Source organism: Podarcis raffonei, chromosome 14 (genome assembly GCF_027172205.1).
Source record: "Podarcis raffonei isolate rPodRaf1 chromosome 14, rPodRaf1.pri, whole genome shotgun sequence".
NCBI lineage: Eukaryota > Metazoa > Chordata > Lepidosauria > Squamata > Lacertidae > Podarcis > Podarcis raffonei.
Window position 1 is genome coordinate 24,168,786 of NC_070615.1, and position 144,179 is coordinate 24,312,964.

The window sequence follows — 144,179 nt, forward strand, 5'->3', positions numbered from 1 at the left end:
GGTTACAAACACTTCAGGTTACAGACTCCGCTAACCCGGAAGTAGTACCTCGGGTTAAGAACTTTGCCTCAGGATGAGAACAGAAATCGGGCGCTGGCGGCACAGCAGGCCCCATTAGCTAAAGTGGTGTGTCAGGTTAAGAACAGTTTCAGGTTAAGAAGGGACCTCCGGAATGAATTAAGTTCATAACCAGAGGTACCACTGTGTGTGTGTGTGTGTGTGTGTGTGTGTATATATATATATATATATATATATATATATATATATTTGTTCACCATACCCCTACCAAAAAAACAAAAATCACAAATCTTGTACAAATGGATGAACTTTGCAGTGGGGAGAGGCGCTACCTTCAACTAAGCCCAGTCCAACCACGTTTCAACTTTTCACCTGGCTCAACCCAAATTGCACTGAAAATATGTCCCCCCCCCGCCAGAACTTATGACAGAATACAAAAATGCACAGTGGTATACAGGAAGGGCAAGCATGTCACCTCTGCCACTTTTAAACTGTAACATCTCTCTTCACCCTTAAACATCTTCTTCATCTATCATGTATGTACTTTTAAAAAAAGTTCCAGCAGCCTTCCTCAGCTGGGTGTCCTCCGGATGTTTTGCACTGGAATTCCCATCAGCCCAAGCTGTTGCTTCCTGGGACGGATGGGAGTTGTAGTGCAACGCATCTGGAGGGATCCCAGGTTGGAAAATGGCCAGCTTACAGCACGTTCAGCATGGATCATCCAACGCCCCCCTTCCCACCTTATTCTGGCACAGCCAGGCTCAAACCCTACCCACCCAATACCAAAATGGAAAGAGAGATGTCAATTGAATGATGCTGGTGCGTTTTGAGTGGTGATGCGTCATGGGGCTGGCTTGGGGCATTTCAACAGCTGCCTAGATATATCTTCTGGGATTGTGGTTTTCGTGATGGTGAAGTTGGATCAGCTGAGGAACTCCGATGTGGCTCCCTCTTTGATGACAAAGACAGAGATGGTAAGAGGAGAATGCTGGGACTAAACAGCAGCCAAGTTTGCATCCTTTTAGCTCTTATTGCAAAGGTTACCCCCAGCGGTACTTGAGATTCAAATGGTGCTTATTCTGGAAAAAAGGCTTTTCTTTCTTCCATTCTTTCCTTCTTTCTTTCTCTTTGTCTTTACGCCAAAGGGCAGACAGCTCTCTACTGAAACTCTGGATCCCAAAATGTTGCGAGCTTTGCCCATCCATAATGTCACCACCAGCCAACATGTTTGGTACAGCTCCATACCTCCATTTCTGATGCCAAATTTTAAGAATGTCCCTGTTCTCTTGAACCTTGTCTAGCCCTGCTTCTCAGAAAAGGACAGAGTTTCCTCCTCTGTCAGTCTAACTATGTATGAGAGTGTTCTGGAACATCACAGTAGATTTTGAGATATAGTGGTGGCTGCCATTTTGCAAAAGATCCTTGTATATTATATTACATTTTTTCCCATATATCTTATCTATCTTTTTTTTTAAACTTTAAAAAGGAACTTTGGGTTAGCAATCCACCCTCATAATCACTATAAAACAGACTCCATGTTCTCACACCACTCGTGGTCTTCAAGGTTATAGATAAATTTTGTCCTATGTGATGGATTCTGGCCAATGGGGTCCCGGCCTAGGTTGTCCAGGGTCAAAGTGGAGGCAAAGAACTCAGTAGTGCTTAGTCCACCTTCATGGTTTTTGATATATTTCTTATAGTTCTTCCTTAAGCACTGCCAAGTGGTGGTGTACAGGATGAACGCCAACGATTTCAGGGTTATTGCGATGCTCACGTACAGGTACCTGTAGACAACGTTGTCATACAGAGCACATGCTCCTTGCTCTCCACAGAACGTGCTCCAGAACAGGCATGTGGAATCAATCCCTGCTCCAAAGATCAGGGGAGGTGGGATAAAACCTGTGAAAGCAGAAGATAAGAATGTGAGAAAACGACAGAAGGGATATTTTTTTCCATGTGTGGTGGACTTGCAAAAAAGTGAAGGACTATTGGGAAATCATTTATAATGAGATAAAGAAGATGTATAAGATGATGTTCCCCAAGAAACCTGAAGCTTCTCTCTTAAGGTGACAGAAACAAATATACTGAAAAAGTTGGTTAATTTATTTATGTATGCAATGAACATTGTATGCTCAAAAATGGAAAGAGGATGAGCGAAGGAAGAATGGCTTATTAAAATGATGGAGTATGCGGAACTGGGCAAGCTAAGAGCAAAAATTAGAGACCAAAATGACGAAACATTCTATGAGGATTGGAAACCTTTTGTAGAATATCTAAAGAACTATTATAATTGCTTGAAAACACGAGGAGGATTTGAAATATGAGCAACAGTAGAAAGACATCAAGGCTAATAATTTAGGATCTATATATGGAATGTAATAAGTTAAAATATGTAGCATTAAAGGATAAACATAGAACATAATGGGGGGGGGGAAGTCAATGGATAAATTTATCCATATATAAGAAAAGAAAGCAATAAAAGCCATGCTGAATCAGGCCAACACTCCATCATCTTGTTCTCACAGTGGCCAACCAGATGCCTATGGAAAACCACAAAGCAGCATCTCAGAAGAGATATCATTATATCTGCTGGGGTCCCTAGAACATCCTTAGCATCTCCATCAGCTCTGCTAAAAGAGCTCTCTTAACTGCCATCTACAGCAGCCCATTCCATCAAGCTACACAGGAGAGAAATGGAATGTCCAGATCTTTCTATCAGTTCTGCTGAAAGACCAGCAACTTTTGGCTCTTCCTCTGCAAGATGTTCCAATCCTCGCTGAAGCAACACCTGAGCTCTGTTCTTATGGAGTCTCCCCCTTGAGCTCTCCATGGTGCTGACCTGGTCTAGTTTTTGCTCTTGCTGAAGTCATTGCCTGAAGCAGCAGAGCAGCAAGAGAGAAGATGAAAAGAAGGGTTAAGTTTTACTTACCCAACAACCGGAGGAGAAGGAAGAGAACTCCCAAAGCGTAAGACTTCAGCTCTGGGCTCACAGTTCTGTACAGGAGAAATTCAAGCAAACAAGATATATGTATATACAATATGTTTGCGTGTATAAAAATGGTTCCTTGCTCCAGGCTTTAATTAATGTACATGCACACCACTACCACAGTTATATTTTTCTGTCAACCAAGATGGTCCCATCTTCAGAAATTAAATCATTAATGTGCTGCCTTCCCTACCACTCCACTTCTAGGTGCCTTGAGATTAGAAAAAAGTTGCAGCTGCCTGGTAAGTTAAGAAATCTAGCAGCATTATGGACTTTCCCATCCACCGCCTGCAAATCACAACCCCTTGTGAACCATCACGTAAGGAATTCACATTTTTATATGCTGGATATGACAGGAAACCTTTAGATTGGACCCTCTAGTCCAGTGACTTGCTTCCAACAGTGGTCAGAGTCGGAAGCCTCCAGAAAGACCGCAAAAAGGACCATCCTGTTTTCTGTAGCCCCCTCCCCAGCCTGCTCCCAGCACCTGTAGGTAGTGAATTTTTGAAAGGAAGAAGGAACAACTTTTTTTAAAAAAGTTAGAATGTTGCAAGGAGGACAGGCAGTGTGAATGTGCAGGGAGAGGCGATAAAAAATAATAATCTATTGGCCTTGGGTCAAAAGTGTGAACGTAAAAACTTAAGACGAGTTTGAGGGATCAGGTCAGAGGTCCACCTCTTCCAGCATCTTGGGCTGTTTATGAAGCAGTCCTGGCTCTTCTCGTATCTGCTATAGCAGCTGTGCTGGACAGGTCTCATGACAAGAGTAAGAATAATTGCCTTCCTACAGGAGCTGAGTTTCTGGCGGCCTCATCAGTCACCTAGCTTTCCGCTTTGATGAGGAACCTCTTTCCCATAGTTACATGTTTAGATTGGGATTGGCTGAGGGTGCAGACAGCTGATTGGCCAGAGAATGGTAGATTGACAGAGATATTTGCAGAGCTTTCTCTAACATCAAACAGAAGTATAAAATGTGCTGAGAACAGACACAGGAAAGAGTGTGTGGCTTTGAGATTTGGGGGCTTAAAAAAAAATTAGTGACATTCTCCTTGGGAGGGCAGTGCACTAGTTTCCCCAGCAGAATAGTCTCTGCTGTGAGCCATGAAAAGGATGCTAAGTTTTGACGCAGCTTCAAACTGGGGAGTAGGATATCCAGATATAACCAGAGCCCCCTGCATTTGAAGTGCTATCATAACACCTCAGTCAGTCATGGCTTAATTCTTAAGAATTCTGGACGCTGTGTTCTGTTAAGGCTCCTGAGAGTTGTTAGGACACCCCTATTCCCCTCATAGGGACGCGGGTGGCACTGTGGGTTAAACCACAGAGCCTAGGGCTTGCCGATCAGAAGGTTGGCGGTTCGAATCCCCGTGACAGAGTGAGCTCCTGTTGCTCGGTCCCTGCTCCTGCCAACCTAGCAGTTCAAAAGCACGCAAAAAAAGTGCAAGTAGATAAATTGGTACCGCTACGGCGGGAAGGTAAACGGCATTTCCGTGCGCTGCTCTGGTTCACCAGAAGCGGTTTTGTCATGCTGGCCACATGACCTGGAAGCTGTACGCCGGCCCTCTCGGCCAATAAAGTGAGATGAGCGCCGCAACCCCAGAGTAGTCTGCGACTGGACCTAGTGGTCAGGGGTCCCTCTACCTTTATTCCCCTCACAGAGGTACAATTCCCTGAATGGTTTAATTCTCAATCCCTCTTCACAGTGAACTCTGGGAACTGTAGCTCTCTGAGGGTAATAAGGGTCTTCTAACAACCCTCAGCACGTGTAGCAAACTATAGCTCCCATGATTCTTAGGGGGAAGCCATGGCTGTTTAAAGCACCACAGCTCTTTAAATATATGGTACGGATGCGGCCTTCAGCTGGCCACCCTTTCAGATCCAGCTCTGCTTCAGCTCCAGCAGCCCCCTTTTCTGTCACCACAGTCCCCAAACGCTCAAAGGCTCTCACCTGATGAGGATGATGACGGAGGGCGTCTGAGCCATGGCTCCGATCATGCTGCAGACACATATCACACAGAGGAATGTCAGAAAGGCTTCTTGGCATCCTGGGGTTGGGCACTTCCCAGGAACGACCGTGGCATTCTCCGCAGGGACCAGACCGAGGCACGTGCAACCCATGAGGTTCTGGAAGAGAAAGCCCAGCTAAGGAGGCTCAGCTGACAAAACACAGAGCAGCGGATTTGTGCGGACAGGCGGAGTCCCCCAGATCCCGGGCGCCGCCCCCCGTCATGTGGAATAATGACTCAAGACAATGTGCTATGGGATTAAAATGGCCACAACTTTATTATGTTTCAGATATGGGTAGACTTTGGCTCAGGCATTGGGCGTTCTCCCTCCCCAGTCCCCAGCTGGGGACCTAGGGAACATCAGGGTTATCCAGTGTGGGGGGGGATGGGCCGGCTCTGGAGAACATATGTTCAAGCAGAGATAGCTGCCCCCGTTATGCCGCCGCCACAGGGGAGAGCAATGACGACCTCTTGGCGTACGGTCAAAGCCTCCCCTTAGAAACCCCTTTGTATCGCTGCTGCAAAGAGGAAAATAGACTAAAGGTTTCCGCCCTGGCGCCAAGTGAGGATTCCCAGGTAAGATCCTCCCTCTATTGTGTGGGCAGGTAGTCCCTCCCCTACCTGGCCTGGTCTCCTTGGCAATGCTTCCCCCAGGCGGGATTGGACAACTGACTGAGGTAGGCGGAGACCTCCAGGTATCCCACCTGGGGGAAGGCGAAGCCAAGCCTGTGTTGATGGAGCCGCTCCAGATCCAGGGGCTGCGCGCGTCCACGCAAAGGGCGCCCCCCCGTTTTATGCGGGGAGCGGTCATTTCTGCTACAGGGTGTGGACATGCCACTCATTGTAGTTTGGGAGCCATGGAAAGGCAAGAGGCAACCTGTAGCCTGCTTGCAAACTGTATTTAACTATGCTCTGGCTTCTGAGAGGCACTGTCAACACACCATCGCATACCCTTCATCATTTCTTCAATGAAAATAGGGATGTCATATTTAACAACAACAACAAATTTACTATTTGTATCCCATCCGTTTGACTGGGTTGCTCCAGCTACAACCCAGCTACAACATATATAAAAACACAATAGAACATTAAACTAGGATTGCCATGGAAAACACAAGAAGTCCCAACAGTGGAGGAATGGCAGATGAAGACGATGGACTTTTTGGAACTAGCCGACCTGACTGGAAGAGTCCGCGATCAGAAGGAGGAGGAGTACCAGAAGGAATGGATGAAATTTAAAGACTATTTAGTTAAATATGCTAAGGTAACTTAATAACTTGCAAATATCAGATAGGCTTAGGATTTAAATAGGTGATGTTAGAGAATAAAAAGTTAAAATGAAAAGAAAGAATGATGTTAAGTGATTAATTTTATGAGAAATTTGGTTTTGGAAAACTGTTACAATGATATACATTGAAATTCAGCCGGGGGATTAGAGGAAGTCACCTAACAATGTTATGAAGATTGGATTAACTACAGTTAAGATTTATGTTTTTTGTTTGTTTTAAAAATTTTGGAAAATCATTAATTTTTTGGGGGGGAAAAAACTAGGATTGCCATACCATGAGGTCTTTTTGGTTGTTGAGCTTTTTTTGAAAAATCTCCCCGAAAAGATCATTGCCATACATCACAATTTTTGGAAATTCCACCCAGACTCAGTTTCACAAATCCCTGATATGTCCAGGAAAACTCAGATGTATGGCAGCCCTATATTAAACATTAAAAAAAAACCTCTGTATAGAGTTTCCTTCAGATGGCTTGGGGTTGGATAACTGAATTATTCCTTTTTCAACCTTTTGCACTATGGTCCTGGGTTTCAATATCATTATTAAAAAATCAAAATTCTGCGACTGTGTCCATAAAGAGATTCTGCACTCAGGATTGTGCTCTGCACTCCTGCAAGGATCACAGTGGGCCTGAGTGTCAACTCTGCCACTGCAATATTGGCTGTAAAAGTCAAACAAGAGGCAGGAAAATGGGAGGTACACACACACACACACACACACACACACACACACACACCCCTCCTGCATCTGCCAGTCTGAAGAGAGCCAAGGGACAGAATACGGCCATCTTTGCTCTAGTGGTGTGCCATTCCTTTCCCCTTTGTGGTTCTCCCTTTGGCTCTTTCAAGTCTTTCAAATAAGCACAACTGTGAGAAAATTACCATTAAAAAAAGAAAAGAAAATTACCATGGGTTGAGACCCCTCGTGAATACAGGGATAAAAGGAAGACGCTGTGTCCCTGCATTAGGCTAAACCATTTTCAAATTAAAGCTTCTAATTACTTTCTGATTTACTCCCCCCCCCCCCACTTTTCACCCACTGCTTCTAATTAAGCCAGAGTGCATTAAAAAGAGTAAATTTGCCCAGCCCTTTGCAGCCTCATTTCAGAACCTCAGAACAATGAAGAGGCAAAAGATACTGGTTTGTGATGTTAACTCTGTCTCTTGCAGAAAGTCAGGAATCAGCAGCAGTAGGGATAATAACAGAGGTGCTTCCCTCTCTCTCTCTCTCTCTCTCTCTCTCTCTCTCTCTCTCTCACACACACACACACACACACACACACACACCTTAGAAGGGGAACAGACAGCTTCAGGTTTACAGGGGGTTTGTTCAGGGGCTGAAAGCTAGAGACAGGCGAGATAAGCTTTATCAACGCGCAATCAGAAAGGGAAGAAAGTGGCTGTATTCCCTTTGATCTCCCAGCCAGTTGCAAATATCACGAAGGGCTTATGTTGCACACAGATCTCACTCCTAGTCCCCTGCTCATGTTCTTCAGCCCCCGCCCCCATTCTTATTATTTATTAAATTTCCAAGGATCACAGGGGAAGTGTACAGTATTAAAACAGAAAAATTCATACCCTAGCAACAAAAATAAAATAAATAACCTCCCCCCACAGTTTAAAAGGCCATAGATGGCACAATTAGCCAAAGGCCTGGGAGAAGAGAAATGTTTTTGCCTGGTGCCTAAAGACGTGTAATGAAGGCACCAAGCCAGCCTCCCTAGGGAGAGCATTCTACACATGAGGAGCCACCACAAAAAGGCCTGTTCTTGTGTTGCTACCCTCTGGTGGTTCCCTCACTGTGAGAAGTGAGTTTACAGGGAACCAGGCAGAGGGCCTTCTCGGTAGTGGCACCCACCCTGTGGAACACCCTCCCATCAGAGGTCAAGGAGATGAGTAACTATATAAGGAGTTTAGATCTGATATCCCGCTTTATCACTACCCTAAGGAGTCTCAAAGCGGCTCACAATCTCCTTTCCCTTCCTTCTCCACAACAGACACCCTGTGGGGTGGGTGGGGCTGAGAGACTTCAGAGAAGTGTGACTAGCCCAAGGTCACCCAGTAGCTGCATGTGGAGGAGCAGGGAATCGAACCCGGTTCACCGGAGATGAGTAACCATATTACCTTTAGAAGACACCTGAAGAGAGCCCTGTATAGGGAAGTTTTAAATGTTGGGTGTTTTACTGTGCTCGATGTTTTAATTTGCTGGAGGGTCGGCATATAAATACTACCACTACTACTAATAAAAATAAGAATTGAGGGCACTAGGTTAGGGAAGGCTGCCTTAAGAGAACTGGTGCATCTTTTGCTATTCAAAACCCTTGTCTGACAGGTTGTAGCAGTACATACAGCAGAGCTCTGGAGGTCCCAAGTACGGGGGCATAGCTAGCAGCTTGGGCACCTGGAGGCAGGGCAAGCCATCCATGGGGGTGGCCCCTGCGGTGTAGCACCCAGCGTGCCCCTCCAGCTATGCCTCTGTCCAAGTGGAAAGGTTCCCATCTGCCCTCAGGGCGAACTAATAAGCCCCTATTATGTAGGAAGGCATAAAAGAAAACACAAAGTCTTTGCTTCCTATTTTTTAAAAGTCTTTCTAGTTATTCTGGGATATGCCTTTCTCCGCTGTGCCTTGAAGCTTACAATCTTCTGCTTTTCCAGAAAGTTTACATGTGGCCCCCCTCCACCATGCTTTCGCTTTTCTGGCCCCAAGAGCAGTGTAGTGGCTAGAGGCAAGCTCCCCGCGGCTATTATTCATGCAACAACAACAACAAAAGAGGTGTCTGTCCAAACAGTGCCAAAAAGTGACAATGCTGTGGTTCCCCACTGGTGTGTCTGAAGAGGGACTCTGGCTCTCTGATGCGTGCTTGCCGAAGGAAAGAGTGAGGAAGGCTTTTGATGATATCAGTGGCCCAGGAAAATGCCACACAATGGCGTGGTGTGATAAAGGAGGAGCAGAGGAGAATGGGGATAATTGGATCTGTGAGCTTTCAGCGGCACAGAAAATCTGCTGTGCTTTTCTTCCGCTTTTTGTGCGTGCATTTAGTAAGATCCCCAGAAGAACTGAACAACATTTTCTGAATGTGTCGCAATCATGGCTGTTGCTCCCTGAGGATGCTGGGAGATACAGAATCGCTTTATTTCCTGCCAGGAGGATTTATTCTAACTGACTCGCCTTGAACTGTTAAGTTATTGAAATATCTAGGTCTAGATACACACACACACACACACACACACACACACACACACACTTCTTAGTCCTTAGATATCAACTCTGCCTTGTCCACACACATCAGTCATCTTCTTTCTATCAAAATATCAGGCTTTGGAGAACAAAGAGAAATTATTCTCTTTGTCAAGCTTTTAGAGATTTGCTGAATTCACAACCTGTCATTGTCTCTCTCCCTCTCTCCAGAGAAACGTTGAGAGAGGATATGAAAGGGGTTTGGGGCGGGAAGGAGGATGAAGGAGATGCAGCTGAGGAAGCAATTATATCTGGGCACAATGAGCCTCCGGAAGAAGAACAGGCTCCCTTTGCCAGCAATGGCTAGCAAGCTCTTCCACGGCCACCTGCTCCCCTCCATCCTGAGGGCCTTGCCTGGCGCTTTTGGCAAAGGAGAATTTCCCACCTGCTCATGCCACTGATGTTCACCAGCACCTCTCTGTTGGCTCCATTCTCCCTCTCTTTGTTTCAGGGTTGGGCCACTAGATGAGGCTCTGTCCATTTTGTTTAAGGCAAGAGCGGGGAGTGAGGGCCACATTCCTTACTGGGCAGGGCTCTGTGCAAGTGATAGGCGGGGCAAGAGTATAAACAGGTGGTGCTACGAATGTCAATTTTACATTTGTATACAGTGGTACCTCGGGTTAAGTACTTAATTCATTCCGGAGGTCTGTACTTAACCTGAAACTGTTCTTAACCTGAAGCACCACTTTAGCTAATGGGGCCTTCTGCTGCCGCCGCGCCGCCACAGCACAATTTCTGTTCTCATCCTGAAGCAAAGTTCTTAACCTGAAGCAATATTTCTGGGTTAGCGGAGTCTGTAACCTGAAGCGTATGTAACCTGAAGCGTATGTAACCAGAGGTACCACTGTAGTTTATTAGTTTCTATGCACCCTCACACGCTCTTCACTGTATGTTCCATGTGGGCAAGCAAGAGGCATCGCCAGAGCACAAAGACATACATACCCCTCAAGTGTCCTGATAAAACTGGGACATCCCACTTTTTTTGTTTGAGAGCATGGCGGCCATTTTGGGCGCCACAATCACACCCTGAAAAAAAGCACTTTTTTGGGGGGGTAATCTTGCACAGTGCCCCAAATGCATTTTGTTTTTGTTTTTTTGTAACCGAATGCTGCAATCCGCACGGAAACCTTATGGTGAAAGGCAGGTAAGAAATCCAATCAATCAATGAAGGATATATGGATTACCATGGTACTGCATCCAGCAAAACAGGCAGATAAGTACGTGATCCCGTCTGCCCCACAGACCGGAGTGAAGGAATCAGTTTGGCATTTACAGTTGTTATTGCAGGCGGAATATGGTGCCAGGATGGACGATGGTCCTGATCTGGAAGAAAGTAGGTGGGGGGTAAGGGGAGGGCAATAGTTGGTCAGAAGGAAGCGTGGCTCCGAAGCATTTCTTTCCTAGTGAACCTTTCCTCCCCAAAAGTTACACCCAGGCCATATTCACACCATAATTTTAAGCAGTGCTATTTTTCTAGAGAAAGACATGTTGAAACTCACCATGGCGCCCACCTGAGAGGTGGTGGAACTGAGTTCAGGTGAGTTTCAGCTGCAAAAAGGCCTTACTTTTAAGGCCCCTCCCTGAAAAGGATCCTGTGAGGTGTACTTTGTTAAGGGTGCCAAGACCCCTATTCCCCTCCCAGAGCTGCAATTTGCAGAATTCCCCATGAAGAGGGACTGATTGTTAAACCACTCTGGAAACTGTAGCTCGGTGTGTGTGTGTGTGTGTGTGTGTGTGTGTGTGTGTGTGTGTGTAAATAAGGGTCTCTTCACAAAACTCAGCCCCCTTCACAAACTACACTTCCCAGGACTCTTTGGGGGAAGCATCATTGTGCTTGCTATGACACCATGGTATTATGGTCTCAAACTCTTCCTTGGCTACTGATTGCATGGAAGACAACAAAGAGAACAGAAGGAGCTTAAGGTCCCAAAGGTTAGGAATAGCCATACTGATCAGTCAAAGGCAGATTTAGGGCCGGTTGACTGGTTCCCCCTCACAGAATGCAGGGGCCAAGCGAGTGCCTTCCCGCTGGTGTGAGGGCTCTGACAGGGTCCAAAATGCAGCTTTGGGAAGGAGTAGGGAAGGCTCTAGATTTCTCATGCCTCCTTTCCAAAGCCTGGCTTTGGGGCGCAAGGGCTGGCTGTGTGTGTGTCAAATTTTGGACTCGCACAGGGCACTATATTACCAAGGTCTACATCAGCAGCCATCTTGTCTCTTAATTGGGACAGGTGCATGCTGGGAAATTCAGGAGCAGCTAAAGTCTCTGTTGGAAGCCAGCCCAAAGCCAACCCTACATACATCTAGGCTTCCTAACTATATGAAATATACCCGGAGTTGAGTGTGAATTTCATGCTTTTTATTCAGCTTGTATGAATGAAACTTTCCCCAAAACGTCTAGCTATATACACATTATTTACACGATGGGCCCTGCTCATGAGTGATTGGCTCATTCCGGGCTGCTCCTGTAGGCCAATCAGGTTGTGGATTCACCTCCTCCAGAAACCTGATTGGCTGCTCCTTCAGGCCAATCAGGTTGCTGATTCACTTCCACCTGGAGCTGGATTGGGTGGCTCCTGCGGACCAATCAGACTGCTGCATTCTGGATCCTATTGTTCTAGAATTCAGCTCAATACATAACACCATACCTTCAGGATTGCTGATGGAAACCCCACCCCACTGGATTAGACCTCTCTAGTTAAGATGGCCAAATGAAAGAATTCCAGCAGAGATTCTGCTCTTAAAGGTGCTGGCCACCCAAGCCTAGGACCCTTCCTTTCATCCTCAAGGAGCAGCTCAGTCACAACCTGACCTATTGGATGCAGCCCTTCCTTCCAGGTCGGTGGGACTTTTTAACATCCGGACCAATCACAGGGGCATATCCATCAGGTAACCCGAAACCTCTGATGGGCAGTGGGTTGGCCATGGAGGAATAAATCCCAGGAGCGTTTCTGGCTCAAAGTCCGCTTCATGGGTCATACTCACTTGTTTCCATAGGGAACAGTGACCCCGGCCACCGGTCCTGTGTCACAACCCAGGAACAGGAATGAGACGTAGCAGCCTGTGGACACCAGGTTGACCAGCATAGCCATACGGATGGCTCCGAGAGCAGACAGGCTCAGCTTCTTGACTAAGAGGCCCCCTAGGAAGATGCCCAGACATGCACAGGGAATAGCTGTCATGCCTGCACAAAGAGAAAAAGGGGTTCATAGCTTCCATTTCAATTTGCCTCACTCCGTGTGAATGCAGGTGGGGAAAACCTACTTCCTGAAACATTAAAGGTAAAGGTAAAGGTACCCCTGTCCGTACGGGCCAGTCTTGCCAGACTCTAGGGTTGTGCGCCCATCTCACTCAAGAGGCCGGGGGCCAGCGCTGTCCGGAGACACTTCCGGGTCACATGGCCAGCGTGACATCGCTGCTCTGGCGAGCCAGAGCCGCACACGGAAACGCCGTTTACCTTCCCGCTTGTATGCGGTCCCTATTTATCTACTTGCACCCGGGGGTGCTTTCGAACTGCTAGGTTGGCAGGCGCTGGGACCGAACGACGGGAACGCACCCCGCCGCGGGGATTCGAACCACCGACCTTTCGATTGGCAAGCCCTAGGCGCTGAGGCTTTAACCCACAGCGCCACCCGCGTCCCACCCTGAAACATTAGGAACCCTTAAAAAACAAAAACAAAGCACTTACAGTGGTACTTTGGTTGCCGAACGGCTTAGTTGTCGAATAAATTGGCTCCAGAATGCCGCAAACCTGGAAGTGAGTGTTCTGGTCTGCGAACATTTTTTGGAAGCCAAACGTCCAGCACAGCTTACGCGGCTTCTGATTGGCTGCAGGAAGGTCCTGCAGCCTATCGGAAGCTGCGCCTTGGTTTTCGAACCATTCCAGGAATCGAACAGACTCCCAGAACGGATTAAGTTCAACAACCGAGGTACCACTGTATTTATATATACTTTATATTATTAGAGAGACAATGTGGTGTAGTGGTTAGAATGTCAGACGTGTGGGGGTTAAATGGGGAGGGTGAACCATGAGCTCCTTGGAGAAGAAGGTGGGTCAGAAATGTAGGGAAATAAATATAATTTTAAGTTCTTTTGAAAATAAAAAACCAAGTTTCTAGATGCAGAACTCAGAGGTCAGTTTTGTGAGATCCTTGGTTGTCTTTTTTTTAAAACAGCAAGATCCCAGACCTTGCACTTTTCAGAGATATGCTTGAAAAACTGGCAGCAAGACTTGCTGAAACCTCTGTAGTCAGACAGGTTGCTGAACAGCATTTCCAGGGCTAAGAGTGTGGATGAATTGTGGAGAAAAAAATATTAAAAATTGCAGGGTACATTAAGCAAAGTGAGAGCAACCTCGCCGTTTGGTCTCATGTGCTTAATTTATGCAGGTCTCAGGCTTTGACAATTTCTTGTTTCAGAGGTTGGGTTCCTTTGGCACAAAATTGAAAGGCTAGCACCTGATTAAAGAAACCAGAGTTGATAAATGGCATGAGTTTGGGTCAATTAATTTAATCTGCATATGTATTTGCATATGAATAAAAAGGAACACAAAAAGCATAGCTTACTATGAGAGTTGGTGTGGAAGAATGTTTTGGAAAGGATGGGGTGGGACTGCTTCAAATCCCTGCTCAGCCAAAGAGCTGGTGGGATGAAATGGGGGCAGCCCCTAAGCATAGCCTTCCTCGCAGTGCTGTTTGGAGTATATTTGAAGGGGCAGCTGTTTTATTTATTTACCTATTCATTCAGTTTATACTCCACTCTTTCTCCCGAAGGAGCCCAGGGTGCCAAACACATCAATAACAAAACTACGGTACTTCTTTTTAAGAGCATTTTAAAAAGTTGTTTAAAATATTCCAAAACAGTTAAAAACATCTTCTCAAACAGTGAGAAGTTGCCAGGAAGTGTTTTCCAGCCATCAAATGACAGGAATCCCCCCCCCTATTCTTCCTGAAAGTCAGCAATGAGGGAGACAAGTGCACCTCACCAAGGGAGGGCATTCCACAAGTGGGGAACCACCACTGAAAAGGCCCTGTCATGGGTCAATACCAACCAGGCAGCCCCAGTTGAATTAGGACTTGTAACTGACAGGCAGCCAGCACAGAGCTTTCAGGACTGGTGGCACATGGTCCCAACAAGTTGCCTCGCTGACCAGCCTAGCAGCCCCATTCTGCAATAACAGCAGCCTCTGGGCCATTTTCAAGGGCAGCCCCATGTACACTGCATTGCAGTAGTCCAGATGGGAGGACACCAGAGCATAAGCAACTGGGGTCAAGCTATCCCAGTCCATTACACATACAATTTATTTAATTTTTCATAGTCCTCTTGACTCAGAGAGAGCCACCTATGTTCCGAACTTGAGTACAGTGGTACCTTGGTTTTCAAACGCCTTGGTACTCAAACGCCTTGGTTCCCAAACACCGAAAACCCGGAAGTAAGTGTTCTGGTTTTTGAATGTTTTTTGGAAGCCGAACGTCCAATACGGCTGTGGTTTCTGGGGTGCCTCCGCCATTCAGAAGCTGCGCCTTGGTTTTTGAACATTTCTGAAGTCAAACAGACTTTCAGAATGGATTAAGTTTGGTGCTTTTGTTTTTGCTATTTATTTTGCGTTTTTGTTTTTGAGGCTTTTTCTGTTAATTTGTTTTTATGACTGTGTGGAACCCAGTTCAGCTACTGATGGATTGATTGTGTGACTGAGGAAATGGATAAAAGCCCCCCATCCAAACAATGACTATCATCAGTGCAGTTAAGAAAAAAAATAATTTTAATTTTTATCATATACAATGCTGTCTTATTTATTTTATAGTACAGTACATTGATTATTGCTTTCATTTTATGGATCAATGGTCTCGTCAGATAGTAAAATTCATGTTAAATTGCTGTTTTAGGGGTTGTTTTTAAAAGTCTGGAACAGATTAATCCGTTTTGCATTACTTTCTATGGGAAAGCACGCCTTGGTTTTGGAATGCTTTGGTTTTGGAACAGACTTCCGGAACGGATTAATTTTGAGGACCAAGGTACCACTGTATTCATACCAGAGTGAAAAGAGTTATGCGAGCATCAACCATCTATGAAGGCCATGAGACTGCTCCTGCATGACTTGTGAGCTGCCAAGCTTTTGCTACAAGCCTGGGATGGCAAAGGCAAGGGGTACATGTGGGCACAAGGGGTACATGTAAGCAGCACAGCATCTGGCACCCCATAATATACCCCAAAAAGAACTATGGCCCAACCGACGGCCTGCTCTGGCTACTCACCCAATAACTGGTTGGCGGACGACGTTGTGAGATTGAATTGCTGCTCCAGGTATTTCCCCAGGAAAGCCGCAAAGCCAGCAACCACGGCGATCTCCATGCACGCCGCAAGGACAATGCAGGTGAAGACCGGATTGGAGAGCAAGTGCTTGGTTACTTTAGGGATCACTGAAGAAGAGAAAAGAGAGGAAAGGGGTCTTCAGAAAGTGGGCTACCTTCTGAGCTTCCCCAGATGCCCTCAAGAAGGTCTTCCCCAGCTTCTAGGCATCTTGGCTTATAATGACGTTGCTGAATGGAAATAACTGGAGTTGTGGTCCAAAACATTTAGAGGATGCCAGGATAGGGAAGGCTGCCTAAAGACATTTTCCCAGCTGTGGGGCAGCTGGTTGTCTGTAAGCAGCTCCCATGTGGCTGGGAGGACACTCCACGTGACCCAACCACATTGGCGGGGCTCAGACACATGGGTCTTATGCTGCTAGATCCATGTGACTGAGCCTCGGCACACGTGGTTGGCTTTCCCAAGCCGCAGGTCTATAGTTCACAGCCTCTGTCCTGTTACGAAAAAGGAGCAATGCAGAAGCGAGCTCCAGGTGGCTGGAATGGTAAACAGGAAACTGATGTTATGAGACTGTACCGTGGGAACAAGGGACAGTGTACTGAGCACCGGATGTTAGCTCAGAGTGTCACATGACCCTGTACTGGAAGTACATGGGTGGAGTTATTCTCTCTCTGCAGTTGGGATGAGAGAGTACAGACATGTTTTCTCTGTACTGCTGGAAAGACAGGAATAAAAGTATGTAAATATATTTCTGTCTGTCTCTTTCCCCTCCCTGGGAGAGGAGGGGGAGGAATGGTGTGTTCTTCTTCACGTTGGGAAGAATCGCCGAGGGAGACCTCCCTTGATCCTGCCGGGAGTCACTGGCAGGGGAGGTCAACAAGGATTCAAGCCGGGCACCTGGAGGGTGGCCAAATTCCTCGGAGCTTCGCTGGCTCTGCTGGCTTGAATTCGACATCTGGTAGCAATGCCGATGGTTTACTGATCTATGGGAATCAGCATGAGTGGTGAGAGGTCGATGAATCGTTGCCATCCTCTGCACCTAAGGAGATAAAGAAAGCGTCTGCCTGCAGCCAGAAGCTGAACAGAACAGACAGCTGGACACCGAAAGGCAACGGAGCCCCCCCCAAAAGGTATGCTGAATTTCGGGCTAAAGAGAGTGAACGCAGAAAGATTTATTCTCTGGTTCACAAGAGCTACGTTTGAAAAAAACAAGCTCTGAAAGCTAGGCTGGCATACCAGGAATTCCTGTGGTAGATAAAGATTCCCGTCCCGAGAAGGTTGCTAGGCAACGACCGTCAGTGCTTGGAAAGTTACTGACAAATGGGACTGGCTCAGAAAGAGCGTGAGAAGGCAAAGTTTGTTTTGACTATGCAAGGGTTTTGAAAACAGCCCTCAAGCTTCCCTGCCAGAGTAGGCAGTAAACAAGAGAGACTTTTGGGTTTTACTGGCTTGAGAAAGTGAAAGCTGACACTTGGATTCAGCATGAATGCCAGGAAGGGGGGAGCGTTACCCTATCCACCTCCCCTGAGTGCCATGGTTCTAGATGAACACAACCGGTGTGCTGCACTGGAAGAAAAGGACAGGGGGAGGGAGGAACGGAGTTCTAATTCCCCCACCGATGAGGCTACTGGAGAGGATGCTGTAGCTTTCAACGTTGTCCAATGTTACAATTGTGGACAGGCTGGGCATCTTCAGCGGAACTGTAAGAAGCCACGTCAGCCAAAAGGAGCGAAGGGCCGCTCAGCAAAGCCTGAGGCGTCAGGCAAAGGTCATACCAAGCCTATGGTAAAACCTGCAAAGGCTTTGATGGCGAAAGGAACCACGCCAGATGTTGGGAACGCGTTTATTATCGACACTGGGGCCACCGTTCATATGTCCCCACATAGAGGACTCTTTTCATCGTTTAAGAAGCAAAGCTTCGCTGTGAAACAGGCCAACGGTCAGGAGCTGGAAGCGACCGGCGTAGGGACTGTGTATCTTAAGAGTCTGAACTTGATTATAAACAATGTTTATTTGGTTCCTGAACTGAAGTTCAATCTGCTGAGTGTTTCACAGATTGCAAAGAAAGGACTGAGACTGTCCTACGATGCTGAGAGCTGCAAGATCTACAAAGATGGAGAGTTATTTCTTTCTGCCAGAGAGAAAGATGGATTGTATTTGTTGACTTTTGCACAAAGTGATTACATGGAATGTAATTCATCTGTGTCTAACCTAGTTTCTCTTGCAGGTGTGACCAAGAAGAAGACCGGGGTCAACAGAGCATTTCAGCGGGTGTATGCTGATGTGATTGGTCCTCTAGAACCATCTAGAGGCAATGCAAGATTTTATCTTGTGTGTGTGGATCATTTCTCTAACTTTGTCTGGATTTATGTGTTGAGAAAACCACACGAAGCCTTGGAGAGGTTTCAGGAGTTTTGTGACAAGGTTAAGAATATGCATGATGCTAACATTGATTGTCTATTCACAGATGAGAAGCAGATTTTTCTTTTACAGGATTTCCAGAGGTTCCTGCAGAAGAAAGGGATAAGACACAAGATTGCTGTTTCAGAGGAAGCGTGGAACAGGGGTGTCTGTGTACGGGTGAACAAAGAATTGCAAAAGGGGATGAATGCGCAATTGCTTAGTTCACATCTGCCACATGAGTTCTGGGCCGAGTCGCTGATGTCGTTCTGTTATACGAAGATGAGAAAGGTTTCAAAAGAGTTGGGAAGTTCTCCTTTTGAGAAACTGTTCCATAGAAAACCTTCTGTTGCCCATTTCAAGGTTTTTGGGTCTCATGTGAGAACAGAAGCTCCAGGTGGAGTAAAGAATGCCAGAGGCATTTTTGTGGGGTATGAAAAGGGTCTCTACAGAGTAATTTTGTCTGAATCTGGTCAGGTGATTCTCACAAAATTTCTAGAGAGTGCTCCTGAACAGGAGAGAGTGATAGTACACACATTTCCCACAGAGGACGATTCAGATGATGATGATGATTTTACAGATTACAGTGGTACTGAAAGTGACAGTGATAGCTCGGAGAGCTCAGTTGTCACAGTCATTGAGAGGAAATCTCACACAATGGATAGGCCTTCACAGGTGAAGGATGAACCACTGTTTACCATTGGAACTGGTTCTCCAAAGAGTCCTGAGACTGGACCAGTGAGCAGAGAGGATCAGCACCTCATACGTAGGTCTGAGAGAGTTACAAAGGGTCAACCACCCAAGAGGTACTCAAAAGAGTTTGCTAACTTAGCTGTTGCATGTGTTGCTGTTGTACATAACCGAGGACAGGTTGGAGCTGTGTCTAAGTCAGAGACAAAGACACAACAGAGAGTTGCTAGCCAAGGTAGTGCAGATGCACTCGTTCCTTGGAAACCAGACAACCAGAGAGGTACACTGGGAAAACCAGTGGCGGGGAGTTCCAAGGGTGGAACTGAAACAACAGGGGAGTGTTATGTGTATAACAACTGTTTGTTTTCTTCTCTGGATCACGCTTTGCTTGCTGCAACACGCATTGATTCTTTTGGGGTAGGATGTTACGAAAAAGGAGCAATGCAGAAGCGAGCTCCAGGTGGCTGGAATGGTAAACAGGAAACTGATGTTATGAGACTGTACCGTGGGAACAAGGGACAGTGTACTGAGCACCGGATGTTAGCTCAGAGTGTCACATGACCCTGTACTGGAAGTACATGGGTGGAGTTATTCTCTCTCTGCAGTTGGGATGAGAGAGTACAGACATGTTTTCTCTGTACTGCTGGAAAGACAGGAATAAAAGTATGTAAATATATTTCTGTCTGTCTCTTTCCCCTCCCTGGGAGAGGAGGGGGAGGAATGGTGTGTTCTTCTTCACGTTGGGAAGCATCGCCGAGGGAGACCTCCCTTGATCCTGCCGGGAGTCGCTGGCAGGGGAGGTCAACAAGGATTCAAGCCGGGCACCTGGAGGGTGGCCAAATTCCTCGGAGCTTCGCTGGCTCTGCTGGCTTGAATTCGACATGTCCATGGTCAGAGGCAGTCATGCTTCTGAATACATGTGGCTGGAAACTGCAGGCAGGGAGCATGCTCTTGTGCTTGGGTCCTCCTTGCAGGTTTCCCGTTAGCATTTGGGTGGCCAGTTTGAGAACAGGATGGTGGATAGCAGATTTGCAGCGATAAATGATTGGACAAGAGGAAAGAAAAGGGTTAAAGAAAGGAATTTATAAGTAATTTAGATCAGGGGTTGCTGAAAAAGTTTAAAACAGGGATGCAGAAAAGTGAGGCATGGGGAAGTCGTTGAAATTGGGTATAAGAAAAAAAGACTATGAAATTATACATGTTTATATGTTTGTCTGTTTGTGTATTGTTGTTTGTAATGTCTTATATTATATGTGGAAAAACCAATAAAAATTTTATTAAAAAAAAGGGGGGGAAGATCCATTGTGCCTCCTGTACAACCTCACCATATATATATGCCTTTTTCCGGGGTGTGTGTGTGTGGAAATGCCTTAAGTGTCCAAGAACACCTTTGCACAGATTCTTCTTAAACTGGGCCAACCTCAAGCTTGTTCTGCTCAAAGACAAAATGCGAATGTACGTAAAGTACCTAAATGGTATAGTAATGAATGTCATTTTGGAAATTGCCCTGTTTTAATTTGCTTACTTATATAAACAGATATATCAGCTTGAAGAAAAAAAAAAGAGAACAGGATGGTGGACTAGATGACAAGGAGGTCTTCTGGTGTTCCTATGCTCTCATGGAAATGCACTCAAGGCCAGGGTTGGACAGACTTCAGGCTTGTGGGAAGTACAGTGGTACCTCTGGATGCGAACAGGATCCGTTCCAGAGCCCCATTTGCATCCAGAAGCGAACGCAACCCGCGCCTGCACGTCTGCGGGGCGCAATTTGCCACTTCTGCGCATGCGCGTGAAGTCATTTTGACTGTCTGCGCATGTGTGAGTGGTGAAACCTGGAAGTAACGCGCTGCGTTACTTCTCGGTCGCCGCAGCGCGCAACCCGAAAATACTTATCCTGAAGCGACTTCAACCCGAGGTATGACTGTACTATGTTTCCTTTGTTTTTAAACTACGACTCCAAGAACCTTTAGCTCAGCCTTCCGCAAAGCAGGCACCCATGATATCTGCTTTCTCCCTCCACAATCAGGCAATGGCTTGGCTTGCCACAGGGCGGCTTTTCTAAAGTTGAGGCATTTCCCATTCTGTGCAATCTTTATTCCGACTTTGAATCATATTGTTTGTAAGGTTCTCATCTTTATTCTTACGACTTTGTATTGATTTAGCCTAATGGCTTTATGCAGCATTGGCTTGGCTAGCCCCTTAGGGGATGTTCAGCAGAAAAATCGACACAAGCAGACATGAGTTCCCTAAGAATACCATTGCCATCCAACCATACCTGGACTGCTTTGAGGCTCATGGGGCCATCTAGGGGCGACAGAGCATATTACACAGGAAATCAATTACTGTATGAGTAGCACTAAACTTCTGGGTGTTTAGATTTGAGGCTTTGGTTCTGCCCCAAATGTTGCACTAACTACTGGGTTTCTGGATAAGGGGTACTTGCCTTTCTCTAAAGCAATCTTTCCCAAACTTGGGTCCCCAGCTGTTCTTGGACAACAACTCCCATCATCCCTGACCATTGGTCCTGCTAGCTAGGGATGATGGGAGTTGTAGTCCAAAAACAGCTAGAGACCCAAGCCTGGGAAACATTGCTCTAAAAATCAGTGACAGGCCATCTATCCAATGGAGGCAAACAGGGTTATCTCTTGATGCTTCCAAACTGGGGCTTATTTCTAAGAAGTTAACTGAGGTACTGCAATGGGTTGCTAGTAACAGGTTTTGTGTGTGTGCTGCAGAGGTCTGGCCCAGGGGGTCTGATCTTTATTCCTTACCTCATTCTACAGGCCAATGTGGGCAGGGCCTCTCACTTGTCAGTCATCTGATGCCATGATGACAGGTGAGTTGAACCACAGGGGTGGCAGGGAGAGATCTCCTCTGTCGGCACATCCCCCTCAGAGAAGGTACTCACGAAGCAGGACTGAACTACCTGTGAGGAACTGGTGGGCCCAGCGTGCCAGTTATGTCAGCTGATTGACAGGTGGACATGGTTTGGGGGAAAATGGCCATGCAAAATCAAAGAATTATAGAGTTGGAAGGGACCACGAAGATCATCTGGTCCCATCCCCTGCAGTGCAGAAATATTTTGCCCAACATGGGGCTCAAACCTATGAACCTGAGATTAAGAGTACCATGCTCCACCAACTGAGCTATGTCAGGGCAAACTGGCAGGCTAAGACTTCCTGGATTTCCCCCAGAAAGGGTGAATCTACAGTTAATACTGGCTGGCATTAGGGCTGGGCAATATCTGGTTTTCAACATCACAATATACTGTATTCTTCGCTCTATAAAACGCACCAGACCATAAGGCGCACCTAGTTTTTGGAAGAGGAAAACAAGAAAAAAAATATTCTGAATCCCAGAAGCCAGGACAGCAAGCGGGATCACTGCACAGCGATCCCGCTTGCTGTTCTGGCCCCGGCCGGGGAGGCTGCGCGTGGCTAAACAAGAGCTTATCGGGGCTGGAGGGGGAAGCCCCGGCTGCTCTGCCGGCACCTGGGGTTCCTCCGCCAGCCCCAAAGAACGGCTCAGGAGCGTGCCGCACTCCGGCAATTTAGCTCCAGGGACCACACATTCACTCCATAAGACGCATAGACATTTCCCCTTAGTTTTTAAGAGGAAAAAAGTGTGTCTTATAGAGTGAAAAATACGGTATTACCAGATAAGCATCACTGATATATTATGAAATAAGGATGGAACTAAGTAGAGGCAAACAGTAGGGCTGGGTGATAGCTGGATCTGGAAATGTGGAGACCTGAAACTAAGACTGAAAAAAAGAGAAACTGAATTTGACAGATCCAGTCATCCCTTTGTTGAATATGTCAAGAGTTGCATCCGGTATTACTCCATTCTGCTTATGTGAGTATGTGAAATCCCCATTTTCATTTTCAATTAACCTTCTCTAAGCCCCAACTCCCCCCCTGCAAAGCTCATGCAGGAGTTTCTCTTTGTTTCTAAGAAGGAGAGAAATACTTTGGTTGCAAAGCGTTTCTTAAGCTAATGAATCAGGCAGAGCCTGTTCAGCTTGGGTGAGTATTTTAATTATTCCAGAGATAACCCCGCTTGAGCAAGATGGAGTGCGCCGAGGTTCTGCGAAGAACCTCGCCTCGCCTTGATACCTGGCAACTAACTCCTCTGTGAGTCCTACATGTGAAAAATCAGGACGTTTGAAAAATTATCTCTCTGAAGTGCAGCTGAAGCCTCAGCGGGGCCTGTCTGCGTTGTGCAAAATCCCATCCTCTTTCACTGTGCTTTCTGTTTCTTGGGTCTGAAAAACAATTGTCATATCCTCCTGGGTTGACTGCTGTCTCTGCCTTTAGATGCTCAAAGTTTTATAATGCAGAAGCAAGAACTGGTGGCAAGACGTGACTATGGGCAAAACAGCCCCCTGGCAAGGAAGGTTTTTAGACTCACCTGCCCCATACCGCACTGGTTTAGGATGTATAGACACTAGGTTTTAATGCAGAGAAACATTCAGATATTTGACCCTCCCTGTAGTCAGAAATGGTGCAGCCCAGCAAGACATCACCAGGGGGCTTTTGCTTGTCAAGTTCTAGCCAACCAATTTTTTTGGGGGGTGTGTGTGTGGAAGACACTGGCTGTTCTGTCATCAAGATAAGCCCAACATCAAGGAGCAGCAGCTTTCTTTGATTTCTCCATCTGCATCTGTGCTTCAAAGGAATCTTTTTTTGCCCCATCACAGATTTTACACTAACCTCACTGCTTGGAAGCTCAAAGCTGACTGTTCCCCTCCACCCATCTCTTTAGACTCAGCAGGGCCAATGCTGGCACATAGTAACAGTGGGCATGTGCTGGGACCCCCAGGCATCAATAGGGCCCAAAATTAATGCCATCCCCTCCCCCAAAATGTCTTTCGCCCCTGGCCTGGCTCTGTCATTCAGGGCCCTCACAACACTCCAAGCAACACTATATCAGGGCATTGCTGGGAATTAACATGGTAAAAAGGTAAAGGTTAAGGTAAAAGACCCCTGGACGGTTAAGTCCAGTCAAAGGCGATTATGGGGTTGCGGCGCTCATCTCACTTTCAGGCCGAGGGAGCTGGCATTTGTCCACAGACAGCTTTCCGGGTCATGTGGCCAGCATGACTGATCCGTTTCTGGTGAAACGGGACACTGTGACGGAAACCAGAGTGCATGGAAATGCTGTTTACCTTCCCGCCACAGTGGTACCTATTTATCTACTTGCACTGGCGTGTTTTCGAACTGCTAGGTTGGTTGGCAGGAGCTGGGACAGAGCAACGGGAGCTCACCCCATCACGGGGATTTGAACTGCCGACCTTCCAATCGGCAAGCCCAAGAGGCTCAGACCACAGTGCCACCCGCATCCCAAGCAACACTATATCAGGGAATTGCTGGGAATTATCCTGGAGGGCAGGCTTGGCCCCCTGGGGCTGCTCATGGTGCAGATGTTACAGTGACTGCTCATCTCTGGTTCCCCACCAGGGCCCACCAGCAGAGGACAGGGGTCTCCTAGAACCCCCTCATGCTTTGAGCTGGCCTCAAGCCTCACAATGCTTTGATACGCATTCCTGATATTTCTTTATGGTTCTTCAGCTCACTGTCTCTTCCAGCAAAGCTCCTAATGACTGCAAGCTCACAGACCTTTTTTATATTATTATGCACAGCACTTTCCCCAAGGAAACCCATGTCCTACCACTGAATTGCAGCAAATGGATTTTCAGTGGATTGCCATTTGATCCAATTTGACAGTGAATTTCCCATGGAAAGTGCCAGGACAAAAACAACGGCAACAGATGGGCATGGACTTTTTAAGTGTGGACTTGTGCCTGTAAATTGCAGAGCAAAAGGAAGTCTGGGTTCCTCTAGGGAATCTCAGTTTTCAATCTGAGCAGGGGTTAGCTGAGCTCCATTTTTTTTTAAAAAGGGCTGCTGTACCACACAATAGTCCACTTAAATCTGCAGTCATGGTCGGCTCTACCCTGAAGCAGAGTAAGACAGGTGTCTCAGGTGGCAGATATTGAGGGGTGGTAACTGGGCAGAGCTGAGAGCTTTGCTGCTGCATCACATCAGGAGTCCATCTATTCCAGCATCCTGTTCTCAGGGATGCCTCTAGGAATCCCCCAAGTAGGACCTGAGGGCATCAGCAAGTCTCCCTACTGGTATTCAGAAGCACTGCTGTCTCCAACAGTGGAGGTTGAACACAGCCTTCTCCTCCATGAATTTGTCCAATCCTCTTTGAAGGCCATCCTAGTTGGTGTCCATCACTGCCTCCTGTGGGAGTTCCATAGTTTTAACTACGTGCCGTATGAAAAAAGTGCTTCTTTACGTGTCTGTCTTGCGTGTGCATCTGCCAGGCAGCTTCCTTTTGAGCTAGTCTCCTGCCCTTTAGTGCAGTAAGGTAAGAAAGATAAAGGACCCCTGGATGCTTAAGTCCAGTCAAAGGCAACTATGGGGTGTAGCACTCATCTCGCTTTTCAGGCATTTGTCCAAAGACAGCTTTCCGGGTCATGTGGCCAGCATGACTAAACTGCTTCCGGCACAACGGGACACCGTGACAGAAACCAGAGCGCACGGAAAAGCCGTTTACCTTCCCGCCACAGCGGTACCTATTTATCTATTTGCATTGGTGTGCTTTTGAACTGCTAGGTTGGTTGGCAGGAGCTGAGACAGAGCAACGGGAGCTCATTCCGTCGCAGGGATTCAAACTGCCGACCTTCTGATCAGGAAGCCCAAGAGGTTTACTGGTTTAGACCACAGCACCACCCGCGTCCCTAGTGCAGTGAGATTCAGCGGCCAAAATGCTCAGTGTTTGCTCACAGATTCAAGAAAGACGCAACAAAGGACTTCACACAGCGCATTGTTAAACTATGGAACTCACTCCCACAAGAGGCAGTGGCTCAGATTCAGGAGGGGGGAACCACCAGCCTGGGGGGCAAATGCAGCCCTCCTGACCCCCCGATCCTGCCCTTGCTATCCTGGATAGAGAGGTCAGAGAAAGGCATGCAGAAACTAGCCTACTGCTTAAATGTAAAATCTGCATTAATGGCTCCACCCACTGGCTCTGGCCCCACGCACCATGGCCATGTGGCCCCTGGAAGGTTCCCCATGACGGAACGAGGCCCTCAGGATCCCCCACTTCTGATCTAACCAGTCATTGACCTGTCGCCTCCCGCAGACGCCAGGCGAGTTATGAGGGGATAGTGTCACCTCTCAGCTGCTGGAAGCAGGAGACGTCATCTGGGGCTTCCAAGGTGTTTCGCGGGAGGACCCCGTTGCTGGGCTTTGGTCTCTCGTAGTCCCTGTCTGGCAGCATGGCCTGCTCGACCTCTGCCAAGAGCTCTGGCCGGCGGGTCAGGGACTGTGGGAATCCAAACATCGGGAGAGACGAGAAGAAAAGTAAGGCACCGCAGAGCAAGAAGCCCGCCCACCATGCGCCAATCCACCTGGGGTCATCGGGGGTGATGTCCAGCTTACCTGCAAAGGACAGAAAGACAAGGCTGTTGAGGATCATGACAGGAGATAAGAAGGAAACCCCAACCAGGGACTGAAGTGGTGTGTCATGGGGTGGTCTACCCTACACAAGGAGACCTGGGGCTACCCCAAACCTCAGCCACCACTCATGGAGCACCAACCCAAGCTCCCTGGACAAAACACCTGCTCTGCATGCAGAAGGCATCAGGATAAGTCTTTGGCATCTGCAGGTGGCCACCTGGCATGGATGCTTTAATTGAGATTCCTGCATCCAAAAGACCAGAAAAGACTGTTTATGTATGTGACAACAGCTGCAAAGATGCTACTAGCCCAAAGATGGAAAGAACCAACAGTTCCGACCAAGGAAGAATGGCAAGCCATACTGCTGGACTATGCGGAAATGGCAAAAGTGACTGGGAGACTCAGGAATCAAGGAGATAGTGACTTTAAGAAAGAATGGGTAAACAAATAAAAACATTAGCTGGACTTTAAAAATGACTTGTGGGATTGGTGGAAGTCAATGTTTGTTTTTCTTTTTAGTACTTATATTATTAACTTGTAAGATGGATTTTTTTGTTTTTTGAATGTTGGTTTTTGTGTTTTGTGTATTGTTATTTTTCGATATTTTTTGTGTTGCTGTTGTGTGGAAAATACTAATAAAATTTATATTATTAAAAAAATGACTTGTAAAGAAACGATAAATATGGATAATTTAGAGATATGAAAACTGTGGAGAACGTAGTTTTAGAAAAATTATTTAAGGACCCATGCAGGGGAGGGGGAAGTCGTGAGATTCAGAGGGTCTCAAATATGGATATGGTAAAAGTTTTTTCTTTTTATTATTTTGATTTTTTTTGTAAAAACCAATAAAATATTTATTTTTAAAAAATGAGATTCCTGCACTACAGGGGGCTGGACTAGATGACCCTTGGGGTCCCTTCCAACTCTACAGTTCTATAATTCTATAGGTAGCGTTTGGAATATTCCCTGCCTGAAGCCCAGGACAGACACTGCCAGTCTCTATAGACAATATTGAGCAATATTGGGTCTCCAGCTGTTTTGGACTACAACTCCCATTATCCGTAGCTAGCAAGACCAGTGGTCAGGGATGATGGGAATTGTAGTCCAAAGACAGACCCAAGTTTGGGAAACAGTGAGCTAATGAACCAATGGTCTGACGAGGTATAAGGCAGCTTCCTACGCCCCTGTTTTAATCAGTTTTTTCTTCCAATAGCTCAGCTGGTTGGAGCACGGTACTGAAAACGCCAAGGTTGCAGGTTCGATCCTCATAAGGAACAGCTGCATATTCCTGCATTGCAGGGGGCTGGACTAGATGATCCTCAGAGTTCCTTCCAGCTCTACAATTCCCTGATTCTATGATTCTTCAGAGCCCTGAGGACTGGTATCTTATTATGACATTTGAGGGAAATGCCATAGCTCACATGTTTTGCATGCAGAAGGACCCAAGTTCATATTCGAATTCCTCCTCCATGATTGCAGTCATGGGATTTTTGTCTATCACATGACGGTGTATATTTTGACTCCACAAAGTGGGAAGTGACGGAGACAGGATGTTTGTGTTACTGTGTTCCGCGAAGTGGGACTATTGTCCTGTTTTCTTTTTCTCTTTGCTGTCTGATGCTAGAGAGAGAGGGAACCATGTTGCAGTGCTCCGTGTGTGTTTATATGTAAATAAAGTAGATTAGCCAAAATGCTGAGTTGCTGAGGTGTGTTACACATGATGCGCAAACTCTGTGGATCCCTAAGTGTGCCGGTGTGGGTTGGCATCGGTCACTGTGATGTTCATGCAGAAGACAGCTTTTGAAGCTCCCGAACGATCGACTAGGAGGGAGGGAACATGCCACTCGGCTATGTGTCTCTGCCAGGGTCCTACTCGTGTGTACGCTGAACTCCTGACAGTTCAATCCTCAGCATCTCCAGGTAGGGCTGAAAAAGACTCTGGGTCTGAAAATCTGGAGAGCCACTGCCAAGCAGTGCAGACAGTACTGAGCTAGAGGAACCAGTGGTCTGGCTCAAGAGAAGTCACCTTCCTATGTTTCTAGGAGCCTAGAATTGTACACCACAACTCGAGGACAGAAATGCTATGGCCGCATCTGAGTAGCACCCTGGAGTCTATGTTGCATATGCCGCAATCTTTACAAGGACCTTGCAAAGTAGGCCAGTATTATAATTCTCCTACTCCAGGAGGAAAGAATGACTTGAGCCGAGGGCTTCCCTGCTGGCAAAGTGCCGAGTGCCTTGGTGGCGCAAGATAAAACAAAGATCAGAGGGAAAACGAGGAGGCAGGTCCTTGCTGCAAGGAGCTTACAATTTGAAATGCAACTGGAATGTGGCTGGAACGTGTCTGTGAATTGCGGCAATTCTTCTGGGCATCAGGGTGTATAACCGCTGCCTTTTGTGTGGAATGTAGCCTATATTCGTTGCTCCTCCCACTTTTGCCTTTGGCCCAGCACACCTGTGGCCCCCCAGATGGTTCCCCATGAAGGAATATGTCTTAGCCATTGAGCTACACCAGCTGTTATGCCAGTAAGAAAACGTACACATGGTAGTGGTGGTGGGGTGCTAACTACACCTTCCATTAACGTGATTAGCAATATATATTGCTAATATATTAGCAATCACATTGGAGTTTTTTTTAAAAAATAAAAATAAATTCCAGGCACAAGCGGTGGGGTTTATGGTTATTACGGTCACAGCAAGCTGGGGGGGGGGGTGTCTAGACATCTATGGAAATTTCAGAAATGCCATTTAAAACAAGGCTGCAAAGCGAGGCAAGGAAGGATGAAAGGATGAGGAAACCAGGTGGGGATGGAGAAACAGTTACTTTATAGCTCCCTCTGCTGGCCACAGGGGTCTCCTTTAAAAAAGAAAAGAAATTGCAAGTTGTTCGCAGCCGCATCAGCTGCTCCCGAATAAGCAGCAAAAGCAACTAATATTTTTAAATTGTTTATTTTTGGCAAGCCTCCCAGAACTGCACTGTGAGAACACAAGAAGAGCCCTGCAGGATCAGGGTATAGCCCATCTAAACCCAGCATCCTGTTCTCACAGTGGCCAACCGGTGTTAGAATTCCGGCTCCATGACTGCAGTCATGGGATTTATGTCTATCACATGACGGTGTATATTTTGACTCCACAGAGTGGGAAGTGACGGAGACAGGATGTTTGTGTTACTGTGTTCCGTGAAGTGGGACTATTTTCCTTTGTTCTTTTTCTTTTTGCTGTCTGATGCTAGAGAGAGAGGGAGCCATGTTGCAGTGCTCCGTGTGTGTTTATATGTAAATAAAGTAGATTAGCCAAAATGCTGAGTTGCTGAAGTGTGTTACACATGATGCGCAAACTCTGTGGATCCCTAAGTGTGCCGGTGTGGGTTGGCATTGGTCGCTGTGATGTTCGGGCAGAAGAAAGCTTTTGAAGCTCCCGAACGATCGACCAGGAGGGAGAGAACAAGTCAGTCAGGGATGTGCCTCTGCCAGAGTCCTATGTGAGTGTAGGCTGAACTCCTGACAACTGGATGCCCCCAAAGGAAAACCTGTAAGCAGGACCTGAGCACAAGAGCCCTCGCCCCTCCTGAGGTTTCCACAAACTGGGATTCAGAAATGTTATTGCCTCCAGCTATGGACGCAGAGCATAGTCCTCACGGCTGGCAGCCACAGATAGACTCGTCCAGAAGTCAGGCTGTGCCCCTATTCCCACAGCCAACTCCTTTCTTAGAGGAGGGAGATCTTCTTGACAGGGGCGTAGGAAGGGGGTTGGGGGGTCAGTCCACCCTGGGTGTCACCCTGAGGGGGGGGGTGACAAAATGGCGGCCGGCCAAGGGCTACACTCACTGTAGGGCAGCTGAAGGCGTGTGTGTGCCATCGTTATGGGTGCCGCTCGAACGCTGTCCGTATGGGCGCTCCAGTGGCACAGTTGGTATCAGCACTGCACATGTGCCATCTGTATTGGCACTGTGCACATGCCACTGGGTGCTTTGCCCCTCCCCTTGACACCCCGCCCCGGGTACCGGAGAGTCTTCCTTCCTTCGCCACTGCTTCTTGACAGCCCACCTTACCCTCTTACTCCCAGTTTGGGAGGGTAGCGAATGTGGTGCCTTCCGGTTTTTGTTGTCACCATGCATAATCTTTGACCAGTGGCCATTCTGGCTGAGGGGAGTTGTGGTCTATCCCCATGTGAGAGCATCTTATTACTCAGTGGAAGAGCATCTGCTTGGTGTGCAGAAGGCCCCTGGGTCAATGCTCAACATCTCCAGGTAGGGCTTGGAAAAACTCCCGCTTGAAACCCTGAAGAATGATAGGACTGCAGAGTTGGAAGGGCCGTCTAGTTCAACCCCTTGTGATGCGGGAATCTCAGCTAAAGCATCCATGACAGGTGACCATCCAACCTCTGCTTAAAAGGCTCCAAGGAAGGAGAGTTCACAATCTCTCGCAGGACTTTGTTTCCCTGTTGGAACAGCTCTTAATGTCAGAAAGATCTCCCTGATGGTTTCCACGAATCTCTTTTCTCGTCATTTGAATACATTGGTTCAGGTCGTGCCCTCCAGAGCAGGAGAAAACAAGCTTGCTCCATCCTTCATGTGACAGTCTTTGAGATAGTTGAAGATGGCTATCTTATCTTCTCTCAGTCTCCTCTTATCCAGGCTAAACATACCTAACTCCCTCATCTGCACATGTTCCAGCTTGTCAATACCCTCCTGAAATTGTGGCACCCAAAACTGGACACAGGACTCTAGGTGGGGTCTGACCAAGGAAGAATAGAGAATAGCCCAGTGCTTCCCTTGACCTGGAACGAACCAATGCTATTGTGCAGATTCATATAAAAGGTAAAGGTAAAGGGACCCCTGACCATTAGGTCCAGTCGTGGCCAACTCTGGGGTTGCGGCGCTCATCTCACTTTATTGGCCGAGGGAGCCGGCGTGCAGCTTCCGGGTCATGTGGCCAGCATGACTAAGCTGCTTCTGGCGAACCAGAGCAGCACATGGAAACGCCGTTTACCTTCCCGCCAGAGTGGTACCTATTTATCTACTTGCACTCGACAAGCTTTCGAACTGCTAGGTTGGCAGGAGCAGGGACCGAGCAACGGGAGCTCACCCCGCCGCAGGGATTTAAACCGCTGACCTTCTGATCGACAAGTCCTAGGCTCTGTGGTTTAACCCACAGCGCCACCCGCGTCCGCAGATTCATATGCTGTGGCTTAAATCAACACAGTGAGTTTTGCAGCTATTGTTAAAGTTGAGTGACTGAGTGAGGGAGAAATTTTTGGAACATATTGGGATATCAGCTCCGCTCAAGGTATGACGGATAGTAGCAAAAGATAGGCATAACAATTTACAAGGACGGGAAGAAGCGATACGGACAGAATAAATGTCACACGCAGGAAGAACAATGATATAGTATGAGATCTTCACTTGTAGTCTTATAAATTATTTAACGTGTCAACACGAATAGAAGTTATAAATATTGCAGCTGTTGTATAAGGGATTATTATTATGACGGGAATGTCAGTAAGATTTTGGAACGCAGAAATAAAGAAAATCATCAGAATCATCAATTCTAGCATGTGGGGGGTCACCTTATCTAAATTATATAATTTGGTATTTGAATGATTGATATTCGTAATTGTATTTTAAACTGGCATTGTTATAATGAGGCTATCATTGGATTATAATTGGAAAATTAATAAAAATTGTTATAAAATAAATAAATCAACACTTTCCCCCCTCTGCCAAAAATGGGGACTGGGGTCTTAAGTTATTTTCAGGGGGAAAGCACAGCTCAGTGGTTGAGTACATGCTTTAGGTAAAAAGCTGACCTTTGCCAGGTCAAACCCTTGTCTGCCCAACCTGCTATCGCCTACACTGACTGGCAGCGGCTCTCCAGGATTTCAGGCAGGGCTCTCTCCTAGCCCTTCCTGGAGATGCTGTCAGAGGTCCACCTCTCGTTGAACCCAGGACCTTCTGCATGCAAAGCAATGGCCCTACCCCAACATAAGATGCTGCCTTATATGGAGTCAAACCATTGCTCCATCTAACCCAGTATTTCCCACACTGACCGGAAGCAGCTCTCCAGGATTTCAGGCTGGATTTCCAGTGCCACCTGGAGATGCTGGGGATTGAACCTTCTGCATGCAAAACTTGTGAGCCATCCTGAGCTACAATCCTTGCTCAATGTGCCTGAAATGCTTGCAAGGTTTTTTGCTTTGCAATTATGCAAGCCAGCCTCTTCCCATTCTACACCTTCCAAAATGCAAGTGGCCCCCCTGCCCACCCTGCCATGCACAGACCCATCACCTGTAACTAAGTGCCTCCTTACTTGTGTCGATGAAGACGGCGTCCACATAGATTTTGGTACAGAAGGAACCCAAGATAAATCCACAGGCTGGTCCGAACACAAGCATTGTAAACAAGATCCCTGTAGGGAACACAGAAAAACAACGACACAGTGAGAGGCGCGTCCTGGAACAAGGATCTAGTCCTCAGTGAGGTGCTCGATACGTGGATGGGTTGTAGCACTCTGAGTTGCCGCTGGGGAGCAGTGAGGGAAGAAAAGTTCTCTGGTGACTGAAGTTTCCTCCAGACCAAAGCATTCCCTTCACACAGAAAGCTAGCAGCTCATGGGAGAAGAGCTCTATGCAAGTCTTCTCCTGACTTGATGGTTTTCTTAGGTAGGGGAGACCGTTCCACTAATCACTGCCTTTCAGCTTGCCCTACCTCACAGGGTTGTTGTAGTGATTTAATGAGAATGGTGGAGACCCATGCATGCAACCTTAAGCTCCTTGGAGAAAAAGATGAGATGCAATTATTTGCAATAACAATAATAGTAACTAAGCAAAACAGTCTTATGCTACTTTCACAGTCAAGGCCACTTTCAAATCATCCTGGGAACTGCAGTTTGCTATGGGGTTCTGAGCCGAGAGAGCTACAATTCCCAGCACCCTTAGCAAACCACAGTTCCCAGGATCCTCCATGTCTGTTGAAGTGCTTTAAATGTATGGCGTTGGACGTGACGGATGCCGCCTGAACCTCTGTTGGAAGATAAATCCACAGCATGGGACCAGCGGGACTAAATCCCCGAATTCTGGCTGAAGTCGGACAGGTTCTCTTTGTTCCCCTTCCGATAAAAAAACGCCTCGAGGCACTTTCCCTTCCGACAAGTCTGCTAACAGAACTGCAAAGATTGCCCTCCAGAAACTGAACCAAAAGCAAAGTTTGTACGTGACCAGACTAAACTCGACAGTTCTATGAATCTAAACATCTGAGAGAGTACTAGGGCGTTTTTTTCTTTTATTTCTCGCTTCCTCCAGTCTGAGATTTCACCACTAGAGTATGCTGTATGCTAAAGCACTAAACATGGAAAGAAGACAGAGGGTTTTTCTTCTTTTTTCTTTTTTAAAAAGAGAAAGGATATTAACTAAACAAAATACAGTTTTCCAACACGGGTTAAATACTCTGAGCCCCCCAAAAAGAGTTTAAGGTTTTATTATGTCTTTATATTTGTTGGAAGCTTCCCAGAGTGGCTGGGGCAACCCAGTAAGATGTGTGGGGTATAAATAGTAAAATCATCATTATGGAATGGGATGTCCCTATTTTCATCGGAGAAATGTTGGAGGGTATGCAAACCTGTTTAACCAGAACAGAAGCTGGCCGGGGGGGGGGGGGATCTCCGTAGCAGATTGTTCCTCTTGCAGACTGCTTTTTCAACCTCAGAAAAAATGTGATTGCCTTCGTCCAGCCAACACGACCGGCTGCCTCTTTAAAGCCCACGTTAATCTCAAAAGCCTGCTTGCCCCACATTTTCTCGCTGTGGCCGGCTGATAGTAAAGGGGCGTGTCTCCCCCACAGAGAGATTACTGGGATATATTTAACCGAGGTGCCTACATGTGTGGCTTGGAGTGGGGTGGGAGAGAGGAAAATGGACAGAGCACACGTGAACGTTCGACTGCCTAATGGCGTCCGTGTCACCCAGGAGACCACACCAACAGACATAAGAAAAGAAAAGTTGTTCTGTTGCCTGAAGAGGTCACTTCCTGGTTCGCATGGAGAAGCTGTTTTCAATGTGATGGAAGAGTGCAACTGTACTGAGGCAGCACCAAATGTTGAAATTTTGCACCCCTAACAACAGTTGCACGCTTTTGAATTATGGTGCTAGAGGAGACTCTTGAGAGTCCCGTGGACTGCAAGAAGATCAAACCTATCCATTCTGAAGGAAATCAGCCCTGAGTGCTCACTGGAAGGACAGATCGTGAAGCTGAGGCTCCAATACTTTGGCCACCTCATGAGAAGAGAAGACTCCCTGGAAAAGACCCTGATGTTGGGAAAGATGGAGGGCACAAGGAGAAGGGGAAGACAGAGGATGAGAGGATGGCTAGATAGTGTTCTCGAAGCTACCAGCATGAGTTTGACTAAACTGTGGGAGGCGGTGGAAGACAGGAGTGCCTGGTGTGCTCTGATCCATGGGGTCCTGAAGAGTTGGACACAACTAAATGACTAAACAACTAAACAACAACAAACAACTTTGTGCCTGGGGCAACTGGCCCCATGACCCCCCACACACTACCCCACTGAGTCCACCACTCCTTTATCACACCCTAGACCTGTTCTCTGCATGTGGAGTGCAAGTTTTCTTCCTCCCCTAAGAACGTAAAAAGGGTGCTACTCAATCAGGCCAATGGAAGGGATGTTGGCTGCTGAAAAAGCCAAACCTCGAATCTGCCTGAACACATGAATTTGCCTGATCTGTGAACACACATCAATAGGGTAGTGGCAAATTCAGGATCCCTTCATGATAGTCACAGCCACACCCCTCATAGCCAGGCCCACCTTTAAGATAATATAGCCACCTAAAATCACACAATAATCTGTTAATTATACACTAATAATAATTATGGGTGCATGGCATTGATCAGTGCCAATCTCCATGTGTTGCCTTTCAGCTAGAGCTACTACGGTATTTTCAGTGCACAGGTGTGGGTAAATTATTTGCAGTTGCTCCAGTGAGAAGTGGTTTAATGCTTAGCTTTGGAGCATACAGAACAACAACTCCTCACTGTTCTTCCTGAGCACCTTCTCCAGAGTGAGAGTAGCAGCCAATCCTCAATGGTTGACTCACCTTCTTTCACTCTGATTGGCGCCAGTCAACACAACGGGTGAGGAGAATGGTCTTTGAGCCACTGCAACCTTGGACCGCTACAGCTCTCTCTCATGCACACCCCATTGCATTGTCTGGTATATCCCAGGGTCATTCCAAAGTCATTTTAACAGTTGCCAGGAATCGGACCTGGGGCCCTCTGCCTTCAAAATGTGCTCTCCTGCTGAGGTTGCATGTTGTTGTTGTTGTTGTTGTTTAGTCGTTTAGTCATCTCCGACTCTTCATGGCCCCATGGACCAGAGCACACTAGGCACTCCTGTCTTCCACTGCCTCCCGCAGTTTGGCCAAACTCATGCTGGTAGCTTCGAGAACACTGTCCAACCATCTCGTCCTCTGTCGTCCCCTTCTTCTTGCGCCCTCCATCTTTCCCAACATCAGGGTCTTTTCCAGGGAGTCTTCTCTTCTCATGAGGTGGCCAAAGTATTGGAGCCTCAGCTTCACGATCTGTCCTTCCAGTGAGCACTCAGGGCTGATTTCCTTAAGAATGGATAGGTTTGATCTTCTTGCAGTCCATGGGATTCTCAAGAGTCTCCTCCAGCACCATAATTCAAAAGCATCAATCCATTCAGAGCACATGGCTTTCCACAAATAACCATGGGAATTGTAGTTCCCCTCCACAGAGCGACAGTTCCTGTCACCCTTAACAAACTACGGTTCCCAGGATTCCTTGAGGGAAGCTGTGTGCTTTGAATGGATTACGTATATGCGAGCTCAGCGACAATTCAGCAGGATACATAATTCATTTCTAAAGAAGAAACCTTTAGCCGAGGCAACGGGGAGTTAGCTAATGATCCATGGCCAACCAATGGCCTTTTAAATCTCTAGTGAGAACAGAGAGGCAGTAACTAACAGGCCAGATATTAGCAGGGCTGTAAACCTGGCCCTGCATTTCAGCTCAAGAGAGCACCAGCAAGTCTTTGCATGCAGAAGGTCCCAGGTTTCAATTCCTAGCATCTCAAGGCAGGACTGGAAGAGACCCCTGTCTGAAGCCCTGGAAAGCTGCTGCCAGTCAGTGTAGACAAATATTGATCTAGATGTACCAGTGGTCTAACCTGCTATAAGACAACTTCCTAGGTTTCTGTGATTTCTGTATCAAGGAGAAGGGCTACAGTTCAGTGGCAGAGCATTCTGTCTATCACGTAGAAGGTCCCAGCTAGGGATGGGAGAGACCCCTCTCTGAAACCCTGGAGAGCTGCTGCCAGTCAGTGTAGGCAATTCTGCTCTGGATGAACCAGTGGTCTGACTTGGGATAAGGCAGAATTTCAATGTTCTTTGAAGGCAGCTCTTAGTCATGATGTACAAGTGCAAGGTCACAGGAACATTTCCTTGATTGATCCACAACCTTTCCGAAAAACTACACGGTCCACAGTTTGAGACTCTGTGGTCTACACTGACTTTGGGAAGCAGCCCTCCAGGGTTCAAGAGGAGAGTCTTTCCTACGTCTACATGAGTCTGTTTGGAGGCAAGTCTGAGTCGCTCCAGGCATGTGGGCGGGTGGCTTTTAGTAAGCCTGACAGAGAAATCTAATACGAAAAGGTACACACAGCCCCTGCCTCCTGGCTGGCTGAAGCGGTTCCCGTCTGCTGCAAAATCTCACTTGCCAGGTGAAACCTGCTCTCCATTATTCATGGGTGCGCTGCTGCGGCGATTACAAAAACATTGTTATTTTAAAAATTAAATAAAAAAAACCTTCCCTTCCTCCTCCCTGGCTCTTATCTCTCTGCCCCCCCCCCGCCCTGCCAAGATCCTGGCGCTGTCAGACTCCATCACCCCACTTGGTACAAGCGCCTGGCTGGAACTGCTTTGATCCCCACCAGAATAAAAGGAGAACATTAAAGCAAGTCATCCTGGCATTGCCTCTCATTAATTAACAGCTGCAGGCTTTTTAAACATCTGTCAGGGTTACTTTAACATTCCCTTTACTCTCATGGCTACGTCGAGAAGGCGAATAAATCAAGAGCAGACTCTGCCTTGGCAGGGCTTGGGGTTTTCTGCTTCTGCCATGTTTTCACAGCAAAAGCAACCCAAAGCTGGACACAAAATCGGGTGTACCGATCAAGGCGGCCGCCCAGCCCTCACCAAACTTGTGTGCTCCAGATGTTTTGGATCGCAATGTCCATCAGCCCCACCCAGTGCAAATGGTATGATGTTGGAAGCTGATGGCAGCCCGTGCTGGCTGAAATGAAGCAGACCTTTCTCAGGAACAAGCAGTAATGAAAGCAGGAACTCGTGTGACCACCCTGATAGCAAATCATCATGAATGCATGATAATAATAATAATAATAATAATAATAAAAGGATATCTGGAGAGGCCCCAAATATGCCCATGGGGCCAAGAGGGTTGGAAACCAAAGTAGATGTCAGGCTTCGGGGAATCGGCTTCCTCCCCACCGTGGCAGTAGATAAGAAGATCAAAGAAAGAAACATCTTACCAGTTAGCAATTTTAATAATCACAGTGAGAGAAATGGCGGTGCTCCCAATTAAGGATACACCTCCTTCCATCCCTATTAATCTACGTCACCCCTAGGTTTTGTAATCTGAGTTTGTAACCTCTGTGCTTTCTGTTCTGAGACTTTGAGGAATGCTGTCCAACTGTGAATCTGTTAACCCTCTCTCTTCCAGTGTTTCTTCACCTAGCTGTTCCCCATCCAGTATTTCCCAGCTTCTGCCTCCTGAACTATGCCCCTCTGCAAACCACTCTTCAAAATCTATACTTTCCTCCTGCTCCTGGGAAGATTCAGGATCAGGGGGAGGGGGTGGTTCCCACCATTCTTCCTCAATGCCGTTCTCCTCAGCAAGGTCTCTGACAGTCGATCCCTATGTTTCACCCTGAGAAGCTTGGGGGTTAACAGCCCTTTTCAAGCTTCAAATTGTAGAGTCAGGAAAGGTTTTGGGCAACCAAAATAATCAAGGGGATGGAACAAGTCCCCCATGAAGAAAGGTTGCAGTGTTTCGGACTTTACAATTTAGAGAAAAGGCAACGAGGCATGAAGAAAGTGGCGTGCTTTAGGCAGATTCACCTTTAAAGGTGAACTGAATCGAAATTCTCCCCCCTCCCTAGTTCTATGGAAGGTTTTAAGAAGCATCCAAACATTTTCTTGTTCTTCTGGACATCTGAACGGTACAGCTTTATAATCGGCCAAATTCGCATTGGCTTCCCGCTGTTCTTCTGTTTACTGCGAAAGGATGTTGTTGTTGGTGAGCATTTAATAAAATCCAATATTTCCAGTGTGAGTTGAAAAGGCATTGTGTCCTCTTCTATCCTCCTCTCTTTTATTTATATAAATATTGCCATTGTCTGCTCCTTCAGGGGCCTCCAAACTGGGAACCAAAGGTGGAATAAAAATGTAAAGAGAGCTACGCAAATAAACAGACGGCGAATTTGACAGCTATTTATATGGCAACATGTTTCAGGCATGCTGGCTGCTAAAACATAGCTGCCAGTGCCTTCCAATTATCTTTTCTCTTAGCAAGCAGCTTTAAAATAATCTTTTTTTAAAAAAAGGAAAAAAATGAGACAAACAAATGGGCAAAAAGGCAGGATTTTAAGAGATTGTTGTACTGGCAAATTATGCATAAATGCCATGCAATTTAATTTCCAGGGCCTTCACCGGGAATAATACCATCCCGCTGCGTCGTCTTCATCTGCCTCCTAATAAACTGATTACAGGCTAACACGCCAAAGCCCTGAGCACCATTATCCATTATTTAGGTCCCGGAAAAGATGATAATTAACCCACAGGTCCTGAGATGCTCCATTGTCACACAGACAATAGGAGGCTGCGTGGCAGAAGAACAGCACGCGTTGCTCCTTCTCGTCAACTTAATTACTTGGGCAAAGCGCCAGCCCCCCCCCCGCAATCGCGCACCAGCTTGTTGCAACTGCAGCAAGCGCAAGATAAAAAAAAGATTTCAGGTACTGCAGGTGTTGTGTGCCAATACAGGTTGTGGTATCTCTGGGCCAGCCACAAATCCAAGCTCATGAGAATGAGAAGGACTACCTTGCCGGGTCGGAAACCAAAGGTCCATCCAGGCCAGCACTCTCTTTTCTAGCCCTGCTGCAGCCAGGCAGATGCCTCTAGGAAGATCACACAGATCCACGGAACTCACTGCCACAGGACATAATGATGGCCACCAACTTGGGTGGATGTAAGGAAAGGTTGGATGGATTCATGGAGGATAAGGCTATCCATGCCTACTAGCCATTATGGCTCGGCCCTGCTTCCGTAGTTGGAGGGAATACCAGTTTCTGGAAATTACAGCAGGGGGAAGTACTCTTGTGGCCCGGGTCCTGAGTGCAGGCTTCCTCAAGGCATCTGGTTGGCCACTGTGAGAACAGAATGCTGGACTAGATGGGTAGGCTCCTATGTTCTTCAGTTTTTCCCAGAATGCGGCAGCTAGACTGGTGACTGGGGGCAGCCGCCAACACCAGTCTTGAAAGACCTACATTGGCTCCCAGTACGTTTCTGAGCACAATTCAAAGTGTTGGTTTTGATCTTTAAAGCCCTAAACGGCCTTGGCCCAGTATACCTGAAGGAGCGTCTCCACCCCCATTGTTCTGCCCGGATGCTGAGGTCCAGCGCTGAGGGCCTTCTGGCGATTCCCTCATTGCAAGAAGCAAAGCTACAGGGAACCAGGCAGAGGGCCTTTTTGGTAGTGGCACCCGCCCGGTGGAACACCCTCCCACCAGATGTCAAAGAGAAAAACAACTACCTGACATTTAGAAGACATCTGAAGGCAGCCCTGTTCAGGGAAGTTTTTAATGTGTGACATTTTAATGTATTTTTAATCTTTGTTGGAAGCCACCCAGAGTGGCTGGGGATACCCAGCCAGATGGGCGGGGTACAAATAATATTATATTATTATTATTAATAATAATAATAATTATTATTATTATTATTATTATTATTATTATTATTATTATTATATTCCCATGATTGCCTCCTCCATCAGGAATGGGGAACCCATAGCGCCCTTCCTATGTTGTTGGACTCACACTCCCATCATCCTAACCATTGGCCATGCTGGCTGGGGCTGATGGGAACTGGAGTCCAACAACATCTGGGTGGCCACAAGTGAAGCATCTACTGGGCTTCACTGACTGGGGACATTCACAGCCCTACCTGGGAGTGAACCTGGAACCTTCTGCATGCAAAGTAGATGCTCTCCCATTGAGCTGTCACCTCTGTCTGGTTGTAAATTAAGATCAGTAAGATCAGGCTGGTACATTCAGATAAATGCAGCACTGGCCCACGAACCTCAGTCTGCCTGCATCTAGCGCCCACCTGCTTGTCTTCTTACTTATAAGCAGTCCAGAGGGTGACACTGGCCGTCAGCTGCCTCCTCCTTCATCTCAAGCGTTGCCCTTGCAAAACTCAGCAGGGAGGAGGATGGGGGCAAAACTAGGATTAGCTGGAACTGCTTGCCATTGGCTCTGGCGCCACCTACTGTTGCCCTCCCTGCCTTATGCCCCAATAAGCAATAGTCCCAATTGGCACCAACCATCACTGTTGCAACTCTCACTGCAATATCTATGAAGGATAAACCAGCAGCGTTCACTCCTCAGGAGGAAAAGGGATGGGAGGATGAAGTGTCCAGGGAAGCGTGTCAGCCCTTTGCTTCCACACAAACCGACTTTGAGCTCCAATTCAATTCTTTTGTGGTGCTTAATAGCACTTCATGCAATCCATTAAGTAACTCAGGAGACCTTTGTGGAAATGCTCTCGTGTTTCTCTCTGGAGGGAATTCTGAAGCTCTAAAAGTAATTTGCTGCGGGCTCGACAAAGCGCAAGCAAAGGAGTTGCTCATCACATGCGCAGGAGGGAAAGAGCAAAACCATCTGCCTTCAAGAGCCTGCAATGCGCCGGGATTAAATGGGGAAAGGGCCAATTAGCTCAGGCCGACACTGTCATCCGTCTCAGATTACCATAATCAAACGCAAAAGCAGTTTGTGATCTCTCCCTCCCCGAACCTTCCTCTGGAAACTCACGAGAAGCACATTGGCTCTGCTGGTGTCATGCAGCGTCAAAGAGAATGAGGTTGTGATGTCGGAAGCTGCCAGTTCGAATCTCACCACCGCTGCAATTTCAATAGGTAGCCTTAAGCAAGTTACACTCCCTGTCAGCCTCAATCTCTGTCACTACCTGCCCCACAATATAGGGACAATGACACTGGCCTACCCTACTGGGCTTCGGCAAGGACTTCTGCAATACTCAACTTTCGTTCTGAACATTCAAATGCACCCGATAAAGCTTCTGCATGCAGGAATCCCCAGCATCTCTAGTTGTAACGACTGAGAAGGAAGAAACGGGAAAGAACTCTCTCTGCCTGAACACTGGGCTCAGGCCTCATTTGGGTTAAACCACAGAGCCTAGGGCTTGCCAATCAGAAGGCTGGCGGTTCGAATCCCTGCGACGAGGTGAGCTCCCGTTGCTCCGTCCCTGCTCCTGCCAACCTAGCAGTTCAAAAGCACTTCAAAGTGCAAGTAGATAAATAGGTACCACTCTGGCGGGAAGGTAAATGACGTTTCCGTGTGCTGCTCTGGTTCACCAGAAGCGGCTTAGTCATGCTGACTACATGACCCGGAAGCTGTATGCTGGCTCCCTCAGCCAATAAAGCGAGATGAGCACAGCAACCCCAGACTCGGCCACGACTGGGCCTAATGGTCAGGGGTCCCTTTACCTATGCTACTTTAACAGTTAAGGCTTCCCCCAAGAATCCTGGGAATGGTAGTTTGTTAGGGGTGCAAAAGGTTTTTTTGTGTGTGGAAGTCATGATAGCAGTTTTCCTACCTAAATGCATTGGCAAGTAATTACACAATTAATTATGTTAGCTTTGGCCATAGCGGATAGTGAATAAACCCTATTTCTCCCAAGAATGACGTCCAACAATTCATGGAAATAACACCCAGACTATGCTGAATCATAGGCAGCTAGAATAAGCAGTTTAGCTTCTGAATTGCAGTTGGCTCTCTCTGTCCAGTGCTGGAGACATTGTCCATCTTTCACACAAACTCAAGGGACTCTGTGACACAGTTGCTTTTAAAAATAGCACCACGAATGGTGGAAGTGGAATTAGCAGCTTCTAAAAATAATCTCTCCACTGAGGTCGCTCTTTGCTCCCTTCAGATGGGCTATGTACTTTATACCATTCCTCATAAGCGACTTGTCTGCAGGATTTCTCGCACTGCAGAAACATCAGCAAAAGAGAGGGAGAAGATCCCTGAACAACCACTCAGGTGTAAAGGTTGGACAGCCCCCTTCCAGAAAAATGCCTATCCTGGTGTGAGTCTCACACTGAGCTCCTTTCTCAGTGAGAACAGGTCTTAAAACATTGCTTCGGTTTAACGAGCAAGCTGCCAGATCATTGTTCACTTTCTCCCACTGCAAGAAAGAAACTTGCATGCCAAAAAGTACAGCTCAGTAACCAAACAAATTCACTGCAGGGAAAAGGGGGTGCCAGACTCCACCCCCAGCATCTTCAGATTGGAAAGATTCCTGTCTGGAAGAGTGAAGAGTCATGACCAGTCACTGTTGACAGTACTAGGCTAGACAGATCAATGATCTGAACCTCGTATAAGGCAGTTTCTTCTGTTCCTTGTTCTATTTAAATTCAGATCAAAGTGAAAGTTTGGGAAGCACTTTGCAATTGTTCTTAAAAAAAGTTGGTGAATGTACTTTTAAAGATTATGAACCACTCTCAATTCCACCCTGATAATTGCGACCTGCCTGGATTTTAACTTGTCTGAATTAATTTTAAGATGTATTTTAATTAATTGATGTCTGTTCTCATGTTTATTGTGTTGTTTTTATGATGTTAGCTGCTCTGAGTTTGGCCTCGGCTGGGGAGGGTGGGATACAAATAAATCATCATCATCATCATCATCATTATCATCATCATCATCTGCCTTTGGCATTCCAGCAATTATCTCTTAAATAGTCTCTAACAGTGTAGCTCCCCATGTGAATGGGTGGCCCAGCAGTATTCTGTTTTCTCAAGCTTTAGAAACATCTTACCCCTCCCTCCTCCTCCTCCATAAGGAAACTTCCTTTCTGTTGCTCAAGGAAAGGCTGTAGCTCACTGGAAGAGCATCTGCTTTGCATACAGAAGGTCCCAGGTTCAAACCCCGCCATCTCCAGGTAGGGTTGTGAGAGACCCCCTTGCCTGAAACCTGGAAAGCCAAACCCATTTAGTGGAGAACAGTGGAGTGAAGCCTATGGACATCCAGATGTTGTTGGACTCCATATCCCATCTCCCCTAGCTATTGGCCATGCTGGCTGTGGCTGATGGGAGCTGGAGTCCAACAGAATCTTAAGCACCCCTGAGTTAGATGCTCATCATTGATATTAGGGCATCTTCCTATGTTGCCATCCCTGGAAGCTTATTAGAGATTCCTGAATGTACAGGTTGGTAATGATGCATGTGTCAGTTTGCATTTCTTACTATAGAAAGTATTGATCTGATGTGCAGAGATCTTTCCTATTCTAATTAATTCAATAGTGTTCTGGAAGCTTCTTCTTTGTGTGAAAGAAGCAGGCAGGATGTTCATGACTGTTTGGGTTATTCCTTATGAGAAGCTGAGTACAGCTGGTTTAAACTGGTTCTGTTATCCCTTCTGTCAAGGGATAATAGTCAGGCCAGAAGGAGCCTGGGTTTCACACTTTCTCTTTTTATCTCTTTTTTCCTCTGCATAACAGAATGCACTTTGGCACACCACTGCCGAAATGTGCAGTCACATGAGTGGAAGTTTCAGGACCAACCAAAGGGATTACTGTCTTCACACAGTGCAGTTAAACTCTAGAGTTAATTTCCACAAAAGGCAGTGACGGCCACCAAACTGGATGGTTTTAAAAGAGCCAGAGACAAACTCATGAGGTGGCTATCAGGTCCAGCTTGCAGACATCTGGTTGGCTTCTTTGAGAACAGGATGCTGAACGAAATGGGCCACTGAGCTGGTCCAGGAGGCCAAGTTTCAAGTTCTTCTGGCCATGCTCTAGGTCCCACATTCTGTTTATATCAAGTGACAGTGGGGCCCAACAGCTCTGGCCAGAAACCGCCATGAATTGAGTGTGCCTTAGGACAGAGGTCAGCAGATTTCAGGCTTGATGGATCCACCAGCCAGATCGAAATGGCTACACTTAGCATTATGGCTCAGGGTGCCTCTGAGCAGATACTCAGCCAGGAAAATTGTTTTTAGGCTCAGAACCAATCTCATAGAGCCCTCGCACACACAGATCCACTCCTGGTTCCACAAACCACCAGCTTTCTTCATTTCAGCAAACTAGTTTAGAAAAAAAAACCTTTCCCCAAAACTCTGCCTATCGACTGAAATCTACCTGCAGATACTAATCTCCCTTCTGCACACCCCCAGAATCCTCTGTTGCAGGTAGACAATGCCAAGATCACAAAAACATTTGTGAATGGTCACTGTGCTGCAATACCTTACATCTAAATTTCATCTGAATTATCACAGGGTGTAGTTTTATTTTTGCAATTCATTGCAATTTGACTCCACGGTATACTTCGCTGCCACCCTGCACTCAAGTGTCTGAATATTCCCAAAGGGAGGATAGAACTTCATTCATCAGATGCAACCGGACTCTGGTCCACAGACATTTTATGTGCCATAGAAATATTGTCGCTCTTGAAGGAGCTATAGAACTCTCTGTGTTGCCTTTCCTGCAGCGTTTGGGGTCCCAGGGCAGGCGCGTTCCATGGCAAGGGCTCTCCTGGAAGGCAGAACATTTGAGCCGTGCCATCCTTCAGGACAGCCTGCTGATTTCTAAAACGACAAAGCAGCCGGTGGGATGCTGCTCTGAAATGTCACGGAACAATAGTTGCAAACATGTTTGGGGAAGTCAACGATTGCTATGATACTCTGGCGATTTAACACCCGGCTGTTGCTGCGGCAACTGCCTCACAGGGATGCAACAAGCACCCAGAAGACCAAAGGGCTCTCCAACCACTTATTTGCTCAGCCTTCCTCCCCACCTCCGACGGGGGCCGGAGGAATGTTTACTTTCCACCATCTGTCTCCCGGCTTTGCTTTCAATAGGCCAAGTGACCTTCAGGAGGTCGCGGCACCCTTGGGCTACTCAAGAAAATGCTGCGGCGAATTTTGCATTCTTGGAACAGAAGAAGGGGCTCCCTTTGAAGAGGTGCTGGGACTTGAACTTAGGACATTCTTGAGTATGAAGAGAAAGTGCTCTCCAGGGTTTCCTCTCCCCCACCCCCACCCCCACCTTGATCTGGAAATGCTGCAAATCTTACGCCTGCAGAGTATGGGCTCTGTTGCTAACCTCTGCCTCTTTCCTTAACTAGTACTAGCATCTGAATTGCAGATTTTTTTCCAGGCCTCCCCCCTTCTTATGCCTTGAGAACTGTCTGGCTTCTGGTTCAGGCCAAAGGCTCATCTAAGCTCCCTCTTAAAGGTAAAGGTAAAGGGACCCATGACCATTAGGTCCAGTCGTGACCGACTCTGGGGTTGCGGCGCTCATCTCGCTTTATTGGCCGAGGGAGCCGGCGTACAGCTTCCGGGTCATGTGGCCAGCATGACTAAGCTGCTTCTGGCAAACCAGATCAGTGGACGGAAACACTGTTTACCTTCCCGCCAGAGTGGTACTTTATTTATCTACTTGCACTTTGACGTGCTTTTGAACTGCTAGGTTGGCAGGAGCAGGGACCAAGCAACGGGAGCTCACCCCGTCGCGGGGATTCGAACCGTGGGGATTCTGATCGGCAAGTCCTAGGCTCTGTGGTTTAACCCACAGTGCCACCCGCGTCCCGCCAAGCTCTCTCTTAGCACACTTCAAATGCCCTCTACTCCTGATAGGGCAAAGACAGAGAGCCAGTTAAGAGTCATGCAGTGGTTTGAGTGTTGGACCAGGCCTGTAAGGCCAGGGTTCAAATCCCCACACAGCCATAAAACTCACAGGCCGATCACAGTCTCTTAGCCTACTTCACACAGTCGCTTTGAGGACAAATTGCAGGGGAAAAATTTGAGCTCCTTGGAGGAAAGCTGAGATATAAATAAATGTAAGAAATAAATAAAATAATAGGAGGCATAAAAGTTGCAGAAAGGTGACGTTTTCCTCTTGCACACTCTAGTCATTTTCCTAATTAAGGTCTTGCTGGTGTTTCTCCAAATATTATTCATGATTTCGCCTGCACAAGACTCTGCCTGTAATGGGTTTATAAGAGAGGAAGGAGGCTTAGGAGTGGGGCAGGCTGAACACACTTGATTCAGTGACCTACAGCCAGAATGATAACTCAACTGACCACAAAATTTGAAGTTAATGACAGCCTTTGAGCTGCGCAGCCATGAAACTCCGGGTCAGTGGATGATGAGAAAACAAGGAGGACCAGAGAAATGTCAAAAGCTGAGAACTGCCGGGGAAAAACAAATAATGTCAGAAACAATATACTTTGATTTCTCCCCTCCCTTTCCCTCCTGTTGGCTCTGTCTGCAAAACATACCACAGCATCATTTTTACACAACAAAGACCAGCAAAATCCTCTCCAACAGCATAAGGCGGCACAGCAGGAACAGAGGTGGCTGCCTTATCCTGAGCTACACCAATGGTATAACTAGCTCAGCATTGTCAACACGGGCTGGCAGCTGCTATTGGGGGTTTCAGACAGGTCGTCTTTCCTAGCCCTACCTGGGGACGCCAGGGACTGAAGCTGGGACCTTCTGCATGCATAACTGGTGGTTTATTCCTGCACAATGGCACTTTCCTTAAAAACAAAATAAGATCCTAGTCCCCCTTTAAATAGGAAACTGTCTTATATTGAATTGGACTACTGATCCATCCAGCTCACTGACTGACAGTGGTTCTTAGTTTCGGGTAGGAGTTTTCTGTCCAGAGATGTTGAACCTCAACAACAGAGTTATTGTTGCCTGGTGTAAACAGAATTATCGAACCTAGAGCATATGCATAAGAACATAAGAGCCCCAATGGATGAGGCCAAAGGGGCCCCATCGAGGGGAATATCCTGTTCTCACATTGCCACAATGGGAAGCCTGTAAGAAGGAGCTGAGCAAAACATCAGTCTCCCCTCCTGCAGCTGATAGCTTTCTCCCTCATGAATTTGTCTAATTCTCTTTTGAAAGCATCCAAGCCAGTGGCTATCACAGTCCCTTGTGGGACCGAATCCTACAGTTCAACTCTGCACTGAATAAGTACCGTATTTTTTGCTCTATAAGACTCACTTTTCCCCTTCTAAAAAGTAAGGGGAAATGTGTGTGCGTCTTATGGAGCGGATGCAGACTGTGCAGCTATCACAGAAGCCAGAACAGCAAAAGGGATTGCTGCTTTCACTGCATAGCGATCCCTCTTGCTGTTCTGGCTTCTGAGATTCAGAATATTTTTTTTCTTGTTTTCCTCCTCCAAAAACTAGGTACATCTTGTGGTCTGGTGTGTCTTATAGAGTGAAAAATATGGTACTTTCCTTTGTCTGTCCTGAATCTTCCACCCAGTAGTCTTGTGTGACTTCACATTTCAGGAATGGTTGTGCCAACTGCCTTTTACAAAAGGGCATTCATCCTTACAGGTCCCTACACTGAGGACCCCCTAATAAACTTCCAAGGAAGGACTGGAAACGTAAGAAGCTGACATACTAAGAAGTATGACCATTGACCCATCTGGCTCAGGGGTGATTAACCTGTGGTCCTCCAGATGCTATCGGACTCCGACTCCCATCAGCCCCACGCAGCATGGCCAACAGTCAGGGGTGATGGGATCCAGAGTCCAAAAACCTCTGAATGGCCACCGGCTTCCTCCCCACGCACCCTGCGCTACACCAAATTGGATTGGCTCTCCAGGTTTGCAGATAGTCACTCTATCAGGCTTCCTCAGTGGGAAAGATGGGAAATGAGGCTAAAAGACCAGCTTCATGGGGCACCTCATGCCCCTGGGCTGTTTCTACGGTCATTATAAGAACCACCGTTTAAGAATTGGCCCCCAAAGTTTGCTTCCCCCCCCTCTTCCCCCCATCCCTTTCCCCTTGTGTGCCATGATTTTTTTAAGCCTGTAGGCAGGGACTGCATGGGAGCCTTTTGGGCTGAAGAGAGGGCTGAAAATGTTGTAAATAAATAATAATAATAACCATATTAATAATGTTGGGCATTGAACCTGGAACTTTCAGAATTCAAAGCAGGCACATTACCCTTGAGCCACAACTCTTCCCGCTTTATATAAGCTTCCTTCCTCTCAAATCTTAAGAAGCTGTTCTGTTTTGCTGATGGCTTTTCAAGTTGCAATAGCTTGGAATTGGTATGAATGAGAGAGGGAGTCAGATGGGCGGAAAAACAACCTTCCCTCACTCTTATTTGCTTTCATGAGCTGTATCAGTGGATTTCAAAACCGTCTACTGCCAGGAACCCTTCTAGATATGCATCTGGCCTAACAATATGGAACCATATTTATTTACCCTTCTAAATGCATGAGAAATCACCCCCACTCTCCCTGTCAACAGTGTTAAAAATTTTGCAGGTGAGCAGATATCATGAAATCCTCTTATCCCCGCCGGATACAGCAGCCAAACTGGGGATGGTACGAGTCATTAAAAACAGCACATTGATCCAAGGCAGATATAATCCAAGGGACTTTTTCTTTTTTTATTGGATTTCATATAATTTTACAAAGCTAAAAATGAAAACAACAAATAAGGCATAATAGCAGAAAAGGAACACTCTATATTCCCCACCCTCCTACCTCCCTAGCCCTCAGTGGTGCAGTTGGGACTTTTTGAAGACACCCTGCTGCATGGAATTCTTTTAGGAGGAATCTAAATATCCCTAAGGGTGCAGAGGCGAATCGGGAAAGCTTTGTATTGCATTAAGCCCAAGAACCATGAGTTATGTGGCCAGTGGTAGTATTTATCACTTCTTTTTCACTTTAATACTTCAATAATTTGCTTTTGTTTTGGGGTCTATAAATAAAACCTAATAAAAGGAAAAGGAACACTTCTTCCCTGGGTAGGAAACAGCAGTCCATGCTCATCTCCAGCAAAGGCAATAAATCTCTCTTCCTTCCCTACCTCCCATCTTTTCCTTTGCAATATGAATCAGGAGGAGTAGGGGCAAAAAAATTACCTGTGAGGTTTTGTACATCCCTAGTAGTGAAGCTGGCCAGGGTATCATGGAGAAAGTGGACTTATGAAGATAAAAGGCCCCATTCACACCACACTTTTAAAGCACTATGGTGCCACTTTAAACAGTCATGGTTTCTCCCAAAGAATTGTGGGAACTCTGGTGCTTCCTTCCCAGAGCTACATTTCCCAGGGTTCCCTGGGAAGAGAGGTTGAGTGTTAAACCACTCTGAAATTGCAGCACTATGAAGGGGATGTGGTGGTGGTGGCGGTGGTGGCAGTGGTTTGTGTGTTGGTCTTCTGACAATTCCTAGCACCCTTAACAGACTACAGCTCCTAGAATTCCTTGGGGGAAGCCATGACTGTTTAAAGCGATACCATAGTGCTTTAAATGCATGGTGTTCATGTGTGCAACGTTACATAAAGAAAAAGAAGGAAGCAGATGAGTTAGCCCCTCCGGAAAAAACCCCCAGATAAACCTAAAGTTGGATGGAACCTTTCTTAGGACCAACCCAAACATTTCAGAAACAAAGCATAAGCTTTGGAGATCTCCAGAATTCTTCACCAGGATAAACCAGGATACTAAAATCAGGTTTTAGATCATGCAAACATCCAAGTAATATTGACAGTTGTTATGTTAGCGAACCCAGAAATTATTTTTGCAAAGCATACTAGCGTTAGAGAGTCGGTTAAAGCCAAATTACTTAGCACTGAAGCAGTATTACTTAGCAGTTAGAGGGTCAGTAACCCTCATATTTAAAGCATTTCAGAACTGCAAACTACCCAACTCCTCACAACATTTACAATTCTCACATTTCCCATATCAGTTTCTAGCTGGGGACTTGAAGGGAGCAAATTTACGATGCCACCTGCCATGGGACTAACCCATCCAAGGTCCCAAGGCCTCATCCAATTTGCAGTTTACTGATGCACGCCTCGATGTCAGGATGCGAACTGCTCAGTGAGGCATCCAAACCGGTATGCTGACCTCCATCACTCCAGCAACTGGGACGTTTCCACGGCTGAGATTCCAACCATTAGATGTCGGAGAGAAACACTGCCTGCTTCTATTTATAAAGTCTACAGATTTGCACTTGACAAGCAAGGAACAGCTGCCTTGCTTGTCATAGTTTGGATAGAAATCAGAGTTCCTGAAAGGGGAGAGACGGCTTTATGTTCAAAGCGGTGATCCATTGCCCACTCAACCTTCCTGCATGATAAAGGAAACATGGAGAAGATTTTCCTTTTGGTTGGCTTCTGCTAATTGATCGCCCCAATCATGGAAAAGTAAAGCATTCTACTTTCATTCCAGAGAAGAAATGAGTTTTGCACAAGTAGCAAAGCAAGGTCTCCTATCTCTCTGTGACTGTAGAGGAAAACTGTATTATAAGCTGGGCAAACGAACCCTTTTCTCTTATAGCTATGAAAGAGGACAAGTTAAACCACTTGGTACAGCTAGGCCTGGACTTCAAGTCTACGGCAGTGTTAGAAACAGATGCTAGGCGTCAAATGGCTCCTTAATCCAGGGTTGCAGTCGCCAATGAAATGCCTAGTTGCCATTTTGGGGCCAGATGGCTCGAAAGTCATATTTTTCAATACGACTTTTTGGTTCCTGAAATTCATTCTGATTGTGCAGATAAAATATAACGGATAGAATTCTACAGGATGTGTTGCTAGTGTGTGAAAACAGGCAAGATCCAACGATCCCCAGGCAGGTACCTCCAGATGGTGGAGACGTCAGGTGCCATCCGGATACCCGGATATCTTCACTTGGTTGCAAGTGGCCGATAGCCAGGTGCAAAATCCACCTGGCAAATTTCGAATACTGGCTATGGTCCAGAGGCCCCCAGATGACCATTTAGAGGACATAAGATGATGGGGATGCTGGCAAACAAGTCTCAGATCAACATCTGGGATGCAAACCAGAGTCCACCAGAGCTAAAGATGGTCTCAGCATCCTTTCATACACACACACACACACACACACACAGAGAGAGAGAGAGAGAGAGAGAGAGAGAGAGAGAGAGAGCGCCAGCCCTTGGTTTTCAAACAGCTTAATTCTGGAATGTCTTGGCTCCCAATTGCTGCAAACTCAGAAGGGACTGTTGTGGTTTGCGAACTATTTTTGAAACTCAAACATCTGATGGGGCTTCCACAGCTTCTGATTGGCTGCAGGAGCTTCCTGCAGCCAATCAGAAGCTGCGCTTGGGTTTCTGAACATTTTGGAAGTCGAATGGACTTCCGGAACAGATTCCATTTGACTTCCAAGGTACGACTGTATAGGGGTTGGGTAGCCACATACATGGTACATTTTTATCTATTTCATTTATTCCGTAAGCTCTGAGAACACAAAAGCAGGATTGACAGGATCAAGCATCCTGTTCTCACAGGGGCCAAGCAGATCGCTTGTGGGAAACCTGCAAGCAGGATTCAAGTACAAGAGCATTCTCTGCTCCTGTGACTTTCAGCAACTGCTATTCAGAAGAACTTACTGCCTTTGACTGTGGAGACAGAACAAAGCCATCAGGGCTAGAAGCCATTGATAACCTTCTCCTCCATCAATATATATACCTCTCCATTCAAAAATACTCAGTAGTATAAAATATTCATTTTAAAAAGCAGTAAGAACAGACTTTAAAGACTGATAATAGCAAAATTATCAAGCTATAGATGCTCAAGAAACAAATATATACAATAAAATTACAGGACTGGAAAGGCTTTCCTAAAGAAATAAGTTTTTAGCAGGCACTGAGAACAGTACAGTAAAAGCACCTTCCTAATACCAACTGCATTGCAAAATTCGGAAAAGTGAGAATTTCAAGGGATAGCAGTTTTGCGTCACATCTTGCCTCAGAAAGTGCACATTTGAATTTGGCTTTAAATATGAACTGAATCATTTTTTTCCTCCATCCCCAGTCTTAAGCGTTTCACATCAAGACAGCCAAAGCAGACACTCTTTGATTCCTGTAGTCACGATGGTATTACTGTCAGAGTTTTTAAAATGAGAAACTGCACATGCTCAGAGTACTTCTTTTCTTTTCTTTTCTTTTCTATAAGCATTGGAAAAGTACTTTTTGCCGGGTTATTTCTCGATCAAATAAGGAATGTAGTAAGTCATTGTAAGCCATGGAACAGCAGTTCGGTAGTGGGGTTTCAGGGCAGTGAGAAGATTAAATGTTCATTGTCTGCTTCACCACTGGAGCAATACACATGACCGTCCCAAATGGCAGCACCCTCCCCCCCACCACCCCCACCAAAATAAAGCCATTAAATCCAAGGTCTAAAAACCAACCAAGCTGCACCACTGAGATAAATGTTCTTTTGGGAACTCCGTCTGTACAGAAATTTTGCCATTCGCTCAGGATGCAATTTTACACATATGATTAAAAGTTCCTTTCCCTCCCACAACCCTGAAGTTTGGAATATAAAGCCATCAGTCTGTTTTAAACATCCACACACACACATCTCTATGAAGGACTGTCGCCATTTGAAATGGCCCTAGTGGTTTGATGGACCACTCAATCTGTTCACGCTCATGACCCTGGCAAATGGGCCCTGAGACTCAGAAGCAACTGTGGAGAAGAATTTGTGTTTGCACCGTGGGATCTTCCTAATTTGTTCAGAGCAGAGCTTGCGTTGAGTTAGATTACATCTGGTTTTTACTGAGCATTCATTTGGATTTGTTTATGGGGCAGTTATCTCAAACCCTCCAACATTTCTCTGATGAAAATAGGAATGTCTTATTCAATAAATAATAATAATAATGTTTATAACTCACCCATCTGACAGGGTTGTCCCTGCCACTCTGGGTGGCTTCCAACATATATAAAAACATAATACTGTACAGTGGTACCTTGGTTTTCAAACTTAATCCATTCCAGAAGTCCATTCGATTCCCAAATCCATTCAAAAAGCAAGGCACGGCTTCTGATTGGCTGCAGGAGCTTCCAGCACTCAAGCAGAAGCGGCATCAGACGTTTGATTTCTGAAAAATGTTCAAAAACTGGAACACTTACTTTCGGGTTTGCGGCATTCAGAAGCCGATTTGTTCGACAACTAAGCTGTTCGAGAACCAAGGTACCACTGTAAAGCATTAAACATTAAAAAACTTCCCTAAACAGGGCTGCCTTCAGATGTCTTCTAAAGGTTGTATAGTTACTTATCTCATGGGCTTGGGGGTCACATAACTCCATATCCTCCAACATTTCTCCAATGAAAACAGGGATGTCCTAAGGAAAAGTGGGACATTCCGGGATCAAATCAGAAACCGAGATAGCTTCTGTAATTCTGGGACTGTCCCTGGAAAACAGGAACACTTGGAGGGTCTGTTTTCTTGCAGTGATGATTCATTCTAATTTGCTTTTAGGCTGCATACCTGTCTTCATGTTAATCACTTATTCACGCCGCATGTTTCTTTGCATTTCCCCATTGCTTTCCTAAGTGCAAAAGGTCAATTTGTACAAACCTAGATTTCTGTATTTGGCTGAATCCCTCTTGCAAAATACTGATAGCCGGCAGGCAACTGGAGAGCTGTGGACTTGGGACTCAGGATGCACAGTTCCTTATTGGTCCAACAAGGAAATCATATGAGATTCCTAGATCAATTCTAAATCAGACCTCTCATGTGGAAGTATCTAAGCTCCAAAAAATGGGGCCTGTAATGGGGGTGGCTAAAGGCTCTCAAGGCTCCAGAAAAACTGAAAAGTTACAGAATCTCAGCTGGAAGCTATGGAACAGGCACTGATTGGAAACTAAATAATATATTCTTCCTGGAAAATGAGCGAAGTCCCAGCTAAAGAAGAATGGCAACTTAAACTGATGGAATATGCGCAGCTTGTGGACTTAACATATAGAATAAGAGAACAAGAAGAACACACTTTTAAAGAAGACTGGATATTGAATATACGGGGGGAAATTGTGTAAATTCGAAAACGTTGGCAGCATTAAGATAAATTCAACAGTGTAAATAAGTTTTGATGGATGTAATAATGGAATACTGAATGGTTAGTTTGTATAAAATATGCAGAGATTTATGTTACACAAAATGAACCAGGGAAAGAGAAGAAGGAAAGCCATTGATACTTTAAGGATGTTTAAATGGATATTCCAAAATGTAAAACAGAACATTTAATAAAAATTATGAAAAAAGTAATATATTCTTCCTGAAATGTTGCAGGTGCAAACAGCATTGAATGCAGGATCACATACAACCTACCTGATGCCATCAAGAGCACAAATCAATATGAATGCATAAAAAAAGATTTTATGGATAGACAGTGGCAAGGACTGGCAAAGAGGTGGACTTGTTCAAGTGTGTGTGTGTGTGGGGGGGCTCACTGAGAGATTGTTGTCCAAGCCCCACACACCCCAAAATATGTAGCTGACATTTCTAGAGGTCTCTCAATGTCTTTTCGATATCTGGCAACTTTAAGTGAGCATCCAAGATAAGTCCGAAGTCCCCAGATCCCTTGCCAGCAGCCTTGCACAGTAGATTGAATACCGTTAACCAGATCACAGCAGGGAAACGGCTGGCAACAGAAAAGAGGAAAGCGTCCCACTGAGCACCTCAGCTGTGCACAAGGAGCCGATGTTGAACTCCTAAGCTGATGACAGAAAGCCTTTCATCGGTGGACAAAGGAGGGCACAAGCAGCTTGGCATTTTTCGGGAGAAGTGCAAAGCTGAAATCTGTCTGGCACCAATGCAACACGCTTCGTGATCTCAAGGACACTTCCCTTCCTATCGGCGCCATTCCAAATGTCTGGGGATCTTGCAGTTTCTCTTAGGGGAACAGGAGCCCCAACCCAACAAGGGAGCTGAAATTAATGGAGGAGGGGACCATTGAAGGCTTCTAGCCATGGTGGCTATCCACAGATAGAGGCAGAAAACCAGTTGCTGGTAACCAAAGGATGGGAGAGGGCTCTTGCGCACAAATCCTGCTTGCCAGTGTCCCGCAGGCATCTGGTCTGCCACAGGATGCTGGACCAGATGGGCCATTGGCTTGATCCAGCAGTCTCTTATGCTATTAAATTTGTATTGCATTGTAACAAAACAATGCAATAAAAAAAATCAAACAAAAACATCTTGGAGGTCCCAGGCCACAGAGAGGTTAGGCTGGCCTCAACCAGAGCCAGGGCTTTTTCGGCCGTGGCCCCGATCTGGTGGAACGCCCTGTCACAAGAGGCTAGGGCCCTACGGGACTTGATATCTTCCCTCAGGGCCTGCAAGACAGAGCTCTTCCACCAGACCTTTGGCCAGGGCACAGCCTGACTCCCTCCTTTGGCAATCTTCACAGAACTCTAGCCCAATGGTTGCAATCAATTTGATTTGAATTAATTTTATAATGAAATGATTTTAGAATGTTGTATTATTTTATTGTTGTATTATTTTATTGTTGTTATATAAGCGATGAGGCTTGGATTTCACATTTTACTGCCGTTTTTTATGATCACCAAGTTTGTAAAAAGGAAAATTTTAAATTTTCTCTGGCAAAAACCACACAATTTCAAATTACTGTTGAGGAGATGAAAAGGATAATCTTTTCGTTTAAGCAAGGGAAATCACCTGGTATGGATGGCATTTCAATAGACCTGTTGAGATTAGATGTAGAATGGTGGGCCAATAAACTTGTACCGCTTTTTAATTCTATCTATCACTCAGCTCTTGTACCTAAGTCGTGGAACAACTCAATAGTGGTACCAATCCTTAAAAAAGGTGATAGGAATTGCCAAGAGAACTACAGGCCTATAAGTTTGTTACCATGCATAAGTAAAATCTATGCCAAATCTCTGCTTATTAAATTGGAAGAATGGATGCTGACAAAAGGTCTACCTGGTAAAGAGCAGGCTGGTTTTAAGGCAGGCTCGTCAACTCTTGACCAGTGTCTAGTGTTAAGTCATCTTGTGGATAAATATGTCATGAGAAATAAACGAAAACTCTTTGTGGCATTTGTGGATTTAAAAAGTGCCTTTGATTTGGTCGACCGCAATAAACTATGGACTAAACTAGAACACCTTGGTATCGACCCATATCTACTTACACTGATTCAAAGTTTACATTCTAATAACCAAATATATGTTAAAGTATCAAAAGATGGTAGACTTGCAGGTCCTATTCTGAATAATCGAGGAGTTAGGCAAGGCTGTATCTTGGCCCCTACCCTATTTAATTTATTTCTATCTGACCTACCATTATTTCTTCAAAACGCAACCACTCATACTCCTTATTTAAACAATAGCCCACTCTTTTTATTACTTTATGCAGATGATGCTGTAATTATTTCACTCTCTGTTTTGGGTTTAAAAAAATTATTTAAGAGTTTCTCAAACTACTGCTCTCTCAATAATCTCAAAATTAATTATGATAAGACAAAGATTATGCAATTCAGAAAGAGAGGGAACCCAAAAGGCTGTATAATTAATGGAAATCTAATACAGGAAGTTAAGCACTTCAATTATCTGGGAATCACATTCAAAAATAATATGAATTGGAATACACATATATGTGCTGCAATAGCTAAGGCCAAAGTGACAGCCCACCATATTAAATCCTATTTTTTTTCTCCAGTAGGAAACAGATTTATTCCAGCTGTATTGCAAGTGATTGACATGAAACTCTGTGCCCAACTTCTATACGGCACACCAGTGTGGATTTCAGGTGACCTCAAGAGGTTGGATAAATTTCACGCATCCCTTTTGAGGTCATTATTAGGACTTGCAAACTCTGTAAAATATGAAACAATATGTTGTGAGCTGGGAATACTGCCTTTATCAGTAAGGGCATGGCTGAGGACCTTGAAATATTGGATCTTCCTCCATTATAGAGCCCTATCCCCTAATACTATACTTTACGATCTTTTAAGTGATAGGGCAATCTACAATCTATCAGTGATTTGTAGGAGAAAACTGGATTCGATAGGGCTCACTCTAACTGATTTTGAAACCTCTGATCCCAAAGATATATGGGAAATTATCAGGAAGACCCTCACAGAAAAAAGTGTTCTCGCCATGCTTGAGGTTGCAAAGCGCAGCACCTGCTCTCCTATCCACCTAAATCTCCCTTTGTGTAGAGATTTCCAAAAGGGATACATGACAAATCTGAAGAAACATGAATCGTGTAGGCTGTTTATGTTGGCCAGATTTAACATGTTTCCCTCGGCGGTAGTGAGAGGAAGATACTTAGCTATCCCAGAATCAGAGCGTCTCTGTAAATGCAGAAAACAGGAACCCGATACTCTAGAGCATATATTCTTTTCCTGTGATTTTGGCAGCTATGCCAGAAGACAATTATTTGAGGCCCTAAAATTTAATAGACAGTTATTTACACAACCAACTGTTCAGGACCTGCTGGCGGACAGCGATGATCAAATTACTTTAATAGCGGCTGAATTTTTAAGTGCTGTCCATGAAGAAAGAATGGGCCATGATAAAGAGACTTAGTGGTTTTAATGGTAGGTGATGTTGCTGTGTTGTACTATATAATTTATGTACATTGATTTATTTTTTGGAGTTAAGAATAGGACTGGGATAAATTGTGTTCGCTGAGCCCGTATTTTATACAGTCTGTATATGATGTTTGTTTGTTAATGTGAGGTGTGATATGCCTAATAAAGGATTTTGAATTTAAATTTATTGTTGTTAGCTGCCCTGAGCCCGGCTTCAGCTGGGGAGGGCGGGATATAAATAAAAATTTATTATTAATTTATTAAGTAGTGATTTGAACCCTGGTCTCCCAGGACCTAGTGCAACACTTTAACCACTACACCACACTGGCTCTCCAAATGGGTGGGGGAACTGGTAGGCACTCAAGAGCCCAACATGAGCAATCAACTACAAGAACCTCCAACAAAATATTGCAGTGTGGAATGATCCTGTTCAGAAGTCGAGTTAGCCACGCTCCCTTCCAGGATACTCTGTTCCATTTCCCTGTCCCCATCCCACCACCCTCCAAAAATGTTTGTCACTTTCCATGTCCTGGGATTCTATCACAATCCAGCTTTACACCAAGCAATGGAACTCTAGGTGGGTTGAAGGTGGGCAAGTTATCAACAGTTCATATTCAGATCTTGGGCTCAAGGGAAACAAGCTGAGATGTGGAACGCAAATGAAAGGATTATAAAACCTGATCTTCAACCCCAGTTCTGCAGTCACCCTCAACAACAAGGATTGGTTTCAACCATATGGCAGTATCTGGGGTGAGGATGAGGATAAAATAGGATTGCCACACATCTGGAATTTCCCTGACATGGCCAGAATATCTGGACGTATGGCAATCCATGTCGACAGTGTCGCTTTTGCAGATTTTCCTTAAAAATAGCTCCAAAATGTCTTCTTTTTTGAGATTTTGCCAAAAACAAAAACTCAAAAACTTTTGTGTCCAGATTTTCACTTTTTGAAATATGGCAACCCTAGGACACAACTTTCCATGGAACTTTTTAGCAGAAGCTGTGCAGGGTGATGTGGATAGATGATTCCATGAGGCATCATTGAAACAGATGTTGAATGATTCTATGAACTGCTGGATGATTTGACCCAGGTGAAGATTCCTTACCTCCCAAAATATATTTTGTTAGCAAATAATTCTTCCGAACTAGAAGTCTGGGATTATATAAGATTAAAACTGCACATACAAGCAAAACACCTTCCAAATTCCTACAGTTATGAAACTAACCACCCCTGACACATATAATAGGATCCTTTTGCTATTTTGCAGCTGTGATTGTCTCATGCATATGTTTTTCAGCTGCAAGTCACCTTGAAGGCCCTTTCAGCAGAGAGGCAGGAGGTGAAATGCTTTAACTCTTTAAAGCAAATATTCTTATTAAGATGGCAAGAAGAATTCATGCAAAAAACTTGCACACATGCTGTAAATGTATGCCTTTGAAAGGTCACCCCAAAAGCTGGGCCTATGGTGGAAAATCACATCCATTTCCTTGCACAGAACATACAGTCTCCCTCCCTCCCTCTCTCTCTCTCTCTCTCTCTCTCTCTCATATACACCCCTAACTACATGAAATGCTCTATATTCAAGGCGCTTCCTTCTTTATACTGAAAGCACTTAAAAGGAAACACAGTTATCAATGGTACTTTCTAAAGGTGATTCACACTGAGTTTTAGTCACCCATCTCCTGCTCATTTTAATTGGAACCTCATAGCAGCAGCAGACGATGACACTTCACAAAAATGATTGGGCTGCAGTGGGTTTATTCTTTATTTCAATGGGCTAGGAGAGAGAAAAAAATAGACAGACAGATCCACTTGCCTCACTGTGTTCCTGAGTATACAGGTGTTTGTACGGGAGAAACAGAAAGTTATCATTTAACACTCATGAACTGCCAAAAGTTTCTGAATGCTGCACTTCCAATGAAAGGTAACACCATCCCTACCTGAAATGTAATAAGCGCAGCACGAAAGGAAAGATGAATGGGGAGGGCAGAGGAAAGAGAGCATTGGAGAAGGTGCTCCTTCACTGGCTGATGGCTGGAGCCAGGTCGGTCTCTCCCTTGCCATGATGTTCTTCCAGGAGACAGCCTCCAAGTGGCCAGAGTTCATGTGGCCAGTAGCAAAGGCCAGAGTATGTGATGCTCAGAAAGCGTCTGCAGGGCCAATGGAAGCAGGGAGAAGGAACCTCCCCACTTTGTCAGTGGGCCCCTGAAGGTCCCAAACAGGCACATGATGGTTCTGACTCCTGAAGCCAGGTATATGGCTGATCACTGGAGCTACCATGCAGGACTAGAGAGACCTCCTTCACCTGACCTAGTAAGGCAAGTTTGACATTGTTTCCCAAAGGCCAACACATGACTGAACTAGAATTAGCAGCAGCCAAGCAGCTGATCAGGCTAAAGGTGGAAAAGCAGGCAGAAGAGAGAGTTCAGCTGAAATTAAGACAGGCTGCAAGGATTAACAAAGGATTGCTTGTTAGCCTTGACCTGTGAGTAACTTCTCCAACGCAGAGTGCCCTCAGAGCTTGGTATGTAGGTCAGTCTTTGCCAGCCCGGTTCCTTCCAGATGCTTAGGACTACAACTCCTGTCATCTTGCATGGGAGTTGCAGTCCAGTATCTCTGAAGGCCGTTGGGTTGGCAAAGGCAGGTGCAGATAAACTGAAGTGCTGCTTCAGTCCTGTCTCAGCTGAGAGAGTGAGAAGCAGGCTGGGAGTGCAAATGAAGTGAGCTTCTTCTGAAGTGGAATGTTCCCCTCCGGGGAATAATGTGTAGTGCAAAATGCAATTAAGATTGTTCAATTTTTCAGGAGTCTATTCCTGCAGCTCCAAACAAAACAGAGGAGAAAACCAGCTCTGGAAAGGCTTCCATGGCGCAGCAAGTCCTGTACTCAAAACACACAGCTTCCAACAAATAGTCTCTCAAACGGGACTCCCGGACCAGGCATCTCTGAGAATGAGAAGCTCTCAGCTGCTCCAGAATATGCTTCTATCATTGCTTAGCTTGACCCACAGAGAGAGAGGGAGAGAGAGAGAGAGAGAGAGAGAGAGAGAGAGAGAGAGAGAGATATTGCAGCCAAACCTAAAAAGAGCCCTGCTCTCACTGTGGCCAACCAAATCCCCCAATGAGCAGCCCACTAGCAAAATCCTGAATGCAAGAGCACTCCCTCCATCTGTGGTTTCCAGCAACTAGTATTCAAGAAGCATTACTGCCTCCAACTGTGTGAAAGTAGGAACATTGGCTTCATGGCTAGTGACCACCAATAGTTTCATCCTCCATGAATTTGTCCAGTCCTCTTTTAGAGCCATCCAAATGAAGAGAGGAAACTGCTTTACAGATGAGTAGAACGTTGGTTCATCAAGCTCAGTACAGTACTTGCCTGCTCCAGGGGTAGCCAACCTAGTGGTCTCCAGATCTTGTGGACTACCTCTCACCTCACCCTTGGTCCATGGCCATGATGTCTAGGGCTGATAGGAGTGGGAGTCCAGAACATATAGAGGGATCCATGCTGTTTACTTCTGGCCCACATTGACTGGCAGCAGCTCTTTAGGGTTCCAGAATGGAGGTCTTGACCAGCTCTACCTGGAGATGATGGATATTGACCCTTGGATTTTCTACAAGTAAAGGAGCTGCTCTACCATTGAAATTCAGCCTATGCAGCAGGGGGTGGGGAACCTTGATCAGTCTAAAGGGCCACATTTCCTTCTCAGAAACCTTTCTGCAGAAATCACCAGTTAGAGAAACATCAAGGAAAGGGAATACACTGCCATTTGAACGCAGCCTAAATCATCCCAATTTCAGTTCCAATGATGAAATCACCCACATACCATATCTCTGCAAAAGGCTCTCCTCCTCACTCTTGGACACTTTGTGAAGCTGACTCAGCTGCCCAGGAAGGGGGCTCAGGCTAGTGAATGAAAAGGAATCAATAACATGACAATGAGCACCACTGCACTCAATAATTGCATGAGGTTTCCGCTGCTGAGCTGGATCTCAGCATTGATTCTTTTTTTAAAAAAAACCAACCCTGTATAAAAAACACAGATGAAATGCTCAACAGGCTTTGCTGCCTTGACAGTGCATTGATTTTAAAATAAAATAGCCACATCAACTGTAGCCAGACTTGTAAATAGGTTAGATCACCAACAGAGTCAGCCTCTCCTTTGGTCTTCTGCAGGTTTTAATGGCTGCAGGAGCCATGAAAGAGATACCAGAAAACAAGGTATGGATGCCACATTCCATGACTCCCATTCTGCTTGTATGTCATGGTCCTCACCTTCAGGGAAGGTCCTCAGCCCAGTGGCAGGGCACCTGCTGCGCATACAGAAGGCCCTAGGTTCAAATTCCGGCATCTACAGGTAGGACTGGGAATGTTCCCTGGAGAGCCACTCCCAGTCAGGGTAGACGGTGCCCAACGATCTCACTCAATGCACGGTAACGTCTGGTGTTCTTTTGGAGAATCCATGGTTCAGTGGCAGAGCAGAGCTATGCAGAAGGTCCCAAAATCTTCTAGATGAAACCCTGGAGAATCTGGTCCTCCAGGCATCTCTGTATGGCCCCTCTGGACTCCCCTGCCCAGGCCACACCCCTCACTGGACCTGCTCCATGACCCTTTTGAGTTCTACTGCTTGGGTGGCAGGCCTGCTTGAGCTGTGACAATGTCCCTTGCTTGTCTAGATGGAGAACAAAGAGGTGTGGTGTGACTTCTGTACAAAGGTAACAGTCACAACTGCTGCTCTGACCACTTTTGCTTCTGCTGCCTGCCCAATGTGGACATTAGCTCCACCTGAAGGTCCCCCAAGAGGCAATGTGGCCCTGAAACATTGGGAAACGATGCACATAGGGAAAGGAAGGCTGGCTTTCACTCCCTTTTCCTCTGAGATGGCATGAATGCTATTAATATACGTCCCCATTTTATAAGCATGGCTCAGGTTTTTCCCTAATTACCTTGCAGGAGTGTTAATGCTTAAATTTTAATCTGAGAAGGATTTTCATCTTGACGCGGAAGAGAAAAGATGGCCCATCTCCTCTGGGTTTGGCTGGAGCTGTGCTCTGAAAAAGGCAAGCTTCTAGGTAACTTGTGGAGGACCAGGTTCATGATTACCCTTAGGGCATTGCAGCATCTATGGGAGGTTGTTGTTCCTCATATTCTGGCTGGCCTTGGTAGCCAGGCCAAAACGTCTGCTCAACAGGATGCTGCACCTTTACCTTCAGACCGATCCTGTGCATCCCTCAGACCACGGGTCCATCTAGCTCACCACACTACACTGACTGGCAGCAGCTCTCCAGGGTTGTAGGCAGAGGGTTCTCTCCCAGCCCTGCCTGAAGACGCTGCTGAGATTGAACCTCGGAACTTAAGAGTACAAAGCAGAAAGCTTTGCCCTTGAGCTACGGCTCTTCCGAAAGTTGCCTTGTAGCAAGTCAGAACACGGGATCTAGTCTAGTACTATCTACAGTGACTGGCAGAAGCTCTCCTAGATTTCAGACAGGGGATTTTCACAGCCCTAGTTGGAGATGTCATGGATTGAACCTAGGCCATTTTTTCATGCAAAACAAGTATTCCATCACTTAGATACTGCCTCTCCATATATATATCTATATTGTGTGTGAATACACACACACACATTCTAGAAAAAGAGGTGCCAGAACACACCATGAACGCCTGCCTGGTTCTCTTGTAATGGCAATGGTGCCCACCTGAGAGGTGCCAGAACTGAGTTCCAAAAAAAAGCTGGTGTGTGTGTGTGTGTGTGTGTGTGTGTGTGTGTGTGTGTGTAAACTTATATTTAAATGCAAAATAGAAAAAAATGACTTTGAAAAAACCTTCAATAAATTATAGAGTACGCTACAAAAGGCATCTTCTTTAAGGTCAACAACAACTGGAGAAAAGAAAGGATTTGGAAATTAAAAGTTAAAGGGAATTGCCACAGTAACCCAAATATCCTTGAATACGTTTATATTTCAGGATGACCTCAAATGGTCCAGATCTGCTAGTCCACATTAAAGTCAATAGGAAGTACGATAATAAACAGCCATGGACAAAAGTGCTCACTAGAAAGTCCAGGGACCAGGTGACTTTGCATCGTTAGGCTTGCAGCCCCAATCCCATGCCGACTAATGTATGCTTAAGACCTTTGAAATCAATGGGTTTAGATATACCTAATTATCCACAGGATCCATGTTACTGTCTATTTAGCACAGCAGCAGGACATAAGAGTTGGGGGCAGGAGGAAAGAGAGAGGATCCATTCCTGGAGCATTTTCACATCCTGTTGTTCTCCAGTTGCAATTGCACTGCGACTCCCATCACCACTGTCCTGCTGGCTGGCAGAGGGGAGTAGAGTCATCGCCCAAAACAGCTGGAGGGGTTTCAAAAAGGAAAAATCTCTTTCAAGAGGCACCCTTGCAAGCCTCCTCTGTTTAGCACTTACTCCAAATGAACAAAGGCACTCCCTGTCCTTTATCAAGAGCTTTCCTGAAGCGTACAGCATTTTAAAAGCTGTGTGGAGCTGCAGTTACAATTTAAATTATTTTAATAGTACAGGCTCGTACTCCCAGGCTTTTGGCGGCACTCAAATTCAGCTGGCGATTATAACTCTGCCCTAGTTTATTGGTTTATTTAATTTTGCACGCAAAGCGGTGGGTATATAGACTTTCTTTTAAAAAGTGTTCTGCACAAGCTCGGGACTTTCCGTAGAAGGCGGTGTTGGAGATTTAAAAATAAAAAAATAAAAATCTAAGGCCCCTGTCTCTTGTTTTGCACCGAAACAGGAATTCTTCCCAATGAAGAATGATGAGAATAGGGTTATTATTCTGAGTCACCGGCAGATATTGCCAATGTACATTCAGGACCAGAAGCCTACAATATCTGAACTTTAAAAATCTACATTCTACACTCCTGCAGAGTTGTCCTATATGCCTGCCTCACTCCAATACCTCATTCTGTGGGTTTTCTGCGCTTGTGGCACAGTCAGTGGCGGAGCTTCATGCTCCGGTACCAGGGGCGGAGAGCAGGCGGGGGCATGGCTGGCGCACGGCCCGGGAGGTGTGGCGTACTGCCTGCAGGGGCATGGTGCCCAGCGTGAGGGGCAGCCACAATGGCACCCCACCGGGATCCTGGTGCTGGGGGCAGTGCACTCCCCTTGCCCCACTCTTCCTTCACCAGTGGGCACAGAGGTGCAGCCAAAACTATACTGAGCCAAACCACTCAACCAGTGCCAACGTCTCCATCTGCTTGTGAGCCCTCAAGTGTCTCTGGCAGAGGAACCCGCTATCTCACCCACAAAGCGGAGACGTCAAAGAGCAAACCTGTGACCTCACCTGTGAGGGGTGAGCCTGCCCAGACACATTTCTCTAGGTATGGTCCTCAGTTCCCTCCAGCCAAGCGAGAAGGAGAGAATCATTAGCCTCCTTCTCTGCCACACAAATGGCACCGGCTGCTACAAGTATGACCTGGGGCTTTTCTTATCATCTTACATTCTTAAGCCCAGGGCAGCAAAGAATAAAACCACTAAACAATACAAAACATTTCAAAGCAGACAGACACAGGGACATTTCAGAAATGGTATATTATCAGCTATCAAAGGGATGTTTTAAAATCCCACCTGAACGCTGACAGTGAGGGACGTCAGATACAACTCCCCAGGGAGGGCATTCTCAAAGCAAGGAGCCACCACTAAGAAGGCCCCGACATTGGTCAAGGCAAACCAGGCAACCTCCAGATTGGCACTACTAACCGAGGCTCCCCTTCCAATTGGAAGGCCTTAGATGGCTGATATTGAGGAAGGTGCTCTTTTAGCGACTTGGGCCTCAAGCCCTTTAGGGCCTTGGACAAACACCTTGAATTGGCGCCAGTAGCGCACTGGGCTCTCCCCACTCCCTGCCCAATAAGGGGTTGAGTATCTTGGTCCTTTGCCACTGACAAAGGACAATATTGGTTGTCTCTGTGTGCAGACCCAGCTCATTGAGTTTGAGCTTCCACAGCTGCCACCTGCCATGAACAGCCACTGGCAGGCTTGGCGACAGCAACAGCAGCAGAGATGCTCTGTGCTTATGGTAATATTTTATTCTCTTGCTAATTACGTTGTTTTGAATGTGCTTTTTATATTTGAATTTCTTCGGTAATGTTTTTTTAAAAAATGTTTTTTTGTTAACTTTGCTGCATTAAATGTGTGTCCTGTAGTTGACCTCCTTTATAATGTTTTATTCTGAAGTCTTTAAGATAATATTTTTAGTTTCCTGTTCCTTATGTTGCTTTGAATGTATACTTTATACCTGGCTTTCTTCAGTAATGTTTTATTTGATGCTTTATTGTAGGCTGTAAACCGCTTTGAGATTTTTTTCCTTTAAAAATATAAAGTGGTATAGAATTTAAAGGAATTATGAAGAAGAAGAAGAATGATTTACAAATGCCCACCCCGCCTGGTCCCCAGAGTCCATCAACCTCCCACATTGCTCAACCACAAACTCATAACTCTCTTTGGAGTCCTCTGCCTACTGTTTTTATTCTTCTGATGCCTAGACTGATTAAATAACAAGCCTGCGTGTAGTTAGCCAACTGCTAACAAGATCCAGGTGGTCTTGATTGCAGGGTAATTGCAACACACACTAATTACAAATAGCAGTCACAAGCATAAAATGAGGCTTGTTTGCATTAACTTTCTATGTTAAATAACTTCCCCCTTCCCCCCCAAAAATCCACATTAATATTAATCATTCGTGTTCCTGCTGTGCTTATCTCTGCCCTGGGTATGTTTTTAAATGGAGAACATTAGAAGTCATAAGCTTATGTGTCAGCGCTGCCCAAGGTCCCAGCTCACACAAGACCAACGCTGCTTCTTGCTCAAGTTTAAAAGTCTTTATTGAAGTTCAGTCTCATTTCCAGACGTGCAGCGCGCAACGCTACATCTATCCGTCAGACCGCAGAAGTCCCATCTGAATCTCCGCCCCCCTGACACCAGCTTAAGATTCTAGCTTTACTCCACCTTTTCCTCTGTTCCTTCTTTCTCTGGGTCCTTCTGCTAGTCGGAGTCTCTGCCCTCCGAGATTCTTCTGACGCTGATTCTCCCGACTCCTCCCCCCCCCTCTTTCGGGCTTTAGGACCTGGCTCCCAATCCGGGTTTTCTGCTGTCCCGCGCTCCTCCACATTTGAACTTGGCGCGCGCGCGCAGCCTCCCACTTTCCTTCTGACCGTTACACTTGTGTCACTGCTCCCCCTTTCGGGGAGGCTAGCTGGACCTGGCCTTCCCTCCTTCTCCCCACTCCCCGATGGAGGAGAAGATGGTCCTGACTCACGTGACTCTTCCCCCCCACTGTGCTCTGGTGGGGAAACTGGCCCTACTCCTCCGCTACTCCTTTGGGACTCCCCTCTGGTTCCTTGTTTATGGATCGTCCCCTCTGGGATTCGCCTCGCCCTTACCATAGGCGCCCTCTCCTGGGAATCTTCTGATTCGCTGGAGAAGCTCATGGAATCTCTCGGTCCACTGTCATATTCCCCTACGCTCCCCTCTGATTCCTCTCCTCCGCTCTCTATCTGCTCTCTCCCCTGCTCTTCTGCTCCTGAGCCTCTGACATCCATCCCCCCCTCGAAGCCCCCCCTTCCCCCCTCCCCCTCTTCGGGTGTGGGTTCCAGGTGCTCCAGCGCTGGGGGTGTGAGTGCTGGCTTCTGTTCTCTCCCCCTGGTGTGCAACCGGCCCGCGGGATCAGGCCCCCCCACGATGGGTTCGTCGACGTCGACTTCCCCTGCTTCCATTTCTCTGCTGTCGTGCTCAAAACCAAGATCCTCCCCCCACACGTCCATGTCCTCCTCTCCACCCGGTCCCTCGGGTGAGGCTGTGTGCAAGGGCCCCCTCAGCAGTTCCCTGCTCCACCCCACTTCTGGTTGAGTGTCCCACCAATAGGAGCGGTCCGTGGCAAACCCCGAGAGCGACCCCTCCGGGGAGCTCATCCCCGGCGTCGGCTCCTCATCTGAGGAGAAACCTTGGAACGTGCTGGCTGACAGTGTGGGTGTGAAAAGCCAGTCGTCGAAATACTCCGCCGGCATGGGTCTGTGTGGGAAGATCGAATGGAACTCGTCTTTGAGATAGTGCTCCTCCACGGCGTAGCAAGGCACCCACTCGTTGGCGCTGGCCGGAGTACCCTCCCTGGCGAGGAGATATTCAACTCCCTCTTCCCCCCATCTGGAGTCCAAAATCTCTGTGACCTCGTTGAGTGGCGTCGCCCTCTGTGGTCCCTCCCCTGTTGGCGATGGGCTACGTGGAGCTGGTGCGTTCCCTGGCGCCTGAAACCTGTGGGGCGCCTTGTAAGGCGTGAGCACTGACCTGTGAAAGACTGGGTGCATTCTGGAGCCCTCCGGGAGTGTCAACCGGTAGGCCACTGGATTGATGTGTGCCGCGACCTGGTAAGGTCCCAGCTGCTTGTGTCCTAGCTTCCTCTTAGCTAGCGTTCTGGCCGGCACTGCCTGAGCTGCTAACCAGACCCAGTCCCCTACCTGTATGTCTTCCCCAACCCTCCTGTGCCTGTCTGCCTGCATCTTGTAGGCGTGTTTCGCGAGTTCCAAGTGCCTTCGGAGTTGCTCATGGACCTCCTGTAACTCTGCGGCTAAGTGCTCTGCCCCCCGTGGCTCCCCCTCTGCCTCGGTCTCCAACCCCGGGAAGGTTCTGGGGTGGCGCCCATTGTTGGCGAAGAACGGTGTCACCCCTGTAGACCCGTGCTTCGTGTTGTTGTAGGCAAACTCGGCTAGCGGTAGGTAGTCCACCCAGGTCGAGGGCTGTTGATTGGCGTAGCATCGCAGGTACTGCTGCATGATGGCGTTGACCCTCTCCGCTTGTCCGTTGGTCTGCGGGTGTCGTGCCGACGCTAAGTTGATCTTGACGTTCAGGATGCCCAGCAGCTTCTGCCAAAAGTTCGAGATGAATTGGCGACCCCGGTCGGACAGGATGGACCGCGGCAGGCCGTGAGCTTTGAAAACGTGGTCTATGAACAGCTTGGCGGTCTGTTCCGCTGTGGCCACCTTCGCGCACGGAATGAAATGCGCCATCTTGGTGAAGAGGTCTACGACCACGAGTACCGCTGTTTTGCCGCGCGAACTGGGCAGATCTGTAACAAAGTCCAGGGCCACTTTCTCCCATGGTTCGAGCGGCGTCTGCAGCGGTTCCAGCAGACCCGCCGGCTTCCTGTGTACTGGCTTGGCCCTTTGGCAGGTGTCACACCCGGAAACGTAATCCGCAACTTCTCCCCGCACCTCGGGCCACCAAAAGTCCCTGGTGACTAATTCCGCCGTCTTGTCCTTGCCGAAGTGCCCAGCGCTGGGCGCGTCGTGCAGCTGCTGCAAGACTCTCGCGCGAAGGTCGTCTCCCGGTACGTAGAGAGCCCCTTTGCGGAGGAGTAGTCCGTCGCGTATCTGGAACTCGTCGTCCCTCGCTGTGCCGTTTCGCACCTCCTCCATCTTGGATTGCGCAAACGAATCCGCCTGTAGCGCACGACGGACTGCGTCCAGGTCCACTGCGGCTGAAGCGCACGCCCACACCTCTGGTGCGAAAATGTGTTTGGCCGCTGCCGGTGCCGCTTCCTCGAGATACTGCGGCTTCCTGGATAGCGCATCCGCCATGACGTTGTTGTCTCCCGGGATGTATTCTATCCGGAAATCGAAATCTGCAAAGAACTCCGCCCAGCGGATGTGTCTCTGGTTCAGGAACTTCGCCGTGCGCCAGTACTCCAGGTTCTTGTGGTCCGTGCGAACCTGCACGGTGTGTCTGGCTCCGACGAGGAAGTGCCGCCACGCCTTGAAAGCAGCATGAATGGCCAGCAACTCCCTGTCCCAGATGGTGTAGTTCTGCTCCGACGTGCTGAGCTTCCTGGAGTAGAATGCGCACGGTCTCCAGTCCCCTTGCGGATCTTGCTGCAACAGGACCGCCCCCACCGCTCTGTCCGAGGCGTCCGTTTCAACCCTCATCGGTTTGCTGGGGTTTACGTGTAGCAACTGTTCTTCGGACGCGAAGAGACGCTTGGGCCTCCGAAAGGACTGCTCCGCCTGGTCCGTCCAGGTGAACTTCTTCTTCTTGGAGCTGAGGGTGTCCGTGATGGCTGCTGTCTCCTTCGCGAACCCCTTGATGAACTTGCGATAAAAGTTGGCGAAACCGACGAACTTCTGGACCTCCTTCCGGTTGCGCGGGCTCTTCCAGTCCAACACTGAGCGGACCTTGGCGCTGTCCATGGCAAGTCCCTTGTCGGACAGCTTGTAGCCCAGGAAATCCACCTCTGTCGTGTCGAACTGGCACTTCTCCAGTTTGGCGTAAAGTCTGTGCTCCCGTAGTCTTTGCAGGACCTCCTTGACGTCCTCCTCGTGCGCCTCCTGCGAGTCCGAAAAGATCAGGATATCATCTAAGAAGCAGACGCACTTCTTGTAGAGGAGTCCCGCTAGCACGTGGTGCATGAAAGCTTGGAAACAATGGGAGCCATTTTGGAGACCAAACGGCATGACTCTGTATTCATAGGTTCCTAAAGGCGTAAACATGGCTGTCTTCCACTCGTCGCCCTCCCGCATGCGTATAAGGTTGTAGGCCCCTCGTAGATCCAACTTGGTGAAGATCCGCCCCTTCCTCACCGTCGCGAGCAGGTCGTCAATTTTGGGCATGGGGAATGCTGTGGGCTTTGTCCTGGAATTGATGATTCTATAATCCACTATGAGCCTCCGTTCGGGCGTGTCTCTCTTCTTCACGAAAAACACGGGACTGCCCCCCACTGCTTTGGATTCCCGGATGAATCCCCGCTTCAAATTGCGATCTATGAACTCCCTGAGTTCTTGCATTTCGTCTTCAGACATGGAGTACAGTTTCCCAGTCGGCAGCGTCGCCCCTGGCAGGAGGTCAATCTTGCAGTCGTAGGGTCTGTGGGGAGGCAGCTTGTCTGCTTCCTTCTCGCAGAAGACTTCCAAAAAGGCCTTGTACTTGTTGGGCACCGCTTGCACCATGCCTAGGTGTAGCTGCGGTGCATCCTCTTGCCCCTCCTCTTCCTGGCAGGTCTGGATGCAATGCGCTGCGCAGTAGGAAGAGCAGAAGGTCAATTGCCGCTGGTACCACGCTAATGCCGGGCTGTGCCTATCCAGCCAACTCATGCCCAACACTATGGGCGTGTCCGACAGGTGAGTGACGTTGAAACTGATGACTTCACGGTGGTTCCCAATTTGCATCACCAGAGGCGGTGTCTGCTGTACCACCTCTCCTCCCAGTATCTTCCTGCCATCTACTGTGACAACATTTAGGGGCGTCGTGGCTGGCAGGAGTGCTATGCGATGCTGCTTGACGAAGTCCAACCCTACAAAGTCTGCGTTGCTACCAGAGTCAATGGTAATAGGGACCTCCAGGGTGAGCCCATCGGGCAGCTGGAGCGATGCAGTGAGTTGCACCACTGGTTTGGGTGGGAGGGGGTCCGTGGGCTGCAAAATCTCTGGGGACTGCTTCACTGACTCGCCTGGTTGAGCCCCAGTGCCTCTGTCTCCAACCAGGCTCCTCCGTTTCCCTGGGGCTGCTCCTCCTGCTGAATTGCTCCTTTAACAGTTGCTGAGGCTGCAGTGTGCTTCTGGAGCCTCTGGGGACACTCTTTGGCCATGTGCAGTGCACTGTCGCAGATGTAACACTTCCTGCTCCCTCTAGGAGCCTTCGCCTTGACTGCTCCTGGTGTTTGGGCTCTGCTTGCTGTCTGAGCCCTTGCACCTCCGATTTCCATTGGCTCCTCCCCCCTCATCAGAGCAGGCGTGGACTGAGCGCGCTCTGTCTCTCTGGGTAGGAAGGGAGTCGTTCTAACTGACGTGTTTGCTCTTCCCCCCTGCTCCCTGCTCCACGGGCGTTCTTCCAGGCGCACCCCAATTGCGAGCGCCCTTTGGACAACTTCTGTTGTATTTTGGGGTCTCTCTCCCCTCGCCAGCTCATCTTTCACGGCTCCATTCAGCCCCTCCCAGAACAGATCCCTGACGGCAGCTGAGTCCTTCTGCCAGCCCAGCACATTTACTAACCCAAAAAAGCGGGAATGATACTGGCGCACTGTCGCTTTTCCTTGCCGCAATCCATGCATTTCCCTTCTAGCGACATCCACATCCACCATTGATTTAAAGCAAGCGTCCATGGCTCCAATAAAGGCGCTTGAATCTTTGAGGGCGGGGTCATTTTCGCGTAACAAGGTTCGCAGCCACGACTTAGCTTCCCCATGCAGATGAGTGATTATGAAACCCACTTTCTCCTCCTCATCTCTAAAATCTTTCCGAAGCAAATTGAGCGCGAAAACTACTTCTGCTCTGAAGTTAGGGTACTGCTGCAGGTTCCCGTCAAAATGGGTCACCAGGCTTGCCCCCCTTTTCCCGAGGGCAACTCCCTCCGGCTTGGCTCCCAGCTGCCCCTCCTTTCCCCATTTGTCCCACCTGGCTTGCAGATCCTGGCAGAGCGCAGCTGTTTCTCCTTCTTTTTTCTTAGACGCAGCCAATTCTGCGTAGAGCGTTGACACCGCTTCCTGCAATTGCTTGATTTTTTCCTCTGTAGTCATCTTTGCCTATCTTCGTGAGCTTGCAGAGTTTTTACGTGATGGGACTTACTGTCAGCGCTGCCCAAGGTCCCAGCTCACACAAGACCAACGCTGCTTCTTGCTCAAGTTTAAAAGTCTTTATTGAAGTTCAGTCTCATTTCCAGACGTGCAGCGCGCAACGCTACATCTATCCGTCAGACCGCAGAAGTCCCATCTGAATCTCCGCCCCCCTGACACCAGCTTAAGATTCTAGCTTTACTCCACCTTTTCCTCTGTTCCTTCTTTCTCTGGGTCCTTCTGCTAGTCGGAGTCTCTGCCCTCCGAGATTCTTCTGACGCTGATTCTCCCGACTCCTCCCCCCCCCTCTTTCGGGCTTTAGGACCTGGCTCCCAATCCGGGTTTTCTGCTGTCCCGCGCTCCTCCACATTTGAACTTGGCGCGCGCGCGCAGCCTCCCACTTTCCTTCTGACCGTTACACTTGTGTCACTGCTCCCCCTTTCGGGGAGGCTAGCTGGACCTGGCCTTCCCTCCTTCTCCCCACTCCCCGATGGAGGAGAAGATGGTCCTGACTCACGTGACTCTTCCCCCCCACTGTGCTCTGGTGGGGAAACTGGCCCTACTCCTCCGCTACTCCTTTGGGACTCCCCTCTGGTTCCTTGTTTATGGATCGTCCCCTCTGGGATTCGCCTCGCCCTTACCATAGGCGCCCTCTCCTGGGAATCTTCTGATTCGCTGGAGAAGCTCATGGAATCTCTCGGTCCACTGTCATATTCCCCTACGCTCCCCTCTGATTCCTCTCCTCCGCTCTCTATCTGCTCTCTCCCCTGCTCTTCTGCTCCTGAGCCTCTGACATTATGTATCAAGAAAGAAAGAAAACCCGGTGGAGGGGCGGAGGAGACCCACAGCCTTTGAATGTCATCAAAAATGATTGCCTGTCAGATGGAGCTCAAAATACAGAGATCAAGCATCGCAAGGTGTCAAATTTATAGATATCATTGAAAATATTAGAACAACCCCATTAGATCAGAACCAAGGTCCACCTAGTGTGAGAGGGGCTGGAGTCAGCACTAAATTATTAAGTCACTAATGTGCTCACTGGAAGGACAGATCGTAAAGCTGAGGCTCCAATACTTTGGCCACCTCATGAGAAGAGAAGACTCCCTGGAAAAGACCCTGATGTTGGGAAAGATGGAGGGCACAAGGAGAAGGGGATGACAGAGGACGAGATGGTTGGACAGTGTTCTCAAAGCTACCAGCATGAGTTTGACCAAACTGTAGGAGGCAGTGGAAGACAGGAGTGCCTGGCGTGCTCTGGTCCATGGGGTCACGAAGAGTCGGACACGACTAAACGATTAAACAACAACAACAACGCCTGTGAAGTTCTCTATTCAAGGGGGGGAGGAATGTAGCTCAGGTCTAGTGGTCTCAGCAAGTCTTCCTAGGAGGTCTTGGCCCAATGACACAGTTGTGAGGACTGAAGGTCCCTGCTTTCCCTCAGCTGTCTAAGGCTCCTCCTGTCCAGGGTCCCACCCCCATAGTCTCAAACTGCCTCTGTGCACAACCAATCTCTGTCCTGCTCTTTTCATTTCTCTGTGCGTTTTCTGAGACTAGAAGGGAGGGGAGCTGGATGCAGCAGGAGGGGGAGACTCCCTGGATTCTTCAGCAGCTTCTTGACACCCCCTCCTCTTCTCCTGCCTCTGTTTCAGCCTCGGAGTCTGAACTGCACTCTGCCACAGACTCCTCCTGCTCACTAAACCCTGTTTCTGACACAGCCTCCCCCTCTAACCACTCACGGTCGCCCCGCCACCAATCCCTTGGCTCTGAACCTTCCTCCCCCGGGAGTTCCCCAGCTGGTGCCTCCAACCACTCCTCTGCATCCAGCCAATCCATGACGCCTAGGTTGGCATCATGGTCAACCAGGAACAGCCAGTGCTTCTAAGATCCCATCTCCCCCACATGTTGAAAACAGTTGCTCTTATTTGGGGGGAGCGCGTGGCACTGTGGGTTAAACCACAGAGCCTAGGACTTGCCAATCAGAAGTTCAGCGGTTCGAATCCCCACAACGGGGTGAGCTCCCGTTGCTCGGTCCCTGCTCCTGCCAACCTAGCAGTTCAAAAGCACATCAAAGTGCAAGTAGATAAATAGGTACCGCTCCGGCGCGAAGGTAAACGGCGTTTCTGTGTGCTGCTCTGGTTCGCCGGAAGCGGCTTAGTCATGCTGGCCACATGACCCAGAAGCTGTACGCTGGCTCCCTCGGCCAATAAAGCGAGATGAGCGCCACAACCCCAGAGTCAGCCACGACTGGACCTAATGGTAAGGGGTCCCTTTACTATGTACTTTAAATATACACAGTCTTGAGTATGGATTTGTCATCTGTACCAGGGGGCATGTTTGTAACATGAGTTCTATTTGGCACCCTTCAAGCTGGCATCGAACAGGGAAAAGGTCATAACAGAAGTCCACTGTGTTACAAGGCCTATGGAAGGCAGCCAAGCTGATACGTCTGGGTTTGGTGAGGCTTAGCACGATCCTATTAATCGCCAGAGCCACAAGATCTTGCAGGTGGGAGGGTGTGTGTGTGTGTGTGTGTGTGTGAGAGAGAGAGAGAGAGAGAGAATGGATAAAAAGTCCATTGTTCTGGAACAAAGGACAGTGAAAAGGGTTGCTACGTCTGCAACCAGATGCTGTGACAACAAGCTCTTTATGAACAAGCTACAAAAGTTTCTACAAAGCACTCCTTGATTACACGTAGTAAAATATTTGTTATCTAAGCAGCCCAGACCCAACATCCCTCCGACAGATCCAAAGGTAGTAGCCCTGTGAGTTTCATAAAGCAAACACACAAAGGGAGAGAATTTCTTGCGGCACCTTGAAGGCTAACGGATTTCTCGTTAGTGTTATCTGGAAATCTGATAAGACTTTGTGCACCCCCTGCTCAGGATATAATTAATGTGTTCTTTGTCCATGAGATTCCATGTAACTTTGCCTGGAAATCTCTCTGTTATGGAGAAAGCTCAGCTCATTTTCAAGTAAAAACATCATCATCATCATTATTATTATTATTATTATTATTATTATTATTATTATTATTATGCCATCCATGTGACTGGGTTGCTCCAGCCATCTTGGGCGGCTTCCAGCAAAATATAAAAACACAATAAACCATAAAACATCAAAAACTTTCCTATATAGGGCTATCTTCAGATGTCTTCTGAAAGTCAGATAGTTGTTTATCTCCTTGACATCTGATGGGAATGTGTGCCACTACTGAGAAGGCCCTCTGTCTGCCTGGTTCCCTGCAACCTTACATCTTGCAGTGAGGGAACTGCCAAAAGGCCCCCGAAACTGGATTTCAATGTCTGGGCTGAACAATGGGGGTGGGGACACTCCTTCAGGTATACAGGGCTAAGGCCATTTAGGGCCTTAAAGGTCAACACCAGGGGGTCAGCAAACTTTTTCAGCAGGGGGCTGGTCCACTGTCCCTCAGACCTTGTGGGGGGGGGCAGAGATTTTTTATTATTATTAAAAAAAGAACAAATTCCTACGCCCCACAAATAACCCAGAGATGCATTTTAAGTAAAAGGACACATTCTACTTATGTAAAAACACGCTGATTCCTGGACCGTCCACGGGCCAGATTTAGAAGGCGATTGGGCTGGATCCAGCCCCCAGGCCTTAATTTGCCTAACCATGGTCAACACCAACACTTTGCACTGTGCTCGGAGACGTTCTTGGAGCCACTGTAGATCCTTTAGGACTGGTGTCATATGGTCCCAGTGGCCGCTCCCGGTCACCAGTCTAGCTGCCGCATTCTGGATTAGTTTTAGTTTCTGAGTCGCCTTCAAAGGTACCCCCATATAGAGGGCATTGCAGTAGTCCAAGCGGGAGATAATCAGAGCATGCACCACTCTGGAGAGGCCATCGCCACTGTTGGAACCTGCCCTTTATTCAGCATCTGCCATGAACAGAAGAGAAGCAGCTGGCTGTATTTAGGACAGGAAGTTGTTGTTGAGAATGGGAAGAAGAGCCAACTCATGCGTCCCATTATTGGGCTGCAAGGCAATTTCCAAGGGAAAGAAGGAGAAAGGGTGCTGCTCAGTGGCACAGCATCTGTGTTGCATACAGAAGAACCTGGGTTCAACCCCCAACTTCTCTTTTCTGAAATGCCAGTCATTATAGACAATGCCAAGTTAAATGCATTGCGTGCAAAACATCCCAAATTCAATCCCCAGCATCTCCAGTTAAGGCTGGGAAGGACTCCCTGCTGGACAACCCAGAGAGCTGCTGCCAGTCAGTGTAAGCACTACTGAGCTAGACCAACCAATGGCCTGATTTGGTATAAGGAAGTGTCCTATGCTGTGAACAAATAACACTTTTGGGCAATGTCCAAACCATGCATTCAAGGAACTAGGATACCACGTTAAAGTCATGGCTTTCCTCAAAGAATTTTGGTAGTTTGTTAAGGGTGCTGGGGGACCATTATTCCCCTCCCAGAGTAACAATTCCCAGAATTCCCTGGGAAGAGGGGCTGGCTGCATCAAGTTCCCTGAATCTGCTGGCACTGAATCCCACCCAAAACTAGCGAGAGCCTGGAAGAGCCCCAAATTCAATCATAATCCAGCTGCACGAGCTACTTAGTGATTAAGGCAGTGGTTTTCTGCAAACATTATGTCCTGCATCACTCAGCATATTGCTCAGCTCTCCATGGAAGGTGAAAAGGGCATCGCTGAATTCTTCAGAGCTCCGTCTTGCTCATTTGGCTGAGGGCAGCCGGAATAATCTTCCCCGACAGGCCTTGAAAATATCTTGCAACACCCACTTCTTCCTCTGCTATTATTACTGCTGGGGCAGCGTGGTGAGTGAGGGGCAGGTGTGGGGAGGGCAGAGGCCTTTAAAGGCTGGAGGAAAAGCCAAGAGAATGGTGAACGGATTCCAGGGTTTGAGCAAACAAACAGAAAAAGCTGATTCTACAAGCCTAAAGTCTACCCTTCCCTACTTAGGGGCAGACTTGGGGGCAGCTACCTGTACAGCTACCTCAGGGGTGGGGGACCATTTGGAGCCAGAGGGCTAGATTCCCTTGCAGGCATTTTTTGGGGGGCCAGATGCAAGTGGTAGGCAGGGCCAGAAGCAAAGGTAGGTGGAGCAACAGGTGCAACACTTCCTTTTCGTCCAATGGAGAAAAAAGCCTTTATAGCTGTGTGGTTCCAGTCTCTGTAATTCATTCTGTAATGCCTGTTTATTCTGTTTCCATGCCGCCTGAAATGTCTTCCACATTTTCCTCTGCTGCAATGAACCTTTTTCTTTCCAAAGGAAGCCTTAAAAAACCCTTTCTGCCCTTAGTCCTAGAGGACAAAAGCAACTGAATGACCTGTCAGTGGTGTGCAAACATCATGCAAAATGGAGAAGGTCACAGCTCAGGGGTAGAGCATCTGCTTTGCATGCAGAAAGTCTCAGGATTCAGTCCCTGATGGCATCTCCAGTTAGGGATGGGAGAGGGAGATCGCCCCCCCCCCCGAAACCCTGGAGTGCAATGGGCAGTCAGTGTAGACAATACTGATCTCGACAGACCAGCATTTATATACCCTCTTTCATCCGTAGATCTCAGGGTGGTTCGCAACATAAAAACACAAGATAAAAACACAAAATACATAATAAAAGCAGGAAGTAGGAACCACAAGGGACACGGGTGTCACTGTGGGTTCAACCACAGAGCCTAGGACTTGCCGATCAGAAGGTTGACGGTTCGAATCCCTGCGACGGGGTGAGCTCCCGTTGCTCGGTCCCTGCTTCTGCCAACCTAGCAGTTCGAAAGCACGTCAAAAGTGCAATTAGATAACTAGGTACTGCTCCGGCAGGAAGGTAAACGGCGTTTCCGTGTGCTACTCTGGTTCGCCAGAAGTGGCTGAGTCATGCTGGCCACATGACCTGGAAGCTGTACGCCGGCTCCCTCAGCCAATAAAGCGAGATGAGCGCCGCAACCCCAGAGTCGGCCACGACTGGACCTAATGGTCAGGGGTCCCTTTACCTTTTAGGAACCACAAATCAACAACCCCACTCCCCGCATCCAGTGCTCCTTTCCTCTGCTCCTGGAATGAACAAAACCCAGAAAAGGAGAAGATATGCAGAGAAAGGCAGGGCTTTTGTATGCCTCTTACAAGATGCTTTGCACTTTGGCACCAAGCAGACGATACGTGCCTAGTACTTTAGAACATAGCTATACCACTTTGAAAATAAATATAAGACTGCTTCTGATGGCCCTGCGAAATCAAGCACACAGACATGCTGCATTCTGGAAAGGGCTTTCAGCAGCCTCTCATGATGCAGTCTATTTGACTAGTCAGAAACTGTTACGACCAGCTGGCTTCAACCAATCTCATGCAAACCAGGCCGCTGATCTGACTGTATTGCTCTCGTTTGCCTCCCTGACTTGCCTGCTGCGTTCAGACCTCCGATAGCTATTAGCAAAATGACATGAAGTGGAGCAATTGCGGTGATATGCCAGAGACCCAGAGCGACGGTGCTGCAGTGAACGTTTTTCTCCCCCCCCCCTTTGTAATTTAATAAATACATCCGCTTAAGTGCCCCCGCAAAGCATAGAAGGTGTTTCCATTAATTGATTACGGCCATGACTCTAAGTGAACTGCAACAATATTTATGTTTTCATTTAATTTTCTGGGTTAATGCTGCCACAAACAGCGATGTGGGCAACTTGAGCCCGGTCTACTAAGGAGCGGATATTCAGAAACAATGACTTCAGAGGAAGGGCAATGATTTAAAAGGCTTCAGGTTTTTCCTGGATCAATGACGGTGCGTCTGATACCACAACATCCTTGTCGATTTTTTGCCATTTAATCTTAAGAGGAATCGGTCTGAGATGGACAGAACACCTGCTGTTAAGAATATATATGGCACTTCTGGGAACCGTTCATGGATGGCTAGTATTAATAACTCATTCATTTCTCACTAGTACATCCCTTTGTAGGGGCGGCATGGGGTAGGCAGGGAATGGAAGCTGTAAGACTTTACTAAATGACTCTCGTCTGGGATTAGTGAAAAATGTTGTTAAGTACTTTCCATGGAAAATAGATAAGGCTGTAACCAACTAAGGAGACATTCAGATGTGGGGAATATTGTGTTGGTTTTCCTGATTATAAAGCTAATGTTTCTGTCCTGTTGTCTAATGTTCCTTTCACACTGTGGTATCTGTTGTGTCAACAACCCCCCAGATCCATACAGGAAATTAAAAGGAAGGGAGACCCACCCTCTTCTTTTATTGGACTACTGTGGTACCTCGGGTTACATACGATTCAGGTTACAGACTCCGCTAACCCAGAAATAGTACCTCGGGTTAAGAACTTTGCTTCAGGATGAGAAGAGGAATCACGTGGCGGCAGCGCGGCAGCAGCGGGAGGCCCCATTAGCTAAAGTGGTGCTTCAGGTTAAGAACAGTTTCAGGTTAAGAACGGACCTCCGGAACGAATTAAGTACATAACCAGAGGTACCACTGTACAAATCATCCACCTGACATTACTAACACAGGGAAGATTGGACCAGGAACAGCTTGGCCACAATTCATGCATCAGTTATGTCAAGACTGGATTCCTGCAATGCCCTCTGCATGGCACTCCCCTTGCACTTGATCTGGAAGCTGCAGTTATTGCAGGATGCTGCAGCATGACTGCTGACAGGAATGAGGCCTTGCCGGCATATACCACCCATACTCAGAGATCAGCACTGGTTGGCAAGTTGCTACTGGGCTACCATTGGTACATAAAGCCCTTACCAACTGGGGACCAGTTTACCTGCAAGATCGCCTTGCCCCACATTCACCAGCTTGACCGCTTCAATCTAAGGAACTGGCACTGCCACAAGTGCCGTACAATACCCATTCTGCACTCGGGAGACCTTAGTCTTTTAAGTGCAGCAGCACAGACTTTGGAACTCCCTGCTTATTGATGCCAGGCAGGTGCCTTCACTGTACTCATTTCGGCACCTGCTAAAAAATACTTCTGTTTAGAGAAGCCTATCAAGACATGTAGAGAATGCTGACCTGTGTTGCAATCTGGTTTTTACCTTATTGTTGGTTTAAATTATTATTTTTCGATGTTTTACGTAGTTGTTTTTAATTGTTTTTACTGATAATTTCATTGCTTTATTTTTTCTGTAAACTGCTTTGAGGGCTTTTTTTCTTTTCTTTTACAATCAAGCTGTATATGAATTGTATGATGTAAATAAATAAACCTAGACAGCATCTTAAAAAGCAGAGACATCACCTTGCCAACAAAGGTCCGTATAGTTAAAGCCATGGTTTTCCCAGTAGTGATGTATGGAAGTGAGAGCTGCACCATAAGGAAGGCTGATCGCCGAAGAATTGATGCTTTTGAATTATGGTGCTGGAGGAGACTCTTGAGAGTCCCATGGACTGCAAGAAGATCAAACCTCTCCATTCTGAAGGAAATCAGCCCTGAGTGCTCACTGGAAGGGCAGATCCTGAAGCTGAGGCTCCAATACTTTGGCCACCTGATGAGAAGAGAAGACTCCCTGGAAAAGACCCTGATGTTGGGAAAGATGGAGGGCACAAGGAGAAGGGGACGACAGAGGACGAGATGGCTGGACAGTGTTCTCGAAGCTACCAGCATGAGTTTGACCAAACTGCGGGAGGCAGTGGAGGACAGAAGTGCCTGGCGTGCTCTGGTCCATGGGGTCACAAAGAGTCGGACACGACTAAACGACTAAACAACAACAACAAATAAATAAACACAGGGCTTTGACAACCTGCATTGAGGGCTATGCTACTAGCCACAATGGCTGTGCTCTGCCTCCACAGCTGGAGGCAGCAGTGCTTCAAAATACCAGGAGGGGAGAGGGCTCTTGTGCTTTGTCCTGCTTGGGGCATCTGGTTGGCTCCTGTGAGAACAGCATGCTGGGCAAGATGGTCCTTTGGCCTGACCCAGCAGGCTCTTCTTGTGCTCTTGAAAAGAGACAAAATGATCCACGAGAAGTGCCAGGAACCTGGCAGCTGCAGAGAGCTGAGGAATCACATACCGGTTTGAAACAAGCAGTCAAATCTCTGTTTTCAAGCCTTTTGTTTTCGTTTGGTGCTAAGGAAGATGCAGTGCCCATCACCAGCCGGAAAGGATGGCGCCTGCGAAAAGCTGAATGTGCTGGCAGTTTGAACATCCTCTTCTGAGCTCGGAGAGGGCGGGGGGAATTTGGATTTGGTTTGACTCCAAAGCACTCCCCCACCCTTCCTTCCTGCTATTCCTATAAACAGTTGCTACAGCAACACTCTCTTGTGGCTGTCTCACAACCTTTACAGCACGTACTACAGAGCTTTCTACAGGGCCTGGCATCAATCCTTCTAATAGCAAACTCAGGTGGCGAGTGCTGACAGGACTGCCACAAAAATGGGGCCAAGGAGGAACAAGCGGGAGGTATCTGCATGCCCAAGGGAACCCAAAGTTTTCAGATGGCCTCCATCTTTGTTCTGTGTCCCAGATGCCAAAAATCAATGGAGAGAATGGACCACAGAATGGATGGCTGGAGCCCTGAACTTTGTTTAGGAGGTAAAGATACATTGCCCCACCTTGACTCATCTAATGCAAAACAGGAAAGCCCTGGAACAAAATATACATTAGAAAGAAGGAACCAAAAAAAGACAGACAGACAGAAGGAACAAGGTGATGTGAAGGTCCTGTTCCCTGCAGGTGTCAATGTGCCAGCAAGTTCCCCATGGAGACCTTAGTCAGACTCCTGGAATCATATAGGATGGAAGTGATAAAGGTGATACACAGGGAGCTCAATCTTCTTTTCCGACCCAGCCGTGTTCCTACTTGATCCACACATGTCATCACATATGGCAACAGGTGTGGGCAAATGGGCATGGAATGTGAGAAACGGTCTGTCAGGCCGTTCCTGAGCCCTGACCAAAAAGATAATCACACCCTTATATACTGCACACGTCCCTGGCACTCTGTAGGAGAGGGCCCCCTGAAGACACCATCTCATCAGGAGGTCTGTTCCACACAATGTAGGAACTAGGCCTTTGGAGTTGTGGAACTTTTCTGTGCTGGAACCTCTTTTTCCTTACCCATCAGATAAGCACCAGAGAATTGCAGAGTTGGAATGGGACCCATGGGTCATCTAGTCCAACCCCCTGCAATGCAGGTATCACAGCTCAAGAATCCCTGGTCATCTAGTCTCTATTTAAAACCCTCCAATGAAATCCACCACCTTCTGAAGTAGCCTGTTCCACTTTTTTCTTCAGGCAAGCCTATTCAGAACTGCAGGATACTGACATGTGTCTTAATCTGGTTTTAGCTTATTGCTGATCTTAATTATGCTTTGAATCCTTTAAATACTTGTTTTTAACAGTTCCCCTCACTCCTCGATAACTTCATTGTTTTAGTCTTCTTGTAAACAGCTTTGAGGGTGCTGGGGTCTTTCTGTGTGTGTGTAAACAATCAAGTGGTATATAAATTTTGTCAAATGTTTAAAACAAATAAGAGGGACCACAAAGGCCAGCCAGTAGAGGCATTCTGTCTCTGATATTTCACCTAAGGTGAGATTGCAGTGCAGAAAGTTAAAAGGCAGAAATAGGGGAACAATCCAAGGGTTGCCAAGTCATCATTTTGTTTTGGAACAAGAGGTATCATAGCTACCAGAAAGGACTAGTTGACAGAGGCTCCCCTTCCTGGCAGGCAGTCGCAATGGAGATCAAGAGAGAAAAGGGCACGACTGTGTATGCTGGCTGAACAATGAGGAGCTAGGCTGGGTTTATGTGAGGCCTTTGAGGGAGGAAGACAGAGCCCAAGAAAAAACTTCTCCACTACCCCAGTTCACTTTGGCCAGTGGTGAGAAAGGAAGCATTTCCCACAAATGAAAATGACAGTGGGAGCCCTTTTCCTGGATCCACAATGCTCTAGGGGGATAACATTTGCTTTTAATTGTATGTTGTTGTTTCCATCACAGAAGTGTCTGCTACCCTAGGCTCCTTTTGGGGGAAAGGTGGCATCTAGATTTAATTGAGTAGAATGAATGAATGAATAAGTTGGCTGTCTGTGCCTGCCACTGACTCTGGCTCCAGCCTCTGCTGGGCTCCCTTGCTTTCTGCCCCACAAATCCCAAATGGGCTCCCAGCCACCATTGATGGAAAAGTTTAAGGCTAAACATGTCAAACTATCATAAAGGGTTTCTCTTCTTTGTTTTCCAAAGGTATGCCCCACGGAGGACCTTAAGGTCCACAAATAACAATGAGGTCCCAAGCCACAAGGTGGTTAGATTGGTCTCAACTAAAGCCAGGGCCTTTTCAGTACTGGCCCCAACTTGGTGTCACAAGAGACTAGGGCCCTGCGGGACTAGACATCTTTCTGCAGGGCCTGCAAGACAGAGCTGTTCCGTCTGGCCTTTGGTTTGGCCTCAGTCTGATCCTTATGTTTCCCTCCCCTTATAGTTTTGATTTATGGGCTACTATTAAAATGAGGCTGCATATTAAATTGCATTTTAACCCATATTTTAATAAACTGGTTTTTTTGTTTGTTTGTTTGTTTGTCCCCCCCATTATGTTTTATTGTAATTTTATTGGTGTTAGCCACCCTGAGCTCGGCTCTGGCCAGGGAAGGCGGGGTATAAATAAAATTTTATTATTTATTATTATTATAAAGTGTCTGAGAAGGGCAGCCCAGCCTTCAAGATGCCCACTCTACCCTATGACCCCCAGCCCTGACCACCTTCCCACAGGGGTCTTCTAACAGGTATGCATCCATGACTGCAATTCAGGGTTTCATACACCTGTTTTCCAGCTCAGCCTTTAGTGAAGGTGGCTTATCCCTTCTGCTGTCCATTATTGGTGGCTTTGGGGCAGCAATGGGATGTACTGTAAGTAGGGATAAGGGAGAAATCAGACTCAGTTTGCACTCACTGAGAATGAAGCCGACCTAATTTGCACTTTCAGAAACCATACGGTAACCAAAGCACGGCCATCTTTTGTAATCCTCCAAATTCTGCAATGCAGTTCTCAAGCAATGTGTACACAAAATGCATAAAGTGTCCAAAGAAATGCATATATTGAAAATAACATAGAAAAAATGTTATAGTAGGGGAGATCACTTTGCAAAATATGTGGCTACTGCAGTAAATCTGTGTATTTACAGAAAATTATGCTAAAATGTAATTTTTTTATGAGGACTTTTGAAAAGAAATCACAAACTGATGTGAAAATATGGTCTAAAAGTTAAGATTGGAAACATGAGGAACAGGGAAGCTGAAACTGGTGGATTTTCTCATCGCTAAAGGTAGGCAGCCACCTATTCTTCAGTTTGATGAAAGATGCCAGGCAAAGCAACCTTCCCTGTTTTAGCTCCTTGTAAATCATTGTTGACCTCTTATGATGTCCGGTTGGTGCTCCTGAATCTTTTGAATGACATCGGTACAAGCGTCTGTGAAAAGTGTTGGTGTCTTTCTCTGTTATTTTACACAAGAACAACTTACAAGTCTTGGCTTGTGATCCCAAGGGTATATAGAAAACTATTACTTCCCACTAGGCAGAAACTAAACCTGAATATTCCAGCAACTGACTTAAGGCAATGAAAAGTGGGAGGAGGGAACCTTACTGCCTAGATAAGAAAGCCATAATTGGTAACTTTGAAGTCAATAAAAAAATGATCCATAAAAAAGTTAAGGGTGCTTTAGAGATTTCACTTGCAGAAAACATTAGGAGAATATCTTCCTAATTAACCACTCTCTCATTACACTTGTCAGCCCAAAAGGATTATTAACAGATCATCAGCTTTCTCTAATGCCAACAACCATGAATAAATAGAATGGTTATCTCTTTTCTGCCATTCTAATTACAAAAAAAAATCAAATAGACGAGGCAAGAGGAGCTATTCATAATCGTTTTTCTCTGCCACACCCTTAACTTCCCTATCCACCCACCAGTGGTGGGCTTGGATACTAGGGTACCCTGCACAAGGCCAAAATTTGCCCCACCATCCTCTCAATGCCTTTCCAAAGGCAGGTAAGGAGGCACCCAGCTTTGGGAAAGAGATACGAGAGCCCTGTCTGGGTCCTAGAGCCCTCCCGCCTCCTTCCCAAAGCTGGGAAAGTACTAACTAGACTTTAGGAACGAGAGGGAGGACTCTAGGACCCTGGCAGAGCCTCATGCCTCCTTCTCAAACTCCAGCACCTTGTTTTCTGGGCTTTGAGACAGCAGCTCCATGGCTCAGCACCCATTGCACAGCCCTAATCTGCCCATGGATATCCACAAAATCCTTTTGGTTTCAAGATGCCATTATTTCCCCCATCATAAATATTTTGGCATTGTGTTCCAAAATAACTAATTTTTGGAGCAACGAGCCAAGAGGGACACACGTTTCTGCTGTAGGAATGACAACTATTTCCTGGGGAAGGTGAATGAAAACGGAGACCTAAGAAAAGACTATTTATGTATGCGACCACGGCTGCACGAATGTTATTGGCCCAGAGATGGAAAGAAGATAAAGTCCCTACCAGAGAAGAATGGCAGATCCAGTTGATGGATTATGCCGAAATGGCTAAAATGACTGGAAGAATCAGAAACCAGGAAGACCAAAATTTTAATAAGGAATGGGAGAAATTTATAATTTATCTTAAAAACCATTGTAAACACAGTTAAAATCGTTAGTAGGATTGGAATATATCACTTGTAGTTTAATGGTGAATTTTGGATACAATGGAGAGGTAAAAGATTTGGATTATTATAAAAGATGCAGGAGGAAATGATTAACAACAGGACCCACAAAGGGGAGTCCAGGAGATTCTTTGGAATCTTGTTTCTATGTTGTATGTTGGATACATGACTGTAAAATTTTAATCTGAAAAACCAAATAAACAAATTTATAAAAAAGAAAGAAAATGGAGACCTAGACTAGTCATCAGGAAAGAGGAAGGTGCTGTAGAGGTTTATTCTTAAGAACGTAAGAATAGCCCTGTTGCATCAGGGCCCTCTGGCCCAGAACCCCATTCTCATGGTGGCCCACCCAGTTACCTGTGGGAAACCTGTAAGAAGGGCCCATGAACAAGAGCACCTCCTCCTCCTGTAGCCTCCAGCAACTGGAACCCAGAAGCATTACTGCCTCTGAACATGGAGGCAGAGCATGGCCATCATGGCAAGTCCCCATAGATAGCCTTCTCCTCCACAAATCTGTTCAACCATCTCTTAAAGCCATCCAAGTTGGTGGCCTTCATTGCCTTCTGTGGAACCGAGTTCCATATTTTATGCGCCGTGTGAAGAAGTTCATTCTTTTATTGATCCTCAGTCCTCCAACATTAAGTTTCATTGGATGTCCATCAAATACAGTGGTACCTCGGGTTACATACGGTTACATACGCTTCAGGTTACAGACTCCGCTAACCCAGAAATATTACCTCAGGTTATAAGAACTTTGCTTCAGTATGAGAATAGAAATTGTGCTCCGGCGGCACAGCAGCAGCGGGAGGCCCCATTAGCTAAAGTGGTGCTTCAGGTTAAGAACAGTTTCAGGTTAAGAACGGACCTCCGGAACGAATTAAGTACTTAACCCAAGGTACCACTGTAGTAATATAATGATGATGAGAATTCCCACCCAATGAACAAGAATTCAGAAGCAGGAAGGCACAATTCCAAATCTACCCAGAACAAAGTTAGTACAGAGGACAAGAAACAGCCTGAAACGATACTCTGGAAAGCTCCACCACTTACCTATATAAAGGGAAGAGTCTTTCCTTCTCACGTGGTCGTCGATGTAGGAAACTCCTAAAGGCTGCACAGGGGTGGCCCCAATCCCTAGGAGGACTTGAGCTCCAATGAGAAGCAAATACATCATGTTGGTGGCAGTTCTGTTCCTGCAGATAAGCTCCGGGTCTGGTCCCTCATCGCTGGCAGAGCCATTGACCACGCAAACATCCCTCCCTTCGGCGCCCCACCGAATCTCCCCGGATTCGTATTCGTACTGATGGGTCAGGAATTCGGGCAGCGCTGAGAGGAGAGCCCCGAGAGCCATAACGATCCCTCCGCATCCTATCAAGCGAGGCCGGTGGCCCCGGGCACCAAAATAGCTGACAAAGAGGATGAGAGCCAAGTTCCCAATCTCAAAGCTGCTGGCGATCACACCCACGTCGGCACTCTGCAGGTTGAATCTTCGCTCCAAGGTGGTCAACACACTCACCTGTGAGGAAAGACAATGAGATTTAGCGTGCTTGTGTCCTATTTTCTAACGTTCCTTTCGCATTTTCATTCACACCAGTGTGACACAACAACAAACATTGTTGGACAATGTGTTGGTGTTGACCTTTAAAGCCCTAAATGGCCTTGGCCCTGTATACCTGAAGGAGCATCTCCACCCCCATCATTCAGCCTGGACACTCCAAGGGCCTTCTGGTGGTTTCCTCACTGCGAGAAGTGAGGTTGCAGGGAACCAGGCAGAGGGCCTTCTTGGTACTGATGCCCACCCTGTGGAACTCCCTCCCATCAGATGTCAAGGAGATAACTATACAACTTTTAGAAAATATCTGAAGGAAATGCTGTATCGGGAAGCTTTTAATGTCCGATATTTTATTATGTTTTTATATGTGTTGGAAACCACCCATAATTACTACTACTACTACTACTACTACTACTACTACTATTATTATTATTATCATCATCATTAATAATAATAATAATATCAACAACAATAATAATAGTAGCTCCCTCACACTTTCCACACATGCATGTTCCGTTCCCCTGCGATTTCCCCATGAAAACGGCAGAAAAGAACTGTATGTTGTTATAGTGCTTTGAATTTTGTCACTTCTGTGATTTTCCAGCATAAGGGGGCTGCAAACAGGTTTTTTTTTCTGGAATCAAATAAAATGGAAATGAGCACAAAAAATGCACAACATTCCATTAGTTTTCTGGAAGTGGCTTTTATGGCATGTGGAAGCTCAAGTACAATGCAGAAACTGACAAGGAAACACGAGGGAAATGGAGTAAACGGCTGCGGGAATGCAGTTTCAGGGTCAGCTTACTTAACACCTGACCCACCATATTCTGTTGCAGAACTTTCTCCTCTTGCTGACAGGGGATAAGCTCTTTCAGCAGCTTTATTAGATTAATAGGCACACAGAAAATTGTTCCTCCTGAAAGGAGCAAATGCAGAAACTGTTCTGGAGAGAAATGTATATTCTGCAGCAAGCCTTTAAAAACATCCACACCAAAGACTTATAACACACACACACACCCCAAATAGTAAAGACCTTAAAAACAAAAAAGGACAGCCTTAGGAGAAAGGCAAAAAATAGCTAGGACCGGAGGCGATCAGAACCTCCTCAAAAAGCAGATGATGTTCTCTGTAGCTGGATTCTAAGAGATTCTGGCAGCCTCTGTCCTCTTAGATATGCCCTCAGTGAACATCAGAATGCTGAGAGGACATTAAAAGATCACTGGGCAGAAGAGAGAATAAGTATTACTGGACTCGTCTGTATTACTTAGTATGGAAAAATTAAAGGGGGGAAACCAATTTCTTGTATTCCTGAAGTCAGACAAAGCCAATGTAGTGACATACAGATGTTGTCATGTACAATTCCCATCATCCCTAACAATTGGCCACATTAGTTTGGTCCAACAGGAACAGCAGTCCAGAACATCACCTGGGTGCCACCCTGGCTACTCTAGCCTCAAAGTAACTAAAATGAGCACCTCTATATCTCTTTATGAATCGCTTCCCACTAGCTGCCCCAGAGTGATTTACAATCCAACGAAAACATACACCCAAAATAGCAGATGTTTGTTTATTCAAGTTTATATCCCTCCCTCCCAAAGGAGCCTAGGGTGGCCGCTACAACATTTGCATATATAAAGAGCTAAAGCTTTTGCATATAAAAAACAATATTAAAACAATGAGGTGTATACATAAATGACTTCTACATCTGGCTCAGCACTGTCTTCTCTGAACAGCTGTGGGTCTCCAAGGTCAAGGGAAAGAAAGGCTTTATAAGCACCAGCTCCTTATTTCTTTTAACTGAAGGTGCTGAGGGTAGAACCTGAGGCCTTCTGTGTGCCAAGCAGGTGTGCCCCACTGAGCCACGGGCGAGACATAGGAACATAGGAAACCGTGAGATTCTTGGTCCATCTAGCTCAGTCTTGCAGCGTGCAGTCAGTGGACTTGGGGGAACTAGGCTAGTCCCCTAAATGTTCCTGGAGAGCCAGCGTGGTGTAGTGGTTAAGAGCGGTAGACTTGTAATCTGGTGAACCGGGTTCGCTTCCCTGCTCCTCCACAAGCAGCTGCTGGGTGACCTTGGGCTAGTCACACTTCTCTGAAGTCTCTCAGCCTCACTCACCTCACAGAGTGTTTGTTGAGGAAGGGAAAGGAGATTGTTATCTGCTTTGAGACTCCTTCGGGTAGTGATAAAGCAGGATATCAAATCCAAACTCTTCTTCTTCTTCTTCTTCTTGGTAAATTAGAGTATTAAAGTGTGTCCAACTCATTCATATACATTCATGTTTATATCACGATATTTATCACTCTGACATGATAAATACTCTGTTTGAGAGATGTACCCTTGGTTCATTTCCTGCGTGCAAATGCATTTTGTACAGCTCTGCTTTGGCTTCCACTTACGACAGATGAGTCATCAGCGGGAGTGGCTGGAGCCGAGGAACAGGAATAGTCTGTTGGACAAAATAACTACACGTGGTGTTTGGTGCTTTGCGTTTAACGTGTCTCCTTTTGTTCTGCAGACAACACAGCACAGGTTTGTTTGTTTTTTCCCTGTAGCAACTAAAAACGTGCAGTTTCAAGTGAAGTGTGAAGTGACCAGAAAGACCATACCATGTGTCTATACAGTGGTACCTCAGGTTACATATGCTTCAGGTTACATACGCTTCAGGTTACAGACTCCACTAACCCAGAAATAGTATCTCGGGCTAAGAACTTTGCTTCAGGATGAGAACAGAAATCGTGCTCCAGCGATTCAGCAGCAGCAGAGGCCCCCATTAGCTAAAGTGGTGCTTCAGGTTAAGAACAGTTTCAGGTTAAGAACAGACCTCCAGAACGAATTAAGTCCTTAACCCGAGGTACCACTGTACTTTAGTTAGAAAGTATGGAGAGGGACTCAGTTAAAGAAACATTTCCCTGCTTAGAGAATGCATCTGCACATGTGCAGTCAGGCTGCAAGACTGTGCCAAGGCCAGCGCAACTTGGTGAAATGTGCCTGCTTCCACAATGTTGTGTTTCGGACCTTCTTTGTGGCACATCTGTTCCCCTATGAAAAATTTCACTGCATGCCACCAGTGTGCATCAAGTTCCTGGAGGGTAAGTGGCCTTGGAAGAGCCAGGGATTTAATCTGGAACCTCTTGTATGCAAAGCAGGGTAAAGGGTATTAGGACCCCTCAAGGTCCTTAGAAGATTTCAGGGATGTTAGTTGTAAAGCTTTCATAGCACCATACAGAACTACCATATACCAAGTCAGAATATTGGTCTATCTGGTTCAGTTTTGTCTACACTGACTGGCAATAGCTCCCCAGGATTTTGCAGGGTTATCTCCTAGTTTGGCAGCAATTAAAACCTTCCTTCAGGTGAACTTGACAAAAAGGGACCTGCCAATTCTGACCTGTTTGTGGTTTCCTAATACAGCTCAGTCCTAATACACCCCTCACTGGAAAATGATGAGGTTCGGTGTAATGCTTAGCCATTTTTCACTAGTGTAATAGTAGTGTTTCTGCCACTACAGTTTCCATTTAAAACAGCAGGCAGTGCAGAATAAGAAACATGTGAGCAAGAACTCTTGCTGTGCATGGGACGTGGGGAACAAGAAGACGTTTGTCTGGCTCACATTTTAATGTGGGTGCACCTAATTCCTGTAAAAATGCATTGAATGGAAACACAGTTATCCTCCAGAATTTGCACTCATCTGATTTTTGCAATGCAGTTCTCCAACACACACACAAATGTACTAGATAGATAGATGGATGGATAGATAGAGAAAGATAGATAGATGATAGATAGATAGATAGATAGATAGATAGATAGATAGATGATAGATAGATAGATAGATGATAGATAGATATAGATAGATGATAGATAGATAGATAGATAGATATAGATAGATGATAGATAGATAGATAGAGATAGTCTTGAATGTCTTCCTTCTGTGAGACATTTAAGAATACAGAAAAGCCATACTTGAAAGCATCACTGCAAAATGCTTTCCTAGTACTTTGGCACACCTGGGATTGTCTTACATGACACAACCTACTCCTGAATTTGTCTTTGCTCCATATCTCCTTGGAGACACTTCTTGGCAAGTAGAGGACACCAGTAATAACACTTCATACACAAAGAGCCTTGTGGTTTCTTCTGCGAGTGAGTGAAGGAGGGATGGCTTGCAAGTCAGGCAAGGGGAGGGATGAAGGTACAAGGAGCATCCACCTTGAGGGTTTATCCACACGCCTGCTTGTTCCGTGCCTAGAAAGCAAGGGGCTGAGCAGTTTCCTACTTGTCCCACACTTTGCAGGCAGGAGTTCCAGCGGTTTTGCCCTTACCCCTCTGCTTTCCCCCGGGAAACCTGCTCTTTGGGGCTAAATTGGAACAGATCGCAATCCATGGAAAACCTGATGCCCATTCGTTCTGATTCAGCTCCAAATCACAGGTTTTCTTTGGGGGAAAGCAGAGGGGTAAACAGAAGTGTGAAAAAGCCCTCAGATCCATGCAGAACAGGCCAAGTTTTTGCTGGCAGCATTTCTAGAGATGCAAGCAAGGACAGATGTGCAGCAATACAGTTCAGAAAGCAGCGCAAAAGGGTTGAGAATAGTTAGAAAAACAAACATTTCCCAGAGGTCTAACATCAGAAATACTGTTTGTTTTGTAATGCAACTCCTTACAGAAAAGGAAAAGAAGGCACCTCTGAATCCAAACATCATCACAGCTATTTTTGAAAAAACATACAGTAGGGAACCATTTTCATTTATCGTTTTGCAAAGCAATTATGTATTTAGGAGATCTGCTTCAGGATCCTACCCCCCAAAAAATTGTTCTCATTTTAACAAGCTTTGAGCACTGATTCTGTGAGAAGACCCCATCTCCCCTCCGCCGCCGCCCTCCCCAGTCCAGTTAAAGGAAACTACGAGATATTCCCTGCTACTGTCACAAACGCTGACTTCCAATGTCAACAGATAACTGCGCTCATCATCATCCCCACAGAAACAGCCTGATGGGTGAAAAGCTGCTGACCTCAGCATCCACCGAAAATATCCGCCTGTCACACAAAAATGGGATTTACCAAGTAAGAGACAGGAAAAGTGGGAAGCCATGAAAGACTCAGACTCCAGACTCTTAGTTGACAGATTTGCAGAGAGCCATTATGGTACAGTGGTTAGAGTGTTGGACTAGGACCCGGGAGAGAGGGGTTCAAATCCTCACTTGCCTACAAAGCTCATTAAATGAGCTTAGGCCAGTTATTGCCTTCTTACCATAACTTACCTCACAGGATTGTTGTGGGGATTAAATGAGGAGGGTTTGCCACATGGTTGGCAAAGGCTGATCTAGGGCATCTCACAAAGGTCCAATCAATTTGTTGGATGGGGACATGGGACAGGGCCTTTTCAGTGGTGGCACCGCAACTATGAAATGACTTGCTCCTGGAAGCATGCCTGGCACAGATAAGGCTGATATTTCGGTGGCATTTAAAACCTGGGTGATTAGTAATTTATTATTAATTAATGAGATTTATCATTAGATTTACGACCCACTCTTCCCCAGGAATGGGTCACAGCAATATGAAATACAGCATTTGAAATCATTTAATCTGAAATACAAAACAGAGCGGGTTCTAAAATCTCTTTCTCTCTCAAATGTCCAGGGCCAGGGTATAAGGCAAAAGCTATATCATCATCATCATTATCATCATCAGCAATAAAATTTGTGTACTGCCCTTCGTCTGAAGATCACAGGGTGGTTCACAACGTAAAAATACAAAATGAGAACACAAATTACATAATAAAGTAAAAGCAAAACAATACCCCCCCCAGACACATTTAAAAGGCCATAGAATGTTAATCAGCCAAATGCCTGGTTGAAGAGAAATGTTTTTGCCTGACACCTAAATATATGTAATAAAGGTGTCAGGTGAGCCTCTCTGGGGAAACCATTCCACAAATGGGGAGCCACCACTAAAAAGGCCTGTTCCCATGTGGCCACCCTGCAGACCTCTCGTGGGGAGGCACCCAAAGAAGGACCTCAGATGACGGTCACAGATTATGGGTCAGTTCATATAGGGAGAGGCGGTCCTTGAGGTATATGCTGAAGGTGCCAGGCCCACTGCTGTTGGGAAGGAATCCCACAATTTAGGGCCTGCCACTGAGAATGCCTTCTCCTGGGACGTCGCTACCTCTGAACTTCTGCCAATCTGAGCACCCGAGAAGGTCTGTAGGGAAGTTCGCCTGTGCTGGAGTTTGCTCTTCTGTTTCCAGCTTATATCAGGAGTGCCTCTTGTTTTGTCTAGATTACCGTCTCAATTGTCATTTTAAATTGTTTTAAAATGATGGTGTAACCCAGCCTGGGGATCCATTAATGAAGGGCAGGTTAACAATGCCCTTAATAAAAACAAATATAAACAATGCAGGCAAGGAAGGAGGCGCTCAGCTGCAACGAGGAAGCAACGTGGAAAGGAGGCGCTGCTGCTGCCCCAGGATGCCTGATTAGTCTCCTCTATTCCGAATAATTTGTAAAATAAATCCCCCGGCAAATTAAGGTTCCATTTTGGAGCTAACAAACAACACCAATTTGCATCCGGAGTGCTTCTGACACATTTTAATTGCCAGATGTAACAAAAGTTCATTCTCACTTGCTCCATATTTCCTGAAGATGAGCCTTTGCTCCCTAGAGTGCTGGGAATTCAAACTCCTGGGAACCAAATTTTGTACTTACAAGCATTATATAAGTTCTCGTTCTCTCTCTCTCTCTCTCTCTCTCTCTCTCTCTCTCTCTCTCTCTCTCTGACACACACAGACTTACCTGCCAAGCTGTTAAAAACACCACAAGTAATCTCTCTCTCCCACACATCTCACAGGCACACAGAGATGTAGGTGGTAAGAACAAAAGCTGCATCTTATTGAGAAGCAGATGAATTGGAATTCATTAACCCACCTGACATAGTTTTTAAAAGCCTAAGGAAGGAATATAGATGGTTTTAATAGACTAACCAATGTAAGAAGGGCAGTATGCGGCAAGGCACAAGGCCCATCTTATCCAGCCTCCTGTTCTCTCACTGGCCAACCAGACACCCCAATGGGAAGCCAAAAAACAGAACCCCTGCACAACAGCCTGTTCCCCTCCTGCAGTTTCCAGCAACTGGTATTCAGATGTATAATGCCTCCAAAAGTGGAGGCAGAGTACAGCCCTCATGCCTAGCAGCCATTGATAGCCCACAACTCTGTGAATATGGCTAATCCTTTTTTAAAGCCATCTATCTAGGTTGGCTGTCGGAACGTGGGTGGCACTGTGGGTTAAACCACAGAGCCTAGGACTTGCCAATAAGAAGGTCGGCAGTTCGAATCTCCGCAACGGGGTGAGCTCCCATTGCTCAGTCCCAGCTCCTGCCCACCTAGCAGTTTGAAAGCATGTCAAAGTGCAAGTAGATAAATAGGTACCGCTCTGGCGGGAAGGTAAATGGCGTTTCCGTGCGCTGCTCTGGTTCACCAGAAGTGGCTTAGTCATGCTGGCCACATGACCCGGAAGCTGTACACCGGCTCCCTCGGCCAATAAAGCGAGATGAGTACCGCAACCCCAGAGTCGGTCACAACTGGACGTAATGGTCAGGGGTCCCTTTACCTTTACAGGTTGGCGGTCATCACTGACTCCTGCAGAAGAGAGTTCCATAGTTTAACTATGCACAGAATGAAAGAGGGCTTTCCTTTATCCAACATTCAGCGACACTAGATGTCCTCAAGTTCTAATATTCAAACTAGAAATACTTTAACTCCACGGGATCTTTTGAATTAGGTGCAGGATCTAAGTTGAAACTAGTCTAATACAGGTCAGAGAGGCATACATTTTTTGCAATCTTAAAAAAAATAAAAATGCAACCACTTGATGGATTATTGCCAGATCTGCCTAGGATTCTTTACACGTGTTTAGTTCTTTCTGGAGAGCCAGGAGGATCACCTACATCAAATCCCAAGCCAAGCAAGCAAACCCAGTATCTGCCAACAGAGAATAACACCCCGAGCATATGATACAGTCAGCTTTGGTCCGCAAAAGCTTTTGCCACAGTAAATCTGTTACCACAAGGGATTGTGTATTTGCTGTAACTGACTAGAACAGCTTCCCCATCAGCATTTCTCCTCAGTGTTTTAAGATGTTGCAGCTTGTATTGAGAGGAGAACGCCTGAATGTCAGAGATGGAAATGCAGTACAATCGGATCTTACGCACATTCAATTTGTGAGATTTCAACCTTACGCGGCTGAAGGCTGGCAAGCTGAAATCTCACAAATTAAATGTATGGAAGGCAGAAAGTGTAAAAGCGCTTTCTTTCTTTCTTTCTTTCTTTCTTTCTTTCTTTCTTTCTTTCTTTCTGTGTTTTCTCAGTACAGCACAGAGGCTTGATCTGCCCAACTGACACCTGACATGGATCCCGTGCGATGGGCACACAGTGTGTGAACCAAGCCTGAGAGAAACAGGCACACACACACACAAAATATGGGAGGGGGTGAAGCTGGATATAATCAACAAATAGATGCAATTTCATCAGGCTGCAGCAGGAGAGAAGGCAAGCAAGGCTGTTTCATTGGCTCTGCTGCCTTTGGTTTTCCTTCAACTGTCACCTAGCTGCAACCATTCCATCAGGATGCAAGAGAGAGAGAGAGAGAGAGAGAGAGAAGGGAAGCAGGGCTGTGCCATCAGGATCTTACCTTTCTGCTCCTTTAACTGTCTCTGAGAAGTAGCAATTTCATCAGGCTACCTAAGCCTTTTCCAACCCAGCTAGTTGTTATAAGAACACTAACTTTAAGAACTGGGGAATGAGCTTGCTTTTTTGTTCCTCCCTCTTCCTCCCTTCTTCCTTTTATGCTGTGTCTTCGAGATTGCAAATATGAGGACAGAGGTGGCCAAGTTTTTCAGCCAGTTAGTATGCTTTTTCCTTGACACCACAGCTCTTCCCTTTCCCAGTCTTCTTCCCACCACGAGGTCTCTTTACCATAGGTGGCCCCAGGTCCAGTCCTCAGCATCTCTAGGTAGGACTAAGAAAGAATCCCTGTCTTAAACTCTGGACAGCTGCTGAGAGTCAGTGGGAGCAATACTGAGTGAAGTGTGGCAGTGGTCTGATTCATGCAATTTCCTATGTTCACCCAGCCAGCCACATTCAGAGCCAGGACTGGTGAGCAATAATCAACTTCTCCAAAGGCCTCAGTTTAAACAGCCAGCCCAGAGCAGGCATGGAACTGCTTTCTTCAGCAACACATCCCCCAGATGGACAGTCTTTTATCTGAAGCACCCCCTGACTCTGGCAGATGTTGGGTCCTTGCAACTAGGTCAGCCTGAACTGGAGCTCTCTGGCACTCTCGAAGGCTAAAGACCGAGGAGAGAAAATTAAATCAGGCTCTTTGCTCTGCAAAAAAAATGAAAAAAGCAACCCTGGAAGCTGTCAGACCTGAGAGCTTTGCTTCTTGCTGCAAAAAAGAATAATTCTGTTTCAAGATAAGCCACAATATCAGCTTCAGGGTGGGAAATATTATTATTATTATTATTATTATTATTATTATTAAGCACAAACATTCTCTGTTAGACAGAAGGAAAGAGGTATGCAACGCTCTCCTAAGAAGAATGGGGTTTTTATAAGATTGAAATGTGGGGTGGGGGGCCGGCAGAGAAGAGAAATCCAATTGCAGAGCATAGTTTTATCTCCTTTTCAAAACCAAGCTTTCTGGCTTCCTCTGCTTCACCAAACCTCTCACGACGCCAACATAATTGAGGATTTGGCTATTTGCAAATTGACCAGTTTAAAATAATAATAATAAAATTGAAGGATAAATTGATTACTGGTTAAAAGGGGACTAACCAACTGAAATGCCACTAATTGTCTGACAGGCCTCATAATAGGAACACTTAGCACCTGCAGTTGAAGTGCTCAACATGTGCCCAAGAAATCCTACAACAGCCTTGGAAGGTAGACCAGTTTTCTCATCCCGTAGTTGCAGGGAGAAGGTTGAGGATGGAAGTCCATGCACCTAGATATGGATTTGCTGTTTATACAGTGGTACCTATGGTTGTGAACGGGATCTGTTCCGGAGGCCCGTTAACAACATGAAAAGAATGCAACCCGCAGCGTCACATCTGCGCATGTGTGGGTTGCGATTCGCCGCTTCTGTGCATGCACGTGACGTCATTTTATACTTTTGCGCATGCGCGAACGGTGAAACCCGGAAGTAACCCTTTCTGGTACTTCCGGGTCACCGCAGGACGTAACCTGAAAGAACGTAACATGAAGCGGACGTAACATGAGGTATGACTATATATGCTTTCCCAACATCAGTTAGGAGGTGTCCAGGGAGACGAGAAGGCAGCCTATGTCCCCAGCTCGTGGCCATTATTTTAATATTAAAAGAACACCAGATGTGCCTAGAAGCAATAAGACTTGTCCCTCTCCTTTTTCTAATGCCTTTTTGCAGGTCCCAGCACCATTTCAAGTGAGAGGAAATTCAAGACGGGGCCTTTTCTGCTTTGGCACCCCCACCTCTGTTACTCATCCCAGAGAAGTTCCACTGGTGCTGTCCCCATTGCCTTTTCAGCACCAGGTGAAAGAGGATTCTGATGAGTCACCCAGACTTTTTAAGACGTTCAACTCAACTGTTCTTCCTGTATTCATCTCATTTCTTTATGTAACTTCTAATTTCCATAATGCTGCTTAAGGCCCTACTTTCAAAGCAGTACACAAAAGGAAAACAGCCTAAATCATATTGATCCTGTATGGTTTCCATATATTTTAAAAACAGCACTGGGTTTGGCTGTGTAATCCAGGGGTCAGCAAACTCTTTCAGCAGGGGGCTGGTCCACTGTCCCTTAGACCTTGTGGGGGGCCGGACTATATTTTGGAAGAAAAATATGAACGAACTCCTATGCCCCACAAATAACCCAGAGATGCATTTTAAATAAAAGCACACATTCTACTCATGTAAAAACATGCTGATTCCTGGACAGTCCGCGGGCCGGATTTAGAAGGCGATTGGGCCAGATCTGGCCCCTGGGCCTTAGTTTGCCTATCCATGGTGTAATCTAAGAAGCAATATAGAATAGAATAGAAATTATATATTCTATTATATATAATTGCCTAAAAGCAATAATAAATAATAAATAATAAATTACATAAATATATAAATGCCAGAAGAGTTACAAACCCACCAAGTATCTCGCCTACCTGCTCTCAATATACTGATTTACAGTGCAATGCCTACTCAGAAGTAAACCCAATAGAATTCTGTGGGGGTTGCTTCCAGGTAAGAAGGGCTAGCAGTGCAGTCTTAGTCAGCCGACGCCTAAATGAACCATGCTTTATCAGGCCTCCTGGCCTGATCACCTGGAGGGCCTTCTTCCTCGCCAGAGGTGACCAGGTAAAGCCAGTACAGTGCTACCTCGGGTTAAGTACTTAATTCGTTCCGGAGGTCTGTTCTTAACCTGAAGCACCACTTTAGCTAATGGGGCCTCCTGCTGCTGCTGCGCCACCGGAGCACGATTTCTGTTCTTATCCTGAAGCAAAGTTCTTAACCCGAGGTACCATTTCTGGGTTAGCAGAGTCTGTAACCTGAAGCGTATGTAACCTGAAGCGTATGTAACCTGAGGTACCACTATATTGACAAGTCTGCTGGGAAGCTGACCACCATGAAGGGAATCGAGCTTGGACTAAACCCGACAGGGTGAAACTCCCAAGCTGAGTGGGGCCTTTGCCGGTGCCATTTCAGTCCACCCTAATTTCTATTTTCGAAGTGCTTATGGGATAATTAGACAGGATCCAAACAAGAACATAAACAGAACATTACGAGAACGTGAAAATAGCAGGGTGCATGCAGCCGCCTCTGAGCAAGCAGCGTGGGTTTGCATTTGCATAAAAGCTATGCAAAGTGGAAGCTGGATGTGGACCCAGGGAGGTGCAGGCGGCACAGCCAAAGCCCTTCATACGTGTCAAATGGAAGCTGAGAGTCCTTGTGAGGCTGCAGAAGAGCCCCCTTTGCTGTGCCATCTTGGCGAATGTTCTGGAAAACATTACCAGGGATATTTTATTTTGGAGGGTGTGGGGGGGAGGGGGGAAGCACAGGGATGTGGACACATGCTCTGAATAAATTAAATAAAGGCTGTTTATATATCACCAGCACTGTGGCAGGTGCCACAAATTGCCAATAAAAATTAATATATAAATAAAGGACCTACCTACGTGATGCCAACACAAAATCCTACACAAACACTATGCAATAGAAGGAAAGAACATTGCCCCCCTCGTCTCTCTGCCTCCCTCCCCTCTCTTACCCCTCCAACTGCATGATGTCTATGACAATAGTGTCCCACACCGAACATAAGCAAGCTGCGAAAACTACTCTATGAATAGAAAAAGGAGAGGCTATATGTGCTTTTACTTGTTTAATTGTTTGTTTTGTGACACAAGAAAATATCTAATAAAAAATAATTAAGAGAGAGAAATGAGAGAAAAGATGAGAAAGAGAATACACACACACACATACACACACACACAAATCTGATAGTTTCATTGTTTTCTTTTTGTAAACCACTTTGAGAGTGTGTGGTTTTTTTAAAAAAAACATAATAATCAAGCAGTATATACATATCATGAAACAAATAAATAATCTAGAAAGAAATTTAACCTGCATACAGCACACATTAGTTATTACGGGAATTAGTAATACCGTAATACGAATTGCTAATGAATATTGATATAAATTCCTTCCTCTGACATGCTTTCCCACTCAATGTCGCTCAGCCTCCTGGCTCTCAGCCACAATTCCCCCCTGGCTCTCTCCCTGGGGCCAAACAATCTCACAGATCACCCCCAAAATCTCATGACTAGAAGAGTTTCTGAAACAAATTGACATCACCTTAGTCTCTCCCGCTAGGCTTGTGCCCAGGAGTGTGTGTGTGGAGCTTTCTTAGGCTTCTTGCTGCTGTGTCCCTTTCAGACCTCAATCAGCTGTGCTGCACCCATCCAGTTCCAGGCTACAGGTGGTTTTGGTGAGGGGGTCCCAAGGATGGCAAATAGACTGGTGAGAAGAGGAATGTCCCTTCTCTCCCAGCCGGACACCTCTCCTCTTCCAAAGCTTGCAAGGCAAGGCAGAATTATTCTACCCACAACCGTTTCCAAACGGCCCATTTTCCCACATGCTTGCATTTTTATTTATATTTTGAGCCAGCTCTGATGATTTAATCGTCTGTCTTGCTTCTGCTTTGCTTTTTTTGCTTTTTAATTGCTTTAATTGTTGTTCTACTGGGGTTTTTTTGGGGGGGTTGGAGGGGGGCGTTGGAGCTGTTATCCACACTGAGCACTATTGTGTTTTCTGGAAAGGCTGGCTATAAGTTATCCTAATGAATAAATTAATAGTTATATCTGCTAAGGAAACGTGCTGCGAATGCCAAAGCAGTCAGGTTTGGTCCCTGGTATCTCCAGGCAAGCGGGAAAAGGCTCCACTTGGAATATTCAGAGAGCAGCTGCCAGCCAGTGTAGACAACTCTGGAAGAAAAGGACAACCAGACAGATCAAGGAGTTGAGCCACCCAGCTATGAAGAAAGGCGGCAGCATTTGGGACTCTGGTTTAGAGAAAAGGCAAGTAAGAGGGGACATGATCAAAGTTTATTAAACTATGCATGCAGACTCTCCAAGTGTCCCTGTTTTCCAGGGACAGTCCCGGCTTTACAGGAGCTGTCTCGGTTTCTGATTTGATCCCAGAATCAGTGACGTAGGAAGGGGGGTGCTGTGGGTGCGGGCCGCCCCCGGTGTCATCACTGAGGGGAGTGACTAAATGGCAAAGATGTGTGTTTTTGAAAAAATAACTCCCGTACCCATCGAACGCCCCTTTCTACACCACTGCAGGAGCACCCTCCCCTCGAGCGATTTTCAGGAACCAGAAGCATTGCCGCCTCCAACTTTGCAGGCAGAGCACAGCCTTTATGGCTAGTAGTAGTAGTAGTAATAATAATAATAATAATAATAATAATAATAATTTATTTGTACCCCACCCATCTGGCTGGGTTTCCTAGCCACTCTGGGCGGCTTCCAACAAAGATTAAAAATACATTAAAATGTCACACATTAAAAACTTCCCTGAACAGGCCTGCCTTCAGATGTCTTCTAAATGTCAGGTAGTTGTTTATCTCCTTGACATCTGATGGTAGGGCGTTCCACAGGGCGGGCGCCACTACCGAGAAGGGCCTCTGCCTGGTTCCCTGTAACCTTACTTGTTGCAGTGAGGGAACTGCCAGAAGGCCCTCAGCACTGGACCTCAGTGTCCAGGCTGAACGATGGGGGTGGAGATGCTCCTTCAGGTATACTGGGCCAAGGCCGTTTAGGGCTTTAAAGGTCAACACCAACACTTTGAATTGCGCTTGGAAACGTAGCCTTTGACAGCCCTCTCTGCCATGAATCTGCCTAATCCACTGCAGGGCCTGCAGCATGCCTAAGCGTCTCTCCTGAAGGGGAGGTAGCAGGCGGACTGCCTGCAAGCTCTGCACTGCTTTTTCGAGCAGCTCGGGGCTTGTGTCTGCCCACCGCCTCAGCCGCCCTACAGCTGAGGGGGAGGCTGCAGAGAGGCTCCATGCAATGCGCCCTGCCTTGGCTTGCCCCGCCCCCATGGGTGGCGCGCTCTGCCCCTGGCTGCAGTGCACATGTGCAGCCCCAGGCACCCAAGCGGCTAGCTACACCGCTGCCCAGAATGTCCTGTCTTTGCTTAGGATGTCCTTATTTTCATCAGAGAAATGCTGAAGGGTATGATGTGGGAGAAATTGGGTATAGAAAAAGGTTTTTTTCCCTCTCTCAGAAGACTAGAACTCGTGGGTATCCAGCTGAATGTTGAGATATCCAGGACAGACAAAAGAAAGGACCTCTTCATGCAACAGTTGCATGGAACTCACTTTAATGGGACTTAGTGATAGCCACCAGATTGAATGGCTTTCATAGAGGATTGGGCAAAATCACGGAGGCGGCTTCCAATGGAAGTCACTCGCAGTCAGAGGAGACACTACTGAACCAGATAGGCAAATCAATAGACCTAAAATAAGACAGCTTTCTATGTATCCCCTCCCATGAAATCCTTTGCACATTGCATAGGATACTGGGGTACATTCTTAGTTGCACAAAAGAACATGTTGCACATAGGGCAGACCTATGTGGTTTTGTCATCCCAGGACACAGTTTGAGTTTTTCTTTGTGGCTGCACACTGTAAGGTATGGTGGCTGGTGCCTTTCTGAAAAGCCAGTCCACTCCTAGGATCCTGATGAGCTACAAAAGCAATGTCAAGGTTCCCCAGACTATAATTTTAGAACCACTGTTCTAACCACAATGCACCAAGAAAAACTACTAGTCATTCAATGAGGGATGAGGAACCTGTGGCCCTCCAGATGTTGCTGGCCAATCAGATGATGGGGACTGTAATCTAGCAACATCTAGCAGGCCACAGATTCCTCAACCCTGGCTTAGATAATGGACTTTGTAGACTTTCTGTAAGGGCCTTGTTGCTTTGGTGATGGACCAAATGACAACATTACCAACGCAGATTGATAGCCACTTGAAAATGGTTTCTCCGTGGCTGAATCACATTGCCTTAGTAGCATACGAATGCTGGAATCAAATAGGTCTGTGTTACTGTCAGAAATGCCCAGCCAACTAGAGAGGCTGTTCTGATGCAATCCAGCGCTGACACTTTCTCCAGCAAGCAGTCAGAATGCCTGCAACTATTCCATAACATCCCAGCAACTCATTCAGTGGCTCGGGCAGAAGGCTCCAGCAACAGATGATCGGCCACAGGACATCCATTTTTAAAATATTTAAGCTAAATCTGCAGAAATGAAAAATGGGGAAGGGCGTAACCGTTGGCTTCCTGGCAACCTAAAAATGTTTCTGTGGGTTATGTGATAAATTGCAACTGACCTGTTTCAAGGACGGTTAAAACTGGCATGGTAAAACATTTCTAAAAGTGATTTATAAACAGCAAACAATAAAAAAAAATGCTACCTAAGCAGCACAAAAATGAAGCTGGCCTTTGGAATAAAAGAGAAACGTGCGGCTTTAAACATCTTAGTGCTTTTCTTCTGTAACAGCATTGTGGGTAGCATAAACATGAGCTTGAAAGAAATCCCACAAAGGAGTCAGCAAAGTTGGTCTCACTGATAAATTCCTTAGGTATACTTGCTGGTTGTCCCGAGCCCCACCTAGGGCTTGTTTTGGCTGGCTCAGTATAATCCTAATAATAGGTTTTGCAGAAGGGAAGAGGGTGGTGTCAAGTAGCAGCAGTGGCATGATAAAGTCTGGCTAGCTCCTAAAGCCCTCTGCATTTGCATCACCCGACCAGCCTGTTGCGACGTGCAACTGGCTGCTCACCATGGACTGAATGCTCTCATATGTTCCAACACAGCATAAAGAAAGGACATCCCTTTGGCAAGCTGCATTTAGTGTGGCGGCACTTGCCCTTTGGAACTCCCTCCCACTGCATATCAGACAGGTGCCTTCTTTGCAGGCTTTCTGGTACCTCCTAACAAATTCCCCTTTCAACAAGCCTTCTAAAATATTTACCCCTGTTGATGTGCGTCCTGGCTCTGACCTGACTTTATGTATGTGTTGTTGTTTGAAGTGTTTCAGCATTTATAGCTGTTGTTTTTCTAATTCTACACACACATACACACATGCATGCATACGTGTCATTATATTGTAAATCAGTTTGACATGCACCATGAGAAGTGATTCATAATTGAATTTACCCTCCAACATTTCTCCAATGAAAATAGGGACACCCTATTCAACAACAATGACAACAACAATGGTTTTATTATTTATACCCAATCCATCTGACTGGGTTGCCCCAGCCACTCTGGGCAGCATATAAAACATTTTTTGAAAACCTTCCCTAAACAGGGCTGCCTTCGGATGTCTTCTAAAAGTTGTATAGTTACTTATCTCCTTGACTCAGGGGTCGCATAACTCCATACCCACCAATCTTTCACCAATGAAATTAGGGACATCTTTAGGGACGTGGGTGGCGTTGTGGGTTAAACCGATCAGAAGGTTGAGCCGATCAGAAGGTTGGCAGTTCGAATCCCCTCAATGGGGTGAGCTCCCGTTGTTCGGTCCCTGCTCCTGCTAACCTAGCAGTTCGAAAGCACGTCAAAGTGCAAGCAGATAAATAGGTACCGCTCCAGCGGGAAGGTAAACGGCGTTTCCGTGTGCTGCTCTGGTTCACCAGAAGTGGCTTAGTCATGCTGGCTCCCTCGGCCAATAAAGCGAGATGAGCGCCACAACCCCAGAGTCGGTCATGACTGGACTTAATAGTCAAGGGTCCCTTTACCTTCACCTTACCTAGGAAAAGTGGGACAATCCAGGATCAAATCAGAAAAGAGGGACACTTGGAGGGTCTGTGATAATGATAATGTCTTCATTCAGGAAACCTTTGCAGCCACATCCGGCCTCTCCCTCCGCTGTTACCGAACTACTCCTACAGTTGTCTCTCAGATGCTTCCCATGCCCTTGTCTTGTCTAGCTATTTTTGGTTACGTCCAGGAAAGGACATGCCCTGAAAGCCATTCATTCACCTGTGCTTTACTCAGGTGAATACGGTAACTGAAACTGAAATCAATGGGAATGGCTAGCTTAGGTCTCTTAATTTCATAGTAGTGCTATCTACATTTTCACACCTGGGATCTGCCTTTAACATGCTTTTGGGGGCACATTTTACTTATTTTTTTGCCATATGTTTGCATGGTGATGGTGCTGCTCTTGAATCAGGCCTCATTCTGGCAGTGGGTCCTGAGGACCCAACAGTTAAAAACCAAGGGGGTGTAAGCTCAATTTTACTTAGAGTAGATCCACTGAAATGAATGAACCTGACTACGTTAACTCTATTAAGTTCAGTATGTCTGCTCTTTTTTATATATAAATTATATTTTTCAATTTTGGAATATTTTTTTACAGACATACAAATCCAATAGCTTCCTGATAAACATATATATTTTGACTTCCCTCCACCCCTTTTGTGGTTTCCTTATAATGTTAATTTTTAATACTGCATTTCCCACATTATTCCATTTTTTAGTTACTCCCTGATTTTTCTTTAGCATTACCCTTAAAGGGACCCTGACCATTAGGTCCAGTCGTGGACGACTCTGGGGTTGCGGCGCTCATCTTGCTTTATTGGCCGAGGGAGCTGGCATACAGCTTCCGGGTCATGTGGCCAGCATGACTAAGCTGCTTCTGGCGAACCAACTACTTGCTAATCCTGTTACATTAATCCTGCTAATGAACTTAAATGTATACAATTTTTTCCCCCAGCTATTCCACAAATTTTCCCCATTCCTTAATGAAATTCATTTCTTCTTGGTTTCTTATTGTTCCAGAAGGTTTTGCTGCTCTCAGTAAAACTTAGTTGAACACCACATCAGTGCTCTGATATGCACCATGATAGGGGTATTCAGGGTTAAATCCACCCCCTGTATTTATTTATTTTATTTCATAAAATTTATATGCTGCTTGATTGTAAACAAACAAACCCTAAGCAGCTTACAAAGAGGGAGAAAAACAACAAAATTATCAGTAAAAACAATAAAAAATGATTTAAAATATTCAAAAATAATTATAATCAACAATAAGCCAAAAACCCGATTAAAGCACATAGCACCTGTTTACTGAAGTTGTTTCAAAGAAGGAAAATATCCCCATTAGATACATGGATGGCAATGATTCAATATTTCCCTTTATTTCCACATTATTAAATATTATTCTAAATAACAAAGGAAACATCTGTAAATCAGCAACTAATATCAGCCTTTGGCAAAGAAAAGAAAAGACCCTTCAAATCATCTCAAATTGACTTAAATGTATGGTTCTAAAGGTAACAAAACCTATGGTTGAATACTAACATGAAACTTTTTGAGTTCCAGTACAGGGGTACCTCAGGTTACATACGCTTCAGGTTACATATGCTTCAGGTTACAGACTCCGCTAACCCAGAAATATTACCTCGGGTTAAGAACTTTGCTTCAGGATGAGAACAGAAATCGTGCTCTGGCAGCGCGGCAGCAGCAGGAGGCCCCATTAGCTAAAGTGGTGCTTCAGGTTAAGAACAGTTTCAGGTTAAGAACGGACCTCTGGAACGAATTAAGTACTTAACCTGAGGTACCACTGTAGTTTATAAAGTAACTGCACCTCTCAATATATTTATTGCCAGCCTTTATTTTACAGCCTTTATTTTGGATTTTTGGTACACCATTCATTGCATTTGGCCCATTGGGAGATTTTCAAATTACCCACAGCTATTAATAATGCCATAGCAAGCTCTAATTCCCCCTTATTAACAATTCTTTGGAAACAACAAAGGAGCATTTCTTTTGGATTTAAAACTACATTACACCCAACCATGCCACTTATATTTATAATCTCTTGTCAAAAAGGCCTTAGTTGGGTGCAGTTCTAGAATGTATTCATTACGTCCGTTCCTGGGTTCCTGACATATATCATGATGAAGATTATAAATTATTTTTAACCTGGTAGGCATCAAATACCATCCATTCAGTGCAGTGTATTTTATAATGGCTTTCTTTTCCCAGTAAGTGGGATTACATTTTTCACTATGCTTTTTGTAAACCCATTTAGAATAATCCCTGGAAATTACATCACCTATGCCTTACGTCGTCCCGTTTCATAATTAGTTACCCTTCGGTCTGCGTCAGGTAAGATCTCATAGAGGTGGCATCTGCAGAATACATTTTAAGCACCGAGATACCAATTTAACAGTCATGGCTGCCACCACCATCCTGCCCAAAATCAGGAAACTATAGTTTAAGGGTGCTGAGAGATATAGAATAATAGAATTGTAGAAATGGAAGGCCCTCTATGGATCATCTGGTCCAACCTGCTGCAATGGAGGAATCACAGTTTAAGAATCCTTGACAGCCCCCCCCTTCTGTTACAGATGAGCATCATCACCATCATCATCATGATTCTACTTAGCTGGTTCCCCTATTTCCCTCGCAGAGCTACCATTCCCAGAGCAGTTGAAGAATCGACCCTACTTCCCTGAGAACTCTGAGAACAGTCACTCCTTGGACTCACCATCACCTGGACCACATCCCTGGTGTCCACACCCAGCTGTGGATACATTTTGGGCCCATTCACTGGTCTGACCAACCAACCACATGGCTGCCCACAGGGTCAGCAAGGCAACCACTCCCCGTTCCCCAGATTAACCCTAATGCCCAGATTCCCAGCTTTCAATTAAAAAAAAGAGAGAGAGATAGTTATGTTTCTAGTGTTTTTGGAACTTCAGATATGAGGCACAACATTTCAGGCACTGTTCTCCTCATTTGTTTTGCAAGAAGCCTGTCCGTTCCCAGCTTTCAGTTAAGTTTGTTTGTTTGTTTGTTTGGAGTATCTACTTTGCATGCGCATGCACATACACATAAGAAAAATTCCTGTGGATGCACATGACCAAGCAACATGTTTCAGGATTGGTAAAATAAATTTACAGTGGTACCTTGGGTTAAGAACTTAATTCATTCTGGAGGTCTGTTCTTAACCTGAAACTGTTCTTAACCTGAAGCACCACTTTAGCTAATGGGGCCTCCTGCTGCCGCTGCACTGCCGCTGCACGATTTCTGTTCTCATCCTGAAGCAAAGTTCTTAATCCGAGGTAATATTTCTGGGTTAGTGGATTCTGTAACCTGAAGTGTATGTAACCCGAGGTACCACAGTATACCATTTGCCATACAATGCTGCTTTGCTAGTGTTAGGATGAATGTGCCATGTATTATATGAATATCCAAGAATAATAAAACACAAGGAGTTTAGAGTTGGTCTCTCCTCCTGGATCAACCAAAAACAACAACAACCTTAATTTGGTTTCTGGGCTGATTAAAAAGGTCTACAAACCCTGACCTAGTAACAGAAGTGTGGTCTATTGACCACTAGTGGCCTATGAGCTCCATTCAGGTGATCTAAAGAAAGGCTGTAGAACAACTGAAAATATGTTTACTTGGGCCTCACTGGAATCTTTTCCCTTCTTCTGATAATGGCTATTGAAGTTGTTTGGTCTGGGACCAACAATTTTCATAATACTGTTGGTATTGGTACTAACATATTAAGTACCCATACACCTCAGGACCAGGTAACTTGAGAAACCGCCTTATCCCTTATCCACCGCCTGCCGCCGTCTGTGGGAGAGTTTCTCCTGCAAATTCGAAAGATCTCGGAAGCCCTCTCCACATTAACACAGAAGAGCAGGGCTTTTAGTGTGACTGACTCCGTTCTGTGGAATAGCAGTCATGTTGAGATTTGACAGGTGCCCACTACTGCACTTTCTCGAAACGGTTGAAGACTTTTTGTTCTGAAAGGCTTTCCCAGCAGATAAATGGGTCTTTCCCATGAAGGTCCACTTTTAGGATTTTAGTCTTCTACTTGTGGCTTTTGTGGTTTTATCTGCTTTTAATTATCTTACGTGCAAATCACACTGAAACAGCAGTTTAGAAGGAGATTAATAAATCAGTTGTAATAATGACAATATGGCGCTGGTTCAGCCTACTCTTTTTTCTCTAGAAACCTTCCAGTTTTAGCTGCTTTTTGTCAGTGGCCTAATTCTGGGTTTGTGGCTTTCATAATATGGTGGTGGTTTTGATACAGCTGGGGGGAGGGGAGGAATGTTTAGGTCTGAAAAGCCCCCCTCACAGTTTTCAAGGGGTCCACAAAAACAGCTGGAAAAAGGATGCTTTAAACCAGGCATAGGCAAACTTGGCCCTCCAGATGTTTTGGGACTATAACTCCCATCATCCCTGACCACTGGTCCTGTTAGCTAGAGATGATGGGAGTTATAGTCCCAAAACACCTGGAGGGCCAAGTTTGCCTATGCCTGTCTTAGGCCCACCCATCTGCACTATCCATGTAAAGCTGTATCCTTCCAAATTTCCCAATCGGTCTCCCCCAAAGAATCCTGGGAACTGTAGTTTGTTTAGGATGCTGAGAGTTCTTAGGAGACCCCAATTTCCCTCACAGGGCTACAGTTCCCAGGGTTCCCTGGGAAGTGGGATTGATTGTTAAACTATTCTAGGAATTGTAGCTCTGGGAAGAGAATAACAATCTCCTTTAAAAATACTCAGCACCCTAAACAAACTACAGTTCCCAGGAATCTTTGGGACAAGCCATGACCGTTAAAGTGGTATGACACTGCTTTAAAATGTTAGTTCAGCTGGGGCTTTCATTGCAATCAGCACTGTTTCCATTCTGCCACAGTTTGAGTTCTGCTAAAACCTACATTATTTGTCACCACTATCCACCAATGTAATTAATTACATCATTAACTTCAGCGCGTTTAGATAGGAAAGCTACTATCATGGCTCCCACTAAAGAATTCTGTAGTTTGTTAAGGGCGTTGAGAACTGTTAGGAGACCTCTGTTCTTCCCACGGAGCTACAATTCCCCAGAGTTCCCTGGGAAGAGGGATTGGCTGTCAGATCAATCCAGGAGTTGTCAATCAAGAAGTCACCGCTTCATAACACAGCAAGGAAGAGTCAGCATTATAAGCAGTAAAAAAACAAATGCGAAAATCCTCAAAGTCAGAAGGTAGACTTAATAATGCCCATTAACGTCAGTGGATCTACTCTGAGGAGGACCGGCACTGACTGCCACCCCATATCATCCTCCAATCCTGAATCCATTCTGTGCCACACTTTGCATGCCAGGGGTACATCTAAGCACCTGAAGGTGCCTTGTAAAAGGTGAACCCAGCAGTCCCCACCACGGCTGACAGCACTTCTCCAAGACCCTTTGGCCATAGCTGAGCCCCACCAAATCCAGCAGCTCCAAACTTCACCTCCTCCCTCCCCTGCAACAGTGAATAAAACAAAAGGCACAATGTCCTTTCACTGTGCATTTCTCCACCCTCCTACAACTTTCATTGGCTGCTGCATTCATGGGTGGGGAAACTAGCAGAGCACCGAAGGCACATTGCCTGTCTTGTTTTGCTCAATGTTCTGGGGGGAAGGCAGAGCAGATGTGGGGCAGATTGCTCTCCAGGGCATCCACACTGTGTTGCAGTGTGCAGGCTTAAGGTGGGGCAGGGCGGGGGGTCGTCTCCTGTCCTGCTACCTGAAATGGGATCGCTGAAATGAGAGACAAGAGCACAGGAAGCAGTCATATACTGAGTCAAACCACAAGCAGTCCTGCCTACACTGACTGGCGGCAGCGGTTTCAGGCAGGGGACATCCCTAGCCCAATCTAGAGATGCAGCGAATTGAACCGTGTTATGGTCCTTAAATAAATGATGCTAGAGAGAAACTTGTGGCCTTCTGTGTGCAGAAGTATTTGACCTTCTGCAGGCAAAGCCAATGCTTTGGCCCTGAGCTCCAGCTCTCCCCCAGCAAAATCAAAGTGAAGCAGTGGGAGGCATCTACAGATATTTGAAAAGCAAGGTGCAAAACCAGACACCTCATCTGCCTATTTTACTTTCCTGCACAGCCCATCCAGAGTAAAAGAGACTCTGCATAAGTGGTAATTTGACAACCAGCCTCCACATACTGTCCTAGGCAAGGAGGGTGGGTAGATTTTAATGCTTTTGGAACATACTGCCTTGGGCGTGGATCCTAGAATTGTAGAGCTGCAAAGGCTCACGAGGGTCATCGAGTCCAACCCCCTGCAATGCAGGAATCTTTCAGCCAACGTGGGGCATGACGGAATACAAATGCTTTAAATGAAGGATTATATCATGCCGTGTCCAAGTAGGCCTTCCAAGCAAGCTCTGAGGCTCAGGCTCTGGGGCTTTGCTGTTGCTTGTCTGTGCTGCTCTGATATCACAGAATGCTCACAGAGCATTCCAATCACTCAAGGTAAAGGTGGTCACAGCTGAGTGTTAAGCGACAACACAGCTTCTCTGAAGCTCTGGACTGGGGGTGGGTCAGGGACTCATAGGTTCAATCGACGGCATTGACGGCAAGATCAAAGAAGAGGTACAACTCCTGCTATTGATATTCTCAATTTCAATTAGAGAACAGTCTCTCTCTCTCTCTCTCTCTCTCTCTCTCTCTCTCTCTCCCTCTCCCTCTCCCTCTCTATCTCTCTCTCTCTCTCTCTCTCGTGCGTGTGTGTGCACATACACACACTTTATAACAAGGAAACAGCAAGCCCACTCACACTATTCTAAAGCAATGGAACAACTTGGATTTCAACATCAGCTGCCAAAATAGCAATCTGAATTAGGGGGTGCGTAAAAAGTCCAATTAAGGGAGCGAAAGAACTGCAGAGTGGGAAGGCTCGAAGCACAGTTCCTCAGTTGGACCAGAACCATTTACTATTTACCGGCAATTTTACAACCCATAGCATTTTGAGCAGAATGGTCAAGCCAGCTCACAATGGTGCACTTCTCCCAATGCGCTTGCACCTGGATTTCATTCCTCTGCAGCTATCGGCACCTCCGGATGAAATATTGCCTCCGTGCAAGGCCACATCGAAACACCCAGCGCAGGCCTGCATTTCACAGCACACACATCAAACTCTTTCTGCTGCTTGGTTTCCATCTGTTCACAAGAGCCGACCGAGGGAATTTGCTGCCTCTCCCTAATGACACCCACACACACAAAACCCATTGGGCAGAATCAGCCGACGGCAAATGTGCAGTCTTGTGGCCTTTGCCTGTATCAAACACAGGACGACCCAGACATGAGACGCACCCCGTGCCTGTGAATGACACGCTGTCACTCAGATCCAGCAAGGTGAAACAGAGCGAGAGGAGGAACAGAGAGACGGTATCCCATTCTTCCCTCTTTTGATTTGCTTTCCTTGGCTCAGGTACCCTGACATCTGATCTCAGGGCAGGACAGCTGGTCTCCCCTTTGCCTTGCGCTCTCAGATTCCAAACCAACCTTTTATCTCCCCACCAACCCCCGCCACTCAAAAAGTGTGCTTGTTCTCACCCCATCATACAAAGGGAAAGACAGCCGGCAACCCCAGAGCAAATGCTGAGTCACTTAACAAGAAAACCAAGCTTGCTAATAGCCACCCCCTGCTTGCAAGGTGGTCTGCACTGGAGATTTGCAAGCAAGCCAGGTGACTGCAGAAACCTTTCCCCTCTTTTGCTTCTCTCTGTTTCCCTTTCACCTTCAGGGCAAGGACTCAGGTGAGAAGCTCATGGCTGAACGCAGGCCCTAAATAGAACTGCACTGGCTCATCAGAGAAGAACGTAAGAAGAATCTAGCTGGGTCAGGCCAAAGGCCCATCTAGCCCAGCATCCTGATCTCACAGTGGCAACCAAATGGCCCAACGGGAAGCCCCCAAGCACAACCTGAGTGCAACAGCAGCAGACGCCCCCCCCCCCAAGTGTCCCTATTTTCCAGGGAGAGTCCCAGATTTACAGAAGCCATCCCAGTTTCTGAGTTGATCCAGGAATGTCCTGCTTTTCCTTAGGATGTCCATATTGTCGTCAGAGAAATGTTGGAGGGTGTGGAGTTATGCGACCCCCTGAGCCAAGGAGATAAGTAACTCTACAACCTTTAGAAGACATCTGAAAGCTGCCCTGCATAGGGAGGTTTTTATATATGTCGGAAGCCACCCAGAGTGGCTGGGGTGCAAATGTTGTTGTTGCTATTAAGTAGGATGTCCCTATTTTCATCAGAGAAATGTTTGAGGGTCTGTAGCAGTTCAGAGGTGGTTTTAGGACAGTGCCACCGATTTGCTCGCACTGAGTGCTCAGCCAAGGTGGGCGCCTTCTCAAAGCCCAGTGAGCACTTGCCTGACTTAGGGAAGGAAGCATGAGGGCTCTGGCAGGGTCCTAGCGTTCTCCTCCCTTCTTCCCAAAGCTGGGCAAGCACTTAGCGGACTTTGGGAAGGAGGTGTGGGGCTCTAGAACTCTGCCAGAGCCCTACACCTCCTTCCCAAAGTCCAGCACTTGTTTACCAGGCTTAAACCAGCACCGTGAGGGCTGTGGGGAGGGCATCATATGTTAGCCTTGCATAGGACAGCATATTCGCAAGGTTCACCCCTGACCCATTTTCTGCCTTCACTGTAGGAGGCAGTGTGCCTCTGATTGCCAGTTGTTGGGAATCACAAATGGGGAGAAAGCACTGCTGTGGTTTGGTCCTGCTTGTGGGCTGCCCTTCTGGGAATCTGGTTGGCCGCTATGAGAACATGATGCTAGTCTAGAAAGGCCTCCGGCCTGATGATGCAGGTCCTTAGCATATAGCCATTGCTGCTAGCAACTCCTGATAACCTTTTCCCTTTGCCAGCAAAAGGTGCAGGATGGAGACAATTATGTTCACATGATAGCCTACAGTATATAGCTGTACATTAAATTATTGTTATTATTATTCACAACTACAATTACATCAGTCAACAGGTTGATCAGGAAAAAGCCAAGCCCCTGCCCCACAAAGCTTACAATTAGGGTTGCCAGTTTTTATTCTCTTTATTTGCCCAGTCCTTGTGCCTTTAAACAGCACTCTGGTGTGAAAATGCTCGTTTCCATGGTCTTGAAGCACTTCAAGCTGCTGATCACTGCAGATTACAAGGCACAGTTAAGGATCTTTCCCCCCTTCTGGTCAGCTGGTAACCCACACTTAGAATGTACAACTGAGAGGAGAAAAGGGTAAAGTGGCTTAAGCAAATGCAGTTTTTGTGCTCTTAGGCCTCATTTCGCAGCATGCATGTAGTTGGGGGAGAAGGGTTTAATCATACCCAACTGTGGCTAAATGTCCGGATGTACCTTAACTGGGATACCTTTATGCCAGCCTTGTAAGGCGGGCTAGAATACTAACTGCCCCCTTTATGAATTGGCAAGGGGGAGGCCACAGCCATCATAAAGCAGCAGAGTGCATTCCTAGCCAAGGCGACATTTGAACCAGGGGCTTCCTGGCTGTCAATCACCATGCCAGCTAGATACACAGATGTCACTGCCTCTGTTGGTTCAGCTTCTGTGTGTCAGACCAGAGTGGGTAGAGTTAATCAGGTCACGGAGGGGTTGACCCACAATGGCCTCTGCTTAATTCAAGTTGATGATTACAATTATTAGCATTAGGAATGTATATCCCCTATGGACCCCTCAGCCACAGCATCTCTAGGAAGAGAATACTGCATACCACCTATGGGATTATTTCTACCCCACACTGAATTACTCCGGAGAAACTACCGCGGCCAGGGCCAGTTACTGAAGGCGATCCCGATGCAGGGGTGTGTGTGTGTGTTTGTGTATGTGTGAATCCCCCATTAACTGCGGGCAGGGGAGGCCACGCTTCCCCCTCTCTCGCTCATGCCAACCGAAGCTCAACGGCAAGGCTCAGGATGCCCGGAGGAAGCCGCCGCGGACAGCTTGCCTGGGCACCAGGAGGGAACCGAGGCTGCTGGCTGTCCATCAAGCCACCTGCACCAAACACGCCCCTCCTCGCATCACCTTCCATCCTGCAGAACCTGGCACGGGACCCGGAGTGAGAGGTGCGGGGGGGGGGGGAAGGTCGGAATAAGAGAGATAGAGCGAGGGTCCCTATTCCTCTCGCCCCCGGACCCTCAATACCGTCCGCAGCCTTGGCTGACGCTACAGCGGAGAGGGGCTAAAGATGCCACCCGCATGCCCGATTCCTCTCTCTTCCTCTCCAAAAGAAGGTGGCACCCACTTTCCCCCTCCGCACTTTCCGCACCCCCTCTCCGGCTCCCCCCGCTCCCCGGCCCCGCTGGCTCACCAGGTAGGCGCCCACCGTGCCCTGCGCCAACATGAGCGCGCACTCGGAGACCAGGAAGATCTGGATGTTGGAGACGCACGGGGAGCTCTTCTTTTTCCTCTTCTTGGCGCGCTGCGACTCGTCCCCTTGCAGCTCCCCGCCGTCCCCGCTGCTGTTGCTCCCGCCGCCGCCGCTTCCTCCTTCTTCCGAGGAGCCGCGGGGCTTCTTGCCCTGCATCCTCCTCCTTGGCCCTCTCCGCGTCCCCACCGGCCGCCCGGGAGCGGCGGCGGCGGCGGCGGCTCCGGGGGCCAATCAGGCGCGCAACGACGGCTGCCCGCGCCCGCCTCGCCTCCTGCGGCGGGCTCCTCCTGCCGCCGCCGCCGCTGCTGCTCGCACCGCTGCCATGGCCGGCCCGCTCCCTCCTTCCTTCCTTCCTCCGCCCGCTCTGCTCGGCTCCCTCCCTCCTGCTTTCCTTCCTTCCCTCTCGCTCCCTCTCTCGGCCGCCGCTCCAGCGCCGGCTCCAGAGCGCGGCTGCTGCTGCTGCTGCTTGCTTGGCCCAACCCGCCTGCGCCTTTGCTGGGCTGGAGCCAAGAGGGGAGAATGGCGCGCCCCGAAGAGGAAGCGGGGCAGGTCGTCGTTGTATTTTCTCTCCCCCCACCCCCGGGAAATACTGGTTCTGCGCTGTTTCTGGAGGAGGAGGATCTGCCTTGCATGTAGAAGGTCCCAGGTTCAACACTCAGCATCTCCAGGAGGGGCTGAGAGAGACCCCTGTCTGAAACGCTGGAGAGCTGCTGCCAGTCAGTGTAAGCAACACTGAACTAGGTGGGCCATGGTATGAGGCAGCTTAGCCAAGGGCCCTAGCTCAATAGTAAAACATCTGCTTGGCATGCAGAAGCTCACCGGTTTAACCCCCAGTATCTCCAGGTAGGGCTGGGAGAGATCCCCTGCCTGAAACCTGGGAGAGCTGCTGCCAGTCAGTGTGGATGATACTGAGCTAGATGGAACAATGTGTCTCACTCAGTATAGGCAGCTTCCTGCGTGGCAAGGTTTTGCCACTCTGGGAAGGAGTTTCCTCTTTGGCCCCTGAGTAGCAGTGGAATCTTCCAGGAGGGTGGAGCAGGGCCAGCTCTGCCATTAGGCAGAGGGAGGGTGCAGCTCCAGATATGCAAACCTAAGAAGAGCCCACCCAGATCAGGCCCATCTAGCCCAGCATCCTGTTCTCACAGTGGCCAACCAGATGCCCGTGGGAAACTTGCAAGCACAACCTGAACTCAAGACCCCTCTCCCCTTTAGTGATTCCCAGCAGCTGGCATTCAGAAGCATTGCTGACTCTGACCATGGAGGCAGAGTATAGCCATGCTGGCTAGTAGTCACTGGTAGCCCTCACTTCCATGAACTTGTCCAATCCGCTTCTGAAGCCATCCAAGTAGGTGGCCATTGCTGCCTGCCCTGTACTTCATGGTCCTCTCTCCCCTGACTCTTCTGGCAGTCCAGTCAGCTTCTGCACATGGAATAGGGCGGGTGAGATGCCATCTTCTGCTTTGCCCTCATGCAACAAAATGGCTCAGGTGAGGCTGTGGGTTTGGGCAAGGCCGCGAGGCCTCCAGCACCCCACTGAGGATGGAAAAGGAGGACCATTTTGGGAACCAGATGCAGCAAAGCAAGTGAAGCGAGTGCTGGGCTGGACAGCAGAGGTCAGGATGAGACTCTGCTGTTCCTGGAAAATGAGAGGAAGGGTCCAAACCAGGCCTGGCCCACTTTTGAGGCAGGGTGAATGACAATGATAAATGTCTAGCTGTGCTGATAATTTGCCGCCATGTGACTTAGTAGGGCTCTGCATCAACACTCCCAGGCTAAAAGTTCTGCTCACCACTTCTAGGCAGTGATGGACCACTGATGGCCCCTGGCTTGCTCTGCAGACTACCATGCCTTGGTACCACCCAAGAGACCTCAGGCTACCCAATTGCCACTTGTCCAAAATGGACTAACTAATTTCTGGGCACATTTGCTTATTCATACCATAAGCTTTCCATCCCAGCCTCCTGCAGATCGTCCGGTTCCAATTTCCTCGGGCTTCTCCGTGGCCTCTCCCCAACTGACAAGGAGAGAAATTTTCAAGGAGAAACTGTAATTAGCCAGCCATCTCTACAGGATGTTTTGTTCCAACTCTCTAGTCCTCCAGATGGTGCTTTTAGAGTGCAAGCTCCTGTCAAGCTTAACCTGGGAATTCATTCCAATGGAGGGTGCATCACCCCTGGAGCAAACACACCTTCACACCACACAGGCATGTGCAAAGATCTAAACATTTTGGAATTATTTATTCACAAAAGTTATTTTTAAAGATATATTTTTAGGACATGAGCTGCCAGGAAATCCAATAGCTGTGCTGTTTGGACTACCTCACAGGGTTTTCCTGAGAGTAAAAGGGAAAAGGGGGAGAACCACAGGCACCAAATCATAGAATTGTAGTATTGTGGAATTGGAAGGGACCCCGAGGGTCATCTAGTCCAACCCCCTGCAATGCAGGAATCTCAGCTAAAGCATCCATGACATATGGCCATCCCACCAAATACGGAGAGGATGGGAAGTCATAGATTTGAGTGGAAAACACATTGTCGAAATTGTATGTATCTTTTGTGAGCATTGATATCTTTATTGGCTTGATGGAAATGAATATGATTACATGTTGCATATATATGGAAAACAAACAATAAAACATCAAAACTGGAAAAAAAGAAGAAAAAAGGAGAGTCCATAACCTGTTCCACAGTTGAACAGCTCTTACTGTCCAAAATTTTTTCCTAAATGCAAAAGCCCTACATCTGTCCATTGGTAGCTATGCATAGGGCTCATTCACAATGCCACTGAATTTGTGGCCAGCATGTGCATTATTATTTAACTACATTTATTTCAAAGTATTTCTAAACCACTCTCTGTACACACTCCCCAAGTGGCGTAAAAAAATACCACCAAAGAACAGTAAAAAAACATAATTCAGCACAAGAACATAAGAACAGCCTATTCTAGATCAGACCATTGACTCATCTAGCCTAGTATCGCATTCTCACAGCGGCCAACCAAACGCTTGTGGAACCTGAGCACAAGAGCACTCTCCCCTCCTGTAGCTTCCAGCAACTGGTATTCAGAAGCACTGCTGTCTCCTACAAGGAAGGAGGAACACAGACATCATGGCTAAAGGTAAAGATAAAGGGACCCCTGACCATTAGGTCCAGTCATGGCCGACTCTGGGGTTGTGGCGCTCACCTCGCTTTATTGGCTGAGGGAGCCGGCGTACAGCTTCCATGTCATGTGGCCAGCATGACTAAGCTGCTTCTGGTGAACCAGAGTAGCGCATGGAAACGCCATTTACTTTCCTGCCAGAGTGGTACCTATTTATCTACTTGTACTTTGACGTGCTTTCAAACTGCTAGGTTGGCAGGAGCAGGGACCAAACAATGGGAGCTCACCCCGTCACGAGGATTCGAACCGCCGACTTTCTGATCGGCAAGTCCTAGGCTCTGTGGTTTAACCCACAGTGCCACCCGCGTCCCATTAATTGGTCTAATCCTCTTTTCAAGCCAACCAAGCTGGTGGCATGAAGAAGACCTTCCTTTTATCTGTCCTGAATCTTCCAACATTCTGCTTCAGGGGATGTCCTAGTGAGTCCTAGTGCTGCGAGAGAAGAGAGAGAGAGAAATTCTCTATCCACTTTCTCCATGCCATGTATAATGTTTTAAATGTCTATCATGCCACCTCTTGCTTGCCTTTCCCTAAACGGAAAGATCCCAAACGCTGCAATCGTTCTTCATAGGGGAATTGCTCCACCCCCTTGATCATTTGGGTCACCCTTTTCTGAACCTTTTCCAGGTATTTCAATGGAGCCCATTCACTTGCACAATTGTCATTTGTTATGTACAAAGAATTCTAAGCCTTGATGTATAAACGAGTTAGCAACAATTTGTCCAAGGATCAGTAGAGGTGACATCTGGATTGTGGGTGACCAGAATCTTGGCAAGCCCGGCATACCTGGTCACCTGAAAACATGCTGTCATTCATGGAAAAAACAACACCTTAAACCAGTGCCTTTTTTCCTTAAAAAAAAAAGTTTAGGGGTACTCTCATTTTCCTAGGTAAAGGTAAAGGGACCCCTGACCATTAGGTCCAGTCGTGACTGTCTCTGGGGTTGCTGCACTCGTCTCACTTTATTGGCCAAGGGAGCCGGCGTACAGCTTCCAGGTTATGTGGCCAGCATGACTAAGCTGCTTCTGGCGAACCAGAGCAGCGCACGGAAACGCCGTTTACCTTCCCGCCGGAGTGGTACCTATTTATCTACTTGCACTTTGACGTGCTTTCAAACTCCTAGGTTGGCAGGAACTAGGACAGAGCAACGGGAGCTCACCCCGTCACAGGGATTAGAACCACCGACCTTCTGATCGGCAAGCCCTAGGCTCTGTGGTTTAATCAACAGTGCCACCCGCGTCCCACTAACTTTCCTACTTCTATTGAAATATTGCCCCTCAATGAAGCCAAACTTAGATTCACAAAATGTTTAGGGGTATGCGTACCCCCAGAAAAAAAGCACTGTTTTAAACAACTTTCCCCAACCTGGTGCCTTCCAGTTGTTTTGGACCACCAATCCTATCAAGCCAGCCCACAATTGGGGAAGGTTGCTTTATCTATACATTTCTTAGCATTACCAACTGGAATTCTGCAAGAGCCTCATTATAAACTATGTTTTCCTGGAAGCCTGATCGGTTACCTGCCCCTTCAGCCCTAGATTGTAGGTGTGCATAGTCATTAAAGTCCATGGTCACCTTGAATTCTTGTTTGCAAAGCTCCCATTAATTTCAAATGGGGCCAGGATCCCATTCTGCAGCTGCACTTTACCACTGCAGAAACCATTTCCGGCATATAAACATTTTGCAAAATGATCAGGCCAGAACCAGTGAGAAGGTAATGAGCTGAAATAAAGATGCCAGTCACGTACAACATTCCCCCCTCTGCACTCATAAATACACTCATAACATGATATACCAGCAGAAAGGACACACCAAAGGTCATCCAGCACCACCCTTTGCATAGAAATAGGTATCTGTGCACTTACAGATCATTGTACATCAAACCCAACCCAGCAAGATGCAGTAGCCCTAAATCCATGTGGCAAGATGGTTTTTTAAATATAATACTAGAATTTGGGGGTATCCAATGAAGCTGAACCTTGGAGAATTCAGGATAGACAAAGGAAAGTCCTTCACACAGTGCATGGAATACTGGAATTTGCTCCCACCAGAGATAATGATCGCCACCAACGTGGATGACTTTAAAAGACGATTAGGCAAATTTCTGGAGGATGAGGCTAGCAATAGCAACGGTGGCTGTATTGTATCCCCCCATTGTCAGGGCTGCCCTAAGACATTTTGGCACCTGAGGCAGACCCCAAAATGGTGCCCCCTCCCCATCAGAGAAGAAGAGGTGGGGGAATATCTACACCAGGAACAAGCGGGGAAGAAAGATCAAAATGGGAATCTGCTGCCCTGGTGGATTCTGCCGCCTGAGGCAGTCGCCTCATCTTGTCCCCTGGGTGAGCCAACCCTGTGTGTTGTTGGAAGCAATATGCCTTTGAATCAGTGCTGGATTACCAAATAGGCAGAGTAGGCACCAACCTATGGGGCTCCACAACAACGGATCAAAATAATATTGATTGGATTTAGAAAGAAAATTGGAATCAAGCTTTCTTAGTTCAATGTGGGGAGGGGGCTGAGATTTTGACTGCCTAGGGGCCTCCACAGGGTTTAATCCAGCACTGCACTGAATACCAGGGAATCACAGAAGGGGAGAACACTTTTGCACTAAGGTTTTGCTTCCCGGCTTCCCACAGGCATCTGTTTGGACACCGTGGGAGCAGGGTGCTGGACTAGGCCTGATCCAATTGGGCTCTTCTAAAGCTCTTATTAATTTCACAGCTCATTTCTATTCCTCAATCCAACAGCATTCATTTCTGGCCATAGTGAAAATGCATGGAACCTCCCCCACAAAAAATGTGAGTGAAATGCTGGGTGGGTGGCTAAGTGAACTGGCTGATTTCTGTTCTTTGCTTGGCAGACTGAACTGCCAGCCTCAACAGCACAGCCAGTTCACCAAATGTTCTGTCTTTTGCTAGCCTGAAGAACGCTGTTCCTTTGGGTCTGCCTTGCAGCTTACAAAATAACTGAGATAGTGTACTGCTAACTTTCACCCGTTCCTTCTCCTGTGTCAGTATTGAAGGCATTTGTGTATTAAGACATGACAGCTGTCATTTGGCAATAGTGCGCTAGGCCTAGGTGATTTTTTGGCTGAGTAAAGTGTGATTAGCTCAATTGCTTCATCACTTAAAAGAATGGAACACAATTTTCAGCTTCATTGAGGTAGTGGGCTCATTAAGCTTGGCGCAGTTGAACTTTGTGTGCGTATGTATGCAAACATCCTTGAGATGTTGAATTTAATTAAAAGACCTTTTCATAAAAAGAAGTCAGCAAATTCTAGCAGGAGAGAGTGAGAGAGTGCACTCTAGAATTAACAGGGAGAAAGTCTTACCAGCCAAGAACTCCAAAGGCTAGACCACCTGTCAGTCTTCACTATGACGTCCAGTGACACTGTGATTTGAACCCCCAGTTGTTGTGAGTTCAAAGTGCAGCATAGGGCTGTTTAAAAGCCATTTTGCAAAGAGCCTTGTGCTACTCTTTAAACCAAAAACTGTAAAAAGTAATAATAGTTGCTTAACTTGGTAGGATTTAGCCCTGGTTGCCCTTATAGACTCTAATCCACTGACTTTAATCAAGGAGTAGGAGAAATGAAAAACAGAAACAACACAACCAACTAAAATACCAGAATTCAATAATGCCACATTTTAAAGGTATTTTCTCAGTTAACAATGTATACTGATATCTTGGGGACCCCCTCAGCTACACAGGGCCCTAATTCTGCACATCTTGCACATGACTATAAATCCATCACTGATGCAGTAATGACTTCTGCCTATGATTGAGTGTTCTGGATGTTGACCCGGAGGGAATTTCCAGGGGTAATTTATGTAGATGGATGGTTGCTATGAGCTGAGAGGTGTTTTGTATGGGGAATTTCGGAGTGGAATCCAAACCTATAGCAGCCCTGGCTCTGAAACTGCATGCTGCTGTAAGGCACTTTTTCTCAGCCACTGGAGGGTCCCCAGCTTCAGTCTGTGGACACAAGCTTGTGTTGACATTAGCATTTGCAGGGTGACTATTAAATGTTTAGGATTCCACACAATTGTGAGCATGTCTTTGGATGATGGGAGGGATGGTAGTGAAGAGGGGAGAAAGAAGAGAGGAAATTAGCTTGCTTCAGCCCCTAAATACCTGGGTTAGGATTTTTTAGCCGGGGGGGGGGCATGCATCATGAGGTTAAAACATGAACTGTGTGGGGAAACCAGATTGGGTCCAGTTTACTTGTGGGAACACCTTGCTCCATAAATGCCTGCTCAACCATATTGATCTGTGGAATTGGCACTGTTTCAGTTGCCACATAATAATACTCCTTCTGCACTTGTAATAAATCAATCTTGTAGTGTGGCAGCAGTACTCTTTCAACACCAGCTTAAAAAAATTTTGTTTAGGCAGCGCAGACATGCAGAAGTTACATGACTTTCATTTCTTTTTGACTATAGTTGATTTTAACCATCTTTTGAGTATTTTAAAATACGCGTTTTTAACTAATCATTTCAATCTTTTCATTTATATTTTTGTAAACCAATTAGAGGTTTTCTTACAATCAAGTTGTATATGCATTTTGGTTCAATGAGATTAACAAACAAATAAAACATTCTCCTCTTCTTGCTCTGGCTTGCACTGAAAATTCAGTATGTTGAACGTTAGCCAACTTAAAAGATGTGTTGGGGGTCAAAACTGCCTTCTTTCTCTTAGATTTTTGAGGTTGGGGACAAGGCAAATGGTAAGCACCCATCAGAGGTGAGTGAGGAGTCGAGCCAGGAAGTATTTTGACGTGCAGCCCAAGCAGGAAGCCTTTTATGTCTCTCCCCATCCGAGAGGACCCAAATGGCAACTTGGATGCACAGAGCCAATGCAGAGCCTAAGTGCTGGGGGCTAGGAAATGCTCCTAGTCGCAATGTCAGTATTTTGCCACAAGGGGCAGCTTCACATTGAGGCAAAGGTTCATATTTCTAAAGTCAGCACCTCCTGGTTCTGGAGATGGGGTGGCAGAAATTGTGGGCGTTCTTGGCCTTAAGCTGCCATTTTATTTACTCTAGAAGGCCGCAGAATGAAACTAGGTCAATATGAGATTAGCTGTCTATGAGAACTGCCTGTCCTCTATAACTGGCTCTCCTTGATTCAGGCAATCGTCCCCACCTTATATATCAAACAGCAGTGTGAATCCTCTGGCCTGGTTGGGGGCCAAATGTGGCCCTCAAGGTCTCCCAGTATGGCCCCCGTGATGCTCTTCAGCCTGCATTGCTCAGATTCTTCTTGAGTGAGTGAAATATGTCATTAAATTCTGATAATGTTTCTTGCTTGTCTAGAAGGAGGGTGGGGGGTATTTGTAAAACTACCATGTTACACAAGGGTAAAATTGACATTTCTCAGCTGGAAGAGCATGAGACTCTTAATCTCAGGGTCGTGGGTAAAGATTCCTGCATTGCAAGAAGTTGGACTAGATGGTCCTAGTGGTCCGTTCCAACTCTGCAATTCTATGATTCTATGATTTGTTGCTCTGTCCCCGTTTGCTTCTGGCCCTGCGCACCACTGGCATGTGGCCCCTGCAATGTTACACAGAAGGTAATGTGGCCCTTGGTCTGAAAAAGTTGGTTCCCATCTCCCCCATCGAGAGTTTGTGATGGAGAAAGAGGCTTTTTAAGGAAAAGATGCAATTGTCAGAGCAAAATGCCTGCAGTAGGTCTTTCAAGGCTGGCAATGCAACACACCGTCTCCTCCATGCAACTCTGAGAAGAACTAGCTTGTGCAGTAATAAGCAAGACATCTTCTTTCTTGTCAAGCGGTTACATTTCCCACCGCTCGTTTTAAAAACCACCGTGCCATGAGCCAGCCTGCTCTTTCCTTTGTTGTTGTTATTAAATATATGAGAAGTGTCACTTGCTCAAACATTCATTGCCTGGGGGAATGGAAGGAATATCCAGATTTAATTTTCTTACCTGCTCCTTGTCAGGTGTGGGTGATTAATGTGTTTTTCATTACAAACAATAGCCAAGAATCAGGCTTCCATTTCAGTAAGGAAGATTTGCCTACTCAGAGAAACTAGTGTGGAAGGAAATAACCAGGTGCTGCTCCAAGTAGAGCCACTGAAATAAATAGATGTGGTGAACTTAGGTCCATTAATTTCAATGGTTCTACTTCGAGTAGGACATGGTTGGCCAGAACCCATTTGTCTCTGTTACAAGTACACTGGTAAAGTTGGGTGTCTTTCAATGTTCACTGGGAATGCTATTGTTGGCAATAGTCCAGAGATATCCAATCAATGGGAGGGTGGGAGAATCAGTTTTTCATTCTTCCATTCTTAAGCTTGGTTCTCCACATTTCCACATCCATTTGTGGATACATATATGTTGTTGTTGTTTAGTCGTTCAGTCGTGTCCGACTCTTCGTGAGCCCATGGACCAGAGCACGCCAGGCACTCCTGTCTTCCACTGCCTCCCGCAGTTTGGTCAGACTCATGTCAGTAGCTTTGAGAACACTGTCCAACCATCTCGTCCTCTGTCGTCCCCTTCTCCTTGTGCCTTCCATCTTTCCCAACATCAGGGCCTTTTCCAGGGAGTCTTCTCTTCTCATGAGGTGGCCAAAGTATTGGAGCCTCAGCTTCAGGATCTGTCCTTCCAGTGAGCACTCAGGGCTGATTTCCTTAAGAATGGAGAGGTTTGATCTTCTTGCAGTCCATGGGACTCTCAAGAGTCTCCTCCAGCACCATAATTCAAAAGGATACACATATAGATATATGGAAAAGTCCTCATGAAAACGCACCAACATTTCAGTGTAAATTTCTCCTCACATACACATTTTTCTATGCATTTTCCCCCTAATACACACATTTTTGCAAAGCAAATTTCCCTAATATAATGCATGTGTGCATGTTAGTTTCAATATGTGCACTTCCAAGCACACTTTCCCCTAGTAAATGCATTTTTGCACACATTTGTTGGCTGGAGAGCAGCACTGAAAAATTTGGAGAAGCGGGAATTCCAAAGGATGGCTGTGTTTTGCTTCATTATTCTTTTGCAAAGTGCAAATTGTGTAGGTTCACCCCCAAAATGTGAACGGAATCCAATCCCCCCCCCCGCATTCCTACCCATCAGTATTGGCATTCCGCCGGCTCTTGGAAGCACACCTGTTTAGGTTTTAATGCCTATTTATACTTATGCTTTTTAAAACATACTTATGTTATTGTCCATTTTAATTGTTGTTTTTTAAAATGTTTTGATGAATACATTACCATGTGTTTTAATGACATGCTTTTATATTTCTTGCAATTGAACTACAACTCCCATAAGCCCTCAGCCACCCTGTGTTGACTTAGGGGATCACTATAACATGGACTAATGAACTAATCCAGCCATTGAAGGAGCAATCTCAGTGCTCATTGCCTTTCACTGCAGGGGAGGGATGTGTCTGTGTTGTTGTCGTTTCATTTGCTAGTGCTGGAGATATTATTGAAAAGGATGGTAGAGGCACTTAAAATGATACACCATAAAGAGGTTTGGCTGTCATCTGTGCCTCTGAACCCTGCCAGTTTATGAATATAGATAGACTGATTTCCATAATTTTAGTTGCATTTTTTTCCCCTTCAGCAGCTGCTTCTGTGCCAGGAAGTCTTTTTTTATATATAGAGGAAATGATGTACAAATTGCTTTGCTAGATCACCTTAGCTATCTGGTCCAGGATTCTGGCACCAGTCAGGTGCTTCTGGGAGCTCAATGGGGCATGAAGGTGAAGGCTGTCTTTCATTCTTTATCTCCAACATCCTGCAAACACAGAGATCCTGAATTTGCTAATGAAGGTATCATGGTCAGGTGGGAATTTGAAATGTGGTCTTCCAGGTCCTCACATGACACACTAGCCCAAGAATAGGCAATCTCAGTCCTCCAGATGTTTTGGGACTACAGTTCCCATGATCCCTAGCTAACAGGACCAGTGGTGAGGGATGATGGAAATTGTAGTCCCAAAACATCTGGAGGGCCGAGATTGCCCATGCTTGCTCTGGCCACTATACCACCCTGACTCTTGCCAACCAGATGCTTCTGGGAAGCTTTCAAACAAGACCTGAGTGAATCAGAACTCTTCCTATTTGTCATTCCCAGCAACTCCAACCGTGGCATCAGACACAGTAGAAGTTAGTTCCTACAGAACCAGCTCCCCATACGCTTTCACTCCATTCCAAAACCAGTTTTGCAGCCTTGCAATGTCCAAAAAAGGAGCCCTTAAGCCTAGGAATAGTTCCTAAGACTGAGGAGGTGTTTCCCACTCTGGATAATGGATTCCATTGCCGAGAGATGCACAGAGGATTTATTCTTTGTGTCAGCTATCCAGACAGCCATTGTTGGGAAGAGGTAGTTTATCTCTCCCTGTTTCAGTACATTTTCAAGACATGAATGTCAATGTAATTAAGTTCCAAGGAGGAAACAGAGAGGGATCATGGTGGGTGGTAGTAAGGAGGGTCATTCTTAACAATGGAAGTGTGAGTAGATGAATAGAGCCATTGCTTCAGAACCTATGAGCATTTGTCCTGCAGAGAGAATCTCCCTTTGTCAATTCCACTTGCTACATCCTTTGATTTGCAGGAGGCAGAGTGTGTGGCACAGGTGAGGAAAGATGTGAGGTATTCATTCAAAGCTTCCAAAAAGAAATAAGCATTAAGGAACTGGGTTTTTGCAATCATTTACCAGCAGTCAATATTCATTAAGCCATGTGGCAGATGCTAGATTGGGCTGGGTTCCAGACCATGGGGGTGTGGGGAGACAGACTACATGTATTAAGTAGTCCCCACCCCAGCCAGTTCCCACCCACCCACAGACAGCATGGGGTCACTGCAGGATGCAATGGTTGGGGCACAGCCAGCCTGCATGATCCCACTGTGTCTCCCCATACAAACTGAATCATGTGGAAACTAGATCCAATGTGTGAAATTTAGAGACTTTTTAAATGTCACTGCAGTTCTACTGATTGTATAAACCAGGGCCAATTGTCTCTTCTATCTCATCTGCTAGAGCAGCCTTTCTCAACCTTGGGTCCCCAGATGTTTTGGGACTACAACTCCCATCATCCCTGACCACTGGTCCTGTGAGCTAGGGATCATGGGAGTTGTAGGCCAAAAACATCTGGGGACCCAAGGTTAAGAACCACTGTGCTAGAGCTTACTGTTTGCCAGGGAAGTGGTGGCAGTTGCTGGAGTCTTTTCAAGGAAAGGCACATTAGCACCCTGGACAGCTCCCTGTGGGCCCTGATGGCTGAGCTATGGAATATGGTGTCTCAGCAAAGGAGCAGAATCATCTGGAGGCTTACGAAAGCTAGCTTACCTGTCCATTGACTCTGCTCCCCTACCTGCTCTCCTGGCCTGAGAGCTGCCTGCAGTCTTTAAAAGGAGGAGAAATGGGCACTAAAATAAATATGTTTTTCAAGTGGATTTTTCCCCCCTGCCTGGGGTGGCTGCCTCACGCTGCCTAATGATAGAGGTGGCCCTGCATCACCTGAGATCTAGTATGTGCTACACTCCATCAGCCTGGGTGGCTCTTTGCTGGAGAAAGCTGCTGTGCTGTCCCCCTTTGCCTGTCTTTGAGGAGAGTCCTGAATCTTTTGTGTTGAGGCTCTGGATCTCCTGTCCTTTTCTCTCTCTCTCTCTCTTTTAATTCTGTTATTTATTTTAATTAATTTTTAAATTATTTTTAATTTTTTAAAAAAACAATAATTTAATTTTAAACTGTGAAGTGCTGTGTTGATGGGACTCCCCTCCACTTCCCTGAGGCAAATGGATGGCCATCTGTCATGGATGCTTTTGTTTAGATTCCTGCATTGCAGGAGGTTGGACTAGATGACTCCTTGAGATCCCTTCCAACTCTGCAATTCTGTTGTTCTATGAAATCTTCATGGCCGAGTTAGCCTGGGCAGCAGGATAACTATCATGGTGCCTCCAGGTGCTGTTAGACTACAACTCCCACATCATCTACCATTGGCTAGCACTGGTGGGGAAAGTAGACCAGCATCATCCAGAGGGGGAACCACATTGGCTACATCTCAGTTACAGTTTAGTGGGGATTTTCCTCCCTCTCTGAAAATTTGCCTAAAATGTCTGCCTGTCTATAAATGTGTGTGCACATTTTGTGCAAATTTGTGTCATGAGTCTGTGTCCCACCTGATCCTTCCTGACCTTCCAGGACTGAAAATGGCCACTGAAATATATTCGTTCCATCCGAATGGTCCTAGGAATGCATTGCATTTCTGAATGACCATTAGGAATGCATTAAAGCCCAGAAGATTGGTTGTTTACATCACTGGTATTCAACTCCCCACTTTCTTTGGTAGAGGAACTCTGAAATGTCCTGAGCAAGCCCCTCTCCACCCCTCACCACAAAGTAAAGGAAAATGGTAAAAGCAGGAAATGAGTAATTTACAAAGGTGTATGCTCGGTGCCACCAGCAACATGCAACCGCCTTGTTACCTAATGGTGATTACTGCAAAGCAAATGTAAACTTGAAAGAACCTTAGCAGCTAATCATTTATTGCTCCCAAAATTTATTGCCCTCTTGGTGCTGTGAAATGTAAAATGCAGTAAAACGCTGTCCAGCCAGAGAGAGGCTCTGCTAGCAGAAAGTGCTGACTTAAATCTTGGAAGGGCTGCCAGGATGCTATTAAGCCGGACCATCACAAATCTCACGCTTGCTCATGATTAATGGCCTGCTGGGGTTTGTTCCCTGGGCTGCCCAGCACAGCCCTGCAAAAATGGTGAGCTCCGAAGGTCATCCCAAAATGCTCCATCAGCTGCCTTGGGCACAGGGCAGGAGTATGTGCTAAGACAACTACAGGTGGCTGCTTCTACTTCGAGCTTTGAAGAAGGCGTTTTGATGAGCCTCAACTATGGATGGGGGAGAAATTCGATTCAGTTCACATTTAAAGGTGAATCACCCCTCATTTGCACTTTCCACAATGATAGATGAACCAATCCTCCTAAATTTACACTTTCCCATATTTTTCAATGCACTTCTCCAGCCAAATGTTGTGTATGTGAACACATATACTAGGATAAAGCATGTATAAAAATCACACAGATTCACCCACACACAAAAAAAGATACAAAAAGGAATCATGGCTTTGTAAAAATGTGTACCTTAGGCAAAATTGCATAGAAAATGTGGGAGAAATTGTCACTAAAATGATGGCGAATTTTTGTGAGGCCTTTAAAAAGTGAAAACTTCAGAGAACTGAAGACTGGAAAAACGAGAAACAAAGAGAAACAGAAATGGACAGATGCATCCATCTCTGCACTGGCATCACTGCAGCTTACCGTATTTTTCACACCATAAGACGCACCTGACTATAAGATGCACCTAGTTTTTAGAGGTACCTAACATAAGGATATAAGTAGAGCCCTTCTGGACCAGGCCAATGGCCCATCTAGTCCAGCATCCTGTTCTCAGAGCGGCCAAGCAGCTGCCCTTATGGGAAACCCACATGAAGGATCTGAGAACAAGAGCAATCTCTCTGCTATGGTTCCCAAGCAACTGGTGTTCAGAAGCATTACAGACTGAAACCGTGGAGACAGAGCTTAGCCATCAATAGCCTCTTCCTGCCCAGATGGTGCTCAGATGGGGCATAGTGGCAGCAAAGTTGGGGCTGGGTGGCTAATCTGTCCCTTTCCAACTAATCCAGCTGGAAACTAGAAATACTCCCAAGGTTTTTGCAATGGAGTGACCCACGTGGGTGAGCAATGCCATTGTTCCTGCTGCCTCTCGGGGAAACAAGTGCTGCCTACCTATTCCCCTGATTCAACGCGATATGATGCTTCCACCACTTTTGTATCTGAGCTTCTGCTCACAACAGTTATTATCCTTGCTGAAGCGAGGACAGAGAAAAAGACAGAGCAGCGCTGTCAAGCAGTTAGCAAAAAATCTTTCAAGGAGCCAGAGATAAGCTTTTGCCTGCCTTTCTGAAGATAATATCAAAGGCAGCAGTCCCCCCCAAAAGAGCTCTTTCCTCCACACCTCTTTTTAAAAGGTGACTGATTCCATCTCTTAGCAGTAAAGGTAGGTTTTCAAGTAACCCAGTGTAGTCACCTACATTCACAATTACAAAAATGATGGGTCAAATCTAAAGGTTCTGACAACTGAGTAGTCTACTGGAATCCACAGTGTCTTCATTCTCCCTGCTATGCAAGTCAATCACAGTTGCTTCAAGGAGTTTTTTTGATCTCAGCTGCACTTCACATCTGAAAATCCTACAAACCCCATATCAAGATGCAGCTGCGAGAAAAAGACAAATGGGCAGCACTTTCAAAACAGATGAGAAAACTTGATGGGTTCTGGCCAATTTTATAGCTTCCCTCTTCTCCTTTGGCATTCCGTGTACCCAAATTTGCTTCACAATGTTCTTCATGCCAAGGTACCTGGCACCTTGCTTCAAATGCTGTGTCACCAGCACTTTTTCTCTGCCAGAGCACAGTTCTGGCACCCCTCAGGTGGGTGCCATAGCAAGCCGATTCTCCCCCCGCCCTGTTCTTGCCTTTATGTACTTATGAGAAGCCCCAAACGACCCATTGTCATGTCAAAATGGAAACTGGCCAGTGTGTGCAAGTCTATACATTTTTTTAGATCTATAACTCCACCTAGCTCCTAGCTGCTCCTAGCCATGATTGGTAAAGCTATGGGGTGAAGCCAATTTGTATTTCCTTTACTTCTTTTTTTATAATATTTTTAATTGATTTTAACATATAAATTATAATACATACCACAAAACTTCACCACTTATACAATCTTTTTTTTTTTTTGGACTTCCATCAGCACCTTTGATGTTCCACCGTTTTAAACACTTCTTATGCATTTCTTAATTTCAGATTTCCTTTAATTATCTCAACTAACCATCCTCCCCTTTATCCATTTTTGCAATAATTCCAATAATACTCCTCACAAAACTTCTTGCAAACCTACAAACGTAGTCTGATCATCACAATTACTTTTCAAAGAGTCTGTAAATTTAATCCAGTCTTCTGTGAATTTCTGGTCCCGCCGGTTTCGAATCCTTCCTGTTAGTTTATCCAATTCTGCATAGTCCATTAGTTTCATCCTCCATTCTTCTTTCGTTGGTAGTTCTTCTTGCTTCCATTTTTGGGCCAATAACATTCTTGCTGCCGTTGTTGCATATAAAAACAACTTACATTCCTTTCTATTTATATCACTTCCTACAATGCCCAGTAAAAATGCTTCTGGTTTCTTTATAAATGTATATTTCAACATTTCTTTCATCTCATTATATGTATTTCCTTTACTTCAATCTGTCTCCTGTGTAGCAGCGGTGGGCCTTAAGTTTTCCAGCCTGGCCTCTACCATCGCACACACGGGGATTTGTGCGAGGGTCTTTCCAAGCTGCCCTAGCCCTCCACCTGAATCTGACAACGAGGGAGACGGGGGCACATTTATTTGACCTGCACCAGAACCAAGACCTGCACCAAACCAACTAGAGAGACAGCTTGCAGTAGTTTTCAGCACCTTCGTGGGCAGTGAACATGACTGTCGCCAAACCAGCATCTGTTCAGGGCTGCCCAGTGATTTACTGTAACCACTTCATGTGGTGTAGTGGTTAAGAGTGGTAGACTCATAATCTGGTGAACTGGGTTCGATTCCCCGCTCCTCCACCTGCAGCTGCTGGGTGACCTTGGGCTAGTCACACTTCTCTGAAGTCTCTCAGCCCCACTCACCTCACAGAGTGTTTCTTGTGGGGGAGGAAGGGAAAGGAGAATGTTAGCCGCTTTGAGACTCCTTAGGGTAGTGATAAAGCAGGATATCACAATCTGAAGCCCATGCTGCAGTATGAAATTGATCAAAACATATTACAGTGGTACCTCGGGTTACAGATGCTTCAGGTTACAGACTTCACCAACCCAGAAATAGTACCTCGGGTTAAGAACTTTGCTTCAGGATGAGAACAAAAATTGCACAGCAGTGTCATGGCGGCAGCGGGAGGCCCCATTAGCTAAAGTGGTACCTCAGGTTAAGAACAGTTTCAGGTTAAGAACGGACCTACAGAACAAATTAAGTTCTTAACCCGAAGTACCACTGTAGTGGAAGCTCTGAGTTGGAGGGTTTGGCATCAGAGCCTGTTCCTTACCAAACAGGAGATGTCTCCATCATCTTTTCAGTGCCTGCTGAAAAACTACCGTTTTCTACAAGCCTTTTGGGTGGAGGTTTTTATTTGTTTTTATGCGTGAAATTGTTTTAGTTGTAATGCATGGAATTGTTTTTAATTCTGGACATATGGAATTGGTCTTATGTATGGAAACCATTTTTAATTGTTGTTTTTACTGCAGAATTGCTTTGAGATGTTTCATGTGAAGTGATTCCTAAATGGAATTTTAAAAATCATTTAAATTAAGCAGGGGTGGTCATCTACCAGTCTGAAGGCCAAATCTGGCCTGTCATCCCCTTGACTTTAAATTTACTTGCCATGGTTTTGGCAGTAGCACTAAACAGCCAAACACTTTCTTCCAGATCAAATTAAGAACAGGATATATCACTGCACCCTCAGTTCAGTCCTCCTTCCATTGAGATATGAAGCTGGAACCTGGACCAAGAGTCATGAAAACTCACATCTATTTGGGTCCTTACTGCTTACCTTTTCGAGAGGCTCCATCTAAAGGTGGGAAGTGCCGTCATGGAGAATCTTGGAGTCTGATTGGCTGAGACACAGTGCTTTTTTTCTGGGGGTACGCAGGGGTACTAAACATTTTGTGAATCTAAGTTTGGCCTCATTGAGGGGCAGTATTTCAATATGAGTAGGAGAATAAGAGTACCCTGAAACATTTTTTTAGGGAAAAAAGCACTGCTGAGACCCATCAGCACCTGGAGGCATACAGATTAGTCACCTCTAGTGACAGGGGAGAAATTCCATTTTGTTTACCTTTCAGTGAGACGCTACCTGATCCACTTTTTGAACCAATACACAAACCAAAACACAGCTCCCCCCACCATTTTTTTTTTTGGTTCTTCTCTGAATTTTGCAGTGCAGTCCTCCAACCAATGACTGCTTACAAAAATGTATATACACTAAGTAAAGTGAGTGTTAAAATGCATATATTAGTGAAAATAACACTAAAATACATCACATCAGGTAAAAGTGCTTTTCAAAAACGTGTATATTAGGAGAAATTCTGCTGATGAGCTTTCACAAGGACTTTAGAAAGAAAACCACACATGGATGTGTATAACTGAACATAAGATTGGAAAAATGAGAAAATGAAAGAAATGGGTAGATATACCCATCTGTATCTGGTGCACAGTTTTGCATCCACCATATTAGGCACACCTGAGGCCCTCCCTAAACAAATGGCAGGATGTTTGCTGAGAGCTTTCAGTGCTGGCTGGCCCTGCAGCTGGTGGCAAACAAGCAAAAGCTCCTCGATAAACACAGTTTGTTTGTAGACCAAACACTACGTAATTACTCCCCAGCCATTAACATCATACTGTTTATCTGAGGCATTATTCTGGATCAGCAAGAAAGCCATACTACAAAGAGCAGGAAGCTGTTACATACACCTGGTCCACGAGGGATGCTCATCTGGCTTGGATGAAGAATCTAGGCCTGAATGCCTTAATAAAAAGAGCCGTTTCCAGGTGGAGGGGTTGCCAAATGGCTCAGCCAGGCTTCTCCAACCTGCTGCCCTTCAGATGTCCCCTCCCTCCTGCTTAAATATTTTTGTTGATTTGCTGCACACACAAAGACGAGTGAGAGGTGACATGATAGAAGTTTATAAAATTATGCATGGCATGAAGAAAGTGGAGAGAGTAAAGTGTTTCTCCCTCTCTTATAACACCAGAACTCAGGGACATCCAAGGAAGCTGTTGTAAACAAAAATGGCCCTTTTCCCTTATGGGGTATCCAAGAGACCGTATAGAGTCCTTACATAGGTTCCCTATTGGTAGGAGAAGATAACAGAGGCCAACCAGAGAATATTGAGAGGCAAAGCAGCCAGTAAGCTTGATCTTTATTGATCTGTTGCAGGAGAGGAGGAGGAACCCAGAACAATGGCACACAAGGCCTTATAAAGACTTTTGAAATTGTCACCCTGTAGATCAAGACCACCCCCAGAAACATCATACATCCATCACAGAAGGGGTATAACCTAAGACCACCCCCCAGATACATCATACCTACATCATAAAAAAGGCGGTCTAAAACAGGAATTTGAATGTTGTTTTTCTCCTGTCGTTGTTTATCTCCTGTCTGGCAGGTTACTTGATTGGATTTGCTGGGGAGCCTGGCCAGTCTTTTGTAATGACAAATACTTAATTCCTGGGCCAGGTCACAGTCTCACACCCTATTCATATCTTAAATGTGCCCTTAAGACAGGATTTGTGAGGAAAGAGACAATGGGAGGTTTCCCACTTTGACCTTGCAGAGAAAACATTTGCTCAGTTTAGGAATCAAAATGGTTCCAGGTCGGTCTTCCTGTGCTGATTTATGTACGTGCTTGGTTGGTACGCTTATGAACATTACCATATATCTAAGCTGTCAAAATTCCTATCACAAAGCTGAATGTTGTAAGATTCAGGATAAAAGAAAGGGTGTATTCATGCAACTCCTTCCCATAGGAGTTAGTGATGGCCACTAACTTGGATGGCTTTTTAAAAGGCTAGACGAATTCATGGAAGATATGGCTATTAGTGGCCACCAGCCACAATGCTATGTTCTGCCTCCACCACCAAAGGCAGCAGATATTATTTTCTGGAAGCCACTAGAGGGGAGAGTGCTGTTGTGCTGTCTTGCACGGGGGCTTCCCATAGACTTCTGCTTGGCCACTGTGAGAACAAGTTGCTGAACTAGATGGGCCATTGGCCTGATCCAGCAGGCTCTTCTTGTGTTGTACTACAACTCCCATCATCCCTGACTGTTAACCATGCTTGCTGGGTGAATGAGAGCTGGAGCCCAAAATCAACAGGAGGGCCAAGGGTTTCCCACTCATAGGCTATTAGAGCGATAACAATATCCTAAATGGAAATGCTGAACCTTGCTGAAATGTCAATGGTGGTTTTATTAATAGCTAGTGGCCATTAAATACACCTGAGATTCATGGCTGAGGGAAGAAAATCAGCCCTGAGTGCTCACTGGAAGGACAGATCCTGAAGTTGAGGCTCCAATACTTTGGCCACCTCATGAGAAGAGAAGACTCCCTGGAAAAGACCCTGATGTTGGGAAAGATTGAGGGCACAAGGAGAAGGGGACGACAGAGGACAAGATGGTTGGACAGTGCCCTCGAAGCTACAAACATGAGTTTGACCAAACTGTGGGAGGCAGTGGAAGACAGGAGTGCCTGGCATGCTCTGGTCCATGGGATCATGAAGAGTTGGACACGACTAAACGGCTAAACAACAACAGGAATTTGAACCTGAGTGTCTCAGGTCTCAACTTAACACTCTAACCACTACACCCTACTGGTTCCCTCTTTAATAAAAGTTCAGATTTTTCCTTCTCATTATGTGCAAACCTGGGAACACTCCCATGCCAGATGAAGTAAGTGCATCTGTCAGAGTTTTGTCATTTCCTGGCTAATGCTGCTGTCTAAACTATGTCTGCTCAGAAGCAAGGCCTGTTGAATTCAGTGGAACTTACTCTCAGGTTAGGGGGAGCTTATGAAACCGAACTATAAATGCAGAAACCACACTGGTTCTCTGAGAGACCACCTGCTTCAAATCTGGCCTTTAACCCAGAGCTCTGTAGGCAATCTCAGCCCAATATGGAGATGGTCATATAATATTTACGGGTAGGAATTGATGAGATCATTCACCTTCTAAAACACTACAGCTTGTCAACAACAAGAGCTGCATATACGCCGTACATTTAAAGTGCATGACTTAGCTCCAAAAGTCTTGGGGACTGTAGTTTACCTTTCGCAGAGCTGCAATCCCCAAAACTCTTAACAAGTAAAATGACCAGGATTCTTTTGGGACAAATCTTGTGCATTAATTATGCTTTAAATGTATGGTGTGTGTATGACATCCAAAAACATACTCCGCATAGATGCACTGAAATCATTGGGGCTAATTTAAGCTCATTGATTTCAATGAGTGAATATGACTCAGTCAAATGTAAAGGTAAACGTAAAGGGACCCCTGACCTGTGGGAATGTTCTGGGGTGCAGGAGAGGATATATTGACTAATTATATCCTTATCCAACTTGTGCTAACAAGTTCCCAAAATATCAGCAGAGTTTATAGACATTCCCCTTTAAGTTCGCAACGGTAACGTGTGCACAGGTTCGCTAGAACCTCTATAATAATTACTCTGGTAATTTCCCCTTTTGTTCCCTCTTAAAATACAAGACACGACACAGTCTTCATAAAAGTATAAAAGAGTTTACTCACCTTCTGTTCACAATATGATCCCAGAAGGCAGACAGCTTAAAAAGGTTACATACATTTAGAATCTATCTTGTAGCAAGATAGACCTTATCTCCTCTCTTGGCTGGGAGCCAAGAGAGCATCCTTAGATGTTTCCTCATCAAAGGAAGATGGCAGAGAGAGAGAGTGACTGCCTGCCCTGTGCTTTTGTCATTACCTGCACAGGTGAGGCCACACCCACCTCTGGTCACATGCGGAGGAAGTCCGTCCCCAGGAAGTTTACCTGCTTGCTAGACAGACATCCCTCCCCATGTTCTAACATGTACACTCTAGGAATGTTGTTTACATCCCACATGACCATTAGGTCCAGTCGCAGACTACTCTGGGGTTGAGGAACTCATCTCGCTTTATTGGCCGAGGGAGCTGGCGTACATGTGGCCAGCATGACTAAGCTGCTTCTGGCAAACCAGAGCAGCACACGGAAACGCTGTTTACCTTCCCGCCAGAGCGGTACCTATTTATCTACTTGCACTTTGACGTGCTTTCAAACTGCTAGGTTGGCAGGAGCAGGGACCGAGCAACGGGCGCTCACCCTGTCACAGGGATTTGAACCGCCGACCTTCTGATCGGCAAGTCCTAGGCTCTGTGGTTTAACCCACAGCGTCACCCGCGTCCTTCAGTCAAATGTAATTCTGGGTAAATGCTGACTATTATCATTGCCTTACTTATACCATAGTAGTTGTATGTAAATGCACTATCAGAACCAAACAATGTCAGGCAGGTGACCAGCTTTTAATTATTTCAGCTAGACCTTGTGATCTGTTGTCTAGGACCCTGCCCCACTTGCACATAAACACACACAAAAAATCCTTCTCTTGACCGCAATGTGAGAATCTTGAGAATAATTTCTGGGCTTCTCCATCAAATGTTCACACTAAGACTCCCTACCCTGCACAGTCTTCCAAAACAACTCTGCCAATATAATTTTGCAAGCCGAAGGAGGAATTGCTGGGGATTTGGAGAAGTTAAAATGAGGTGTCAGCTAGATTGTATCCACTGTCCCTTCTTTTTTTTGCCCAAAAGATGCAAATAAAGATATATTCAGCTACATTACAAGCACAATTCCCTGCCTGCCCTCTCATTCTCTCTCCAAGCTTCATCTGCCTGCAGTGAGTGAAATGAGCTTTTGCAGCTTCTTGGCTCTCGGGGATGGAAGGAAGCCACGCAGCCCATTCAATTTGATCCACCAGCTTGCACAAGCTATGGATGAAGCAGAAGCCAAGTCAACATTATTGGCTCAAATGCTGTTTTATTTCATTAGCTAGTTATTTAAAACCCTCTCCAAAGAGCTCAGAATCAGTCACAAGTGAGTGTCAGGTTCAGCCACCAGAGGATTATTTTTTTGGAAAAAAAAATCTTTAAAAACAAATTCGGTTTACTGAAAACTTCATTTTTTATTTATTTGATTTAAAATGGTAAATTTACCTTACCACTGGTTAAAAATGGTTAAAAATAAAATAAGGGCATTAAAAGAAGTGCTAAAAATGCAATAAAAATGCAATAAACCTTTTAAAAAAACAAAAACCAACAGCTTAAATCCATTAAATATAGTAAGCTGGGACAAACAAAAAGGTTTTAGTCTGCTACCCAGAACTCAGAAAACTCAGAGGAGAAGCCCAGGGCAACAAAACAAAACAAAACTTGTACACAACAGCTGTAAGCAAACTCCAATTGTGTGAATGGCTTTCTTGTATTACACAAGACACCTGATCTCCAACTTTCCTTTTCCCACCCAAGGGAACACAAACAAGCCAGTCAAGCTGCACGACTGTTTTATCCCCCTGTCTGTGCTTTCTTCAGTATTTTGTCTCAGTGTGAGATGAGTACAGCATTTATTTGCCTGAATCTCTCCTGGCTTTGCCCTTGGGAACATAGCGAGTCCATTTTACAGAAGGAACGCTCTGGGCCCCCAAATAGCTCAGCCAGACTCTTCATCTCAGGGTTGTGGGTTCGACTGATCTATATGACCAAATCCTGCAGAGAGTTTTGGCCACTGTTAGTTCTAGCTTGGGACCCCACCCACAGTTATCCTTGATGTGACGGTGTGCTTTCTAATGGATTGATTTTAATCATCACCCTGTTTTTCAGTCCCAATAAGTACCCCCAGGAGATCTGGGGCAGTAAAATCCTAAAGAACATAAAAGCAGAGAGTATTTGGCCCTGGCCCCGGCCTGGTGGAACGCTCTGTCACAAGAGACCAGGGCCCTGCGGGATTTGACAGAGCCTGCAAGACGGAGCTGTTCCGCCAGGTCTTTGGTTGGGGCCCAGTCTGACCCCCCTTTTTTCCTTTGTTCTTTTTAATAAGACCCTGTATGTAAGTGGCCTCCCTAACCCTTTCCACCAGATCATATAAGACTAGCACAAACAGTTGGGCCTGCTGAGCACTCAATGCTCCCAACCCCTATAGTTATTTTCCGTGGGTTGCAATCTGATTTTATTCTGCTCCAAATTTGATTTTTAAGCTGTATTTTAATTTATTGTTTGATTTATGTTTTTAATGTATCATATACTTTGATGTTAGCCGCCCTGAACCCAGTCCTGGCTGGGGAGTGCGGGGTATAAATAATTTTATTATTATTATTATTATTATTATTATTATTATTATTATTGATTTGCTCTGCTGACAGAACTTTATCTCCCAGAAGGAAAATGATGTCTCTGCTCTTCCAGGTCAACAAACTCTGAGATTATTTCCTTGGAAGAGAGAGATCTACCCCATTCCTGCCTTCTACCTTCTCTGTTTCCTTCCTGCTTTCCTCCCAGCCAGAGCAATATTTTCAGTTTTCCTTTTTATTTCCCTCCTGGGAGGGCTTCAGACCATGCCTGTGTTGAATTGCACCAGACAGCCATGGAGTTTTGACTGCTCCCACCCTCCCTGAACAGCAACTATATTTAGAGCCTAACTAGACAAGATGACAAAGACTCTTGGCTTTAAAATGTCTATATGTGCGAACTTTAGCAGGGCATGTATGAACTTCACGGGGCAATTTGCTTTAGGCAAATCATGCTGGGCAAAAGGATTGTGTTTATTGGGCTCCTCTCCTAGGGCTCAGAGGCCAAATCCAAACTGAGTGCTTGCTTAACACAGTCTTCCCCAACCTGGTGCTATCCAGGTGGACTCAAACTCCCACCAGTCCCAGCTAGCCCAAAACATCGTGAGGGTATCAGGTTGGAGGCAGCAGGTTAAATTAAATGAGACAGGGCCTTTCGTCATGGAGCTCTCTTGTAGTTTGTCTCTTAATTCAGGGGAAAGTAGAAGTCAAAAACTGGGTACAAAAGCACCAGTCAATTAATTACCTTGTTAGCGTACAATTAACTTCTGTGCTATAAGTGCTGCTAATCCTTGCTATTACCTAATCAAATACAGCTACATATGCAAACTCAATCTTCACAAATAGGCTTAATACTCCCTTGATTCCCCAAGGCATGACGAACTCCCCCTGTGTGAACACACAAGGGTTTGGATGCACACTCAAACAACTGCAGCCTCCCCCATGGAGGACTCTGACAAGGACAAGGTTCAGGGTGCTTCCTCCAGAACAGAACCACCAGTATCTTACTCTGGACTCTTCTGACCAGAGGACTCAGGCCTGCCACAATCCTCTGACTCAGGGGATGCATCCACTGCAGTACTTTTGTCTCCCCAGCCTTTCAGAAACCAAGGGCTACAAAATTACGGAAGGGCAGCTTGTAACTACCCAGGCAGCTCCTCCAGGTAGGCAGAGCCTTCCACACTTCAGGTTTGGTCAGACTTATGTAAGGGTTGGGTTGGCACTAGCTTCCTGAGCAAGATAATGCTTCAGCCAAGAGCAAGGAGCTGGCCAAGGTCCTGATCTTGCCTGCCATCTGCTTGGACCAGATACTGCCTGCTTCGGTTGATTCAAGGTCCCTGTTGAAACCACATCTTTTGTGTCAGCATGGATAATACTGAGCTAGATGGATTGGTCTGACCCAATCCAAGGCAGCTTGCAATATTTCTAGGAGGAAGGGTCACAGCTCAGGGACAGAGCTTTGCTCGCAGAAGCTCCAAGTTTTTGATCCCTGACGTGACATAAGAATAAACTGCTAGATCAGGCCAGAGGCCTATCAAGGCCAGCTTCCTGTTCTCAAAGTGGCTGACCTGTGGGAAGCTTGCAAGATGGACATGAGCGCAACAGCACTCTGCCCGCCAGCAGTTCCCTGCAAGTGGAATTCAGAGATGTAATACCTCCGACCATGAAGTTAGATCCGTGGAAGTATCTCCACATAAAACTGGGGAAGAATAGCAGACCGTCCATGCTGCCAATGCTGAGTTAGTGTGAATATAAGCAGCCTCCTATATGGGAAGCAGAAAACATTTCCTCTTACTCTCACTGCTAATACTAGCCTGTCTCCCCGGCCCCCAACTGCTGCTTAATGAGGCAAGGCACACACGTTGTTATCAGAAGGCCAACGTCTTAGGGACTCCTTAACCCCCTTCTATCCCAGCTCCATCCCTGAGATCATTTCCAGGAGCATTGTTGGTCATGCCCCAAGTTGGTGAGGCTCCTTTGACAGACACATGAAACCAAGCTGGTGGAAGGGGCGCAGGTGTTTGGCAAGACGTCTTCATAAACTTCAACCAGTCGCAGACTCCTCATGCTGTTCTTGAACTCCCAAGCCACACCTTGTACAATCTGTACCCATAGCCTGACGGTTGAAAGCCTCAAATCAAGCTTTCTTTCTAACTCAGTGCAGGAACCTCTGTCATAGCATTTGGGATGGGAGCCAAGACAGCAACAGTTAGAAGAAGAGGAAGAAGAGTTTGGATTTGATATCCCACTTTATCACTACCCGAAGGAGTCTCAAGGCGGCTAACAATCTCCTTTCCCTTCCTCCCCCACAACAAACACTCTGTGAGGTGAGTGAGGCTGAGAGACTTTAGAGAAGTGTGACTGGCCCAAGGTCACCCAGCAGCTGCATGTGGAGGAACGGAGACGCGAACCCGGTTCCCCAGATTACAAGTCTACCACTCCTAACCACTACACCACACTGGCTCTCATCACAGCACTCTCAGTTAGCTGCTGATCTCTGGTTTTAACATTTTTATTGCTTTAGGTTGTGTGTGTGTGTGTGTGTGTGTGTGTATTCACATGCCCTTTTGTTGTAAACCCTTTTGATATTTTTCTATAAAATTGTGGCACATATTTCTATAAATAAATAAACAAGATGCGCTTCCTTCAAGAAATGGGTGAGTGAGGGGGTCCTGGTTGGGAGCTAACAACACTTAAACTTGCCGGTATATGCAGTTTTCCCTGTGAGCTGTGAGCTATTAGTTCATCCCTGTTAGAACCAAGGATGTTACATTACAAAGGAGGCAAGTGAGGGAGGAGTGAGAGTCATTTCTGCTGCAGCACACAGGTACAGTAGGAGCTCTGTGCTGAGAGTTGCTGGCTCTCTTCCAGATCCCATGTACAGATGGTGATTTTTTAAAATTTTGATATCCCGCTTTATCACTACCCTAAGGAGTCTCAAAGCAGCTAACATTCTCCTTTCCCTTCCTCCCCCACAACAAACACTCTGTGAGGTGAGTGAGGCTGAGAGACTTCAGAGAAGTGTGACTAGCCCAAGGTCACCCAGCAGCTGCATGTGGAGGGGCGGGGAAGCAAACCCAGTTCACCAGATTACGAGTCCACTGTTCTTAACCACTACACCACACTGGGTCTTGCCAGAATGCATTTAATTAAGCCCTTGCTCTGCTAACCCAGCAGCCATTTACAAGACCCCACGCTAAGCAATCACTCTTGAAAGTAGAATTCTGTACAGGAGACTGGGGAGGAGCTCATCCTGGCTCTCAGCATCATGCTGAAAGACCGTGGAACAAGTTATTGGAGGTTCCCCATGAAGTACGCTCCTCCTCAATGCAGTTACGAATCTTCAGCCCTGATCAGTAGCTGGCTTCACTGAAGGACCACTTTTAGAAGCTGGGGGGTGGCAGTGACACCCACCAACTTGGAAGGATTTAAAAGAGGCTTGAGACCCAGCTACATTCGTAAAGCATTATGGTGCTGGAGGAGACTCTTGATTGTCCCATGGACTGCAAGAAGATCAAACCTATCCATTCTTAAGGAAATCAGCCCTGAGTGCTCACTAGAAGGACAGATCGTGAAGCTGAGGCTCCAATACTTTGGCCACCTCATGAGAAGAGAAGACTCCATGGAAAAGACCCTGATGCTGGGAAAGATGGAGGGCACAAGGAGAAGGGGACGACAGAGGATGAGATGGCTGGACAGTGTTCTTGAAGCTACCAGCATGAGTTTGACCAAACTGCGGGAGGCAGTGGAAGACAGGAATGCCTGGCATGCTCTGGTCCACGGGTTCACAAAGAGTCAGACATGACTAAATGACTAAACAACAACAACAACATGTGTTACAACACTGTGACACCAGATGATGCTGCGGAGTCCCGTCTTTTGCCAATGTTATTTCCCTTTATGAAGTTTACAACGCGTTTAACTGATACGCTTCTCTGATGTGTCTAGATCCAGGCTTGGACAAATTCATGGAGACAAGTTTATCCACGTCTACTAGTCACAGTGGATATGCACTGCCTCCACAGTCGCAAGCAGCAATGCTTCTGAATACCAATGGCTGGAAACGGCAGGAGCGTGCTGTTGTGCTTGAGTCCTACATGTGGGTTTCTCATAATGGGCATCTGCTTGGCCACTGTGAGAACAGGGTGCTGGATTAGATGAGCCACTGGCCTGGAGAAGAGGCAGGAACGAAGATATTGGAGATATTCTTCAGAGGTCCAGACTAGGGGGAGCCCGGAAAAATTAATAATTAACAATTTGGACTGTAATTTGGTCTTTTTTATTTTAGTTTATTGTTTTTAATTGGATTATGATGTGGATATGTTGATTGGCTGTTTTTATTGGAAAACCAATAAAAATGATTAAATAAAAAATGAGCCACTGGCCTGATCCATCAGGTTCTTCTTATGTTCTTATCTCTTCCTGTTCCTGGGAAGGAAAACCCTCATGGAAAATAACCAAGGTTTCCGCTGGTAAAATATATCTTTGGAAATATTTCCCTGCATTTATTTCCCAACAAGGTTTT

General features: G+C 46.3%; 1 protein-coding gene across 1 annotated transcript; it reads right to left on the bottom strand.

The window, feature by feature from the left end:
• Window positions 1-427: 427 nt before the first annotated feature.
• SLCO3A1 (solute carrier organic anion transporter family member 3A1) lies at window positions 428-116,082 on the bottom strand. The gene is made up of 10 exons (XM_053364624.1): window positions 115,487-116,082; window positions 87,301-87,766; window positions 32,706-32,804; window positions 26,113-26,379; window positions 15,784-15,948; window positions 12,515-12,713; window positions 10,717-10,855; window positions 4,952-5,127; window positions 2,948-3,012; window positions 428-1,917 (listed from the first exon to the last, which is right to left on the bottom strand). The coding sequence occupies exons 1-10, from the start codon at window positions 115,700-115,702 to the stop codon at window positions 1,538-1,540; spliced, it is 2,172 nt and encodes a 723-aa protein (XP_053220599.1). The 5' UTR covers window positions 115,703-116,082; the 3' UTR covers window positions 428-1,537.
• Between the last annotated feature and the right edge of the window lie 28,097 nt (window positions 116,083-144,179).

What these genes read in the sequence shown, in the direction of transcription:
- SLCO3A1 (XM_053364624.1), bottom strand. Translation starts at nt 115,702, where the DNA reads ATGCAGGGCAAGAAGCCCCGCGGCTCCTCGGAAGAAGGAGGAAGCGGC. An exon ending in CTGCTTCCAGCAGCTGAGAG is followed by an intron (nt 15,949 to 26,112) that starts GTGACACTATCC and finishes TCTCTTCTTCAG; the next exon opens with TGATCCCTAAAGTAACCAAG. An exon ending in GTCCGCCAACCAGTTATTGG is followed by an intron (nt 12,714 to 15,783) that starts GTGAGTAGCCAG and finishes CTCTTTGTGCAG; the next exon opens with GCATGACAGCTATTCCCTGT.